The following is a 120000-nucleotide window of genomic DNA, read 5'->3' as shown; positions in this document are numbered from 1 at the left end:
ATTCATACAAGTAATATTGTTCTAGAATATACTGTTGTTTCGAGTGTATAAAGTTACATTCTGAACCAGCAAAGTTCATTAAGAAAAATAAATACTGGAATGGCAACAACACGATATGAAACATTTGTTCCTCTTTTTTTCTTCTTCATATCAGTTACAAAGAAAATCAAAAACATTTCTCAGTTAGGGTGTTTCCCCAACCTGACTGTTCATTTACAAAAAAAGGAATCAAGCATCAGTCAATCCCGCATTCTCGTAAGGGACGCCGCACCTACACACAGATTAAAGTGTCTTACAGAAGACAACGGTACAGACACATAACCCATGACCCTCCGACAGGGATCATTCGAAATGTAACCGCTCACACTGGCTTCAGAGTCTCGGAAATGCACAGGTCACCACACTAAAGGAGTGTTTCTCAAGAGCAACGACAGGACAACACGTTTGCAGACGCTCCCTTAGTGCTGTGGAGTACTACCTTAAGGTGCAATGTACAAAAGAAAAAAAAAGGGGGGTCACGTTAATATTCCCTGTCGGAAGCAAACGCAAGTCCCAAAAAGCGTGGCCCCAAAAAACAGACATCCCGTATGAGTCCATGTCATTGCACAGAGAAGACTGGGAAAGGGGGAAGTAGGAACTAGCTAGGCTGCTAAGTAACGTCATGTCCTTTGGTAACTTTGGGCAGCTGTCTTTCTTCACTGAGTTCCTAACAGTGATAAGGAGGGTAAGGAGTAAAGTTATGTGCATGCTAACGTTTCCTGACGGCCTAAGGGTTTTGCCACGCTTGCTTCTTCTTCACAGAGTTTCTAAAGTGCCGGCTATAAGACTGTTACAACCCGACAGAGTCTCCACATGTGTGTTCCTACAGCTCTACCACAACACACACACAAACATGACGGCAGCGTCACAATAACCAAGGAAATCAACTCTGGCATGGTGGAGAGGAAGGTCCTGTCAGTGAGGCACAAGCATAAACACATACACACACCCAATTAGACATACACACATACATACATACACATACATACATACATACATACATTCATTCATACATACATACATACATACATACATACATACATACATACATACATACATACATACATACATACATACATACATACATACATACATACATACATACATACATACATACATACATACATACATACATACATACATACATACATACATACATACATACATACACACACATCGGCAATGATACACACATATGTACAAAAATATTTTTTCGAGAAAAACGTAGGAGGGGAGAAAAACGAATAAAGTCTAATAAAAAAACATTACCAAACAACTTCACTGTTCCCTTTTGTTCTTGTTCGGAGCGTACATCATCGCGTCGGTTCCTTTTGAGTGTGTGGCACTAGGCTTGACTGTACAGTAACTCCTATAACCCCTGCCCCTTCCCTGCAGGCATAAGAGCTTCTGGGAAACCAGAGCCAACGGCGGGAGGACATATCTGTGGACGGAACACCCCCCAGACTTCTGCACGGTCCCCTACCTAGTAAAACGCCATGGCGAGGCAGCGACGTACCCCAGCGGCGCTAAGGAAGAGTAACATCAATAATAATAATAGTAATAATAATGATCATAATTATAATCAGACTATCAGTAATAGTAATAAGAATGCAAAAGACAATGATAATGATGAGGGGACTGTTGAACAGGTGTGTGTGTGTATGTGTGTATGCGGGCCGTGCAGGCTGCCGGGGGGTGGAGTGCTCTGTCGAACCCAAGGCCGACGCTGAGGCCGGTAGGGTAGGGGAGTCGGAGGGCTGTTGGGGCTCTCACTCGTCACCAGTGGCAACCTGCCAGACGATGATGTGGCTGCGCTCGGTCTTGGTGGCGCCCGCTGGTCGCATCATGGTGGAGTCCAGAGGCTCGTCCGTCTCCCCACCTTCATCACCTGACAGAGAGAGAGAGAAGGGTGGCAGAGAGGGTATGAGGGAGAGAGGGAGAGAGAAAGAGAGAGAAAGGGGGCAGAGAGGGTGTGAGGGGGAGAGATAGAGAGAAAGGGGGCAGAGAGGGTATGAGGAAGAGAGAGAGAGAGAGAGAGAGAGAGAGAGATGGGGGGTGAGAGTTAAAAACCATGTCACATGTGAGTGTGTGTGTGTTTGTGTATGTATGCGAGTGCAAGAACATCTGTGTGTGTTGGTGTGTGGGTCTTTGAAGTTGCTCACCCTGTCTAAAGTCGATGTACCCCTCACCACCGCTCATCACCAGCATGCTCTGGGGTAGCTGCTGTGTTTGGGCATCTGTCGACAGGGCCTCAGGGTCTGCTGGGCCCACCTCCACACTTGCTAAGCCAGGGACAGACACCTGACCTGGAGAGGAGTACGCCCACACACACACACGCACACGCACACGCACACGCACACGCACACACACACACACACACACACAGCAGAAGTGGTGGGTAATAGTGGCTTAGAGTGAGCAAGTTAAGCAAGCTGGCCTGGGATCCTTTAGGGGTGTCCAGTTCAGTATCAAGGCAAGATCAGAACCAACAGAAGGATTAAGTACCTCAATTATCATCTAGCCGATCAAACCCTTTTTAAAAAGGACAATTTTAAACTGGGAGCTGTTTCAGTGCCTCTTGTTCAGAGTGTGATGTCTTCACATTGACACTGACCTCTAAAGTAACTTGTAGTCCCTCATTAAGTATTCTGCAGTAAATGCCATGAGAGAGCACATGACTTGTGAGATGTTACCACTAACCTGGCGCTGCTACAAAGAACTTGACTGCATCTCGGTGGCCATGGAAACAGAGCTGAGCGTGGGCCATGGAGCAATAGGGCACGAAGGAGCCTGGCGTGGCATTGTCCACACTCTCTTCTCCATAGAAACGGACAGCACGGCCAGGGCGGCTCGGGGTGCCGCTGGCTGATTTGTTTCCTGGTACAGGGAGGAAGACACATACAGTTAGGCACCGTCTGCTGAATGTGTGTGACAAAGTCAAGAATTCAGCTAACCTTGGTAGCGTTAGCTTTGGTTTTGCTAACTAAGGTTGGCTTTGCAGCTACAATGGGACTAGATAAATCAAGAGAGACAGACAGCATTAATTACACGAGTAATAAATGGACCCTACATGGAAGAGAAATATATCTCTTTGGAGCCGGAGTTACAAGCTAAGAGCTCAGATCCACCACAGCTGTGCTAGCATTAGTTTTGGTTTGACTAAATAAGCAGTTACCATGAGGATCAGTAAAACCAGGCGCTGTAGCAGAAGTCAGCCATTGCAAACCGTAACCTATGCAATTACATGGATGCTGACAAAGGTATAGGAAGATCCCGACTACTTTGTTCTTCTGAATAAACATGGGTTTGCCTTCTCTCCACAGCAAGAGATGACAATCAAGACTCTTTCATTAGTGGTACCTCAGTGGTGGAATGACCTACCTACGTAGTTCTATCCAATAAAGTGACAGCCATGGTACATTCAAAGACTATCAGAAAGTGTTTAAAGACTTACCTCTTAAGTCATCCTAATGTACTTGTTACAAGCCCTATATTTTTTTTATTTTATTATAGTATTATGTATAGTTATTGTTCATTTTTTACTATGATCTGAGATACAATATTGTTAAAAGCACTTATACGAGGCTGATGTGATGTTCTACAGATCTACCAGATACTACTAAGCTCAGTTCAAGTCAAAACATATGGTACGATGCCTAACGCTGTTTGTGGCTAAAACTCATTAACACCCAAGAGATAGGTTACTTACACAAGAGTAATTAACCCTTTTTCCCAAATATAACCTAAACTTTACACAATGGCTCAGACACCTCTGTGTCTTCCATTGTGGTGCCATTTAATTATGTGATCGCACAAGCATCAGTCACGAGATGCAGTCATATATGTCTCAATACAAACCAAACGACAGCAAGAGAAATAAAATCCTAGCTTGCTTGTGCTGCCATCATTTGCTCTAAATATGGGTACAATGTGCCATTTCTGTGAGCAACGTTTATAACGAAAGGGGTATTAGTGGCAGAACTTCTAGATATAACTTTCAGCTAACATTATTTTGAGTGAACACAAGCAAAAAATCAGCTGAAACATTTACTTAATTAATCCACAGTCGCAGTGATATTCATATCTTATCATGCATCTACAGCTTTAGAGACGTTTAACTTAATGACTGACCTGTGCTGCAGCGTGTAAAAGCCAATGTATGAGCAGATGAATATAATATGTCTGAATGGCTTTATTTAATGGCACTTCATTACACTACCAGTACAACATCCATATTGGATGTCCTGAAATTGTGGCTGTGGGAAACCCGGGTGTTCTTGGTTCTCTTACCGTCTGAGAGGGGGATGGAGATGATGACGCCGTTCCCTGTTCCCACCCACAGCTTGCTGCAGGACACCATGAGTGCGGTGATCCTCACGAAGGAGAAGCCCAGCTTGCCCGTGCCTGAGAAGGATAGGTGCGGCTCAATCAACAGCTACCCACACAGTAAACTTTCCCCTCAACATCACACATTACACTTCTGAAAAAAACATTTGTGTGGATCAAGACCTATTTGTGTGTGGATCGCAAAAAAGCAACAAGAAAATGACGTCTCATCCCAATAAAATGGGATGAATGCATGTGTTGGATGATCCACAAATGCAGATTTAACACTTCACACACAGAATTACAGATTTACAAATCACATTTCACAACAAATACACATGCAAAGTATGATGTGTTTTTACAAATTATAAAGTATATATTTACAAATAGACATTAATTTGTATAAATCATAGTATGTGTAATCAAATTATAACTTCTAAATCATCAGTAAGGAGTTTTGTATTTGTGAATCGAAAAACACATTTGTAAATTCTGCATACTTCTGGATAATGGTACGTGCATTAACAAATCATTTTGAGATATAATTTGCACAGTTGAAGCTATATCGCAAATTCTGTATTTTTATTTTAGTTGATCTAGTAGTATAGTAGTTTGAACATCCATTTGTTAGTTCTGTGGGGGGGGGGGGGGGGGGGTTCTCTGTTTTTGTGTTCTTTTGTGATTTACGTGAATTGCTCCCTTTTGGGGATCAATACAGTAATCTCTCTCTTTCTCTATACCTGTCTATACCATTGAGGCTTTCCAGAGCATGAGATGTCTGCGGAGGGCGCACAGCATCGTCAAGGACAGCTCACACCCCAGCCACAGACTGTTTGTCCTCCTCCCCTCTGGGAGGCGCTACAGGGTCCTCCGTTCCCGTACCAGCAGGTTCAAGAACAGCTTAATCCCTGCGGCTGTCACCCTACTGAACTCTGCTCCACGGGGATAGCCCACCCCCCCCACCCCTTCACACACCTCCCCCTGTGACAGTTCACTTATTACCACCAGTATACTTACACCGGCACTTTATATACTTATCATACCTCACTTCTACCTCAATTGCTGCTAGTCTCAATTCTGTTTATATTACAATTCTGTGTCATATTCTACCTCTTACTGTACATATCATATTTTTTCACTTATTCCACTTTACATTTGCACATACTCTGCACTTTTATTGCTATTTTGCACTTCTGGTTGGATGCTAAACTGCATTTCGTTGTCTCAGTACTTGTACTCTGTGCAATGACAATAAAGTTGAATCTAATCTAATCTAATCTAATCTATCAAACATACATTATATCATGTTTGAAGCAATCCCATATGGTTAAACCACATGTTCTTCATGGTAATTTGAAATATTTTATGATAAATAGACAGATTAATTAAATATATACATCACATTTGAAGGAAACTATCCTGGGTAGGTTTATCAGGCTGTGGGTTGCTGTGTGTGCAAAATGTAGTGTGTCCTTACCCAGCATCTTGCTGACGTACGGCTCGATGTCCACATCCTGGAGGTGCTGGAAGGTGTGGGCATGGAAGAGGCGGAGGGTGGAGTCCAGTCGGATGGACACCCAGATGCCGTCCCCCACCCATGCCAGCTGTCGTACCTGGCTCTCTTTGCGAGGGTGGGCATCGAAGGATTTCTGCAAACAGCAGAACGGGCTCTGCATGATATGAAACTCTACAGCAGGGGTCCTCAACCTTTTTTGCACCACGGACCGCTTTAATGTAGGCATTTTTTTTCACGGAACCGGCTTCAAGGTGTCATTTTACACCTCTTGTTAGTCACGTCATCCATTCATATTGATGTGAATCAATCAATTGCACCCGTGAGGCAAGCGCGAGTTTTATAGAATGAAGCCCGGTCTGCTCATACACAAAAGCTAACATTAACGTTAGGTGGAGTTAATTTGCGGCCAACACCATTGTATAACGAACGTTAAGTGCATGAAAAATACAACTCACCATAACTCTGAATCAGTGCTTGGTCTCCATGTGCCGAAGCAGTTTTAAAGGCTTCATTGGCTCGTTTGCTAGCTTGTCGCCACATATTAAACAGAGCGGACTTGGTGCGTGAGAATCACCTGTTGCGATAAACCCGTATTTTAAGTAGGCCTATGACTCCTGGTATTGTCTGTTAAAAGAAGCTTTCTCTTTTGAAGGTCGTAGGGTCCTCTTTTGGCTCCTTAGTTGGCCTTTTCATCTTTGCAAAGAAGCTCTCCAAAGATGTTTTTTTTTTACTAATTTTCGCTAGTTTGCGGGCTTTGACAAGAGGCACAGGCGAATTTGACGTCCGGGAAAATCAGCGCGATTTTCAGACGCTAATAATTAATACAGCGGAATTGATATAACTTATTTATTCTTTCTGTGCGGCCCGGTAACAAATGCCTCACGGACCGGTACCGGGCCACGGCCCGGTGGTTGGGGACCACTGCTCTACAGCAACACAGTTCTCCACAGGTGCCCAGCAGTTTTCAGCACAGCGAGGCTCAATTACAAAACTATTTTTCACCTTCTCAGGGAAATCTGACAGAGTATCATCCCACATTGAGATACGACGAGCATGAGAACTGTGTGTGATTACTTTTAGCTTCAGTCCAACCCCAAATCCCTACACCAACACTCACACCTAACTCTTACTCTAACCAATCCAAACACTTTTCCACAAGCTCCACAATATCTGACATGTAGCTGGGAACAGACAGGTGTGATGTGTACCTCTATCCTCATGGCCTTGGGGTGGATGATGTAGATCTTGTTGCGGTAGCCACACCACACCTTATCATGGACAACCGTCATGCAGCGGATGGAGTGGTGCGGCCGGCCCAGGTCCAGCAGGTGGTAGTTGGTCAGGTCCCACTGGCAGTCTGCAGGGTGAGGCACATCAACACACATACACACACACACACACACACACACACACACACACACACACACACACACACACACACACACACACACAAACACACACAAACACACACAAAATCATACACACACCCCCACACACACACACACACACACACAGGTGTCAGCTACGCCAGGCTGAGAAAGAATTGCTGCCTCCAGACAAAGGCAAACAAAACAGCCCAATCTAAGAGTATACTGACAAGGACACGTGTCTATTGGAAAAGACAGTGGAATCACATCTGTTCCTTACCTTGCCCTCTGTGGAAGATGGCCAGAGTCCCATCAGACAGGGCTACCAGGACACGGCCTTTCACATGCCTGCAAAGGGGAGAAGCATTACAGGCTCATCATAAGACGCCCCAAAATGAAGAGGACCCAAGTCCAGTAGTTCAACTAATGCTAGACTAATGTGTTGAGATGAAATGTATACTGTAGACTATTTTTATAAGCATCTGCTACATGGGAAGATCCCGCACAGAGCTATGTATTCACATCACATATATCTGATACAGAGACCTAGTCTCACCATCTGTAATGTAGTGCATGATTCAGGAGCACAGTTTGACTGGATGCTGGGGTTTGGCCTGAAGAGTCATTTATACTTACACAATGTTTAAGATGGAATCTTTCAGCTTGACAGCATGAAGGCACTTCTTCCAGCGCGCCACCGCCGAGTGAACGTACAAACTGGAAGGTAAAAAACACACGCAAGCACATCAATCAGACTCCTTTAAGTAAATCTCAACCAGGAGACAAGACAAGATCTAGGTAATGGTTCTATCATTCTTGACCTGGAGATAGGGAATCTTACGTCAAGGCTCCACCGATAGGCTAAGCTTCACCACCTGTCAGAAGTATGAACATTGTACACTTCACATTGACTTTAACTTCAAGAACCATATGGTCACGGTTGTCCTCTAAGAACTTGAATATCCATCCCTGCCTCTGTTGGTCCAATATCTTTCAATTTACTCTCTGCAGGACTTTCCAGTTTTAAGGCATGGCGCATACTACACTTGCCTACTACACTGATCATGTTAGTGTAGCTGCTTAAGGATGAGATGGCACCGAACATCTACACGTTGAGGATGTCCTGTGGTGGAGCCCTGAACTTTCAACTCCGTAAATCTGAAATCATTTTTGACAAAAGGGCTCAGACGGTCCTCTGCCTCGGAACCCTTTGGGTCTCGTTGGCTGCCCTCCTCTCTTACCATCCGTTCTGGGCGCCCATCCACATGGTGGCCAGGGTGCTGCTCATCCTCTGGCTCTCGTCTAGAGCAGAGTCTTGCAGGATGGAGTCTGGGGAGCCACCATCAGCCTCCCGCAGCACCTCCCTGAACCGGAGAGAGGGATAGAGGAAAGGGGTGAGGGGAGAGAGGGATAGAGGAGAGGGGAGAGAGGGATAGAGGAGTGTGGAGAGGGGAGAGAGGGATAGAGTAGAGGGGAGAGGGGAGAGAGGGATAGAGTAGAGGGGAGAGAGGGATGGAGGAGAGGGGAGAGAGGGATGGAGGAGAGAGGAGAGAAGGATGAAGAGAGAAGAGAGGGATGGAGGAGAGGGATAGAGGAGAGATCAGGGAGGGATGGAGAGAAGAGGCAGTGAGGATCTAGACTGCCACTGAACCTCAGCTTCGCATTTACGCAAAAACTGCATGTCTGCAAAGCTTCAAATGAACGCAACCATAGACATCCACATAAAAAAAAACTGTGACACAACTGCAGAAATGTGTGAGTGCGTCAGTTTGACAGAAGCGTTGAATATAATAATACTGGTAAGGCTTTCAGAGATTGAGAATACAAATAGACTATATGGATCTGTATAAATCATGTGTGTGTGTTCACATAGTTATTGCATGCTATGCGCTCATCCATGTGTCCCATTTGGTTGCCCAGCTTTGTTTAACTGCAGCGGTTCTGACCTGGCTCGTGCGTCTGTGGTTGAGTTGGATTCCGTAGGCTGGCCACCTAACGGGTCGGTGAACACGTGCTCCGTGTAGATGCCAGGTTGGCTGGGCTCCGCGCCATGGCCCTCCTCCTCATCCTCCGTGGCCTCTGTCGCCTCCTCGGCCGTGGCCACGCCGTCCTCGTCCGGACTGGCCTCCCTGGAGAGATCCACTGCAGGACAGCAGGACAGCAGGACAGTCAGACATTGAGGGGAGGGGCTGTAGACCAGATTTCGAATGAACTATCTTTCCTCTTTCCCTTCATTACTTTCTTGAGTGCCCTTGGAATCTGTGGTCTGGTGTGGACTATTTTCAAGTGCACCAAATACTCCTGATCTGATACTACTCCATTCCAAAAGTGCCATTTAGTAATCCTTTTTATTTACGTTTCCAATCCAGACATAACATTACTGCTCTGTGTAAAGATCTGATTAGAAAATGTCTGGAAAAAACAATGGAAATGAATGTTTTCAACCCTTCTGAGAGTAATATGATTGTCTTGAAACTACAGATGCAGAACTCTTAGCTCTCTCTCTCCTGCGTGCTGCTGGCTTCCCCGTGGGTTTGTGCTCTCACCTCTGGGGCTGTGCTCTGCTGGGGATCCCCCGGGTTGAGACGGGGCGCCCCCTGGTGGCCCCTCAGAGGTGCAGCCCACTGCTGACACGCCGCTCAGCGCCCCGTCACTGCCCCCAGAGCCCACCGAGCCCGACAGAGAGCCCTCCCCCTGCCCCTGCCCCGCCTCCAGGTCCTGAGGCACCTCCTCTCCAGCGGGGTAGTCTGACTCCAGGACACCTGAGGAACATCACGCGGAACAAACATGCACACACATTAGGGACAAAAAGACAACAGACAAACACACACATTTTAATAAACAGTCGAATGCACCCACACACAGAAGCAAGCATACGTATGCTGATAAACCCATACAGATAAGGAAGAACACATGCAATACATCACACACACACTCACACACACACAAACATAGCTTCAGAAAATACATTGTTTTTTCCTGTAAGTGTCAGTCCTATCCCCGAAACATCACTAAACTTGTCCTGCTGGACCTGCTGACAGCCCTGAGCGCCACGCGCCACACAGAGCTGTGTTAGGGATGGTGTGGACACTGACCTGGCACGCTGGCGATGCAGAGCACGTGGGAGTTGCAGACGTAGAAGCTCTCCATCGGCGTGCCGGGCTGGCTGGCGTCCATGATGAGGACCTTGGTGGCCGAGTTGGTGCTGGCGCAGAGCCACACGCGGCTGGACATCTCCGCCTGAGGGTCCTGCTCCGGCTGGACACACAGAGACCATCACACCGTTACTCAAATACACTCCACACTGCTCTGATGAGCACATATGCACATACACACACACATGCACACACACACACACACACACACACACACACACACACACACACACACACACTTGGACACTCATTAACCTTATAAATACATACATACAGAGCAGGAGCAAGAAACTAGAAAAATACATGAAAACTACAAAATTGTCCCATTTTTCCTCTCACACTATGCTGAAGCCCTGGCCTGAGCCTGCTGAGATGGGGCAGTAGGCATGGCTCACCTGTGGCTGCTGCTCCAGCTGGTCCAGGCTGCTCTGGGAACCTTTCCTCTGTTTGAGACAATCAGACTCTGCTACGCCGCTCTCCGCCAGCAGAGGGCTCCCATCTCGGAGCCTCCCTCCTGAGAGGTTAACTCCGGCAGCACACCACACCTGGAGGGAGGGGAAGGGACAGAGTGGTCATCCATTCACGTTCAGCCACCATCAGAATAAATGCACTAGCACATGTGCCTTCAGTTTAACCCTTGCCAGTCAGCATAGAGTGCTTAACAAAAACACCTTTACCAAAATGGGTGTTTCAGGGTTCCACTCTTGAACATATCCAACCAATCAAGGAAGAGATACCATTCTTTGGCCATTCTGAACCCCTGCTCTCAGGGGATCATCTGGATAATTTAAAGCGTCTTTGAGAACTGTGAAAAGCACTATATAAATGTGATGTTCAGTATTATTATTATCTGTGGCATAGGGGAGGGAGAACCGTCCCCAACTTCTCAGCCTAAGGGATTATCTGGATCAACTGTGAAAAGCGCTATATAAATGTGATGTATTCTTATTATTATCATCTGTGGCATGGGGGGGAGCCGGCCCTGACTCCACACCTCCTCACCTTCATGGCAGTATCTTTGAGCTCCAGGGGCTTCAGGTACACAGGAACAGGCAAGTTCTTATTCTCAACCTGTCCTCCATTCGTGGCCTGAGAAGAGGACAGAGAGAGAAGGGTGAAGGTCACAAACATAACGGTAATTAAAAGAAAAGAAAAAGCCAGGCCCAGCCCCCCTGAGGTGATGTGCACCTTCAACACAAAACTCTTTGAGACATCTGAGTGACAGGAGTGGGGTTTAGAGCTGGTAGTATAGCAGGTCATGTATTTGTGTGTGTGTGTGTGTGTGTGTGTGTGTGTGTGTGTGTGTGTGTGTCTGTGTGTGTGTGTGTGTGTGTGTGTGTGTGTGTGTGTCTGTGTGTGTGTGTGTGTGCACGTGTGTCTGTGTCTGTGTGTGTGTGTGTGTGTGTGCGCGTGTGTCTGTGTCTGTGTGTGTGTGTGTGTGTGTGTGTGTGTGTGTGTGTGTGTGTGTGTGTGTGTGTGTGTGTGTGTGTGTGTGTGTGTGTGTGTGTGTGTGTGTGTGTGTGTGCGTGCGTGCGTGTGTGTGTCTGTCTGTCTGTGTCTCTGACCTTGGACTTGCTGGGGAGGCTCCATCCGTGGGCCTGCTGGCGCCCGTCCTCCTTCTGCACGTGGGCCTTCACCTCACGGTACTGAGAGCGCTTCATCTCCCGCCGAGACGGAGAGCTGCACGGGTCCAGCCTGACAGGAGGTGGTACAGCCATCAACACAGGTATGCATAACACACACTCCCTCTCTCACAGACACACACACACTCACACACACACAGTACTAAAGTATACATAAACGGAAATGGACAACTGCACATATGCAATACATAAACTTGGTGAAATTACAAAGTTGGATAGGTAGACATTGCTGGGAGCATGATCTCTCCACTTTGTTACTGCTCCTACCATGATCACTGGATGGAAAACAGTGAATAACTGCTGGATGAAACATGAGAAGAAATGAAATGTGTGTGCATGGCTCATCGGTGTCTGGCTCTTTGGCCTCCCTCACTCACCCTTCACTGAGGAAGTTGAAGGTTTTGGACTTCTCGGTTGGGAATTGCGAGAAGGTGCTGCTCTTCCTCATCATGGAGCCGGGGGCGTTGTACTTCACGTTGGAGCCCAGCTCCGGAGTCTTACTCAGGGCCGGGCTGTTGGCGGAGCCTGACGAGCTGAAGAGCCGGCTGAAGCTGAGAGGCAGAGAGGCAGAAGAGAAAAGAGAGAGGGATGGAGAGAAGGATAGAGAATGGGAAAGAGAGGCGGAAAGAGGGAGACAGAGAAAGAAAGGGGAAGAACAGATAGACAGGCGGGATAAAAACTGCAGGTCAGGGGTCACCAGCAGACTTCACACACAAGCATCCTGGGAAAGGAAACACGTCACAGAGGGGTGCACAGTGCAAGCAAACACAGCTCTCTCTGCTGGCTTTATGGAAGTACTCCAGCCAAAAACACGTCACACAATCAGCCTACAGAGTTTGTTTTTTATAAAGCCTCCAAGACAACGGTTAAACTGATATCAGCTTGTTAGATCTGGCTAATTTCCATTTATAAACGATGACCACTCAAATGAAATGGTTGATAATGGAAATGAAAATGGTGAGTATGTGCTTACTTAAAACTGCCCAACTTTATAGGCCATTCTAGAGCCTGAGGATTGAATGCATGAGCAAACGTAGCCTATCTGAGTGAGACATCCTTCTCCAGCACAGTGAGGCGTAACACAGAGGGACAGGGAGAGCTGAAGGGTGTCAGCAGAAGCAAAAGATCTCCATAAAGCACCAGGCTGAGAGCCAACTGTAAGGAATTTAGTTCACAACCTGATCCTAAACATGAACATGCCTCTAACTGCATTTTACATATTTGATGCAGAGCTTTTAATGAATGAATGACCTCATTCCTTTCCCAAATACAGCTTCTCAAGTTGGTGCTTCATGCCTACTGTTAAAAGTGGATGGGGGTCAAAGGGTTCACCTACATGCTGCATAAAACAGAGTGATTAAAAATATATATATATATATTTAAAAAATAAATGTGCCTGATGTTTGACATGTGTAAGCCATCACAGGGGTATGCAGTCCTTTATAAGCATAGGTGGTGTTGCGAGGTTAGGACTTACAATTGCCAGATGCTGGATTTCTTCTTCTCACTGGTGTCAGGGTTACCCCGTGAAGCCCTGCAGAAAAAAAAAACTACTAAATTGATATAGACTCTTAGTAAGATGAACTAAAGCAGGAACCAAAGGGAAGCAGAAAAACACAGTGCAGTTTAATCACAAACAAAGCCATCTGTGTAGTTGGATAAAGGCTCAGGTCAGGGCTCATCTCAGACATGGGATTATTCTCTGGAGCCCAAACTGGAACAGGACTATGAAGGGCACACAGGATGAGGAGAGACTCTGGGGATAAAGCAATATTTGAATGCTCCCCTCACCCAGATATATCTTTTCTCACAGCACTTTGCTTGAGAGGTGACATGATAAAAACAGTACAGTGTGAGTGTGTGTGTGTGTGCGCGTGTGTGTGTTTGTGTAAGTGTGTGTGACAAACAGAATGTGCAAGTGTGTGTGTTCATGTCCGTCTGTGTGAAAGAGAGTGTGCCTGCACGTGTGTGAATGTGAGTGTGTGAGAGAGAGAGAGAGTGAGTATGTGTGTGTGTTTGCGCACGCGTAGAGAATGGAGTTCCTGGCGATCCCTACCGGATCATCTCGGTCCACCTGACGGCCTCCTGCAGCTCCATGAGCCTCTCCTTGTACTGGTTCCTCTCCATGAGCACACGGGCCATCTCCACCCGCGTGAATCGCTTCCTCTGGGCCGTCGTCACGTCACTCTGCACATCCCATTCCTGGAAGACACACACCACATGAGGGTCCGGACCATTCTATCACAATGCACATACAGTGAATACAACACACAGGGATGGATCCCAGGATGACTAATAATAAACCCCTTTCTGGGGGGAACTGGCCCAAGTAGCAGCATCCCTGACCACAAATGGGTCTGAACGCCCACGGGGACCTGGGTTCGAATCCGTCTCGCTGTAAATTCCCAATCTCTTTCCAGCTAATCTCTCTCTTCACTGTACTGTCTGATCAAAGGCAAAAAATCTTAAAAAAAATAATAAACCCATTTCTGATTCTGATTAGTTGTATGCACAGTGAGAACACACTAAAGCATAGTAAGATCATTAGAAAAGTCAAGGGACCCAGCACTGGAAAATGGCTCTGGAACACGCCAGGTACGAATATAATGTACACTTTTAAGATTTTTGAAAGTGTAAATCTCTAAAAAGTATATTCGTACCTGGCATGTTCCCTGAGTTTCACACACTGGGGTCCATCCTAAAACATAGTACTGGAGCGCAGATAGGGATGGCAAGTTCTGAAGTTGGTCTTTTACATTGGCTTTACTCTGATAAATACTGATCTGGGATCTGATAAACACACGGCTGCCTGTGGCACAAACTCACCTCATCCTCATCTGTGGTCTTCTTCTTGGCCTCCTCAGTCTCCACCCGCAACCTGCACAAAAAACAAAGATCTAGTATCTGACAACATCACAGGGAAAAGATTGCGAGCAACTGCTGCCTATGGGGCTCCTGAGCACCAGAGGGCGCTATGAAGCCTTGACAGGGAGGGACTCACTTCTTCATCTCATCGTCCAGCTCCTTGTTCTTCTCCTCCAGTTTGCTCTTGGCTTCCAGCACAGCCTCCAGCTCGTCCTGGAGCACCTCCTTCTCACAGATCAGCTCATCCAAGCGCACAATTAGGTCGTTCTTCACCACGTTCAGGGCATTTCTGCGGGCAGAGACAGCCACACTGTCAGCTTCCAAATCACACGACAGACACCCAGAGAGCTCTGCAGCTCTTTTTCCTTTTTACACGATTCATCAACATTAGACACTTATCAACAATGAGTTACACTAGTCAATAAAGTCCATACAAAAACTAAAAAATATTTCCCCCCATTAAATTATACACAACTCCATAAGATATTCTATTTTCTTTTATAAGAGGATGATATGATGTAATATTACTGTATACAGTGCATTGATTTATGGCATATTAAATGTCTACAATCATATGACATCAAGACATATTATCACATACTACACAAATGCAAAGGGAAATATTACAGGTCTTACTTTGTTTCCAGCAGCTGTGTGTTTTCTAGAATTAGGTTCTCTACTTCCCGACCCATACCTGCAGACAGCAACATATACTGAGTCATTTTCTACTGGTTAAATTACCGTCAGGGGTCTGCCTTTCAGGATTTCAATCTTATGAACTGATGCGGTGCAAACCTTTACATCTCGAGAGAGCCAAGTCCAAGACACAAACAAACACTGATTCCTACACGTACTCTGTCCAAGAGAACACTATCCACAGGAGGGGTGAGAGAGAGGACAGGAAGTCTTACCCAGTATATTGTGGACTGTAAAGCCCCATGCAATCCAAGTTAGACGACAGAAGCATGGAGTTTAAGACATGAATGAGAAAAATCAAAATTGTGAGATGACCAGAAAGTCATGCATGAGAATACACTCTCTAAACTCACAAGGAGATTGTTTCAGAGCAACCTGAAGTTGTGGGTAAATTGTGAGGGCATGCAGAAACACACTGCTATCAAATACACACAAACAACAACAACAGAACACAACAAACATCTCTGGCTATCTGGCTCAACTAAGAACCATTCTACCTTTTAGCTGACATGGTATAGTGTAACTCATACATAATGACATCAAATGGCATGCCGCCAAATGACTTAAGTAAAGTCAAAGGTATTAATGATGAATGTAGGCATGCTTGGGGTGGGGGTGGGTTGGGGGGCAAACACACTGAGGAAAGAAAGACAGGGAGAGGCAGAACTCATACACACCAGAGTACTCCACTGGGAGGAGAGGAGAGGAAACAAGAGCCAGAGGAGAGGACAAAGCAGGAAGAGAGACACCCGTGTTAGAATCGCACACACACACACACGCACACGCACACGCACACGCACACGCACACGCACACGCACACGCACACACTCTCATCTCAGCCTGAGGGGGCCACCTGTGTTTGCATATGGTTCACAGCTGGATCACACAGGCTGGACTGATTCAGTTATCTAAGCTTTCACTGATCCAGATGGATCTACTTCTGCTGCCTGTGTATCTGAAGACTGCCTATCTTGTTACTTTGAATAATGTCAAAGTGACAGATTAGGTTGTGGTGGAGGGGTTAGACAAACTCTGTCCCATGGGATATTATATTTGTAGGACTGCACAAGGGAAAAAAGTTAAACAAAAAAACGATTTGTTATAGTGGGGGCTGACGCTTTACAGACTTCATATTCCTAAATGTTTTACTGTCTAACTGTAACAACTGAATATAAAACACTACATTACATTTCCCACATTCTTTTTTTTTATGAATCCCACAAATTTCAGCACTTTAAAGACCTGGCTTTTCTCCCCCTCGAGAGAAACTGAGGCATGTTGTGGCTGAGTCTCGGAGGGGTTTGAGGAGACATGTTTACCTAACAGGTCGGCCCCCTCGTCCACATCTCCGATCAGGCCACTGCCAGCGGAGGACAGCTCCTCAAACAGGGACTCTGTGTTACGATCAAACGCTATGTTCTCAATGCCTTTAGTCGGTGTGCTGCAGGAAAAAACACATATAAAAAAGGATATCAGGATATATATAATAATAAATAATATGATATTTTACTCCAAACATCCTGACCCTGAAGTGCTTTGATTTTGTATTTATATGTAAAGACCTCACAACCTCACACACAGGCATAGTTTAAAGCAATAAAAATATGCAAAACCTTATCAGGCTAACACTAGCAAGAGTTTGGCCTCCTCCCCAATTGGTTGCATAATCAGTATAACCACTGTGTACAGAGGCAGAGTATGTGTGTGTGTGTGTGTGTGTGTGTGTGTGTGTGTGTGTGTGTGTGTGTGTGTGTGTGTATGTGTGTGTGTGTGTGTGTGTGTGTGTGTGTGTGTGTGTGTGTGTGTGTGTGTGTGTGTGTGTGTGTGTGGTACCTGGATCCCTTGTAGCCACTGAGGTCCATGTCCAGCTCTGGCGTGGACTCGATGATGGCCTGCACATCGGATTTGTCCTCATTATCAGCCAAACCTGCACAGAGGCATACAGACAACATTACTGAACACTCTTGCGAAAAAATCTATCCTCTGATTCTGGCCAATTCACAGCAATTATGTTTCATTAACTGCCTTAACTAGATTTGCATGGTGCGAGAAGTCGAGCAGCAATCATTGAGATTTGAATTACCCTTATTATGAATAGCACAGGAACCATTCGTTTGGTTTACCCCATTATAAATAGGAACCATCAGATCTGAGTTACCCTATTATAAACAGGAACCATCAGATTTGGGTTACCCTATTATGGCTATGAACCATCGCATTTCAGTTACCCTATTGTGAGTAGGAACTTCCAGACTTAAATTACTCTGTTTTTAGTGAGATTCATCAGATTTGAGTTACCATGTTATGAATAGGAAACATCAGATTTGAATTACTCCGACATGAACCGGAACCATCTGAATTTAGTTACCCTGTCATGAACAGGAACCATCAGCTAGAACTCAACTAGACAGCAGCTGACTTTGAACAGTTCTGGGCCAGTCTGTTAACTGAGCAATAGAACCATTCCAGATTTGTCTGCCATCTAGTAAATGTCTGGTAAGGGTTCCTCTTGGTGAATGATAGGAAGTGTCTGGGACTCACCGATGGAAACTGACTTGGTTCCGGGGGCAGTTGGAACCTCCATGTTTTTGCTGTTCCTGTCCGGACCATCCCCAAGCTCCGAGGCTGTGGTGGACATCGGGGTCAAATCGGACAGCTCGTCCTGTGACAACGAACCACAGAGTCAGGGGGCAGAGTCAAGCACACAGGTGTAGGGGACAGAAGAAAAACGTCACAGCCAAACACACACACTCACACATACACTACATGGACCAAACTAACAAAGGCGGCCCAGGATTCAATCCAGCTTTTAAACCAAGATCCAAGAACATTCCACACAGACAGTGCAGTGAGACAGAACACCCACAAGCCACAGTGCAACACTGAGAGAGACAGACAGCCAATGCCCATAGTAGTCACTGGTGTTGAGGCTCTTAGTAAAATGCAGGCACTGAACACAAATCTTTCATTCTCTACATGGGATATGTTATTAGCAAGAGAGCCAGCCTGACTGCCATGTAGAAAGTCGGACAATTGCTAGGAGAGGTGGGACAAAAAACTGATACAGTGTAGTATTGCGATATTTTTCGGCACACTATTATATCGATACAGCAGCGCCAAATATCCATATTTATTTACCTAATATCATGATTTTTATTTTATTTTGTTACAAACTACTCTGACAAACTACAAACTACTCTGACTCTGACATTACTTCTGAAGTCCACAAGATGGCGCAACATCTTGTTCTTCTCTTGAAAACAAATTTACAGCGCATTACATTACATTAATAACTTTTAAGTTGCTTAAGGGAATGTATATTTATTTTTTATAGGATGGTAAAATCACACAAAGTTATAGTAGTATGTGTTTAATGAAGAATTGAGTTGGGATATTCTATTCCACATACAAAGTATCTTAAAGTATTTCTCAACATGTTGTGTGTTCAGAATGCTCGATGCAGGACTGAGTTATTTTATTCTATTCAGAAAAATCTGATAATTTAGTTTGACATAATTCAATGGGAAGATTCAAGTGAGATGATATGGGAGAGATAAATCGCATTGCATTGCAGAATTGAATCACAATACTTGCTGTATTGTTGAATCGCAATAATACCATATCATGGCCCAAATATCGCAATAGTATCGTATTGTCGGCTCTGTAGCAATTCCCACCTCTAATTGCTAGTTCTTACATCATGTATTTTAAAAGATGCTCATTAAGTATTGGGCTTTGGTTGGCTTTGGCTTTTAGTTTAGTAAAATGGAGACCATTTAGACACTTAACACTGTTAAGCAACACAGAAAGACAGAAACACTAAGAACAGACAGGACACTTTCACAAATCTATTTCGGCAGTGCGCTGACTATCCACACAAAGACAATGACAAACTACACACCAAGACACGTTCTTGCAGGCACACAAAATCAGCAGCACACCAATGAGAAAAATCAAACCACGACACAGCTCTCTCACGTAAGCCCAGAAGACTTGTTACAGTGCACTACAAACACAGCTGTTAATTAAATCAATACCCAGTCAGTAGCCAGCACTCTGTCTACTCAACCACAGGTAGCTGGTACTAAAGTGATTAGTGTGCAAAATAAAGTAAAAGAGCATGAGTTATAAGAACTAAAATGGCATAAGAATGAAGCATCATGCAATGAACACAATGTGCATATTGTGACACTAAATCAACGAGCTATATGCAACCACCGAATATGCCATTTCATGTGATTTTCTTTTTTCTTTGCTTGACTTGATCATTTCTGACTTTAATGATCTTGTTATTTTGGAGCCGAATCAGGGTTTCCTACGGGACCCAATTAGATTGCTTCAGTACCCCCCACCCCCCAAAACCGATGGTTGCATACAGCCCCAGTCTAAGCACTAGCAGGAGTCTCTGGCTAACAGAACAGAAGATGAGAACCAAGGAGCACGGCACGGCACTGGGACACTGAACAGTGACACTTGGAGCTTGCGGCTGCTACTACGGTTAGGGCGCTCTGGCGCCGGCGGTAGTGGAGCGCACCACCACCATGCAGCTACCTTGCAGTCGTCTGCCAGCGAATTCCCCCAAGACTCCTGCGCCCTCTTACCCTCCCGCTTTTGGGAGTCCTCCTCATCCAGCTGCTGAGGGGAGAGAATAGCACATGAAGCCAGCAGGGTTTTTTTTTCTTTCTTTCTTTCTTTTTCTTCTCAAAAGCAGCGGTGGTAAACATGAGTGGTTTGTTGTGACTACGACTTGGAGAAGGAGAAGATTTCTCTGAAGATGCAGCAGTGAAAGCATAGTACAGCAACACAGACCTGGGCAGGTTACACCCCTTAGTGTGTGTGTCTGGAGCTCAAACCCAGGGCTTTGAGACGAAAAAGGAGACGAGTTTATAACTTTCAGAAGCATCTGAATCCTTTTCCAGGGATGAACGTGCTGAAGCCTGAACACTGAGCACTGAACCATTCAGAGGAATCAAACTGGCAAGCCAATCATTTCAATTGCCATTTCTTGATAAATGTCAAATGATTAAAACGAAAATATAAAACAACAAGTTGGTTCTTCTGAATGGTTTCACACAAGTGTTAATCTCCACAGTTGGGAGTCCCAGTATTATAAGCAGTGGATGTGATCATAAGATGTATGCTTGAACAATGCTGTATGCTGCAGATGTGCTATTGTGAACCTTCAACCCTCACTTGTAAACTCATGTGCCTCATGTGATGGGACTTTGACCAAGACACTCCTTTGTATTGCACCAGAACACTGCCAGCGTGTTAAAACAACTACTTACATTTGTCTTCTTACATGTTGTCTTCTTTAAAAAACATAGTAACATGTTACAGTGATTTACACTAAAGATAGCTCAGAGGCAGCCATTTTGGAAGATTCACCAGCCTTTAAATAAGACACCTAAGCTATCTTTATACTATACAGAACACCCCTGGTTTGCTCCTGCATTCTGTTACTATGGCAGCATTTCAGTGTAGCTCAGATGATATTCCCTGTCCTAATGCACCGACCTGACAGTTATTCAGTACTTTACACAAAGGCGAAACAGGGCCAATAGTAATGGAGATGATGGCCTTTCTGTCCTGACTGACTCCAACCGAGCTGCAGCTGACTGACTTCACCGTCCATTAGCATTTCCAAAGAGACCTGATTAGCATTTAACTCAAGAATCAGTTACACTCAGGCTGTTTGAGCTGCCTTCCACTGACTTTATCTCGGTCAGTCTGTCTGAATGAGCGTGTGTGTTTGAAAGTCCTTGTAAAAGAAGAAATAGAGAGAGTGTGTGTGAGACAGAGAGGAGTGAGAGAGAGACAGAGTGAGTGAGTAAGTGTGTATATGTGTGTGTGTGTATGTGTGTGCAATTAGTCCCTGTCTGTCAGTCTCTCTCTCTCCTCTCTCTCTCTCTCTCATACACACACGGTCTCCATTTATTTTTTTTAGCCAAGACCCTCAAACACACACGTACACACACACAATATGCCTCTCTCTCTCCCTCTCTCATTTAACCTCAGACCTTCCTAGTTTAGTATGCAGAATGCATTTTCTAGTCTTGGCAAAGAACACCCTCACAGAAAATGTAACACATTTTGAAGTTTTTAAAAACTTCAAAAATTCAGCTTAGTTTAAATCCAAACATTTTTCTCCTAAGTTACGCAAACCCTTTGCCATTGAAAGTACCACATAATGTATCATCATCTTTTTCATGACCCTAGGTAAACTGGTGGTCTATTTTCCACGTGTATCTACAGCTTGGAACTGGTATTAGTGATCCTGATGGCTGCCATCTATGGGTTGGGTGGTGTTTGGGGAGAAATTGCATGGTGAGCTGTGCCAACCTTGAGGCTGGCATTGGAGCGTGGGTGGGTGAGGTCGTTGAATCTCCAGCCCTCCGTACCCGGCGTCTCACCCCTTCCGAGCAGCTCGGGGGTGAGGGCAGCGTTCCCGCCTGGCGAAGGGAAGATCCCTAAAGACAGGGGGCGCTCTTTCCTGGTGAGAAGAAAAGAAAGGATTCAAACATGTGATAAGAAATGAGGACGGAGACATAATGAAAAAGAAACCTGATATGCCAGCATCACTTTGTCAAATCTCCTTGGAGGCATTTGAGTCAAGGTTTTGGCAAGCTATGTTCCTCCATTTGCACACCTTATTCCACAAACCCTGAAAGCCGCCGTGTAATAGCCGATTAATTTGGCCAAGGTGGTCACACATAAACCATACCCTCTGACACAACCCCTTGATCGATGACTGTTTCATAAATACATTTAGTTGAGCCATAAAGCTCAGTGCACAGAGCTGACCTAAATCACAGAGTGTTCTGGAATACTTCAGAGACGAAGGCCAAAAACAGACACTGCGTGAAGGCGAGAGTGACACTCCTGAGGATACTGAGGCGGAATGGTGGATGAAGCCTTATGGAGAGAGCCACAGAGGCCCCCTGCAGAGGCTGCTAAGCCCGGCCAGAGCTTCTGGGCGCTGAGTAGGGAACCAGGGAAGGCAAAAGAAAGGCTAGCTCAAAGTAGGTGAGTTTATAATCATCGTCCTCCCCCTGAAACAGCCACACAATTCTACACAAATGCACACATATGGGCATAGACAGACACACATTCACATACCCACACTAGAGGAAGGGTCAGAGCTCTCACTAACTGACACATATTCACAGACAAACACAGACATGGAGTGGAGTACAGAGGGCTCACTATAGCCAACAACAGCATGAATCAGACACGCACGCTCTCGCTTTCTACCACCACTGCCCCCCCCCCCCAACCACCCACCACCCTGTAAGTGACTTCTTCTGCAGCAGGGCAGGGTGAAATCACTGTACAGCCTGCCAACTAGTCTCAATCTGCCCCTTCTACACCAACCACTGCCTGTGTCCTCAGTAAGCCTCCTAAAGAAGATGTAAACTGTGTACTGAAACCTTGCTGCAACACATTCGCACCATGTTCATTTTCCACGATTAGATCAACACCATGCGGGTAGCACTATACATCACTGTAACAGGGAGCGACTTCTTGTCACTTGGGATGAAGCAAATTACTTCAACCCTTACCTCAAACCAAACTGCTTATAGCCCAATGTTTTGTATGATTTAACCCTAACTGATGCTGTGTATGTATGTAATAAACGTTTGGTATTGTAGAGGTTCAGCAGTCCTACCGAATTCTTCCCAGAGTTCCTGTGTCTGACGCGTCTCCGCTCTGTTGGAGTTTAATACGCTCCACGTGCTCCATGTAGTTATGGATCATCTGTGGAGAACACATGAGGAACACATACCAAATAAACATATACAGTATATGCTAAGAATATCAGGTGTTTTTATAGGTACACACATACAGTACACACACGCACACACCCACACATACAAACATACTCACACACACAAGCACAAACATGTGCAAAAACACTCAAATACACACCCACAGGCATGTGCGTGGGCACACACACACACACAAACTCATTCAAATACACATGGCTCTACCAGTAGCATACCTCTGTGTGGCGCTGATGGAGTGAATTAAACTCCTTCTTCAACTCGGCCTCGCGCTCCTCCAGCCGGCTGACTGGACACGACAGACAGAGAAAGAAAGAGAGGCAGAACAAGAGAGAAAGCGCAACACTGTTCGGTGCACATTCACATTACACCTCTTCATTTAACAGACCCTTTTACCCAGAGTGACTTACAGCACAGATATCTCCAGCTCTTACATGCCCTCCCTGGGTAGCAAACCCATGGCCTTGGTGTAGACACCATAACAACAGTAGGGCTACAGCAACACTTAAAGCTTTACTGGTATAACATTGTGCTACCACAAGTCCAGACACAGATAAACACATCACAGACACTTGACATTACCAGCAGTTGGTGACAGAGAGTGACCGAGACTGTTTCTGTGTGTGTTTGAATATGGGGGGGGGGGGGCCTCTGAGTTAAACGGGAGCAAAGCTTTAGGTCACGTTCTCCTTTTGATGTGGGCGGCCTGGTAAGCTCCTAAATGATTTCAAATGGGCTTGAGTCACGGGCGACAAAAAGACATAATCCCGCCATGAGCTGCTGGGTTTTAACTAAGCCCTGTGTAGTGAATGCTGTACGCTGTAAATTTCCCTGTGCAGCGGCCCAACTTAGCTTTTCATTACTGTAACGTTCTGAATCTGAATCAGTTTTTATTGGCAAAATATGACCATTGCAGAATTTGCTTACGGCTGTTGGTGACTCTCAAGTGAGACAGAATACAGGCACTACAGACAACATACAGACATTATGCAGATAATACATTTTTTTTTAACAAAATCCATACAGTGCAAATGTGTGTGGCAGTGCAGATCTTACTCACACCTGTCAAATGAGACAATCAGGAAACATTAGACTTTCTTCCTAGACATTCTACTATCCTAGGGCTAGAAAGTATGGTGACAACCATTTTTCTGGAGTTTAAATCATATTGTCATTTCCTGACCATCAAATTGCCTTGTCAAGCCATACCTCAAAACAGCCCTCCCCAAAATGTGTAATCCTGTCACAGAGGGGCACATTCACTCCAGACTTGTGAGAGGAAGATTTATGTGGACAAACACCTGAGCTGCAACACCCAAAGTATTGTGGTCTTGGTGTCTGCATGACTAAATGCTTATTACAATATCATATGCAACCATAATAGGATGATTTATGAGTTCTGCCTCTTGAGTCTTTATGTGGCCAACTAGCTAAGCCGTCTCCTTTATCTTCATTCAAGCAGCATCTCCTCGAACATTAATGAGGCATTTACTTTTTTCATAAAAAAAACTATGTTCATGCTAATGTTCTCTTTAGACCTTCACCACTAAAGAGAGAGACAGGAGAATGGAGAGGGACATGGACTTACGCAACAGGGCTATGTGTAGACACAATGGTTAAGATGATCTCTGGAGGAGTATAAATTAATATATACATGTGTAAAATCACACAGGCCTCTTTGGAGCTGAGCAGGCATTTAAATATGGGCGTGCATTTCTCCAAACAGTCTCTCCTGTGATATGCTCACTTTCAGAACTGGCAAAACCCATACCTGCCTGTAACAGACAATAACCAAAGTAAAGGGAGGTAGGATTTGGGCAAATACACATGACACCTAAGTGTTGATTTCTGAGGCGATAAGGGAGAGCAGGGCTGAACTCTATCCCCAACCCCAACACAATACGCATCTCTGGCCACAAGCCCACACACAGCTTTAGTCCTCTCCCAGGCATGCCTGTCTGGAGGCCCAACCCTGGCAATGGTCTGGGCCCTATCTAACGGGCGTGGTAACACAGGGAAACTGGGACTGGGGGTGATTTGTGATGCAATGACGGACTCTGATCCCCGTACACTTGGCCATGAGCTGCGCTGGAACACTCATCAATCATTCTCCAGAGGGGGCAACAGAGGGAGGAGTGTGTGTGTGTGGTGGGTGTACTGACATATCACTCGGTCTCCGTGGAGACCTGGGTCTATGTGTATGGAGAGTATATAGGAGAGCTTTACAGTAAAGGTGTGACCACTGTGCCGTGACTTCAATGTGCACCGCGATTCCCAACACCACAATTAAATCCACAAATGGGAGATACCTCATCTTAGCCACTGTGAGAGGATAAATGCACAGCTAATCCAGTAATCCAATTAAATTCACCCTCAGCGTGTCAAAAAAAATACACAGTAAATCAATGAAAAAGATGAGCAGCCTACACTCGGCTGAAACCACATGGGAGGAATACATTCAAAATGTAGGACAATGTGATCTGAAATGAGAGAAAATTATGAAGAAAAAGGAATAAAGAAAAAAACAGAGTAAAGAGACTGAGGGATGCTCTAACTTTGGTCGACGTAGTTCTTGATCTTGAGCTCAAGCTGGCGAGATTGAGATCCCATCCTCTCCACATTCTTCTGAAGGTCCTTCTTTTCCTGCTCCTGGCTGTCTTCAAACTCAATGAACTTCTGCTCAGAACACAATGACAGAAAAACACGACAGAGGGTCAGAGAGGAGAAAAACCTGGTCAGCCTTGTGTGAGACATGTTAGAAACGTGATTGCGCATGTTACACTGAAATAGAGCTACAGTAGTTTGATACTCGTATGTAGCATGATAATTAAGAGGTACAAACCACATAATTCCTCACTACACTGCACTATTACAAAATAAGTACACAGAAGCTATCTGGAAAATACCATACAGCAAGTGATTAATACATTAAAATATCAAAATGTTCCTGTCACACCACTCTAGACAGGAAACATTTGGCGGAAACAAAAGTGTCACACAAGGATGTCTGGAAAATGCTTGTGATCCAACAGATAGAAACTCTGGAAGTCTTTTGTCTGCCGGCTAAATTCCGGAATGCCGCCCACGACGACTGTGCGTCCTGAACAGATGCAACATCCTGTCCCAACAACTAGCCCACAATGCACTTCTTCCCGCCATCTTCACCCTCAAGGAATGCAATTGTAATGTCACAAAATGTTAGGTTTCCCAAAATAATAACAACCTCTAATGTCAGCCTTATTATTGAGAGACAATGTGTGCTCTTTCCCTATCTAAGATTAACACTGCAGCATACATCTGAATGTACCAATACCACTCCCAATAGAGTCAACAGAAAGTGGTGCAGCATAATGTTGTCCTCTGAAAAAGTGCAAACGCTGAAGTGCTAAATTAAGTGTTGAAATTGAATGGACTGTCAATCCACTTTCCAGCTTGAGTTGCACACAGGGCAGCTCCCATTCACCAGACAGCAGGCAGATCAGTCGGCTAAATGAACACAAGGGGCATCACTGACAATAAAATCAGCTGGCAGATCAGTAGGCTAAATGAACACAAGGGGTATCACTGACAATAAAATCAATACAGCGTAACAGGAGAGAGGGTGCTCCAAATGCCACCCTTTCTCAAAGACGGGGGACAGTTTTTTTTTTTTAGAAAATCCCCAAGTCTGAACGACCAAAACCAAGACACATGGAAGGAAGCCCTGCTCTCACAACTGCCGTCACAACAAAGGATCATATGACCTGGAAATAACAGCAGCCCAGCTTGGCATAATGCATATTCCCCCTCTAGGAAGGAGAAGCCGGCAGGACATCCCAGGGAATCAGGGCTCCTCCTGGGGACTCCTGAAGATGCTGGATGTGGTGTGGAGTTGGGTGTTGGTGAGAGGTTCTCAGTGTCACCCACCCTCACTCCTAATAATGGCTTCGACCAGGGAAGTGACACTGCCAAGCGCCACAGCTACTTCAGTGCCCGGAGCACGGAGAAAAATGACAACAGAAGCTGTGTGTCACTGCGTGTTTGTGTTTGTGTTACAAATAATTACATAATGTAAGTACCCACAAATAGTTCAGACGTGACAGACCACTGCACTGAAGATCAAGCTGTGTGGTCTCCCTTCTGAGGAGCCTTTAGAGGCATTTAGACATCCAATAAGAGGCCTGAAGGCATGCTTTAAGGCAGGACACATCCTTGACTTGCCATGAGAAACACAGCAGGAAATTAAAAAACTCTGCCTCTCATTCTTTCGTGGATTAACGTGCAGCTTCATACTTGAAGGGAGATGCGTGTGGCTAAAAAAGGTGGTGGTACCAAGCTCCAAGCTTCCAACAGTACCAGGAGAGGACACAAGAGAGAGGTTTTCTACAGTATAAAGTCTATCATATTCACAGACAGCTCCTTCTCCTGACTGAAGAGAAGGTGCTGAGTCATTCACCTGCTCAGGACCCAGTATGGAATGCTGTCATGTTCTCAACACCATCTTCAGCAAAACATTTTGTCTTTGAGGAGTTGGCCATTTTTAACATGGGAATTGGTTCAGGGATGAATGATACATCTAAAAGTCTACTGATGCTGTCTTCAGTACTGACACATGGACATTTTAACATGGACAACATAAATAAAGTGTGGCTGTATTGTAAATGTGAGAGCAACTTATTATTGAGGGGGGACAACATGCTTGTTATTTTTCACAAGACACAATTGGCAAACATATGGTTACTGCTTGCTTCAAGTGAAGCACAAGCGTTATGGGGACGCTAGCAACAAAAGGAACATCGTACTACTACGTTACTACTACTTTACTACTTCAATGAAATTTAACTTCAAATTACATCCATTGCCCCTGGGCTGAGTTGGGCACATTACGCTCTTCTGGATGTATGCATCAGCTTGACCATGTCATTGGCTTAGTCAGGAAGCAAATATGTACACATTTCAGCTCGTTTAATCAATTTTCCCAAAACGCAAGGATAGTCCAGTGGCATCACTTTCACTGAGACCCGGCTGATGATGTGGCTGACACTTAGACTGTGCCAGTGGGTTCTGCCACTCCTTGCGAACATGCAATGTGGTTCTGTAGAAATAGTCTTGACACAGTGTGATACTTAGACAAACATCGGCCTGTTTATACCGCCGGTCTGGCACAGAATTTAATAGGATTTTGAATAGAATGTGTATACATTTGATATGATAGGTCGCTTATTCGCTGTTCACATTGAAGAGCCAGGTAATGCTGCTGGATCAAAACAATTCCGTCTCCAGCTACCAACGCAATCGCATGCCCTCGTGAAATGAAGGCTACGACCAAAGAAACGAAGCATGAAAAGCATATGCTATGTGTAAACAATTCTTGAATAACGCTACTAGCTTCACTGGTCTCCTCAAGCTGGTGCTTCTTTTGTGGGACAAGTCGGCACACGTGTAAGAGCGAGTCAGGTGCAAACAATGATGCCTAGGTTTCAGTGATGGAGAGCATCACTGGCCTTGCATCAAAAACGCTCTCTCCCATCAATCGCTCCATTCTCCCTATCCTCTCACCAGAGCCCTTTTGACTCACCTCCTCTGCATGCTTCCTTAGTGCTTTCTCCCGCTCGTACTGGGTGATGAGCTGCTCGTTGTCCTCCTTGAGCAGTTCGAGCTCGACTTCATGCTCCTGATTCTCTGCGAAAACAGAATCCAGATTCTCCAGCACAGCGACAACAAGCGGCATAAGTTCTTTTACAACGTCTTCGTCGTATTTCCCTATGAGCCTTTCAAATTCACGGTAAATAGAGCTGGCCAGGCCCGAGACCCTTTCCGACATCATAGCCGTTGTCCCCGGGTCGTCCTGGTACACAACTCCGTCCTCCAACTCCATTTTTTCCCTTCCTCTCGCAAATATGTCCCGTATTTTATCTCCACGCTCCCCAACCAATACGGCTTGTTACTGTAAGGTGGGTGCGACAATTCCCTTCTTTCTCTCCAAATCTAACCAGCAATGCCCCTGCTACATACAGTCCCTCCCGGGAAGTGGCTGATGAAGCCTATTACGTGGAATATTTTCTCGTAGTCTCTCCCATAGACCCACAACAGCTGAGTTGATGTTCAGACAATCACGTGATGACGTCATATTCTTAAAGTGGAGAATGTGATTTTCTTTGGTGAATGTCTTTTTCTAATGCCAGTATTAATTTGAAAACAGTGTTTATTTATTTATAGACATGAAAATAATGTAACTATACACCGCTCAAATACATAGGCCTAGCATACACTGTGCACTTGACTTACTAATAACTATTTATAAGGCCTAAGTGTGCTGGTCATTATTAGCTTCCTTGGGACCCCATTAAAAAAATATTAAAGTCTAAGGTAAAAGTGTAAAATGTCTCTATAGTCGGAGTGAATTTGAGGAATGGCCTCAAAATTTGTGTTTAACAGATTTACCACTGACAACAAAATTAAGTTGTCTTAAATTGTCTGAACATCATATTTGTTTCCTCCACAATAATACAAACCCATATTTACGTTAGCCTATTTGCTTCATTACTAAATCAAAAGAAACCCCATTATAATTAGGTTAAAGCTTTTTTTATTATTTCAAGGCAACTCGTCGGATGTCACGTCACATGATTTCCATAAACTCGCGGTACTTCGTTTATAGGTCAACCCTCCCTTGTCCCTACATTTCCTTGTTCGCTGTGGATGTGTGGGAAGTCCACATCTGTAAACAACTTAATCATCACGGGAAAAGCATATAAATGGTTAGAAATAGTTTACAATACTTAATAATGGCTACGAAATAGACCAATCATCGAATCATTGCGCAACGATATGCGGATTTAAAAAAAGCATTATTGTTGCTCTTCAAGCAAGGCACTGGTCACTATGCCCTTCAAATTAGCCATTGGTGTTTGCTAAACTCCAGGCTATGGTTTTTGATTTAGCTAATTTAAAATCTAATATGCACAACTCGTGTAATTAATAACACTAACAGCAGTTATTCAGATTGTTGGGCACATCACCTGTTGAGGTGTACGTCAGAGCGTGACAATTAGTAGACGATTATAAATATTAGGCAGGAGTAGGTTCAATACATTTTAAAGTAACCTGTCTTAAAATTGCAAATGTTTTCCCCCCCTGCCCCAGAGTATGCTGTATTATAATGAACCTTCTCCTCCTCGAGATGGAATGTCGAACAGGTTGAGTTTCTTGAAAAAGGGCTCATCGACCTCAGGGTATGAAGAACATCGCTATGCATCACAAAAAATCCCTCTGAGTGAAAAGAGCGCCAGATTGCACATTGTGAATTACACATAAACAGGACAGATTATTTATCAGTTGTTAATGATGGAAATTTAAAAAGAGGAATCATCATCTCTCCAGGAGGTGCCACTTTACTTTGTACTCTGGGATGCCTGGCCACTTTTGCAGTGTTCGTCTCAGCCTCCTCGTCGCCGGCTACATCACTACCTCCTGCATATACCAGTTCTGCTACGGCAAAAGGAAAATGGATTTTTGTGATTTTAGTTTAAGTTTAATCATGATTAAAGGGCTGTGTGTTGGCAAGAAACTGGTGATTCGATATACATCCTTACGATTTATTGTAAGCGATTTGATATACTGGAAATATTTATAGATTTATAGATGTCTAATTTATAGATTTTAGGAAAACTGTCATAGTGTGAAGAACCCGCCCCATATGCATAAAATCGTAGAAAAAGTAGAAAAGTGCACATTTTGGAGGCAATCAGAACAAGACTGCTATCCAGCAGTCAGGGTTCAAACACAACACAAAACCATTGTTTGCCAGGAATATTTGCATGTAAACTATAATGTTTTTGGGAATTGATACAGTATCACAAAACATATCGCTAATATATGTATGGCCCTGGACTTAAAAAGCACAACAGCTATACCATTGTACTTCATGCTTTAAACACATTCAATGGAGTTTAAATACATTGATATGGTGTAATATTAGTAATTTGTTTTGATAATTAGTTTATTAGGGTTAATGTCCTATGTATTTGTGTAATAATTGTTTTAGTTACACAAAATGTCCTTTGTGTTTTTGCCCTTTTGTTTCCAAAGCCCGTCTGAAAAGAGGAATAGATTCTCAAGGCCAAAAATAGACTGAGAAAGAGAACCTCCAAATAAGATGTTTATCTACGGCTCATCAAAGAGGCAACTTTAATGATTTAATTTACGTTTGGCAGACATGTTGATCCAAACTGACTTATGGTACAAGTACCATGACTTTGCTGACATCTTTCCCGACCAGCTGAGCTACAGGACCACATGTACTTCAGCCACTCCTCAGGGTGATAAAATCAGCTCAAAACAAGTGATTGAAAGAAACTTTGTGAATGATTGTTTGTCTTCAACTGATTGTTTGATGGTATTTTAAAAAACTGTTTAGACATTTTCTTTTATTTGCACATGATTTTTTTTTCCATCTATATTTCTTATATTTTCTAGTTTATTGTGTCAACTGATTTTCATCTGTCATTATTTGAAGAATGTAAAATGAAATGGTAGTAAATTGTGGTAAGTAACACTATGCTGATCTCCCAAGCACCTTAACCAGAACTTATGCAAAAGCATTCTGCACCAGTTTGCTTATTCCATTGGCATTCACTGTGCCTTTTAGATGTTCAGGATGTGAATACTGTTCACCATCTGTGAAGGTAAGGACATGCTGTTAGAGCAGTACAATCAGTACGGTTAGAAATGACATAGCCATTGTGTTTCTCTTTTGAAAATAGACTTTTAGAACTTCTTGTTTTTGCTTAAAATAATTTGCTTAATGTGCAAAGCTCAAATGAACAACTGTTACCTGTCATGGACAATTTCTTGGAATTCTACAGGTCATGTGCCAATAACTTTGTGTAGAGAGCATTATGGCAGTGTTCCATTATTTGAGGTTCTAACAATGATTACTACTTGAAAAGATACAAGCCAGTTTATCGTTTTCCCCCCAAAGAAATCTTCATTCCTCTTTATGTTATGCATTCCTTTTTAGCTTTTCGCTCTGCTACGTGGAGGTATGTTTATCAGACTGTAATCAGTAATATGCTGCATGTCTAAGCCGAAATGTTGCATCTCAACTTCATGTTTCAAATGTTGGTTTGCACTGTTGCCCACTAACTTTAGGGTGGCAATACCCGGTGAAAAACTATATGCTGCACCTTAAAATGGTCTTGCACTACTCGCAAAGCATCTACATTTAGTAAATAAGTTCCATGATAAGCTTTCCTTATACAGAAAAATGTTACTGTATGTTGCCTCAAGGACATGGTTTATACTTTGTAAGGCCTTGTCTGAAACGGTTTACTGTGTTTAAATGTCCTCTAATATTGCCTGTTGTGATCATTGATCTGTAAACTATACTGTACATCAGTCTATACTATATATTGTTACACTCAAAATCTGAAAATCCTTTTAATAAAAGAGAAGAAAGAAATTCCGGCAGTGTTCAAAAACAGATTTTTATTGGAGCTGATACCATGTAGCGATACAAAAAAGAAAACGAAATACATTTAAAGGAATTACCTAAATGGGGAGAACAAGGAAGAATGTTCTACTGGGAAAAGGCCAGAGACACAGACACACACCTTGACAATCGCCATATTCACCCATGCCACACACTCTCCTTTTTAAAGCTTCAAAAATCAGATCAAGGACCTCTGCAATGCACACACTGTATACAATTACACAGCGTCTTCAAAGATAAATTACTGCATCTATATTATTATTACAAAAAGAAACATCTGGCTGAACATCTGTTCAATCAGTGTTATTCATAGCCGTACAATATTAGATACTATTAGCATGTATTAATTACATCCACAACATCCTTAATTGGGGAAAATATATATCACAATATGGAGCCCATATACAATTTGTATAATCCACCAAGGTTCAGTGCGAAAGAAGGCTGTGTCAGGGTGACCTGATAGGTATAAAAGTTGTGCCAAGGAACATCAAATTAATGACAATGCTTTGCAAGGCTTTTGATCCATGCCCATTATAATCAGCCACTGCTCTAGATGTTCAGCAAAGGCTGCTCCTATATTATGTCTGCAATGGATCCTGCCTGGGAACTTAGTCTCTAATGCTCACAAGGAGAGATGTTGCCCTTAATCTGCTATTGTTCAATTACTCAGCATTTACCTATGGAACACTTCAAAACCAATGTAAAAAAAAAAAAAAAATGAACACAAAAGAGGAGTCTGTTTTTCGCATAGGCTCTCGATAAACAGAAAGGTACAGTACAGCTCATCAAGGTATGAATTTGGCTGTTATATGAACTTATATAAAGTATTGCTTCTACAAGGATTAGGGGGTGAGGATTGTAAATATGTCCTGTAGAATATTTTGAAACAAAACACCACATTTTGCTTAATGTGCTTTTATGCCTATCGATTTGTGCATTGTATTTAAGTATACAGTTTAAATACAGATCATACCATGTCAGCCCCTTTGTGATGCTAAAGCATGAAGAAGACACCTCACACATACAAAAGTTTTTTTGTCCTATGAAGTTTAGGCAAGATGCCAAAAACAGACATCCAGATGCTTCACAGACCAGAGAGAATCCTTGCTTGTGTTCCGAAACATTTTGGCAGAACTCGCAGATACTCACAATAAAGCTTGTGGCATTTCCTTTTTGTGCTCTGTCTCTGTGCATCACACACTAGCTCCAATCAGTTTAGGAGCAGTACGAGTCTCAGGTCTTTGGCACTTACGCTGGGAGGCTCAATTTCTTTCCTTTCAGCACTATAAACAGAGAAAACATCATAGAAGTTAATGTAAGTTTTCATTGGATTAGCTAGAGAGACAACCAATCAGTCAATCCTGTCAATATATTTGTCACCCACCACAAATTCTTACTTCATGCATATTTAAGGTCTGAGGCATACACATGATAAATGTATATAATATTAGTATATAGTTGCCAATCAAGACATTTTCTTTCATCCTTTCATCTGGTTGAAGCCTTTCCTAGCACAGCTGGTCTGTCAGAACTCACCTTTGGTTATGTACAGATAGAAGAAGTCGCAGTACAGGATGGTCTGAACGAGGCCAGCCACAATGGCAATCATGTCAAAGAAGCCCTCGAAGTAGAAACGCCAGATCCAGTTGAAGAGATAGAGGGCTCGGTACAAGCCCAGGAAGAAGAGATAATGGGTGGTGATGGTCTCGGCCTCACCAGTCTTGCTGATCATAAAGAGCTGAGGCAGGATGGCCACAGACTCCAGGTAGATGGAGAAAGTCCAAAGGATCTGTAGTTCAACAACATTTGGACGTAGACACAAGGACAAATAGTCAGTGTGATTGGCACAGCAAAATAAATAAATAAAGCAAGAAGACTACTCAAGTCTTACCTCCAGAGGAGAGAAATCATGATTAACTAAGAAAGCCAGGCCACCGACAGGAACCAAAAGGAACTCCACTCTAAAGGTGTCGTGGTTTCCATCATAGGTGGCTTTGAACTTCATGTATATGAAGTAAAGAGTGGCATATGCACAGCCAATATAGATTACCTGTAGCAGAGCAACACAGAGACATAGAGCAAAGAGAGGGAGAGTTATTTTTAACTCAGTTTCAGCAGTTACTTGCCTATCAATACTGTCAATCAATTCATTCTGAAACATCCCTTTCCAGCCTTTGGCACAAGTTAAGTAAACATCTGTTGTAAGGTCACAACCATGTTAGATTCCTCACCTTCATGGACGTGTTGTAGAGGGATATGAACGAGGTTAGGAGATCCAGGTAACGTGATGTGAAGACCACTGCAAAAAGAATCTGGCTCTTTCCAGAGATACCTGTAAATGCACACTTTATTAGTCTATAATAAATCAACTCAAACTGGAGAGAAATTATGTGTCTATTATATAACACAATCAAAATCAAAGGCGCCGAGCAACTAATTAAGTGGCTAAAACTGTTAAATGAAATTAAACGAAGGCAGGGACATATGGAACGGTCTAAACTTGGTCTGCTTTGGAAGCATTATTAGATAACACCAGCAAGCACAAATACACACAAGCTGTGGGGGAATGGTAGTTCAAGCAGCAAAAGGCTTGCTAAGATTAGTGGTCCTGATGCAAGCAAGTCCGGGGAGGACTAAGGGTAGACACTTCACGGCTAGCTAAATGCACGTCAGAGGCCAACCAGGCCTAGTTAATCGAACACAATATTTCGCTTGCTGATAATTAGTCTTAGGCTTTAACTATGTGAAGGTTGATTTAAGCTTGTTGTAGAAATCAACAGACCCAGCCCCCAATGTTCGAAGTTACACTTGATAACTGCGCTATCCTAGCTGTCCTGAATATGGTCCTGAATTCAGAAGAGATAAGATTAGCTTGCTAGCTAGGTAGGTAACCTCTCATATTACAGGACAACAGTGAAATTGTGCACCCATTTCTTCCCTCGAAAATACCGCAATACAATGTGATTGTTATTTCTCTGACGGGACTGGGCACTACCATAATTTCCCCCAAAATGTCACTGTGCCTTCCTAGCCAGCTACCTAGCGGAGTCGTTTGCTAACAAGGCCTCTATTAGCAAGAATACCTACAGTAGTGTAGCAAGTAAGTTTACAGCAAACTGTTACAATACATGTATCTGCTTGGAGATTGATTAACTGCTTCTATCTTAAAAAGAGGAGCCAAATGAACTAACGCTACTATAAGAGCTAAGTAACAGGTTAAGTATAGACTTAACGTTACCGGCGCAAGATCTGGTTTTCCATATCTTGAGAAGCAGAATAATGATGGCTGCAAGGTGAGAGAGATCCCCTGTAAGTCTAAAGACATTCATTGTTGACTCGTAAGTCAGTCCTGCTGGAATCAGCGAAGCCTGTTTTGTTTAGCACTGTAGTTAACACGGTTCCTATAAACTTCTCAGTATTCAGAGGAATATGGCGAAGCAGGAGCGACGTGGCCTGGGGGACGTGGCCAAAAGTTAAAATACAGTGCAAGCCGGGAAAAGATAGACCGTGAGATTTTGCTACTGGAACCGCCCTCCTTAGGTCTTTTGAGGTAAAGTGGAGACACGTTGACACCCTTTTAAAAATACACAAGCAACACGTCTGCTGTTATTTATTGTAATTGCAACATGTATAATTAGTTGTATAAATAATTACATTTCTTCCACTAATGTGCCTTCGACAACTAGCTTTAGTTTACTAATAATTCGAGGATGTCCTTTTGGTCCTGAACCAGGAGATGGCATAGTGGGCCTATATGTAGCGGTGTGGGTAATTTATATGATCTTCCCTTTTATGCCCCTTGGATTGTGCGATTTATCTTTATTTATGTCTATTCATTACTATTTTAAAAACATTGTGGCTATTTTACTGTGGAAATAGATGTCGTTTTTCTTAAACGTGCTATTTCTTTGTAGGAGAAGTATTTCATTTACATTAGCTTTCATGTAATTGCCGGGGTGTTTAATTCGAATACTTAATTGACGTCAGTGGGACAGTGTTTCTGATCAATCAAGACACTCCTATAAAATTAACGCTGTTTCACATGCACCACCTAGCCTGTTGATCAATTGATCTTTTGATTGACTTGAATACATTAATGACATCGTATTTCCAACCAATAGCCGACTTCCTATTTTTGGTCACATCACAACATCACTGTCATCAGCGACCTCCCATGGTTACAATATAGTCCAAACTAGAATGTATACAAATAGCCTACTAATCCGTTCCCGGGTTGGAATCAGACAATATAACACCTCACTTGTCAACTCCATTTTCAGTAACTTTTAATAACCAATGCTTGCATATATTTTCAATGTTAATTTCGATAGACCTAACAAATAAATAAATACACATATGTTATATATATATCCCGGGAATTAGCACGTTTTCATTGGTGATGTCATGACGCTCTTACCGGAAACTACGTTTTCACATCTCTAACATACCTCACATTAGACGCGTTGGCACTTCGCTTTCAGATCCACCCGAGGCAGTCAGCCGACCAGGGCAAACGCACACACTGTTATCGAAGTAAGATGCAACGGGAGTTGTAACTGTTAGCTGAAAAAGACATAAGAAGAAGGTCCTCACCATCACCAGTCGGCTATTGGTATGTTAAAGTCTTGAGAGATATCATTGTGTGGTCGATGTCAGATGACAGCTTGTTTGCCAGTGTTACGACATGAAACTGAGATATTTAAAGAATTGTATGATGACGTTAGCTAGCTAGCCGGCTGTGTATACAGATTATGTTGTCCGTCTCACGGCAATATGCTATGATGTGCTATGATGTGCCTGTTAAACAGCATTTTGTGAAACTGTCATTCTGGTAGGGTAAAAATATTTAGGTCATTAAAGTTAAGTTTGCTATAGCAATAACTAGCTAGCAGGTGACGTACTGACAGTACAGTCAGCTAACGTTAACCTTATTTGCTAATGAACGCCACAACGCTACCTTGCTATAGTAAAGCTAACGATACACTGAAGTCCAAATAAGTATCGAGTAAATGTATGTTTGTTCATGTAAAGTGATGCTAGTAGCCCTCTTGATATGGAGAAACCTCAGGAACCTTAACCATGATGAGAACAGCCCACCGGTTTGGCCGCGTTGGCCCTGCTAATCAAGCCAATTAACCTTGCCAAATAAAGATTAATTGACACTCTTGGGAAAAAAGGTCAGTGTTATTGTTTGTGATGCTAGTGCATCACAGACTATGGGTTGAACTGCCACAGTAAGGTGATATTGTTAGCAGTGTTTATGAAAGCTATGCTCTCCCATACAGTGTTACTATATTTAAGGGCTCATATGCAAGGCTGTTGACTGTGGTGCTGTGATCTATACGTTGTACCCTTTACTCTAGTAAGTACCTATATTTTAATGTATGTGACTTTCACACTCATGTCACATGTACCAGTCTCCGTTTACACTCTCTACACGTTCAATTATTTACCTAATGTGTGCAATATATTGGAGTTAACAATGGTATTCTACATCAAAAGGATACTCTTTTATGTTTGTAGATGTCTTTACATTTTTTAGGGCCAGAAATATATAATCAGTATTTCATGCAATTGAAATACACAAACAGCTGACACAGACACTTACGTTTTTAGCGTACTTTTTGGGATTCAGTATTGTGCAGAATGTGAATATTTTGACAACGATACCATCAACATATTACAAATACCCCTATAATACATTCACCTTAGAATAACTACATTTATATCAGACAGTTAGGAGAAAATGAATAATATCACCCAGTATTTAAACAGGTTAGAAATGTTGTGTGACCTAAATAATGCGTTTCAATTCTTGCAAGGTGGTACAAACTTTCCTAGAAGTTTTCAAATTAGATTGGGAGACACAAGAGACTCTTGAGACACCCATCCTCTCATTGTCCGTTGTTGCTGCATAGCTCTGCTCTACTCATTTGTGGTTCATCTCGGGATGGATTGTTGTTGTTTTTTCTGGGAAGATTATTAAGCCTTGCCATGGAGAGTGTGTGAGCAAGCCTGTAGTCTTTGGCAGAAAACATGCTGGCAGAACTAGCAGGCCGGTGACAGGAAGCGCCCTACTTTGCTCCATGTGAGCCCAGAGCTTGCATGCCATCGCTCATGGCATCCACATGGCTCGGCTGTAGGACCTGAAGGATACCTGGGACCAGTCACTGCAATAGTGGAAAGCAGAGGGGGTGGTGATGGTCTCCATCAATGTCTCACTGGCTAATGGCTGTTTAAGATCAGTGTAAGGATCACTAGCAAGTTTATTGTCGATAACATACGCAGAACCAAATAACACAGCCTATGAAGTGTGCGTACGTGTGTGTGTGTGTGGTATCTGCATTTAAACTCAAAGGAAGCAGGGACATGTATGGAAGAGGTTTATTCATTTGGCCAGATGTTATACTGTTCACTTAGGTTAAATAACTGTGTGGCTTTTATTTATAGAGCTGAGGTTCCATTGCACTGCCATAATTACGTCATTTGGCAAGATTCATAGGAAATGACATGTCTGGAATGGGTGTGTTTATCAACAGTGTTGTCTTAGCAACAGCAGCTAGTCTGCAACTCCATGCTTTTGTTAGATTCTACCACTCTGTTTTTTTTTCTCTTTCAAGTTGTTTTCACTCCATGGGGAGTGAGCCTTTATCTCAGCGAGTAGGCTATCTTTTTATAGAGTGCACTACTGCTTTGCCATTAATCATTACTGCGAATAATGGGATAGGTGTTGCCTTTGAGCTAATGCTACTAATTTGAGCCTGGGATTTTCCCCTTTCATAGCCTTAGGCTTCATTAAGTTAAACACACTGGATATTAGCCAATATCAAGGGCTACAATGACTGGGTGGGTGTTTGCAGTGAGCACCTAAAGCCTGTATGGCTTATCTCACCTGTTGGGTGTGATTGATAATGCCCCATCATTAACACCGCTGATTTAGTTGAGCGGTTTGTTGACTGAAAAAAATGCCCCCCATCTTTGATGTCAGCCACATGTAGAGGTTGGTGGCAGAGTTGGACCTTTGCCATGCTCAGGTTTGTGTGCCAGTGAGGATTAGGGCACTCAGTTAATGACGGATATTTATACAGGAGAAGGCGACCCGAGCTTTCTCTCTTCTCTGAAAAAGCACAGTGTCTATTTACAAGTGATGCTCAGGTTGAAGAGATCTGTAGCTAGTCAAGACACTTAAGCTTTTGGACTCCTGGCAAGGACATGTCTGCTCCCCAGGTCATGTGTGTTAGGTTGGAAGCATGGATGATTGCGTCATTTACACAAAGTGGATGCCAATAGAAATGAGGTATGAGCAGAAATTAGGCACTCGCAAACACAGGTACACACTGCAAACATTCACACACATTAGTAATGATCAAGAATCTTAATGAGATTGATTGCTTCTGCCCGCTGGGTGTATTCAACAAGAAGAGGTCAGGAGGGGGGGGGGGGGGGAGTGATGACTGTGTAATAAGCTTATGACTGAGATTTGAGCGTTGGGTCCTCTTAGTTTTACATGGCATTTAAGGACAGGGCAGTAATGAACCAGAATCAGACTCTGAGGTGTCCCTGTGCAAAATACAAAAGGCCCTTTTAAACCGAGATCCTGCTGTATTGGCGTTAAGAAGACCCCTCATTATGGCAGCTTTGCTTGTTTACACTGGACCAAACAAAGCCGGCATAATGCCGCCCCAGTGTGTGTTTTTTTAGACAGCACGCCGGCGTTTCGGTAGCAGAGGCGTGTTTGTAACATGGCATCTAGTATGACCTACACCTGAAGTCGGAGCTCCGACGCAGAAACTCTGAGAAAGAAATATGCTCGAATTCAGTGAGGCGCATCACTTGATCAATTTGACATCATTATCAGTCTCACAACGGACGTGCCTAACACAGACATTGACTATATTAAGTGTTAAACACTTTTCTTTAAATGTGTGAGGAGATCCATGAAGAGACAGTGGGTCAAACTGAACAAGAAGAAAGCTGTGCATAATTATTGATACCCAGTAGAGAGAAGAAAAAATGTCAGCTGACTCTTACTAGTCGTGCAAGTTTATAGCAATGTTCCAACTCAAGCAAATTTGGTGTGCATTATGTACAACATGTTAATGCTTATCGTGTCAGATTTGTGCTAGCGATGTGTTCTGACCACACAGTAGTCTTCCTTCATTGTGGGTCACTGCTAGGCTGTGTTACAGTCCTGTCCCGTCATCTGGCTTTCCCTTTTACACAGACGTCTATTCGACTCTGTGCCTACCTCCACTGCATTAAGGAGCAGCATTCCCACCTTCAACAGGCTGTAGAAAAAGGCCAAAACAGAAAGTTTACTGTCGTAAATTCCTCAGATTTCATAAATACCTCAGAGGAAACCACAGTACCACTGCTTGGACCCTCTTTGGAGATCAGAGAGTCAGTGGTATGCCTTTGTGGCAAAGGGGTATTTTTCCTGTAGCAGATGAGTGTTTATACTCTGTGTGCCTTGTCTTTCATGTGAGCACTGAGTGTCAGGGGGTGACTGTTGACCAGGGGGAAAGAGGGAAGTTGGCTCACACAATCAGCCTTCAGAGAGCGTGTGTGTAGATGACGTGAACGGGTGTGTGGCCGGATGTGCTGAGACGGCACTCAACCTCACAGGCGTGTTTTCTCATGTCTGGTCTTTCCTACAGGCCTTCCTACCATGGACCCAGAGATGATGCCCAAGTTTTCCTCAAAAGATGAAGAAATTGAATACTGGAAAAATTTGTCCATAAAGTACAAGAAAAGGTAGGTCTCTTTTCTCAGTCAGCAAAGTCAACTCAAAGAGCCTGTATCGTAGACCATGTGTTTGAGCTCTTATTGAAAACAGGAGTGTTGGAACTCACTCAAGTCCTTTCACTTCACTGTTGACTAATTATTGTCTTAGTAATGGTAATAGGATTATTAAGGTTATAATTTTGTTACAAGCGAGTTGCTTTTTTTTTTTTTTTTCTTCTGTGGCAAAACCCTTCATGAGGAGATTTTCACCAGGGGTTCCCATGCTACATTCCTCAAGGGCTCTAATCAGGCAGGCAGGCAGGCAGGCAGGCTGCTTGTGTTTCCATACCTGCCCATCCAAGCGTGAACCCGGTCATGCTCATACTGCCGGTTACATAAAGGACAACCTCCTTTGTCTGCTCACAAAGCTTGACATGAAACACAAATGAGGCTATGGCGTCATGGGCATGTCACATGACGCCAGCCTGTCATTTTTTTTGCCCTGCATTTTCTGGATCCTATGTCGCGCCACACACTCACTTTCACGTCACCTGTCAAAACCCAGCCGTCACCTTAGTCAGCAGCCCGGCTCAGTCAGGAAGTTTCACTATTGTTCGGTCTCGGGTTGTCAGAGCTGAATGAGGTGTACAGGAGGCGGATGTGACTTGTGAGAGCTCAAGTTTTTTAAAGACCTCCTCGGGAACAAAGAGACCTGCTTGAGGGTGAATAGTACTGTACACAGTGAATATGTGCGCAGGCTTACTTTAAAGCACTTAACCCAGAGCTGTGGCCTCTGAAGTGTACTGCCAACAGGCTCAGACTATCGGGGTTACATAATAATATGGACACAATGCCAGTGTCCAACCCTTTGAAGTAGTTAGAGTTTCTACTCCATTCTTTTTTCTGAAAAGAGGAATATGGATTTTGATTGCACTGGACTTTGCGTCATCTGAGATGAAGTCTTTGTTTTACTGCATCTATTTTAGCAAACGAACGAAAAACTCCTGGGGTTTTTATTACACCGCACATGATCATGGTTGTTGTTGTGAAGTATATGGGGCCTGTCCTCTGCAAGGAAAGGTTTTTTCTTCCCTGTGACCATATGAGGACGGAAAACTGTGTGTGCTTCAGAGTAGAGGCTTCTCCTGTGTGAAACAGCTGTGGAGTGGAATGGACCTCCGCACAGGTGGTGGTGGTGCTGCTGCTGCAAGGGGAAACGCTAATGCGTGAGTGGCTCTGCCTGACATGACGGCCCAGTTGTTCTGTCAAACTATATTTACACACGCACACACACACACACACACACTCACACTTTGTCTGACTCTCTCTCTCTTTTGTTTTCTTTCTCTGACTCTCTCTCACACACACACACACACACACACACACACACACACGTCCCTAGAAACACATGACCACAAATACTGCTCGAGTGGAGTCAGACAGCGTGTTCCGAGGCTCCGCCAGAACAGGCTCCGGTGGACCACAGGAAGTGTTTCAAAATCCCAAGAATTTCCTGTTGAGGCAGGAAAGGAAAATAGCGCAGAGACTGCAACTTTTGTAACCTCTTTGACGCCACAAATGTGAGAAGGGAAAACATTTTCCCCTGAGCAGTTACCTTTGTTGCTATTGCTACCTTTTATACCTTTATTGCCAGGTTAAGCATTTTGATACGGACATAGTGTGCCTCTCTTCGGAAGCACACAGAAATGGTCACACTAGCAAGGACTACATCAGCGGGAGAAGCATTAAGGACAGTCCTCTTGAGATGTCTCGAGATGAGAACAGAAAAAGGTCTAGAAGCTTTGTGCCAGTTGGCGTGACTTGCTGAGTGTTTTCCTGGCGGGGTGTTATTTAAGTTTGTGCTGACGAGGCAGCCTGGGTGTCGCCGCAGTGAGCGGAGTTAAGTGTGACTGTGCCGTTTTATTTGAGGCTGCACACTGCCAGCTCAAGGGAGCACAGTCAGACTGCAAGGCCAAGCACTGGCTAAACACAGCCCCTGAAAATGCCCCCCCCCCCCCCCCCCCCCCATACCACCCATTCACTCCCCCACTGATCCCTCACCCCTGACCTCAGACAGGTCACAAGGAACGGGAGCTTCAGACCCATCTGCACCCACACATGGGCCCGGCCACCTCAGCTCGACCTCGGCTCTTTTTAGGCTCAGCCCAGACGCTCCCTTGTGACCTGACGTGCTGACTAGCACTCTGCATCTACTTTGCCTGGGGGAGACGTTCTCTTTTGTTTTAGTTTTTTTTTTCTCTGTCATTTTTTGTTCTCTCACTGTAGCTCACTCACTGTGTGGTTTTATGACGTGAGCTTGGGTATAGAGCACGCGCCTGTGTGCGTGTGCGTGTGCGTGTGTGTGTGTGCGTGTGCTTGTCCATGTTCGTGTGCACTGCAAAAAATGCTTTTCTAACCTAGTGTTATTACTCTTATATTGAGATGAAAAATCTAGAACTTGGTCTTGTTTCTAGCTAAATTGTACTTACCTAGTGCTTTCTTGGTAAGGTTATTTGTACCTATTTCAAGCAAATATTACTTATTTTAAGAAATCTTAACAAGCCAAATTTGCTTAACGCACTGGCAGCCAAATTTGCTTGTTTTAAGCAAAATCCTGCTTAAATATGTAATTATTTGTCTTAAATCTAGAGGGGCATTTTTTGCAGTGTGTGTGTGGTGTGTGTTTGTGTGTGTGTGTGTGTGTGTGTGTGTGTGTGTGTGTGTGTGGTGATTTAATGACCTGACTTTGGATATAAGGCACACGAGGGAGAGGGTCTCCTCCTCTTCTCTCCTCTCCTCTCTATTTCTGCCTGTGATTTTATTTTAATGGCCTGAGTTGTATTCCTGTCCTGCAACTGTGCCTGCTGGCCCTACTGTTTATTGCATCACTAAACTGGGCCTCTGTGGCCGTAAGTCATTGTCTCCAGTGGGAGCAGATGCCTGCTTCAGTCTCGTCTGTCTTGTCTCGTCAGACAGAATTGAATAACACGTGAATAGAAATTCAAGAAGAGGAGAGGGGGCGGGGGGGGGGGGGGGGGGGGTTCTGTTGGCAGAAGGCTAAAGCAATGCAGGCATTGGACTATGAAGTGAATGATTGACCCTAACATCCCCTTTGCCCCACCCAAACCCCCCTCTCTCCCCTCCTCCACTACCTCACCACTACAGTTGCCATGACGCCCAGGAAGAGCTGCAGGAGTTCCAGGAGGGTAGTCGGGAGCTGGAGGCCGAGCTGGAGGCCCAGCTGTGTCAGGCCGAGCACCGCATCCGAGACCTGCAGGCCGAGAACCAGAGGCTCAAGAACGAAGTCGACTCCCTGAAGGTAGGAGGAATTCTCCTGGAAGTCTGTTGGACATCCATAGAACTAGTGAGCATACTGTCCTCAGTGTCTATGAAAAAATCAAAACAACTGGTACCAAACTAGACTTTGCATTGTGGTTGATTTGTAGGGTCATTTATAGGGTTTTCCAAAACAAGGCGAGTCTTGCCTCTGTGTCCTTCCCCATGTCTTCCGTGCCCGGGCTTTTGTTGTCCTCACCTTCTGGTGTTAGATTCTATGAATTAATTATATGTATTGACTGAGGTTGCACTGTGGTTGAACAAATTAAATAATTGGTAATTGTGACCTGACCCAATCCAACCACAAAGTGTGGATGATGGGCAGAAATCCGTGTGTGTGTGTGTGTGTGTGTGTGTGTGTGTGTGTGTGTGTGTGTGTGTGTGTGTGTGTGTGTGTGTGTGTGTGTGTGTGTGTGTGTGTGTGTGTGTGTGTGTGTGTGTGTGTGTGTGTGTGTGTGTGTGTGTGTGTGTGTGTGTGTGTGTGTGTGTGTGTGTGTGTGTGTGTGTGGTGTGTTTTGTGTGTGGTATATGTGTGTTTGTGTGTCAGGATCAACACAGATAAAATGAGCCTAAACCAAAGTGAGCCCACTCTCGCCAGCACATGTCATGGATTAGCATGCTTCCTGCCGCCCAAACACTGTAACTATCTGAAGAGGATACACTGGTCCTTCCTCACTGCATCAGGCAGGTAGAGCAGGATCTTGGCAAGTTAATCCAAAACCAAATAATGGGTGTAGTGACTGCAAAAGCTCAGGAATACACCTGTGTTTGACCTTGTTCTTATGACGGGAGGATGTAGGCCACAGGGCTCTGTCGTCTGTTGTCCCCAGAGCATAAGGGAGTGGTTTGGAAAGAGAGGAGTGCTCTGCATTGGGGAGGAAACGAGTGAAAGGAAAGTAGGTTAACTTGTCTGGGGGAAGCAGGGATGGGCTGCCGTCTTCCTCCTCGTCTTCCCATGCCCCTGTCAGCTCCTGCCCCAGTAGAGGGGTATGCACCAGAAGAAAGGGGTCTCTCTCTCACACACACTCTCCTTCATCTCTCTCTCTCATCTATCTCTCTCCAGGACAAACTGGAGCAGCAATATGCCCAGAGCTACAAGCAGACCTCCATGCTGGAGGACGACCTGGTGCAGACGCGCGGCATCAAGGAACAGCTGCACAAATACGTCAGGGAGCTGGAGCAGGCCAACGACGACCTGGAGAGGGCCAAGAGGTAGGCACACATTCCACACGCATCTACACTCCCATAGGGTAGTCACACTTTCTATACGCATCTACACGCCCATAGGGTAGTCACACATTCTATATGGATTTAGGGTAGTCACACTTTCTATATGCATCTACACGCCCATAGGCCTGGAGAGGGCCAAGAGGTAGTCACACATTGATTTAATGTAGTCACACTTTCCATACGCATCTACACGCCCATAGGCCTCGGCTCTAGGGATTATTCCACAGAGCAGGATATCCGGTGCATAGAAGTGCTGAGGAAGGGCTGGGAGCCCTCCCTTTATTTCGGTGTAGTATGTCCATCTGTATGGGAAGACTGTAGGGGAGTATTCCACTAAGAGCGTACTGGAAACTAGCCACCTGCTGCATGTCCTGGAAACGCCCCACAGATCCTGGGAAGTAAAAAACACTGTTGCAGGTTATCAGAAAGAACTCTCAAGTAGCGACTTACTGTAACCCGCTCCCCCAAGGATCCGCCCTTGAGTGGTGACTCATTCAGAAAAAAACATCTGCCTGTTCACTGAGCCCCACCCATAGACAGTCATGTACTCAGGGCTTTTTTTTGTGTGTGTGGGTGTCTTGACGTGCGTTTTCTGCCTCAGGGCCACCATCGTGTCCCTGGAGGACTTTGAGCAGCGTCTGAACCAGGCCATCGAGAGGAACGCATTCCTTGAGAGCGAGCTGGACGAGAAGGAGTCGCTGCTGGTGTCTGTTCAGAGGCTTAAGGACGAAGCCAGAGGTACTGACGGGGAAACTCTGTCTCCCTTACTCTCCTGCTATGTCCTTCACGTGGACTGTGGCTCACCTGTGCTCGTGTACATTCAGTAAGGGATAACGGCCTCCGAGCTGTCCAGTTCTACGAAGTTAATGGACACTGCGGGGCAAAGAACACCACGACGCGGAGCGGAGTGTTGCTCCGCAGAAGTCCATTAACTTCGTAGAACTGGACAGCTCGGAGGCCGTTATCCCACTTATCTCCCGTTTACAACATCCAAAAATGTTTTTATTATTATTTAGAATTTCCTTTATCTTTAGGAAATGTAATATGCATAATAACCTGATGAATTCTTGATTTGAAGCCTAGTGCTCCCGTTAGAGAAAGTAGTGAGAAAGTAGTGCGTGGAACTGGACCTTTAGTTTCCCCGGGCGTTGCTGCAAAGTGACACTCATGAGCTCACCTCTGTAAAGTAAACGGACACACGGACACAGGTATTGTTCATAAGGTTTTACTATTGACAGTTGAACTCCACGTTTCCGTTGATGGTGAAGTTAGACAGAGCAACAGGGAGGTCAAGTTTAGTAATTTTGGTCGAAGGCTCACAATCGAGACGGCTAGTTAGCCGTGTGAGCTACCATCTGTTTCAATGGTGTTTTTTTTCCAAGCGCTAACAGCCGCCTACAAATAATATTCGAGACTTTCAGTTAACAATTACAATACTCTGCAACATTTGTGTAGAACATAAACAACTAACCGAGTCAATTTAGACATATAAAAAGTCGTGTAGATAGCTTAATTGACATAAAACATTGCCCACTAACTTGTCCCAACACGCCGCCATCTTGGTTCAAATTATCCTAGCTGTCAAAAAATAAACGTTACGTTGGTTGTCAATGGTAACCATTCAAGAGCATTGATATGGAACGGCGATTTAACTTTTCTACTGGGACTACGTCCAAGGTGTCCGGTTATACGAACTTAATGTACACCCCATTAGCCAATCAGAAAACAGTATTTCGTTCCAGAGGGAGATGACGTTAATTGATTCAGGCAGCAGACGCCTTCATCTAAAGGCTCTTGGGGTACAGTAGAGATAGACATTTTCATAAGGAAATCAAACCCATAATCTAGCTGCAGTTACCTTGCTCTACCAGCTGATCTACACGAACATCGGTTGAAAGACAAGTACCATTGCTCATCATATTCTTGCTCATCATGTTCATGTTGCGGGTCTCCCCTGCTCCTCTCCCTGCAGACCTGAGGCAGGAGCTGGCCGTTCGTGAGAGGACGGTTGACCCCACACGGATGTCTGCGCCCAGCTCGCCCACGCTGGACATCGATAAGATGGATACAGCCGTGCAGGCATCACTCTCCCTGCCAGCCACTCCAGTTGGCAAGAACATAGAGCACCCCTTCATCACTCAGAAAGGTAACAGAAATAACTCTTTCTCCATTTTGTTTCTCTCTCTCTTTCTTTCTTTCTTTCTCTCTCGCTCCCTCTCTTTCTCTCTCTGTCTCTCACTCTTTCTTTCTCTCTCTCACTCACTCAATTTACAAATGGGTTTTATTAGTCTTACCAATACACTACAGCATTGCCAAAGCACAATAAATCTGTCTCTGTCTCTGAGTGAGTCTATTTATATAACTTTGTATCCATCTGCCAACCTTTGTCTCTCCATCTCTCTCGCTCTCTCTCTCTCACACACACACACACACACACACACACACACACACACACACACACACACATAGTTTCTCTCTCTCTCTCTCGCTCTTCTTAACTTCAAAAGTCCTGAATGAGTTTCCCTTTCTCCTCAGTGTTGACCAATGGGAACTGTGGAAACTCTGCTCTGACCCCCTCTGCCAGAATCTCCGCTCTTAACATCGTTGGAGACCTCCTACGAAAAGTTGGGGTAAGTTTGGGCAGATAAACAAAACAAAAAAACTATTAAACCATTGCTGTGAAGCCCTGTCTAGTCCCAACATGCAGTAAAAGTGAATGTTCCTGTCTGCAGGCGTTGGAGTCTAAACTCGCCGCCTGTAGGAACTTTGCCAAGGACCAGACGGCAAGGAAAAACTACACGGGGAACGGAAACCTGATCAACAGCAATGCCACCAAGTTCTCACATTCACTGCACACTACCTACTTCGACAAACCGTAAGGGCCTCCCCTGTGATACTGTGATATCAATGTACACCTGTATGGTCCTTACGGAGACAAGTGTCACTCTCTGCTCGCATGTCGTATTCTTTCTTCCCATAAATGAATCCAGTATTTGTTAGTACTCTGGGGGGGATTTGATGTGCTGTTGTTTCAATGTGTGTGTTTTTGTTTTTCTCTTTCTCCGTGGCGACTGCCGTTTAGGACCATGAACGGTTTGGACCACAGTTCCCTGACGGCCATGGCCCCCCCACGGACGGTGTCGCCCCCCGGCATGCTCCCCCTCAGCGTGTGAGAGACCCACTGTTGCCTGCCTGCCCCCCCATCCCCCCCCCCATCAGATGAACAGGGCATGGAGAGGACACTTAAAAGAGAGCGCAAAAGTTTTGTGATGGCCAAGACGATAGAGAGAAAGATGAACGAGAGCGCTTGAGTGTGCGGAAATGTGATATTGGAAAAAGGCCAGTAAGTGTGTGTGTGTAGTGAAGAGAGAAAATGGAGAAAAGACTGTGCTGAGGTGCAAGGACAATGCAAGTTGGCCTATACTGCACTAGTGTGTGTGTGTGTGTGTGTGTGTGTGTGTGTGTGTGTGTGTGTGTGTGTGTGTGTGTGTGTGTGTGTGTGTGTGTGTGTGTGTGTGTGTGTGTGTGTGTGTGTGTGTGTGTGTGTGTGTGTGTGTGTGTGTGTGTGTGTGTGTGTGTGTGTGTGTGTGTGTGTGTGTGTGTGTGTGTGTGTGTTGGAAGGAGGCAGTATTGTTGGTGTTTATCTGGCAGGTTCATGTCAGGTGTGTGCTCCGCTTCACCACAGCTCGTGTGGACCTTCAGCAGCTAACGGCTCTTCTCGCACAAACCAGCTCCACGTGACAAAGGTCTTCTTGTCTGACCGCAAGAGCTTCATTTGATTCTTTTTTTTTGGCATTTGAATGTTTTGCACAGTTAAAAGAAATGTATTTAAAAATGGCAAAGGGATTTTTTTTTTCTTTCCTCAGTTCATTATACGGTATGCTGTGTTTGTGTGCGTGTGTGTGTGTGTGTGTGTGCGTGTGCGTGTGCGTGTGCGTGTGCGTGTGCGTGTGCGTGTGCGCGTGTGTGTGGTATGGGGTGGACCCTCCTCCCTGCCACACAAGTGACTGAAATGACTCAGGACAGCTGTTGGCTCAGCCAGGTTGTCCAGAGAGAGCTCAAGAGATGGCAGCAGATGGTCGGAATGAAATATGGCCGAAAGACCTCCTGACGTTTAAAAGCCTGGAATAACCACCTGCACCGAAAACAGAACCCATTGCTACTGGTCCTGGGTTAGTCAACCCACCAATGTCCGCAATATAAGTTCATCATCTTCATCATCACTGTCTTTGCATCTTAACAGGAGTGAGTGTCATTTGTGGAGGGGTACAGGTCATTGCATGGGATAAGGTTTTCAGTCATCTTTTGACATGTGGTCAGGTACTGAATACAATTATTAGTTAACAAGTTTGGCTTGGCTGTTACACTGAGTGAGTGAGCGAGCGAGCGATTGAATGAGTGAGTGAATGAGTGGTCGAATGATTGAATGAGCGAGCAAGTGAGCGAGCGATTGAGTGATTGACTGAGATAGTGAGTGAGTGAGCGAGTGAGTGAGCGAATGAGCGAGCTAGTAAGCAAACGTGTCTCTGACATGTAGTCACCTCATCTTTCCTTGTTCCATGTGCCTCCAAGTGGACATGTTCATTTCACTGAGCGGTTCTCTTACCTCCACACTGTTCCCTTTTCATGTATTTCATTTTTACATTTCCTTTCATTTGAATATTCATCATGGTGCTGCATCTCCTGGTATCCACGGTTTGTCTCACCTCCACCAGCCTTTGGAGTTAAGGAGCACTTAAGTCAGGGTGGGGTTTTATTTATTTGTCATTTTTTTGCTCCCTTGACCTCTCCTTGTAAATTCACCGTTAAGTTATTGAGCACTATCTTGGCCTGTTGCTATGGCCTGTGTATATAGGTTTGTAAGCGTTTGTCAGGTTTGTACATACCAGCCCTGGACTCTGCATCTGCGTTAATTTATTTCAGATTCTCTATGGCATGTTATTATGATGAGTGAATCTTTTACGCATTGTACCTCAGTTAAAAAAATCATATCTATCATGAAGTAGAATCAGTTGTCTAATATGTTCGAATAAAAGTGAAGATATTTAAAACATCATCTGTCTCAAGTCATTTTATTCAGTTATCATGTTCAGATCATGGTTGGTTAGTTAATTATTTAAACTGTTAGTCTTTCAGTTCACATTTTTAATGTTACCCAGTTACGAAGAAGAGCCCAAGAATAACCCTGTTTAGAATGTATTAAATGATGGATTTTAAACATTGCCCTAAAAAACACGCTTAAGTTCCCCCAAAACCTAGTGTGTGTTTAGTTCCCCCATGGCAAGTGGTTGTGTGCGTATGTATGCGAGTGAGAGAGAGGGAGACGGAGAGAGTTATTACAATCCCAGCTTCTTCTCCATTGCCTCTCTTAGTTTGTTCTTCTGGATCTAAGGGATTCACAAGTCAGAATTAGATGTTAATCCACAATATTTTTGTCAGTCCCACAAGATTCTTATCATACCAAAAGACAATAATACACGCATCAACATCTAGATCTTAGTATGTAATAATATTGTACATGTTCTAACACCAAATAAAAGTTACTCACCTTTCCAGATGCTGTAAGTGGATAGCTTGTGACAAACTCTACATAGTATGGAACCTTGAAGTGCGCAATCTGCAAATTCAAAGGTGGGGAAAAAACAAGCAGAAGCTGAAATTAAATGATAACTGACCATGCTTGAGATGGAGCTGGATAGGTCGAAGCTAGTACCTGGCCTTTGCAGTAGGCTTTGATCTCCTCTGCAGTGCATTGTTGCCCCTCCCTCAGACGAATGCAGGCGCACACTTGCTCCCCGAGACGCTCATCCTTCAGCCCCACCACCTGAAATTCCACACACGGGTTCTTAACAAACGGGTTCTTCATGCTCCTGTTAGCTTGTAAGCCCATGTGAAATCCTGCAGGCGGCAGAGACCCACAGGCGCTATCCTAGCATTGTTTCACTCATTTGATCCCAACCCCCTTGCAGTCAGTTTTTTGAGGTACGTTTTGGGACCATGAAGGTTTACCACCTAACATCCAAGCACAAACATCCAACAATTAAAGGCGCACATGTGAAATGCCAGCCCTGCACCGGTACTTCAAGGGTGTAGTTCTCGATCCTGGCAAAAGGTTGTTTATATTTTAGCTCAATAGCCAAATACACCCCTTCCTTCAAGCAGTTGCTGTTGATATGTGGGAATAGTGGCTCGGCCCAAGTCGAGTTAAGTAAGTTTCCCACTTATGGAGCGAGGACTGAGCACAACACCAGAGTTTTGAGCACACGCATTTGACGTACAGCTAGAGGAATGTGAGAAGAACTTCACTGAATTCATGTAATGGATTATAATTAAGGACTCTCTAATAGTGGGTCAGTTAAGCAGAACTCCCCCTTTATCAACAGCCAATTCACAGCTGCCCTCTTGTGGTGGTGTTGATGTACTACACCCTCACCTGGGCCTCCAGTACTTTAGGATGGGTGTGAAGAAACTGCTCTATCTCTGCGGGGTAGAGGTTCTCTCCTCCACGGATGATCATGTCTTTGATGCGGCCTTCAATGCGGCAATAACCAAACCTGTCCAGGCTGGCAATATCTCTATGAAGGAACAACAAACATTACCAGGTTCATGATGACCTCTTTGCAAAGTACAACAGGCCCCTTCCGTGACTGATAGTTTTATAACACAACTATTGTTACTTTGTAAAGATACAGGTCCAATAAAGCACTGGAGGTGAGCTAAAAAACCTTATGCATTACAACCAGTCTTGCACCATTCATAATATACCTCTCTGCGTACTACGGCAGGTACCCGTTAACAAAGACATTAGTATGGGCAGTGTCTCAAATACCAAACTCCAGACTCTCTCTCTCTGTCTCTTACCCGGTTTTGTACCAGCCGCCCTTGGTAATGCTCTCCTTGGTTTTGTCCGGGTCTTCCCAGTACTCCAGCATCACACAGTAGCCCCGGATCAGCAGCTCCCCCGAGCATCCCAGAGGAGCCAGCTCGCCTGTGGTGGGGTCCACTATCTTTGCCTGATGGATGCAGGGGGAACTAAGCAGGCCGCTGCCAACTTAATTTGAAAGGAAGTCTACACTTTTAGTGTCTATATCTAGAATACTAGGGTGTACTGCAGACTGAAAGGTCCTTGAATGAATGTAAATGTAATGTAAATACTAACATATTTGTGGCTGTGAGGCAGCTTGTTGGGTTATTTCCCCACTAGTAAAGAGTGCAGAATATAGTTTTGAAATGGTAAAAACATGGCAAAACTGATATATGAAGCACATACACCAAAGGCACTGAACTGTACTCCTCCTTGTGGTGTAGAATGCTTCAGACAGCTCCAACTGAAGCACAGCTCATGACTAAGCATACCTCAGTATGGTTCATAATACAGCCCACCGTCTCCATCTTGCGTTTCTCATGGTCATGTGGGAAGCCTAAAAATGTCACAGGGCTGTTCTCTGTTGTCCCATAGCCAAGCTATGAAGAATGAAAGAAGGTGTGTGATGAAAGAATGGTTATTCTTCCCCAAGTCATGACAGTTCAGTCACATGTGTTTCAGGGATGAGAGTGTCAGTTTACCATCATCTCCTTCACGTCCATGTCGGTTACAAGTTTTCTCGCAATCTCAGGAGGGCATGAAGATCCAGCCATTATTCCTTTCATTAGAGAGCAGTGAGAGTTAAAACAGCATTGTGTGACCAACATCATCAAACACCTCAAACACAAAGAAATGTGTTGGTTTTTAGTGATTTTCTCACCAGTCTCTGCTGAAGACAGGTCGTATTTGTGAAGGTCTGGCTGTCCAAGCATGTCGATGAACATGGTGGGAGTGCCGTAGAGAACATTACATCTGGATAGAAGAATGCAACACGTTCAGTGATTTTACCAATGCTCATCAAGGTGTCTGCAGATTGCTGTCTCCCTTTATCAATACTCATGACTCATACTCTTACATAGAGCAGAATGTGACGAAAAGAGCCCCCTGGTGGACTAATAGGGAAAATCAGTCTAACTGTGAAATTCACATTCAAGTGTCTGCTAAACAAATACCACTACAAACATCTGAGGTAGAGGAATATACACCTTTCATTCTGAATGGCCTCCAGGTTAGCCCGTCCGTCATACCCTGGCGAGGGGAAGACCAGGGTGGCACCATGCAGTGCCATGACCATGCCCCCCAACACTGAGCCGAAGCAGTGGTACATGGGGACAGGGACACAGACACGCACTTGAGGCTGATGGGGATGGGAGCGGTACCAAAAGAATCAGGTTAGATGTGCCAGTAAGCCCGGTCGTCAACATTAAAGGAGCAGCCTTTGTTCCTGACAATAGATTGTTAGTATATGAAATTAACAGCCAATCAAAGAGCCCCTCTCATGGCTGGAATAGTGTATTGCTTGGTGCAAGTCACTTTGGTTCTTTCCCATTTACAGAGCCAGGACCGAGAAATTGGAGAAAATCAATTGGTTAATAGATTGTAATGGAGGACTAGACCTTTGAGATAGACATTACTCATTAGTGTTTTGTTTAACGTAACTATTTAAGATAGCTTTGGCTACATGTCAGACTATCTGAGGATTGATGGGTGTGAGGGGGAAACATACCCTCCAGGCATAGCCCATGCGAAGTCCTATGAAGTAGGCATTGTTCACAATGTTATGGTGACTCAGAGTGGCTCCTTTCGGGAGGCCAGTCGTTCCCTGTAAGACAGCCCACAAGTAAATCACGGTTTGGTCCATTTGATTCTTGGGAGTCAGAGATCAGTATACTAAGGTGAAGTTGCTATTAAAGCCACAGAGAGTGCATGTACAGATGTGAACTGAATGTTGATGGGGTCGTCGAAGGACAGCTGGCTTTGGAGACTCTGGAGCTGCTGGTGGTGCTGGCTGCCCCCCGCCTGCATCACGTCCTCCACGTGAAGCATGCCTGGCTGACGGCTGTCCATCACGATCACCATACGCAGATCCGGCAACCTGGAGGGCCAGGGAGGGGATACGTCTTAATTTCACCCAGAAAGTTAGAGATTACAGACAGACAGACTGGGACCAGATCCAACCTGTCTCTAGATCAGTGTGAGGCACATAATGGACAGCTTGCATGACTGTATAATTCTGTATAGTTCTGCAGCGTTTGCATCATTTCTATACTGTGGCTGTATGGGTGGGTGTGATTCACCTGGAGCTCTTGAGGACTCCTGGGCTTGCTGTGTCCAATTCTGGGCAGATCTGACGCAGCATTTCACAGAACATCTGGTTTTTGAACTGGGTTGGACAGAGTACTGCATTGCACCGCACCTGCGCAGGCAACAACAATTACACTGTGCTACTGGTGTTAAGAAAACAAGTTGAGATTTAAGTGGAGATAGTATACACTGGTGATCTATTTATATGTCATATTACATGCTTACCTTCCCTAGTGTAAATTCCAGTTCCTTCACCTGATAAGCCGGGTTCACTGAGACCTGCGGTGGCAAAGTAGTTAGACTTTTGTCCTTGAACTGACAGCCAGATCAAAACATTTTCTTTTTCCTTGACCTGATATCGGCTTATTACAGTGTTATGAAACACCTGTCCGAATTGTCTCCCAATTGTTGTTTTACTAGATGTTAGCAGCAACATGTCATAATACTCACTGACTTTAGGAGTAGAAATATTAATAGTATTTTGTTCATACATGAGTATCCACTAATCAAGACATGTAGTTGAAAAGAATGTATATAGCGGCCTTGCACTGTGGTGCTCACCATGATGATCCCAGCTTTGGCTGTGGCGAACTGGAACAGAATCCACTCATAGGTGTTGGGCCCCCAAATACCCAACCTGTCACCCCTCTTTAGGCCCAGAGAAAGGAGTCCTGCAGCTGCCTGATCGACCTGCAGAACAGTAACAACACAGGCATCAGTATTTAATGCACTTATACTGAGGTTACAGATGCAACTCCTGGTGTGTACCTGGCATTCTGTTTGTGCTGTTCATACCTGACAGACCTAAACCGTGGAGCTTTTTGGTTATACAGAAAATGCAGTGAATTGAGAACATGATAATGACACAGGCTTTAATAAGGTGTGCTTATAGCAGGAATATAAAGGAGATATGGATAGAATGGAGACATGTGCTAATATAGTGAAAAAAACAGATCAGAGCGTGTTCAGAGATATTACTGAGTGAAGGCCTTACAATATATATTAGTTATTGGAAAGTCTAAGTAGATACCCCATACTTTCTGTGGGCTTTCCCTACCCCTTTTACCATCTGTGCTCTTGGGAGAACCTTGGTTCAGATAAATAATTAACCAAAGGTGGGTCTGTGGGGGCAAAGTCTGAGGCATGCTGATCCGATTGTGCTCTTTTGTCTAATTTCAGGGGGGAATCATTAAGCCTCATTCTAAGTATGTGAGAGGTATTGATTGGCTGCTGAACCTCGGAAGACAGACAAGATAAGTTTAAACTTACATCTTCCTGAAACTGACTAAAAGTTTTCCGAATGCCGGTCTTCAGGAAAACTAAAGCCTCGCGGTCCGGCCATTTCTCAACAGCGGTCTGCAGACTCTGTCCCACCGTGAGGGGTAGCAGGGGCAGGGAGGACGTGCCGTGGACATAGCTGCTTGTGACTGAGGGAATACCAGGTGAACTGTCCACATGGAGTGACCTTAGGGAGGGAAACCGAGGGAGAGATAGCTGGGTTATGTTGAGGTAATATTATGAAAAGTAATTTTAGACATGTTTTTGCTCGTCTAAACTCCTGGTGGGAATATAAGTATTGTGTGATCCAGGGCAAAAATCTGAATCTGATAATAAATCCTGCACTACAACTGTTTCCTTGCTGCCATAGAAAATATGACTGCTTTTACAACAGAAAGCCAAGCTATCTAATATCATCAACACATGGAAAAGACTACACGAAATCAGCCAGTGGTTCCATTTGATCCTATCAAAGCAAGCCAAAATGGATCTAATACCATACAGCGAAACACACTCATTAAACTAACACAATGTCAACAATGTTGCCATGCAGCATTTAAATAATTAAAACAAGAAACAAGAGAGTCGCTTACTTCCCAAGGACCGATTGTATTAGTGGAGTTTATATTGTGTGTCTTTTTACACTACAGTTTGTTTTAAACGAAAGAGAACTAGCCTATGGTGTAAAAAAAAAAAAAAAAAAAACCTATGCATCATCATCTGCTACTCAATGAACGTCGTCTCCAGATGTTCTTACCTGCAACAGTATGCGCTAAAGTTATTCAAGGTCCTTCGCACGGTGCAAGAGTTTACGTGGCTAGAATACGGAACCGAAGACTGTAGTAATTTTGTAATAATCATAATTGACACGCTGTGCTAAACGCATCTAATCATTGGTTTCAAATAGTCGGTTTCAAGTTTTGACACAGACGTGAAAAAACCAGTTCGGGACTAGCGTCACTGATTACCTAGCCTCTTACCTACCACTTACAGATCTTTGGACTTGCACAAACTTGCACATGTGCCTCTCGGGACTACATAAGCGTAAGGGCCGTGGTTCTCAACCCTTTAGAGGCGAACCAAATTTGGGTCGCGCGAGTTCATGAAAGGGTCGCGAGACACATTTCTGAATGTGAACCTTTTTCACCAGCCATGATCCCTCTGTCCATAGGGGAATCTAGGCCCTAAATTCTGACATAAACTTCATATGGTTCATATGGTTCTGCATGTAGGTCTATCTAACAATAAAAAAGTTAAAGTTTAGGGAGTGGATTTTTTTTTAATTAAGCAATCCCCATCTGAGAATAAGAATATCTTTTAATATTATCAGGTCTTTTGAATTGATTTGAATTCCAGTCTTTACCAAACCTGTAGATATGTAACGCCTTAAGGTGTTGCCGGGGATTATGAGGCAAGGCAACCAAGAAAACACACCACAGGTGTAAAGAAAACCTTTTTTGCTGTATCATCATCATTGAATCTATCTTCTATATAGACCTGTAGACTACAAACAGACTACACCTATACACGTATCTATTTTTATTTTATTAATAACAAAAAGTCACTATAATCAATTTGTTTCTATTTCAAATGTCATACAAAATAAATCAGATATATTTCATAAAATATGTACAACATCTGATAAAATAATTCAATTAACACTTCGTTAGCAGCAAGAAAATACTTGTCCCAATTCTCAGTAACATTCCAGTTTTTAAAGTCCTCTATAAAGACAACTTCATAGAAAAGGTATTGAATTTCTCATAACAACAAAGCAGTGCCCAGAAACATCCGTGTAAACATGTTAGATCATTGTGTTCCCTGTGTACTCTACTCATAAAAACTGTAACTGGACAGTGTTTTTGTTTTCAGTATAAATACTTTGATCAGTATGAAATATTTGCTGTAAATATGATGGTTTAACAGATTGTATGTGAAAATAAAATAGTTAAGTGGTGTTATTAGTTCAATAACAGGAGCTCATTAAAACATAGGCCTAAATTAATTCTACATGTGTTGTTCACCGAAAGCGCAAAAACACAACACTCTAAACACAGAGCCGTTCCTTGATTGATTCTATTACAGCTTAGTAAAGTTTCAGCACTTTAGGTCCGTCTAGCTGAAACTGTATCTAAATGATCCGTGAAACTAAGAAAGGAAGTGAGTCACTTTTTGTTCAAAAATAGAGGAAGGGATGATGACAGACAACTGAGAAAAACAAAGTGGAACATGGACTGGTTATTTGCACTCATTTGTTGCATAAGTCATTATGCACTAGAGTCCTAGATTCAAAAAAAAAATGGAGAGGGAAATGGGCTGTTTAATAGATAGATATATGCAGGTGTTGAGGACAGCCGCACTGTTCACACGTCTGAAACCTTAACAGACTCCGGCTCCTCGTCCTTGCCTGACTGTAAGGGCACTTGGCTGTGCTCCGTGGCGGAGCCCGAGGGAACGATGACGGGTCTCAGCGGGTGTTCACGAGCAGGCAGGGCGCAGCTCTGGTCTTCCTTCTTCTGCTGGCGGTCCAGGTAGTAGAAGGAGCCCATGAGGAAGAGGCCAGCTGTGGCCACGTTCACGCTGCAGGCGTAGAAGACGTACTTGTACTGGCCAGTCCTGTCCATCAGCAGACCTGCAGCCAAAAGGTCAAAGGTCATACTGAAGTGTATTACTATAAGACACAGTTAGCATCGCTAATCCTGAATAATTCTGGGTTAACACACCAACACTGACACTGACTGCTCAGATAATCCTAAAGAAAGTTATGTCATGTCTAATACTGAAGCAGCTGTTTTCTAAACAGGGCAGGTGCACAATGAATCGCTCAGGCCAGCCGCAGGGTTGCCTGTGGCACTGCAAAGGGCTCCTGCCTGGTTTGACATTTGTGTTTCCATGGTGCTGGTAACCAGAGAGGGTCTGCTGAGGTGGCTCCGTGACCCTGCGGGGTGGGAGTCAGCTGCTAGGTTATCAGAGCAGTGGCTGAGGAACCGGATCCAACCCCTTCCTGTGAGCGCTCCTCCCAACCTCCCTCCACCAATCCAGGAATAACTAGACTACTTGACCAGCATCCACCCACCCCCACACACACACTGATAGCCCCCCCCCCCCCCCCCCCACAAAAACAAATACATGCCTCCTGAACTGATGACGAGGGCACACCATGGCCAGCACATTCCATTTCCTTGTGACTCCTTCACACACTCACATAATACAAACAGAGCGAGGCAGCTTAGGAGTTATGGTCACATACAAGGTGGGCTGATCCACCATCTCCAAAAGACTGAATTTCTCCTGGAGGTGCAAAATGTCTGCCTCACAGACTAAAGAATAAAGAGTAAATATTCTCGCTCTACCCACAGTCACAGTCGGTTCATTCTACTTTTTGTTTCTATGATCTGATTCAAGCATGATGCAGTATGCACATGCTGATTCAGAACACTATTGAGGACATTCCTTTTATCTGTAAATAACTCCCATGTAACGTCATTAAACCACATAAAGATATAAAAACATGTTTTCCTCTCATCACAGATATACCACCGTCCATGCCAACTACATCATCCCAACTCTTAGATGTAGAACCATACTGTGAGTTATATTTGTACATATTTACTAGCTACAGTATATTTCAGACCTTCATTGTTCCCTTTTTGTTCCTTTGGATAATTATTATTATCAGTAGTAGTGGTAATAATAATAATAATTCATTTTTATATAGCGCTTTTCTTAATTCCCAAATTCGCTTTACAAGTGTGAAGACAAGCAAAACAAGTAGTTGCTAACCGACCTGCGAGTGGTGGACCCATCAGCACGGTGAAGCTCTCCATGCAGCAGATGAGACCCAGCGCCGAGTGGAAGCGCCGGATGTCCACGGTGTCCATGAGCACGGTCACCAGCAGTGAGCCGATGAAGCTCATGGAGAGGCCGAACATCACCACGAACGCCAGCAGCACGGGGAAGCTTGCCGCCGCGGCGCACACGCAGTTGCTCAAGCCATTCACCAAGATGGCCGCTGCGAACATGTACACGAAGCAGGGGCTCCCGCGGAAGCGTGGCAGCCCGAAGACCAGCGCCACCACGGGCCGCACCAAGATGTTGACCAGGCCCAGGATGGACATGAGCAGGGCGGCGCGGTCCTGGTCCATGCCGTTGGAGGTGGCGTAGGGCACCAGGTAGACCAGCGGCACGGTAAAGCCCAGCATCATCCAGGCCACGCTCAGCGTGAACGCCCTGTAGCGCGGGTTGCTCCGCAAGAGGTCAAAGCCCATGTGCCTGTGCAGGAAGGCCATGAGGCCAGATAACGTGGCCCGCAGGCGTCTCTTAAGCCCCTCCGGCTTTCTCTGGGGGGTATGGCCATCAGTGGGGTCCGGCTCAGCATGATCCGTCTGCCTCCGCTGCCATCGGCTGCCCCTCCTGGTGCTGGGCTGCAAGGGCCTTAGCAAAGCCCCGCACACGCAGCAATTCAGCAGGATCCCGCCCAAGATCATGAAGCTGCCGCGCCAGCCATACCAGCCCCGCAGGAAGTTGGCCAGGAGGGGCAGGACGCTGAGGCCCAGAGCAGTGCCCGTGGATGACAAGGCGTTGGCAAACGCACGGCGGCGTACAAAGTAGTACCCTATCATTGTTATGGCCGGCTGGAAGGAAAAACAGAATCCCAAACCTACAGATGAAAAATCACATCATCTTTAAGAATAATTTCCAATTTACTTTCGAGGAAAACCTTTTATTCCTCAGCAGAAAATAAGATGTGTTATTATGCATAAGCCCACCTGTGATAATGCCAGCTGTTATGTATAGTGCTGTGATGGACTGGGCAAAGGAACTGGCTGTCATTCCCAAGCCGCTGAGAATCCCCCCCAGGATCACCACTGGACGGCAACCATACAGCTCCACTAGAACACTGCACAGCGGGCCTACAAAAGCAGGATGGAACACGGAACACAATCATAAACATGCAAATACATACAAGCAGATATACGGGCCAACACAGACCACAGCAATCAGACAAAGCACACAGACACATTGTTCTGAATCAGAGATGAAAGGATTTCAAAGAAATGCAAATCCTAATGCTATTGTACTTGAACCCGTAGGGAAATGTACAATGGCCATGACTGAAATAAAAAGCTGTATCCTCAAACACAAAGTGACAATTTCCCCCAAAACACAAGTGATGGCCAGCCAGTGAATGATGTTATCCTAAATTCTGGACAGGCAATAATGGAGAATTAATTGAAATCCTGTGAAAAATGTCCACTGCACATGGCCAGGACAAAATTAAAGTTGAAGTGAGTCAAGTTAATGCTTTTAAATTACACATATTTTAGAAGCGATTTTACAAGTCTTTGATGTAACAGTAATAATCCAGTTATTCACTCTTTCCAGGCAGTGCATAATGTTTTCCTGAACACTGGGAAGGCAATACCGACAGAATTAACTGAAATTCCTGTGACAAATATCCACTGTTCCGGGCTAGGACAAAAAGAAAGTTGAAATGAGTCAAGCTAATGCTTTTAAATTACACATATTTTAGAAGCGATTTTATAAGTCTTTGATGCAACAATAATAATCCAGTTATTGCCTCTGCCTGGGGCGATGAGTCCCTGCACATGACCGTCATGTGGCAGTTCCATCTATGATGACCTCCTGTCTCTGTGAGTTCTTTGGATCCACAGGTTTTAGAGAGTGCAGAAATATAAACAAAATTTTATAAAATATTTAATATACCACTCTTTTTTACTTTTTTAATGCCAGTTGAGGTGGGTGTCCTATATGTGACATAGTAACAGGGGCATTGCTAGAAATTACAGACCCCCTGGAAAAAATTATCAACCTATTATCAACCTACCAATATCAACGAAACCTCAAGAATCTATACTGACCCGGTACATGCCAGGGCCCAGTCCAAGGTTATGCCCACTGGATCTTTCAGTGTTTGTTATCCCTGTTAAGCGCATGCATGGTGACTCAGCAAGAGAACTTCTCTGTTGCTGAACTTGTCATTGTTGAGAGAATACACTCAAACTGTACAGCATTTGATTTGTTTTGGTTTGGAACTTGAAACATCAAGCAGCAGATCAAAGATTGATGTGAAGTCTTCACACACAAGAGCACCTGGCCTTTATCTTATCTTCAATTCCCTGCAGCTACTCAGAACAACTGTCAACTCCATAAAGGGAGACGTTGCTTACCTCATTTCCTATGGAAATGGAAGGTATTGAGACTTTTGTCAATATATTATGTCTTTTTATTTTTGAGGATGGGGTGGGGGGTGGGGGTGGGGCACTACCTCCTCCATGTAGCACAGCAGTCATGATCGCTGGAACCCCGGCGGTCTCAATGTTGCTGGTTTTGAACTCAGTCTGCAGGTCTGTATAGAAGATGCCCATGCAGGAGGGGAAGGCCAGGGTCAACGCCAGCACCAGGATGGTGGAGGCCACCACCACCCAGCCCCACCCTCCATCTGGCGCCTCTAGCCCGCTCTGCTTCTCCTCTCGCTCCTGCTCCGGCTCCTCGCCATCACAGGGAGTGACCGTTTTCCCTGATGACTCTCCATCCTGCCCGTCCCTTTCCTGTGAATCAGTGTACCTCTCTGACCGCAGAGAGGACGCCCTGTTCCCAATCAAGTGATTCTGGCAAGCATCAGGACTGCCCCGTCGTACCAGGGTGGTGTGGCCGTCTGCGGGCAGAGATTTTGGAGACTCCCTCTGATGCACCTCTAGTCCCTCTGTCATTGTGTTTGGCTACAGAGGGGGACACATCACCATTACAGTACAACTCAATTAAGCTATGTATACACTACATCAGCATTTGAATGTCGCTTTGTGTCTGACAAATTATAGCATGACAAAAGATTGATGAGCACTAATGGAAACCCCATACAAAGACAGAAAAGAAAAATACTCTTTCATTGATATAGAGACTGTGGAAACTGAAACACCTTCAGCAAGTACTAGCTGTGAAGTTCATGAATGCTCAGATTCCCCCTAAACTGAAATCGGACTCTGGGGAAGCCCCATGAAAACTTCCTTTTTTCTACTTTTTACAAAATGTAAGTCGTGACACAGTATTTTCTATCTACCTTCCCTGACATTTGATTAGAACAACTCAATGTATGTTAAATAAAAGCAGCTGGTTCAGGTGATATGAGTAATTAAAAGTTACTCACCGATCCCCTTTAGTCTGATAAACCCTTAATATTTCATTTTCACCAGACTATCCCTGCGTACTCAAGAAACCGTGTTTTTTCCTTTCTTTCGACAAATAAGTGATGATCTGCGCCTCTTCAGAGAGTGTCATGATCTACCGTTACTCAATTGCCTCGACCTATCGGCTACAACGGCAGACAGCCAAACCAACTCGGACTACGTTGCGTCAGCCGCTACTTTCTAAAAACCGCTGTCCTATCAAATTGGCTGCGTAATTCATGGGCGGCATTAGTTCGCTTGTTCTCAACTTTCACTAGCATCAGACTAGAGTCTGCCCTCACAAATCCAAGCGGGCACTGACTCAGATATGCAACCTGGTGCAGGAGAGCCGCGATAATCTCCTTATTATTATAACTATTATTGGCTAATCCAGAAGGATGGCGTGCTCTTTTGCTGAGTCTTTTTTTATAATTAAAACACATATCCTAAGATGCATTTGATGTTATGTTTCTTCAGTTTGGATAGTTGTCCAGCAAGCTGACCAGTTCTCCGTTTTGATCGCTTTTTCTCAGTTCATAGATCTGACATCCATCTGGATTCGGTATCCTACACTGGCGCGCTCACACCTGTCTTTGTGAAGTGGCAAGATTAAACTGGCAGGTAAATGTAGGCAGGTCTATCATATCTCAAATTGCATTTACATGTATATAAAGTATATGGTACTGGTAAATGTAGGGGTACATACCCTGTCAGGCAACAGCCAAACTTCCTCGAAGGTTGCGTAAATCACCGAGTTGACATCTGCAAGTGACATGGAGAAGCGTTCCCTCTAGCTTGACCTTCTACGCCGTTTTCCTCCATCACACACTGTAAAGGTCAAGTTATTCTCAACATCAGGGCACCTTTACATATAAGTTATTTTGTATAAATATATACATAGATAAACATTGATAGAAGTTCAGATATACAGATATGAATTATTGGTATGCTTATACATTTGGAAATAAACCACCAGCTGAATGTTTTGTCTGTTGTCTTTGCTTATTGTTTTATGTTGGCTGTCTTTGCAATTATTTGTTTTGTTTTATACAGGAAAATATGTTAAATTCCTTGTGTTATTGGCTGGGGACTTTCCTCTCACTGTCACATGCAAAGTGCTCACCTAACAACCTAACCTTACCAATATAGAAATTGCCCAACGGTTGATCCTGAGCAGCAGGATACAACAACATGTTCCCTAAAGGCCCTCCTTCACAGCAGCCTCAGACAATTTCTTTAAAGCTCCTTTGAGTGAGCATCCTCTGAAAACCAAAATCCAACTAAAGTGTTGTGATTGATTCAGCTACAAAGCCTCTAACACCTATATCCACTGATCTTGTGTGTGCTTGCCAAACTCGTTCCCTCGCTTCCACAACCAGTTACGCATACTTCCACTAGCAGTCCTGCTTCTTCCTTTAATGCATTAAAAAGGAATCATTAACTCAATAAAGTAAAATTGCGCTCACATTCAGAATACAACACCAAATCTGGTCTCATAGCAGTCATAATAATACACTGTGGAACTGTGGTCAAAATTACTTACAGACAACTGGAGTGGTACTGCAGATTTATTAACGATATCGGGAGCATTGTTACAAGCAAGAAATGTCCCGCAACAATGCCCATCAGTCTCTGGGCAAACTGAGCTCTTATACCTAAAACCCCTCCCTCGTACTCTTACACTGTGGCCACCTAGTCCTCCACTATAGATAAGACTATTGACATAGGATCCCCTTACCCCAAGTCTTGACTAACTCTCTCAGCTCATCAAACCTTACCCAACAGGTCAAACAGAATACATGGCCACACTAAGTTACCAATTCAATTTATGTTATCCTATGGAATCCTATACTAACCTACTTAATTAAATGTGAAACATATATTTTTTATCCCACAGAACTTGAAATTCTCTCCAGACATCAGCCATCAATCTCCAAACTCTTTGCCAGTACTGTTTTTACGTGCCTGGTGTCCACTCTTCGGCCCCTCTCGTACAAAAAAGCATTCTTTTGTCCCTATCATTAACTGGCAAAGAGTTAACCTCAAGTTGCTTACTCTCAAACATTAAACAGGCAAATTATTTTAAAACCAACAATGAATTTAATGTGGTTAGCATCCATAGCACAAAGCTGATTTTCATCATCTCAACCCCATGTCTGTTCATCCACTGCCTTTGCTTTGCTTTAAAAGCCCCTGCTGCTCATTAAAAGAGTTAATCAGTTAATCAGGATTAAATATCAGAATTAATAGTGATTGACAATAATCAGTAATCCAATGAATCCCATATGCATTCGTATCTATATATTATGTATCTCTTAATTAGACTTAGGTTGGAATGTAAGGGTCTCTGGTTAAGTGTCCTGCCATCTGGAATACTGTGTCCCAGGGATAGCAGGAGGTGTGATGGAATGTGTGTTTTCACATCCTTTTTATCTCAGGTCATGTCAGAGCGCCATAATATTCTTTATACTCCCACCCCCATGTGAAACACATACCAAGAAATCTGCAACAACTGCTCGAGACCATTCGTCTGAAGCGTCATATGGATAAATCCACTAAGTGAGAATTTCATTCAAGTGAAGCATTAACATAATTGTTAAGAATTGCAAACAGCGTTTCTGAGAAATAACATCGACAGATGTACCGAATGGGAACACCAGGATTTTAAATATTTTCTTTGAGAACAAGTAGGCCAATACACTTTACTGGATCTTCTTTTAAAGACTAAACTCAACTATATGAATGAACTGTGATGAAACGCATCAATGCCGGACCGTGTGTCTTAGTTCCCATTTGAGAGTAGCTGTCTGATACGTATTCATGTAGGGTCGGGGGCTATTGGCTGACACCCCTTCTACTGTTTAGGATACTGATAGAGAAATGTAATACATTGTTATTCTATTTTTAATCTGAATTCTTACATGTACTGAATTAAGGAACCAACTTTTGCGATATGAATGATTGTGACATTTTGCTGAAGTGATTCATGTTGTTTTTGCTGTCAGGCACCTTTTGATCAGACAAGGGTCAGACAGGGTCAACGTCTTGTCTCAGAATAATGTCCCGTGCCTGCTTATGAAACATGTTTTGAGGAACTATATAAACTATATACACTGGCTGCGCCCAGTTCATCTTAGAGTTTGTTCATGATATTTGGAAAAGATAAAGCGCTGATTGAAATTCTGATTGCTGGTCTCTGTCTCATTAATATTAACATCTTTATAATAATGTATCTAACATATACTTAGACTTAGACTGTTTATAACATCAGACACATACAGTACACTCTCACTGGACACAATAGGCTAAACAGCGTCACAGCACACGATGCATACTGGGAGGCTATACAACTCTATCTACACAAGTCTTACTGCCGGAAGTTCCACTTGCCCAGCCCAAGTACATTACACAATTACGAGTGAATCCCTTTAAAACATTTAGAACAATGAGACACAGCTGACTTGCCACATCTAGTCATCCTTCCTTTTTTTTTTTTTTTTTTTAAAGTTTAGCTTAAAGCTAGTGTAGGCAATGTATTTCAGAATTTTTTTTTGTTGTATTTCCTGATACTCTCTTTCATCTTCGACAGTAATGAAAACATTAAATGCACTGCCTATAAAAAGGAAATCTGTGGCAGTCACAGGGCTGTAAAAACCTCCTCCTATCATTTCATTTGGTCCAGCTTTTCAACAATAACAATCAATTGTATCTCTATAGCACCTTTCTGAGCCCAAAGAAAGTATGCAGAATGCATATAGAATAGAGAGATAACTTATTGGGATGCTGAGACCAGACTGCTGTGCAGTCAGCATTCGCCATGGACAAGCACCGTGTACAGTAGATATGAAAGGTCAGTGTCTATACCTTAGTGCAGGGATGACGAGGGTGCAACCAGAGCCTCGATGAAAATTGGCTAGGGTCTCCGGTGGAGAATCCCCACCACAATAGTTCAAGGGCTGTGTACCAAAAGGTCTCCATGGTTAACAAACACAAACTCTGTTACACGAACTCTGTGACACAAATTCTGTCACACAAACGTAGAAGCACATAGGTATATAGAAGGTAATGGTGACGACAACAGAGGGAGATGAAGGGCCTGAAAAGTATTTCTGTCGGAAAGGTAATTATCTGGTTTGTTTGTTTTTGGGGGGGGAATCCATGAGGGAGTTATTTTCCTGAACTGTGTAGTCAATGTCAACCTTATGTATTGTAAGAAAAAGGATGTTTGTTCTGTGGTATTTATCTATAGTCTACAAATTGGTTCTGAACAGGATGTTTTACAAATGTGGAGATGTAGCTCATTTGAGATGTTTTGTAGTTGTCAGAATGAGAAGGGGACATGAGGTAGTTGGATATGGTTAGCGATGACCTCCGCATCTCTCCCCACTGAACACTCTCTCTCATGGACTCCTCCAGCAGTAGTCAGGTAGTGCACGTTCATGTATTTTTGAGGAGGCTTTGTAGGTTAACCTGAGGGAAGGGGATGGGAATCTTTTGGTTGTAAACTTTCATGTAGGGTCTGGGCTATTGGCTGACACCCCCTTCTTCTGTTTAGGATCCTTAGACTTAGACTGTTCCATTGTCTAATCAGGGGTGCGGATGAGTTTCTTGACTCACACTCACTCATGACACAATGGTGAGCAAGTCTTACTTGAAATCTAGTTCCCTCTTGCTGGTTTCTCTTACATTGCCTACCCTACCCTAGATTTTCAAAGCTACATCAGATAAAAACTCAACATCATCAAGTATACTGTCTGTAATTGTTTTCCATGTGATGGGACAAAGTTGTCAGTGCCCCTTCCTAAGTTTTGACACGGCATTGTGATGCAAGCTACAGCCTACTTCCTTTCTCTTCCAGTAAAGAATCTGGTTATAATGCTTTGCTTCACCTTTGGCAAACACCAGGCTGACATTTATTGTTCATCAGGAAAGAGATTGTCGTGGCAATCCCAGTTGACGGAGAACTCACTGGACCGATTTGTCCATGAGTCATCATCTTTTCTTCAGTCTGGATTAACACACTGAGACAATTCAGTACCACACCTCTCACAGACTTTTATTTCACCATAGTGCAGTAGTTCAAATTAGTAGTAGTACATTTTTTATGTTCTTGAGTTAAATGATGTTCTTAACTTTCACATAGATATGAGATATAGGGCCTTCATTTTAATGACAACATTGGCAACTGGCAACGAGCAAAGCAATGATGAGAAAAGTCCGCCGCACATGAACTAAAGCTAATTAAATAACTACACACACTTTATTTTAACACACTTTGTTTTTTGCATTCAGCATATTAAGTATTTGTCTGGAGCACAAAACGTTTGACAAATGGCTCAACCCCATAATACAAAATATAGCTTTATGATCAACTACAAGTAATGCAGGAGTTCTGGGTGGTGAAATCACAGATCCTGCCACCAAATCAAGCCAAGACAAATACTCTTCAGAGAATAGGGTAGAACAGGAACCCATTTGATGGGATTCCCAATAATTGTACTGTTGGTACAATGATCTTTGTGTGTGTGCAGTGGTCTGGTGTATCTGCTGTACTCAGGGCAGTCAGTCAGCCGTAAGTGGCGTTTCCCTTGCTTTGTATGAAACAGTTAATTCCCCTTACTTCTGGATATCAGTCACAGAGTAGGCCAGAAGGACTAGACTATGGTTCCATGGCTCAACTTATCATTTCCAACCTCTTTTGCAACTTTGTCTGACTTTATAACTACTGCGGCAAGTTCATGTTAACAGCAAGGGAGTGAATTACTGGTTAGTACTCCCAGAACAGGGTGAAGTCCTTGCAATTTTTTAAATATGACACAAGATGAAGTTACAGAGAATACCGTACTGCTGCTCCTGGGAAACAGAATCCATGATGACCCTGGGGAAGAAGTGGTTTGTGTATAGAACACACCAAGCTTGTGATAGTATTGTGCACACGTTTCTTCCTTGTGGTGTGCCACTTCCCTCTACATGAAGATACAGTTAAATGTAAAGGACACATGATCTGGAGTAAAGTTCTTGTGAATGTTGTGTAAATGGGTGGTGGGGGTGGTGGGGTGGCGGGGTTGGGTAAGAAACACAAGTTCTTTCTCAGTGGGAGTCTTGGGGCTTTCTCAGTGGGACTTCATCGGAATCTTCTCATGTGAACATGTCCATCACAGGGGTCACTAGTAGGACATATGCAATCAGGCTGCCACTGTCATTGTGATTTGTTAAATCTCTGTATAAGGATTTCTTACAGTATGTACTAAATTCATATTGAATGATTTAAGTGTCTGTTTGAGTGAGTTGATATATAGTGTAAAAAAAATACAGTATACCTATCGCTGAGCATTTCTTTGTTTGGTTCTCTCTTTTCAAACAGTGGATTTTTTTGTGTATTTTGGAGGCGGGGGAGGTTGATTTCCTGTGGATGACAAGGTAACTTCAATACAACAGCAAGGATTTCCATTCCAGGAGCAGTTGATATGACAAGAGAGAACTGTGCCCTGGTGATCTTAAACAGCAGGTCCCTCTGGTTGTGTCTGGAGAAGGTACAGGGACAGACTGGGGACAGATGCAAGGTCTTCTGGGTAAAATAGGTAGGTGTGGATGTCACTGAACTCACATCCGTGACCCCCGCTCCTGGAGAATCTGCAAGAGCAGAACGCACTGTGTGTTATGAATGCGTAAATCAATTGATGGAGATTATTTCCAAACACTGTTAATGACTTAAGAATATAATAATCAAGTGACTTGTATGAATATATTCCTGTGAATTATGTGCTTATGAAAGCAGGAGCATGGCTTTTCTCTCTGTGTGTGTAACTAGAATATTAGGTGCCACTAAGTCTGCATATGAAAGAGAGCATGTTTAGACCAGAGGAGATAAGAAAGGAACTGTGCTTCTTCCAACATTGTGCAAAACTGCCATCCTTGCAAGACAGGGAGCCTCGGACGTGAGAAATCCACCACGTGATCATCCCTGCTGAAAGCTAAACTTCTGACTATATAAACCTTGTGCGATGGGTTTATCATGGCTTCACTGTCAGCCTCGGCTGGAAGGGGAGCCCAATTGCAATTGTTGTTTGTTTGTCTAATAAATATACTTTCATGCAGCTACAGAGTCCTGAGGTAACTAGGGTGATTTTTCACCTATCAAACCTCATCAATTAAAACCTTTCATAATAAAACTGTATCAATTAACTCAAAGTAAAACCAGTATCATCCATGAAAAATAAAAAGTTTGACAGAGTTTAAAACCGTCATTTGCTAAATTGTAAACCTCCCGCAGGACATTCCACTACTATTAACAATCAGGAAAAACAGATAATATGGCAGATAGCACTTTTCTGCTGGCATACTCACCTTGGCTTTCTCTGTGGGTTCAACAACAACGCCATTGATGGAGTTGTTGAGCTCCCGAGATACCACACACAGAAACTCTGCCTGGTCCTCATTACCATAGTTATAAGACGACCCGATACTAATGAGCTGTGAATATGACGTGAAAGAAACACAAACAACAATAAACATCACAATCTTCTTCAGAACATTTTATGAAGATTGTTGTTTAATGCTGTGTATAATGTCTTAAAATATGAAATACAATTCAAGAGGGAAGAAATCTTGTCCCAGGAGATCTGTGATGCTTCATACCTGCTCAAACTTCCATCCGTCGGACATGGTGGAGACCATCTGGGTGAGTTCTTCCTCCTGACACTGAAGGACTCTGTACACATGCTTCACCGGACCCTTCGAAAACAACATTCACACCATTCCATAGGGCATATTTGAAACTAAGAAACATGGATCATGGATAAGAGAGATATTTTAGTGGTTTGAACTATCTTAAATATGGGTCATTTGACTTTTAAGCATCTACGTAGCACATTCCATAATGTTAATAAGCTAAACAGTACATGAGTATTTCCCCTAAGCACTGCTATCATGTAATGTGCTTAAAGCCAGCAACTAATTACCAGTCTTATTGACAAAGAAACACATTTGCCAGATAAAACAACTTAAATTTGACCTCAACTAAAAGGCATGAAGAAAGCACCTCCCTCTAGTGGTGACCATGCGCGTGCACACACACACACACACACACACACACACACACACACACACACACACACACACACACACACACACATCCACTCACTTGTGATGTTCTGTTCTCATTGTCCCGGATCCGCTCCTTCACCATTCGGACCAGAGCAGCAATGTTATAGAACTCCGCCTCCTCTAAGACACCTGCACAGCGATGGTCTTTTCTTACTCATATGACTTAATAAGCTAAAGGACAATCATTTCAGTTCAACTGCCAGGCTTTTCACATAATCACAACACATTTCAACAGCCAATTCAGTAGGCTACACCAGAAAGATATGTTTGTGTCTTGCTGATTGGTGTTTGTAACATCAGGTATGTGCATGTGTGTAGCCTTTATGCATGCGTGAGGCGGAGAGGGAGGGAGGGACGGAGAGATAAAGAGAGGGAGGGACAGATAGAGAAAGAGAGGGAAGGAGAGAGGTGGATTTGATGTGCTGTAGTGGGTATTTCCTTACCCTCTTCTGACAAGTCTTTATTAATGATCAGCTTGCCATGTCGCAAGTAATTCAAGACAGGGCCAAAATAGGTGGGGTCCCTGTCAATCAGATAGGCCCCTGTCTCATCCTTCAACAAAAAACAAAGACTATCAGGAATTTGGTAGCCTGGAATGCTTATCCAGGCCCTTTCCATTATAATGCCATTTTATCCTCAGGTCTTCGCCATCTCATATCCCCACGAAGTTAGCAGCTCAAATTATAGGCCTATGTAAATTCAGGTTATTTCAGTTTAATTCTAGACACTTTCTCCAGGACACGCAGACCTTTGCGCTCAAAATCAAGACAACCTACCTTGTCCGATTCCAGATCTGGATAATCTTGGCACAGTCTGAATAGAAACGATTTTGGGTCCCTGCAGAGTGTCTGTCGGGTGGTGCTGAATAAGGTGCCCCCGACGTTAAGTCGTACCCAACGTGTGCCAGGTTGTTCTGACGGCGAAGTCGGGTTGTTTTTGCGGGGATATCCTGCTATTGAACGTACGGACATTCCGTGGCATTTTACGCCTCCGTGTGTGGCGATCATCACAGTGAGGAAGGCTACTGGAACCACCGCTGTTGACGACGCTGAAGTTAGCACCTTATTCGCATTTTCCGTTCCACCTTTAATTTAGTGCAGCTGACTGCAATGACGCCATTTAACCTGTGGGGGATTCTTTTACAGACCCATTTTAGCTGACCACCTCAGAACTTTGTTTGGCTTTTAATTCGCAGTAACCTAGTAATAGGCCAATGTTGACTTTTTTTATTCATGTGAATGTTATGGATTATGACAAAAACAAACAATTCAAAATTTTGAATTTGTTTATCCATTCTCAGTTTTGGTCTAGTCATTTAGGTCTACCCTAGGGCAGGTGGCTGCCTTGATGACAGTTTACAGGTGTCACCAAATACTTATTTACTAATTTACCTCTCCATTCTTACATTCAAAATACATTGTACATAATGCTCACTGTTACATTCATAATGCTCACTGTTACAACTTCAACTGTCCCGAATTTTCTCGATGCATAAGGTTGTAACAAATGTTCATTGATTTGTTAAATTCTTAACAAACCACCAGTCATTGTGCAATTCTTGCTTATCTTTCTGAAAGTAGACCCATGTGTATGTTGTAGCCTAACTTCACTGCTTTAGAGTCTATCGTCTTTGTGTAAACCAATTTAGAACAGAGCCCTGACAAAAAGAGTTACAATTGTTCTCCCCTACTTTCAGACAGGCCTATTATATTCTGTCATATAAAGTGAGTTTTCAGTGGCCCAAAGCGTTTAACCCCTTGGACTCCAGCCCAGAATTTAACACGTAGCCTAATGTCAAACAATTTTCTGTAGTCGGTTTAAACTTTATAGGTGCAAACACAAAATTGTACCAGACTGATAACAAGTGATATTGGCTGGACTACAGAAGTCTCAACCTTTCAGTCACATTTGTAGGCCTATACAGATTTGAAGATGCGTGTATCTCAGTGATGTGAATGTGATGTTTAATGCCTTCACCTGCGTTGATTCTTTTTAGATCTAAGCTAGCGTCAAGGGGAGCTTGAGAGAATAGGATGTCGTTTGTTTTCCATTAAAATAGCAGATCTCCACCTCTTTGAGCCGAGTGGTACTAGGCACCCTAACCAGCGCCAGCGGACGAGGCTACAGTTAGCTCCTTAGTCGCAGCTTCTTTTTGGAATTGTATGTTCCACCTTAAATGCAGCGCAGTCGACTGCAATGACGCTGTTGCGCCCATAGACATAGAATACTATGATTTTTGTAACCATGTATGTGTTGCCTTGTTGTTTATATCATATGCATGGGTTTAAATTACTTGACCATGTCCCAGTAAAAACCCAAGGCCCAAAAACAATGAAACACCTTTAAATCAACCAGGGAACATTGATAATATACACACTGGTAGACATTATGTTACTATTTCCCGGCAGGGTCTCAAAGGAGATGAACGCTTTGGACCGATGAAAATCCATTTCACTTTGCCATAATATATGATATCCAAAAGTGTTACCTGTCTTGCAAAAAAAAAAAACACACAATGAAATCGACCAGTAATTTCTATTCACATGTTGGTTAACATTATGTGATGCCTTTTTGATAGGGTGGGTTTTATAAGCATGTAGCTGCTGATTGGGTAACATCTCTGGCACACCACGAGAGAAAAAGTACCTCAAATCCCATTGCACACCGTCTCAAATGTGCCGCTAGATGAAGCTATCAAATCAAACTCCAAGGCAAGGTGGCCAATCAGGACCCGAGTTTGGTCCTGATATCACTTCCGTTTCCGGTCAGCCATCACGCTTCTGTCATTGCTGCTGCTTGATCTGTGCAAAAGTAAGTCCTAAACGCTGCTTTTAATGTTATAGTTATCCAATGATATTCACCAGGAGTTGTGATGCACTTTTGCATCAAAGTTTGTTCATTCTTTATTGATAGTGGCTTTATGAGAGGTTTGGTTTTGGCAAGTGCCAGCTTCTGACCTTGCTTTGAATAACGTTAGCTAACGCTATAATTTGCTAACTACTAGTTAGCCTCAGATAAGTAACGTTACCAGGTGTCAAGACGACCTTTTAGGTCACTATTTGGCTTGTCTGTATCAATGTACAATGTCGTTTAAAGAGCAATCGATGTGTTCTCCTAAAAAAAACTATGGATCTTTCCTCTGAAGTTAATCCAAAACTAGCCAGCGAGCTATTTTGTGCTCGTCCTACCAACACTGAAGAAATGTTAGCTGGCTGGACGACTATTTACGTAAGGAAGCTAACAGTGATTAACAGCCTCAGTATAGAGCATACGTTGCCAGTGCAGGTGACCTTGTTATTGAGATATGGGAAATGGCGCATATTTACTATTTCACGACGTGATAACTTAATATTTTCGGCTATATGTAGCTGGACGTAAGTCATTCAGTTTGTCATTTGAAACACCGCGCGTCTGACTGGGTTAGCCATACCTGTGTACAGCAGTTCTAAAACCCTGAAAGCGTTTTCATAGAAAGACAACTATTGTAGTATAATGCTATCGAAGTGTAGAAGTTTGTCTAATACCTTTTACTTTGATATTGTAAGGTTAAAGAATATGGCAGGCCGACGCGCTGCAGTTAAGGCCATTGACTGGCTGGCCTTTGCCGAAAGGGTGCCACCCAATCAGAGGGCCATGTTCAACGCACTCAAGACACGAAGTGACGCCATCGGTGCAAAGTAAGTCTACGAGACATTACTAGGAAATGATAAATATAATCTGTTGGTTATTTAAAATTATGTTTTGATGACTGGAAATTTCAGATTTGTCTACATACATATGGTCCTTGGGATTGACAAAGGTCATCAGTTGAGACTAGGGTGTCACTGGTTTGTTGATGAGCTTTCTTCACACAATCTTTTCTTATTATGAAGACTGACCTCCCTGCCAGAGAAGCCTGTTGCCATTGACTGGGCCTACTACAAGTCTGCAGTGGCTAAAGCTGGAATGGTGGATGACTTTGAGAAGAAGGTGAGCCTTTTATGGAAAACACTTGTATAACAAATGGTCAGATTTGTGTTACTGAATTTGTCCTTCCATAGAGTATGAAGCATTTGGTTAACATAGTTTCTCTTCTTTCCACTCCTTTAGTTTGCTGCTCTGGTTATCCCTGAGGCCCCTGACACCGTGACAGCGAAGATTGATGCACAGGAGCAAGAGTCTGTAAGTATTGCGCTTTCTTAAGGTTCTGTCCATGTGCAGCATAATGTTGACTGAAGCACTTGTTGCTGTTTTATAGGTTTCATTAAGACACAAATCAAATGTTGCAAACAGGCAGCATGGTTGCATTCAGCTATAAATGTATTCAAATTCCTTTACAATAGTGTGTTAAATGTTGATTATGTAATAGCTTTAGATTAGTAACTGTAGCAGAAAAAAAATCTTGTCATTTGTTGGTAGTTTTGCTTGAAGGTCTGCAAGCCAGATTTTTGTGTTTTCATGTTTCTCTCTTCCCCCTCTGCAGAACAAAGCAGCACTCGCATATGTCGAGGCATCTAAAGCTCGTATAGCTCATTATCAAGCCGAGGTTAGTTTTTTCTTTTAGATCATTGGAAAATGGTCTTCAGCTTTGTTTGTGTGTGTGTGTGGGTGTTGAATAGGTGACATTTGACACCCACTAGTGCCCTCTGTCAGGAACATGCTGTTCTTAAAGACCTGTACAATCATTAGAGCTATTAAGAGTTTTACAACTGTGAGTTACAGAAGTATTTCCGTGGACCATTATTTCTATGTTTTGGAGCTTTGTTGAATCGTATTTATACATTTTGTAAAAATGTATTTTGAAAGGCCAACTCCTGAATTCTTGGATTCCTCATTCATTGGTTCATCTGATACGCTGTACTGTCCTGCTTGCCTTTATGTTGTACTTTTAAGCCATACCGAAGTTGGGGGCTTTAAAATTGGGATGACATTGTGCAGTTCTCACAGAGGTCGATGGAAAGTATTTGGATACTTACAGTGTGTAATTTCAGTGACTTCAGTAACTCTCATGGTAATGGGCATGATTCCTTTTCCAAAATACTGATGCATGTTCCGAGGCACTCAAAGCGCTATTCTTCAATGGTCAAGCGTTGTTGGCATATTATAGTAAGGCAGAAGAGGAGAATCTTTGAACTGTCTCAAGTTCAGGTCAAGGTTAACATGGCCAGAGTGGGGATTTGGAATGGAATAACATGCATTCTGACATGGTTTGGATGTGTCTTCCCCCTCATGAAAAGCAGAGATGCTGCAAGGATGCTGAGCCTTTAAATGGATAGATTATGAATAGTATGTGGTGAGGGGTTAGCAGTGTTTGTTTCGGCCTCCTGCAAAGGTCAGTTACATTTAAATGAAAAGTAATATTAAGACACAATCTTCCCCTCGTGCTGGAGATGAGAACTGTATCTAATGGCATCTTTCTTATGAGTAGGTCTTATAGGGGATATGTTTGACATTGCTCTGGTACTCTGCCATGACATGACTTCTGTACATTACCAACATGGGCTCCCAGTCACACTCTCTTCTTCCACCACAGCTGGAGAAATTCAACAACATGATTCCATTTGACCAGATGACCATCGATGACCTCAACCATACCTTCCCCGAGACTAAGTTGGACAAGGAGAAGTATCCATACTGGCCACACAAGCCAATTGCTGACCTGTAACTTGTTAGAACTATCCACACCCCTCTGATGAGATTGTATAGTCCTGTCTGTGTATACACCTGTTCTGTTTCAGGAATTTGTGACGTGTCACAATGAGTAAAACATTTGGAAATCACACATGCATTTGGTCTTTTTCCCAGAATTATTAATAAACAAAATTGAATCCGTGCAGATATTAACATGCTATTGTTAAAAAGCCTTTATCGGCCATTAATGCAATCACCATCGCATCTTCCAACAAATGTTATATATTTTTTCCTAAACACATAAATACATTTTAAGGTGCACTGTCGCAATTGGCCTCCATTGTAGCAGCCTAAGCGAGTGTGCCTTGTGTTTGAATGTTGCATGAAATCAAACGGCCAATAAATCAATATTCACATTTTAATGCATATTCATATGGTGAAACAAGACGTACAGAAACCTCTAGTGGCAATTCTGAGACTTTGTGATGAGAACAGAAATCAATCTGAACCTGAGCTTAAGGTAAACCACAGGGGGTTATGATACAACAGTGGGACTTAAGATGCAATGTGACTGCGTTCGCAACATGCAAGTTCAAAACCTTGTTATACTCGAAAATGCAGCTAAGAAATTAAAATCATACTGCTTAAACTACAAAGCAGAGCAATTGCCCCATTATGTCTACCAGAAGGTTCTAGGCGTTATTCTTATCCATCCTGTTCTCTACTCTTTGCCTTAGACTTTCATCAGAACTCTTGCAAGATTCTCCCTTGTCATACATCTCAAAGAAAGCCTTTTAGGATGTCTTTATCTACTCAGGCAATCATGATGGTGGCCCAAATCTCTTCAAAGATACAGCCGCGGAAAAAATTAAGAGACCACTTCAAAATTATCAGTTTCTCTGGTTTTACTATTTATTGGTATGTGTTAAAGTAAAATGTACATTTTTGTTTTATTCTATAACCTACTGGCAACATTCCTACCAAATTTCAAATAAAAATATTGTCATTTAGATCATTTATTTGCAGAAAAATGACAATTGGTCAAAATAGCAAAAAAGATGCAGTGTCTTCAGATCTCGAATAATGCAAAGAAAACAAGCTCATATTCATTTTTAAACTACACAATACTAATGCTTACACTTAGGAAGAGTTCAGAAATCAATATGTGGTGGAATAACCTTGATTTAAAATCACAACTTTCATGTGTCTTGGCATGCTCTTCACCAGTCTTTCACATTGTCGTTGGGTGACTTTATGCTACTCCTGGCGCAAGAATTCAAGCAGCTCGGCTTCTTTTCATGGCTTGTGACCATCCATCTTCCTTTTGATCACATTTCAGAGGTTTTTTATGGGATTCAGGTCTCGAAATTGGGCTGGCCATGACAGGGTCCTGATCTGGTGATACTCCATCCACACCTTTACTGGCCTGGCTGTGTGGCATGGAGCATTGCCCTGCTGGAAAAAACATTTCTCAGAGTTGGGGAACATTGTCAGAGCTAAAGGAAGCAAGTTTTTCTTCCGGGACAACGTTGTACTTTGCCTGGCTGAGGTTTGTAAAAGACCATAAGGATTGAAAAAAGCGGACTGGAGGGTCTTCTAGTTCGTCTTCTCTGATGAGTCCAATTTTCAGCTTTGCCCAACACATGGTCGTCTGATGGCTAGACGGAGACCTGGAGAGGCCTACAAGCCAGAGAGTCTTGCACCTACTGTGAAATCGGACTCATCAGAGAAGACGAACTTAGAAGAACCTCCAGTCCGCTTTTTCAATCCTTATGGTCTTTTACAAACCTCAGCCAGGCAAAGTACAACGTTGTCCCGGAAGAAAAACTTGCTTCCTTTTGCTCTGACAATGTTCCCCAACTCTGAGAAGTGTTTTTTCCAGCAGGGCAATGCTCCATGCCACACAGCCAGGCCAGTAAAGGTGTGGATGGAGTACCACCAGATCAGGACCCTGTCATGGTCAGCCCAATTTCGAGACCTGAATCCCATAAAAAACCTCTGAAATGTAATCAAGAGGAAGATGGATGGTCACAAGCCATGAAAAGAAGCCGAGCTGCTTGAATTCTTGCGCCAGGAGTAGCATAAAGTCACCCAACGGCAATGTGAAAGACTGGTGGAGAGCATGCCAAGACACATGAAAGTTGTGATTTTAAATCAAGGTTATTCCACCAAATATTGATTTCTGAACACTTCCTAAGTGTAAGCATTAGTATTGTGTAGTTTAAAAATGAATATGAGCTTGTTTTCTTTGCATTATTCGAGATCTGAAGACACTGCATCATTTTTGCTATTTTGACCTATTGTAATTTTTCTGCAAATAAATGATCTAAATGACAATATTTTTATTTGAAATTTGGTAGGAATGTTGCCAGTAGGTTATAGAATAAAACAAAAATGTACATTTTACTTTAACACATACCAATAAATAGTAAAACCAGATAAACTGATAATTTTGAAGTGGTCTCTTAATTTTTTCCGCGGCTGTAGTCCTTACTCTGCCTCCCACATCTATGTGGTTTCATGCTTATAGTTTATCTTGCCCCATAAATACAAAGTAGATATGTCTGCAGTAATGGAAACTCGCCAGGTTTTAAAGTAAAAGTTAGATGTATTGTAACAGTCTGCTAAACATTTGTTAAGTTCTTTGGCGGTTGGTGAAAGTCCACTCGTAAGGTAATTTTGCGAAGTCGTATGGAAAATGTAAACACTGAACTAAGACACAAAACCGTTTTTTTTTTTAACTAAATGGAAAGATATGTGTTTTAGATGTTAAGGTAATCAAGGCACGTCCCCATGACTACTTCTTTGTGCACGAGCCTTTCGACACCATCAGATATGCAGGCAGGGACATTTCTGTAATTTCCGAATCGTTGACCGACACCTGATAATCATCGTTCCCAAAAGCATCAGCATCACAAGAGCTGAGGTGATGATTCACCCAGCCGTGTTGTAAGAAGGCATCTGTCTGAAATTTCCCACGCTCAGCATGCTGCATATAGTTTAACCCACTGATAGAAAGGGGAACGTTAACACAGAAATATCCCATGTACTGTCTGTATAGCCAGCTTTATGACCCGCTATAAAAACAAATTGCCAATAATTTGTCAATTCAGGACAGCAAGAAGTTGTTTTCATTGGGTCTATTTATAATATATATATATATATATATATATATATATATATATATATATATATTACAAGCACTTATTTGTGATGTATGTACTCTACAGTGTTTGTTTGACTATAAGCCAGCTGCGGAACCCTTCCAAAGTCTTCTCAGTCCTCGGTGATGTCTTAAGTCCCTATCTCCACTAGGGGGCAAAACGCACCTTAAAAATAAGCTCAGTAGGAAGCTTCAGTACGGAGCAGAAGTAGGCCTATACAGAATTGAAGGAATGTAAAGATGTGTGAAGTTTAGGCTTTAGATTCACATGAAAGAGAAATAATATTCTGTTGCTGGATCATCATTCCACTTTAACTTGCATGTATCGATTTTACACTGTGCCATATAATTTAGCTGATATAGTTTACCATAAACAAACCTGTGAAGTTCCCTCCAGAATTATTGGAACCCTTACCTAATAATATGAGTGAAAATTCCCTGTGATGAATATTCCCCTTCATGTTAATCAAATGTGTTTACTCAGAGGATAAAGAAAATATCTAAATTCCACAAGAGCTCATTACCACAAGGATACGTAAATATAAATGTTATTCCAAAAAAATTGTCTAATTATTATTAATCCATAGGTTTACAATTGAATCTAGGTAAGGGGACTGGGATGGCCATGGCAAAAACTTGTTGTGTTCAACAATTTTTGAGTGGATTTTGAGGTGTGCTTTAAAACTTTTTTCCTGCTGGAAGTTCCAGCCACAACCAAGTTTAATCTTCTTTTGCAGAGAGCCAGATTTTGAAATCACCTGGTACTTCCTATAATACAAAACTGCCAAGGCCTTTGGAGGAGAAACAGCCCCCCAGCATCACAGATCCTTCACCATATTTAATACTTGGTATTATGTGCTCTCTGTAGCCATCTTCATTTCTCACATTCACAGCACCCTGTCCTAGTTAAAGTACCAGTGGCATGCGGCTAATCCAAGTGCTACTGCTTATGATGAAAAGATAGGCGTACCTTTCAAACAGTTCATTTTGAAACTGTGGTGTTCCCAAAAAATGTTTTACTTCTCACTGAGGCTGCTGACAAATTAACCTTGCGTCCGCTTTCCACTCTGGTTCATGATAGTTTTGAATTTTCTAAACTTCTTAATGATTGCCTTAACTGTTGATATGGACATATTAGGTCAAACTGCTATTTTCTTGCACACATTTCCTGATTTGTGCAAGTCAGTACACTTTTGCCTTGATGCAATAGAATGCCCTTGAATCTTTCCCAGGGTGATGGATGACTAAGGGATTTGGGCCCTGTGTCACCTAATTTTTTACCCCAGTGAAACAGGGAATCATTGATGACTGGTTAATATTTCCTAAACACTTAGGCCAACTTGAAATTAGTTAAATATGTGCAGTATCAACCCTCATTTACAGTTCCTTAAATTCAGATGTATTGGGGTGCCAATACATCATTTTCAGTAATGGTTTCTTTATTCTTTGACTAACCTCACCTCAAATAATAATAAGAATTATTCAATATAATATGAAAGTTAGTAAATTAATCATCTTAAGCAAGGGTATAATAATTCACTATGTATCCTCAGTACACCCTGTGTCTATTTATAGTGTACGTAGATACATTGACATGAGGTTGGATTAAAAAGGTTAAATGTTAGTGTGTGGATCCTCGCTTAAATTCCAGTACCCCAACATCACTGCAGCACCACCCCACCACCAAAGTCAAACTGCTCCTTCTGCAGGGTAAGGAAGCAGGGGAGTGAGGCCTTGGGTTGTTCAACAGCTTCACATTACTAACATAGCTGTGTGAGAGGGAATCTCATTGTCAGCACATTTGACATCTGAGTAACACCCCACCCATCTAACACACACACACACACACACACACACAAACACACACGCCAACCAGATGGCACATGTGTGTGGTTATTTTAGGTGCCATGCCTATGCCCAGTTGCACAAGAGTCCAAATACCCAAATGGTTATGTCCTCTAACTGTTTTCTGCTTTCACGCTCTCAGCCTCCCATATCACGCGCGTGCTAACCTGGACTAAATCCCTAGAACAATTTTCTGTGATTGTAAACATGAAGCAAATATTTTTTTATGACGTTCTTATGTTGTTCAGCATTACTACTCTGCACAATATCTCACAGGCCATAAATATTTACAACTCAGAAATCCGCAAATTGAGTACAGAGTTCAAGATGCTGTGTGTGTTTTTCTGTGTTGGTGGGCTTGATGTTTAGGGATAGATTTACTTCCCATAAAGGTGGACGGTGCCACGAATAACATTGGCTGCCATAAATAGCATTCTGACATGCACACCATTGTGTGCCATAAATTTCAATCTCCTTCCTTACTCTATGGACCTGTGGAATCTTTGGAGTTGTTTAGCATGTGTTTGCCTGATATGTAGTCCTCTAGTTTGTTAAAAAAAAAAAAAAAAAAAACTGTAGAGGTTTTGTCATAGGACTGGCTCTAAGTAACAGGAGTGGACAGAAGAAACCACATGTGCTGCACAAAGCTCCTTTGAATTGGGTCTGTCAGTGGAACATAGGCAGAGTTACAGAGCCACAGAGTTTCCACATAGGCAGAGTTGCCACAGAGCTCAACTGTTATCAAAACTGATCACGGCTTGCTTCTTGAAGGGCCTGTCCTCAGCAGTGAGAACCCTCCACAAGGGCTACATCTACTGCTATCTATCTTCCCAAACAAAATCAAGTGGGTAGATACGATCTTTGTCATGCACAGTCTTTGTCAGTGCTACTGTTATGTTCAGGTCAACTAATGCTGAGGGCAATGCAGCTGCTCAGCAGATGACTTCTAAACAAGATCCTTTTTTTAATTCCATAAAAAATGATTTGATAAATAAAAATCAGACGATGATTTGTCAAGAAAAATACAGAAGGCTTCCTTTTACAATCTCTCTTGAGGAGAGCAGGAGGAATGCTGTCCCCATGTCTCACTTGGTCTGAATCACTTTTACCGAACCCATGTTGGCCTCACACGCATTTTAATACAATTTAATACATCTTGTAAAATGTCATGCAAAAGAGTATCGCAATTATTTTTAATGTAATTAGGCATGTTGTTTGCCCCCTCATGGCTGGCATGTCAGTTTGGAGCATGGGCATGAACACCAGATTTCACAAGACTCAAAACAGTCAACTTTTTTCCTTTGAGACCAAATGGAAGATTCCATTTGGTTGTTTTCCCCACCAGTACATCTCATAAAGATCGATGAGCGGACTGCCGTGAATACACTGAAAGCCAGATGTAGTATGTCTCACTTGGAGAAGTTAGTTAGGCCCGGTGTTTGCTTTTCCAGCTTAATTAGAACCCCTCCCTTCCTCCGTGCTCTGGTGCACTGACCCACCGGTGACCTGATGGGTGTAGCCAGGGGCTGTGCAGACCAGGAGGAACTTAGGGGTCATAGGTCACCGTTAACAGACCACTGTACAACTGTTCTCCGCTCCGGCACGAGTGTGGACATGCCCTGGAGACAGTGAATGTGTGTGTGTGTGTGTAAGAGAGAGAGATGGAAAGAGTGTGTGCGTGTGTGTTGTCCTCACTTTCCCTGTGCTCAGCCATTAGCCCCCCCCCCCCCCCCCCCCCCCAGCTGACGATTCAGCTGTCACACACACTTGTGTTCCCGACGTGTGTTCCCGAGCCCCTTTGACCATAATGATTTGACCACATTTACTCTGCCCTGGAGCTCCACAATAGTTTTAATCAACTGCCTATTAGTTAACTAGCTGAAATAAGATCCTCTAGTTGTTGCATAGATTTAAGCCAAATCCAAACTGCATGTCGTAGTCTGCATATTTCTAAGTGAGGTGTGGGCTAAATATGAGGCCCAGTATGAGGAGCCTGAAATTCCCCTACCATCCTGAATTAGACCTTCAGGAAACTGGGTTGAGTTTCTTGCTGATGTTTTTACTGTAGATGTTAAAGAGGCATGTCTAACCCGCTGTGTATCAGTCACTCCTCCCCCCTACATTAATACTGTGTGTGGCCACTGTTATTTTGGTTTGGGGTACTGTTGGAGCATGGCCTCTGCTTTGTTCTGGAGTTGCTTACTTTGTTGTTTTTTTTAGGGTTTTTTTTAGGACGGGGATTAAAAGCTCTCTAAGTGAGTAGCCAATGTCATCTGAAGTTATGCTGGATATTTAAAACATCAAAAATGAGAGTCAACCTCAGGCTCTTTGATGTTTTGTCAGCCATGCTTGCCCAGGGAGTTTTGATTCCTGGTGAAAGGAGTCGTACATTGATATTATGATATTATAACGAGGCACTGGCGTGCCAAGACAAACAGGCAAAGTAACGTTTTCGGTGATATTGCAAATTTCATGCAGAATAAAATGCCTCTTTCCTTTTCGCTAAATTTACCATTGAGTCATGCTGTAATTATCTTCCATGCGGAGGAGTTCTTGCAGAAAGAGACTGAGGTGACCTTCTCCTCTGCTGCTCTCCCAGGCTGGCCGAAGCATAGCTTCACCTTTCTTCTCTCTCTTCTCATGGCAAGCGCCAAGCACACAAAGTCTTTTGTTTTTTAGCTTTTTACTCATAAAATGGAGCCTGGGTCAGCTGATCTACTGATCAGGTGATGAAGCCAGCAGTAATGCGCGTGTAATTGGCCAAGTGTGCGCGGCTGCCAACAACATGATTTGTGCTCTTGGACGGAGAGGTGACTCAGCGAGAGATCTGCTTCCTGAGAAAGAGGGTGGCATTGTTTTCACATTCACAGCCCTCAGGAAAGGTCATTTAGGTAATGGTGTTTACAATGGTGTTGACTCCACAGCCATCCAACAATGCTGTTCATTATGGTGGTGCTGCCGTATGAGAGAACAGGGTCTTTACTGAAGACATGACACATGCTGATTCAGCTCAGGGTTTGAATGAATGCGTCTCAGTATTTGGTATCAAGAGCCACTGTGGAGATAGCCCAACTGGCATTTGTGCAGAGCGTGATTCTGTTTTAAATTTCAAATGATCTGCGTGGCTTGTTCATGGTGGCTTGTTCAGCAATAGCACAGTGGCATGGTGTATTCATGCCAACACACACATTTAAAAAGTAAACCATTTCTGCCATTGGCGTTCACACATTGCTTTTCTTTTGGACCAATATTCACAAAAGCTGCAATGTAAAAAATGCTTTGAACTGCTTGTGCAATATGCAGTAGTCAAAAGTCATTGTTGTCCTGGTTGCTTTTCTGCGCTTTGTTTTGTTTATGGCAACAGGCACAGACGTTTCTTGCGGGCCCATTGCTTTTCCTTTCGACCATCATTCACCAAAGGATCAATTTCACAGAAATATTTGCAGACACAATACGAGTGCCTTTACTTCAAGCTTTTAAAAGGTGACAGGACTCCGATCTCGGGGTGTTTCTCGTCTTGTCTGTATTCCACGCCTTCAGCGTCTCGTCCTTGTCTCACCCCACCCCTTAATCGATCCATCACACTCACTGCGTCTCTCACAAACAAACAAACCACATCCGCTCCAGTGTGAAAAGGGGAAAGTGCCCTGCTCTCCTCGCTTCCTACCTATCCATCAGCCATCCATTGTGGCCCCTAAGTAAGTCATCAATCACGCTGTGAATCACACAATCTGTCAGCCCTTTGCTTCCTGCCATGGCTGATGGGCATTGTCGGGCCCTCACAATGGTCCCCGATGTGCGTTTCCTTCAAATGGTGATGGGATGACCTTGTCTGCCTCAATGCTAATGGATACATTTATACGCGATCCATTTAGTCCAGACACTCCTCAGAAGGCCAGGCGGAGAAGGGTGTGTGAAAGGTTGGGGGAGAACGGCTTGGTTGTCAAGGGTATGCCCTCTCGTCAGAGAGGGTCCGCTGGGGTGGACCGTGGGCATCAGCAGATTCAGGAGAGGACGTGCCCTGACCCTGGTGTTGGCACAAAAGGGTGCGGAAAGGCCAAGAGCATAGTGAGGGTCTCCCGTGATGAAGGTCGATGAGGGAGGTTAGGGCTCCACTCACATTTGCACATATTTGTATTTCCCCTATCTGTCAGGAAACAGGAAGTCAAACTGTTTTGATTTCAGGGAGCCAGGCTGCCATGTATTGATCGCAGAATGTGTATCCAGCCAATCTGTGTGTTTTCCACACTTGGACGAGGATTAAAGTTTCACTCAAAACAAACCCACACCTCCCACATGGTGTTTTTTTTACTCTCCAACAAACAAGATAAAAACCAGTGTCCATACAATGAGAATCAATGATCAACAGTGTGTCCACAGCTTGCTGTCGAGAGTTCGGTGGGTATCAGGGGTCTGCAGTATGTACATGTGGGTGAGGCCTCTGCGAGAGAGACAAGGTCAACTGGCACACCAGTGTTGAGACTGTGGGGTTTTAGTATTTGTTGCGCTCACACATAAAGCCCCTGAGTTGTTTAAAGGAGACAGAGGGCATAAGTAAAAGTCAAGGAGAGACAGAAAGTCTTTCTCAACATACAGAGCCAGACGGGCTGTCTCTGCACTGTTAGGTTGAGACCTGTGTCTGTGTGTGAGTGTGTGTGTGTGTGTATGTGTGTGTATGCGCGTGATGGACATTATCTTAGAGAGGGCTATACGAAGCCAGGGCAACACAGAGCACATTTCATTGTCCCAAACTAATGAATGCATGACATCATGAGAAAGTAGTCGCCCTGGTGACACAGTCCACTGTTTCTATGGCACGGCTGAAATGGCATTGCCAATTCTTGTGAATGAAAGCCTGGGGGGAGGGGTGGTGAGTAAATAAAAGTGCTATTGGCAGTGTGTTTTGTTTGACATCCTCCTCTTGTCAGAACTGGGTTGGGGGTTTGGGGGGTTTGGGGGGTTTGGGGGGGCATAAGGTGGCAGGCACCATGAGGACGATGAGTTTCTGCTTAACGCTGGCTGCCTAGAGAACCCAAGCATTTGTGGAACGTAGCTATTAAATTACAAGGGAAAAGAACTGGCCTGCTAAAAAGATGGAAAAAAGTAAAAGGTTGTTGGAACGTATTAATAAAATGTATTATGTAGGACTATTATATTATGGACACCGTAAAGTTAGATCAGTGGAACCAGAACATTTTAATACAAACTGGTGGTGAATTAGGTAATTTAGTACATTTGACTACTTATTTTTATAAAGAAAGCATCACAAATTAACACTGATTGATTTGTGCTTGGTGAATTCAGAATGATCAGTAGTCTACACAAGTTCACACAGAGAGTAAATACATCAAATGGGCAGCATTGACAAACATGGAAGACCGAAAAGACGGAAAGAGAACCTGTCCTGAATGTGGTGCAGGTTTGGAGTGAAGTACCGTACCGATCGGCACCAACTGACTGACACAAGGATTTTGTGGTGAAACTTTTGGCCAAAAAGCACACTCTTGGCAGAGAGAAAAAGAGCTTAACTCAGTTTTAAATAGGCAGCTGAAGCTAATGGCCCTTTGATTTGTAACAGACTCTTATTCGAGGACTAACCCAGTATGGAATTGACATTATTCAGCTTCCATCTCTCCAATAAACTGAGATTGAATCAAATGCTCCTTTTTTCCACTGAGAAAGAGTCTGTAGAAATTTCCCCTGAGTTGACAGCTTTGACTCCACCTGTCTTCTCCATCAACCGTGAAAATGCCCCTATGGTGTCCTCAGCCAGACTCTGGTGGAGGGTCAGTGAACTAGAAGACCCATGGACACATGCAGACACAGAGAACGCTCTGGTTAGCATCTGCACTGAGTGAATACTGACATTCAGTGCTTTCAACTGTAATATTATTCAAATGTATTGTAATTCCATATTCTATAATTGCTCTGAACCATGTTTTTTAATTTTTAAATGTAGGTTTTTAAAAGACCATACATGTATCAAATCAGTAGATATGAAATGCCAATCTATCAAAATTTGAGGAATGGACAGAAATGTTTTTCTCCCCAAAGAATACAAAAACACTTATTTAAGCACATGGAAAAACACACCTAACTTAGAAAATGTCATATAACTTTTCGTGACCAAACTGTCATTCATGTAACTCTATGTGACACAACAAACCACCATTTTCCATAAACAGTTAAATCACAAGTAGGTTACCATGCAACAATGTCAGATTTAACTAAATTATGGATTCAGCATTTGAAATCTAAATGAACTTAATCAATTATCAATTTTTAAAAGGGCAAGGGTAAGATAGTCAAGAAAAATACACTTACATTCAAAAGTTGTTGTGAAGTTCACATTTCTCATTGAGTCCTGGGTTCACATGTACAGTATAGGGTTTTTAAATGATGTAGTGATTTTTCTCTCAAAGCCATGAGAAGAGCTGCCATTGGGTTGTCTAGTATGAGTAAACGTAAATAGTTTACAGAACATCTTTCTCTTTAAAAAATACAAACGCATTCAACAAACTTCTAACCTTTAAAAGTCAGTGTCCCCTAGATTTAAGACATTTCATTGTGCCAACAGCATTTTAGGGCAGTATTCTGCAGGTACTCACTGAGAATGAGGCATGGTTTGTCCTGCTCGAAACAGGAGGCCACAAGAATAAATTACATTAAATTCCTTCATGAACACCAACACAACAGATCTGGAACCAGCAACCTTATTCAATCATTTAAAGTCTTTTTTTCTAAAGAGAAGCGGCCTTTTGTGGACTCGAATTGGCTTCTGCACCCTTCATTTCCATTGGTTTGGAAAGGTCAGCATTTGCTATGACATAATTATCCAGATCTTTGGCTCTTCAGGAGCACATAACGGGAAGATCTCTGATGTATTATTTTCTTATTATTTCCATGATTTGTTTTCCGAAATGCTTAAAACAATTCATTTTCATGCAGTTTTCAGAACAGATCCTTTTCCTTTTTCTTTTTAACTTAAATTTGTATCTGTTAATTTTAGATTTCTGCTTTTCTGCTTTTCTACATTTGCTCTTGTTATGTAACTATATAACTTTTCATATAACAAAAAAATTAAATATGACTTTAGCATCAAAGTGTTTGTCTTCGTCCTCAGGGTATACAATTTGGAAATAATAATGAACACAAACAAAACCAGAAATGCAATATAAGTCGTCCAAATTAGTTTGGAGTACAACAGTAGACTCATCGTGGTGTGAGACAATCAGAGAGAGAGAAAGAGAGAGAGAGAGAGAGAGAGAGAGAGAGAGAGAGAGAGAGAGGCAGAAATGATCTTGACTGAGAAAGCAAAAGACAGAGAAAGAGGCCAAGAGAGGGAGGACAGAGAAAAAAAAGCCAACAAAGAGATGGATGGAAGAAAGAAAGATGGAGGGGGGGGGGTGCTGATTGTGCTGGGGCTGTGTCTGTGGGCGGCAGGGGCATGAGAGGGGTGTATGTGTGTGTGTGTGTGTGTGTGTGTGTGTGTGTGTGTGTGTGTGTGTGTGTGTGTGTGTGTGTGTGTGTGTGTGTGTGTGTGTGTGTGTGTGTTCGCTCGGTGGCTGGGGGCGGTGTGTTTGTGCGGAGGGGAAGGCCACGTGTGGAGACCACAGAGAGTCCATTGATTCAGCCCAATCAAGGCCAGGGGACTGCAGGGGGTGGGGAAGGGTGTGAAGTCAACACATTCCTCCCATTCCTGCACTTCCCCACAGGAGAGAATGTCACAGGCACAGGGAGAGTGAGAAGCCGCACGTCCCCCCCATTCCACCTCTACCCTATTTGTCCTCTCAGACACGTCGGCCTCTCTATCGCCTCCCCCCTTCCCCTCTCCTCACCTCTCTTTTCCTCTATAATTCTTCTGTCTTTTCTCTCATCTCTTTTCCTTTACTGTCCTCTTCCCCTCCAATACTCGCCGCTCTCCTCTTCTGTCCTTTCTTCTTCTCTATTCTTCCCCTGTCCTCTCTCAACCTCTTCTCTCTTTGCTCTGTGGCTGAGCAGTTTGCTGCCTCAGGCCTGTTTTCTTTCCCAGTCCACTCTTTTGGGCCGGGGCGGACTGATGAATTAGCAAATGATGTTTGGGTTTCCATCTGATACCATGTCGGCCGTGTGTGTTCAAGAACACTACACCTCATTATGCGGATCATGATGAAACTGGGAATGTCAGCCCACGCCCGTTTCCTACTGTGCCAATGGCAGAACTATTTCCAAAAATATATTGTGATCCCCACTTAAAAAGTTTCAGTCATGCTGTCTTTATTTGGAATACATTTAACCCAGAGAAGAAAATAAAAATGGATTAGAGAGCTTCTCAAATTAATTCAAGTGGTGAAACAGCAGGATATAAAAATGCACTAGAACGCGCTTTTCTCGACCAGCTGGGAGAGTCCCAGCAGCTGTTTCTTTCTTCACCTCCTCCAGACAAGAGGACCTTGGCTGTTCTGGAGGGCTTATTCAGAAAGGTGGTTTTGGGGCCTGCGTTGCTGGAGATGGTGCGCTGGGCTCCGTCCCCACGTTCCCGTTCTCCCCCCCTCCGTTTTTTTCCTCCGCCGAGCAGCCCCGAGAGAGAGAGAGAGAGAGAGAGAGAGAGAGAGAGAGAGAGAGAGAAAGAAAGAAAGAGAGAGGGTTCTGCTGCACCGCAGTGTTGCCATAGGAACTCTGTTTGCATTTCCCAGTGAGCGATTCCGGGGCTACTGGCTTTCAAATGGAATTCAAACTCTCAAATTGAGCTTGCAGGTCGGTCTGGAAAAGTAATTGGCCGTCTTTGCGCCGACTTTGGAAGACTTTAATGGGGACGTTTCCGTCTCAGTGAAAAGTGTGCGAGAAGGGGAAATACTAGGGAGTTTTCTAAACCCGAAGGCCTGAAGACGACAGGGCTGCATTGGGCACAAACGCCCATAGAGCTAAACTTAATCGGGGCTTTTTGTGTTTTGTTTTAACGTGTTTATTTAGACAAGAGGTTCCCTAGTCATAAAATCTCACAGAGGTGAAGTGCATGGTCGTCCATTTTGAGCTGCATCACAGAGCCCCATTGAGTGTGCTCCTGGGTCTCTTCTATCTCTCTCGTTCTTTCTCCCTCAGCACGCTGCCCCGCACTCCTACCAGGCACGCGCTGAAACAAAGAGCCCTTTGAGCGTGACCTTGACAGATCGCTTCCCCGCGCACCATAGGAACCGGCGCAGAGGAATCTGCTCAGCTCGGCTTCCAACAAGAGATAATCCCCCGAATAGAGGGAATCATATATTTCATGATCAAGTGGCATAATGAACAAAGCGGAATGTCCATGACCGTCGTCTTTTTCCCAAGGCCATGGGTAAACTTAGGGAGGATAATTTATATTTGCCAAAAACAGTGATAGCCTATTTTTTTTTATCAATTAATGTTCATGTAATGGATTAAAGTCTTAATAAAAATACAAGACCTACTGTGAGTTTATCTTGTCCTCCTACAATCTTATCAAGATATGTCTGCCATGGTGGTTGGATAATGATATTTCAAAGTGATGCTGTTATTATTAGAAGTTAAATGACTCCAGCATGGCTCCCTCAGAAAGGATGGAAATGCTGCTGTTTTGAGAGCAATTTCATCTAATTTGCAGTGACAGCCTAGAGAAACAAATGTCCGAGTGAACATTCAGCGGAAGGCAAACTTCAACATGAGAACATTGAAACCAGCTGCCGGGTCTTTGCTAACCTTTGCCTGCCAATCACTTATTTTGCAGGTTCATCAGCACTATGCAAGCTTCCCCCCACAATTTGCTGTTAATTAATCTTTACCCTGAGGAGCATGTCATCTCAAAAGGGCAGAAGAGCCATCACTTTTCAGGCACTTGTCCCTACCCCGTGACCTAGAGACAGGCACGGAGTATGAGAAAAAAATCTACAGGAAATGTGTGGCTTTGAAAGGATATTGCAAAAAATTCAAGTATTTTCACAAGTCATGCTGACTCATGTTTGTGGTAATTGCTGAAGTGATAGTAACATATCAGGCACACAAAGTTCAACGGAAAGTTTTTTTTCTTCCTTTTTTTTTTTAAATCTCAGAAGTTAACCGTTACAATTTAACAGCCTGAGGACATAATACAGACTGAAATTGCACTTTACAACTTTTTCCTTTCTTTAAAAAAATAAAAACAAAATAAAAAAAAAGCATCAGGCATCAACTCCATACATTTCTGTCATAAGAAACAAACAGCAAAAAAACTGTACAAAGAAGCTTTTTACAAAGCATTTGGAAGTCTCCATTTCACAATGCTCTTTCACATTTTAGTTTTTTACACTTTTTACAGAGTCTGCTGCATTCGTATCTCACATGTAGCAGTGGTGGTGCTGTCAATGAGAGACTTACTGTTTCTGCTTTTTAAAAGACATTTCCACGCCGGATGGCTTTGTAGGAAGTCCGACGTCTCTCATATTTAAAGGCTCTGGCCTCTGCTGTGCTAAGCCATAAGCTAGCAGCTGAGAGGCTATTGGGGCACGTGAGTGTCTCTCGTAAAACGCTCTGCTCTGTCCACAGTGCACTGGAGCGGCCTTCTGGGCCGTCTGGGGCTCCCGCCCCACAGCCCTGCTTTTCCATGAGGGGCCCCCAGCTTTGAGCTCTATAACGTGTGAGTGTGTCTGGGTGTGTGTTTGTGTGTGTGTGTGTGTGTGTGTGTATGTGTAGAGGGGTTGAGGTGTGCTGTATCTCAGTTCGTGTCCACGTGGCACGGGTTGGTCCCCAGTCTCTGCGCATCACTGTACGCCTTCAAAAAGTCCTTGTAGCGAGGTGCACACCCAAGCCACGCCTCGCCGAAGCGCACGGTGCCCGTGAAGAGGAAGTCGCCCTTGCCAGGCTTTACGCCACACTGCAGGGGCATCTTCACCCGGCCTGTCCAGCGCTTGGCCCGCCCGCCCCCCGACACAAACACCCGCGTCTTCTGTCGGTGCAGGTGGGTCAAAGACACGGTGACCGAAGACTGCTCCTCCTGCTGCTCCACGCTCATGATGCTACCCTGGGCCACTGAGGAGAGAGAGGGGGGGGGTTAATTGTGTATATTACTGTAATTTTGTGATATGTTTGTACTGTTATTCCACTGTAGCTGTGAATACAGTCATGTGAATGAGGCAACTTTAAATTTTAAGGGACAAGAGAGAACAGAACAGATGACAAGAAGAAGAAGAAGAAGAAGAAGAAGAAGAAGAAGAAGAAGAAGAAGAAGAAGAAGAAGAAGAAGAAGAAGAAGAAGAAGAAGAAGAAGAAGAAGAAGAAGAAGAAGAAGAAGAAGAAGAAGAAGAAGAAGAAGAAGAAGAAGAAGAAGAAGAAGAAGAAGAAGAAGAAGAAGAAGAAGAAGAAGAAGAAGAAGAAGAAGAAGAAGAAGAAGAAGAAGAAGAAGAAGAAGAAGAAGAAGAAGAAGAAGAAGAAGAAGAAGAAGAAGAAGAAGAAGAAGAAGAAGAAGAAGAAGAAGAAGAAGAAGAAGAAGAAGAAGAAGAAGAAGAAGAAGAAGAAGAAGAAGAAGAAGAAGAAGAAGAAGAAGAAGAAGAAGAAGAAGAAGAAGAAGAAGAGACAAGTTGATCAACAGCTGAATCACCCAGTCACCTATCAATGAACCATCAGGTGTGTGCGTGCATGCGTATGTGTGTGTGTGTGTGTGTGTGTGTGTGTGTGTGTGTGTGTGTGTGTGTGTGTGTGTGTGTGTGTGTGTGTATGTGTGTGTATGTGTGTGTGTGTGTGTGTGTGTGTGTGTGTGTATGTGTGTGTGTGTGTGTATGTGTGTATGTGTATGTTATGACTGCATCTAGGGTGTATTGGCCTTACCAAAGTCACTGGTGCAGACGGCCATGAGCACCTCTGCGTCGCTGCACGGCTGGCAGGGGGCTGTGGAGAGAGAGCACAGGGGACAATTAGATGGGTGATTTCACTGCTGGAAAACACACTGCTAAAGTCATCAGCAGCAGGCTGACCTCCAAACCGTCTGAGGCAACTGACTCCTCTCATTAGAAGACAAACAATGAAAGTCAATGTGAGCTTGTGACCCCGTAAAAAAAAATTTTCACTCTCTAAAAACACACACAGAGGGCAGCCACGTGTGCTTCAAACACACACACACACACACTCACATACAAAATCACTCATACACACACCATAAATCACACTCGTGCACACACACACACAGCAACCAGAGCGGTGGTAATTAATTTCTCTGGCATGTGGTTATTTATTTACGCGGCAGAGGCAGGCCCCGCCGTCACGACCCGCTGGCTCCCAGTTAAACACAGCGGTGGAGGCCTGCAGCACACGGCCGGTCATTAAACACACACGCTGAGGGCCGCTGGCCAGCCCCGGGGGACACCTTTCAGAGCAGGAACTTCTCTCTCTCTCACACACACACACACACACACACACACACACACACACAGTTATTCATTCACTCGTTCAAACACACACACACACACACAGTCCTCCAAAACAAATGAGAACCAGCTGAGAGGGAAGAGAAACACAAGACACCCGTGCTCTGACTACCACACTGCACAGAGAGGCCAAATGGGACCGGTAGCACAAGCCACTCTCTGATCCTGCATGCCTAAGCTAAGCGAGTGCTATCAGAGCAACAGGGGAGAGAGAAAGAGAGAAAGAGAGAGAGAGGGGAACTATAAGGAAATATAGAAGAGATTATATCAAATTCACACCATGGCATCACATCTGTGGGCAGCAGAAGCTTTGTTTAGAGGAAGTTGATCTCAGTCTCCCAGGCTTTCTAAGATCTCATCAGCAACGCTTTTTCAACCCAAAACGAACCTCTGCCCTCAACCCCCATGTTAAAGTGTGTGTGTGCTGGGGGGATGGTGCCCAACCCACCCCCCCACCCCTTGATCTTCTAGTGTTAGTGAGGGGAGGGGGTGGACCCTAAATGAGACCCTTCATCTGCCCAGTGATGGGTTGACTCAGGTGGCTCACAGGAAGGGGTTTATTAGCACTGGTGCAGTTTACTTCAGCCGCAGAAATACCCTGCGGGGCAGGTGTGGAGGGGAGGGGTAGGGTGGGGTGGGTGTTGCAGAATCAGCAGAAGACTGAGAGGGGAGAGGAGAGTGCAGTAATCCCCGACAAATGGGCTGATCCAACCTCACCCCCGCCCTCCTTGATCCTTGCCTTCACCCTCTGCTGTGTTGGTTCAGGTGGTCAGCGTCCTCGACCCGGCTAGAGAAACAAAAATCCCCCAGACTGGCCGACCAACCGACGATGACAGGCCTTTTTTTATTAAAAGTAGTCGGTGGAAGGCTTTCTGCAAGATTATGAGAGTTTTCACTGTGGTCACAACGTTGGCTCTCCGGTGCCACTGTGTCCTGCTAGGCCTGGGCATATTCATCCTCAAAATGATTTTCATGAGAAAACCGGCAAGATTGCAAAAGAGTAAAAATAATAAGCGAAAAACAAACACACCGCAACCCCGAACACAAACTTGGCTGGGGCCTTGGTTGTTTAATTTCCCAAGAGCTGTGTCGGGGTGTGTGTGTGAGTGTGGGGGGGTGAGGAGAGCAGGGCTTAGGTCAGCTGCTGTTGCCACATACGTAACCAGCGCAACACCAGCAGGGTCAAGGGTCACAAAGCCACGGGGCTCAACAACAGCTGGACCGACACACCGCTTCCACGCCGACCGTCCGTCTCCAAACGTCTCAAAGATGTGCCCCAGGCTCTTTCTGAGGGCCTTGGCAGACATCCCCTCCAGGGTAAGAACATCAAACCTAGGGTATGAAAGACTCCAAAGATGTTTTTTTTTTGGTCTCTCTTTTTTTTCCCCTTTCGTTCTTTCGTTTCATAGCTGAGCTCAGCTCACATGTCAGTGGGACATGAAAGGGGGGGGGACCACAGGAATGGGCTGCCATCTGATTCAGCAGCCCTCGCTGGCCCACATTAATGCGGCGCAGGCCGTGGCCTCGACCACTTCAGAGATGCGCGGGGAGAGAGGTGGAGCGGGGCGCGGAGCGGAGGAGTGGGGAGCTGTCCCATCCCAACATCTGGACCCAGTGCATTCCCCCCTAATGGAGTCCAAACTTAACATAATAGCTATGGCATAAATCAGAGAGGGAGGGGAGAGATGTGAGAGAGAGAAAGGGAGAGATGAGAGAGAGAGAGAGAAAGAAAGAGCGAGAAAGAGAAAGGGGGAAAGAAATTAAAAGAAAAATGAGAGAGGAAAGAGGGAAGATGAGGGGAAGATGAGAGCAAGAGGAAGAAAGAGATAGTTGAAAGAGAGATGGTCGGGCAGAAGGGAGTAGCAAAGAGAACAGAGCAGAAAAGAGGGGGGGGGGGGGGGGGGTATAGAAAAAGAGGAAGATAGCATGTCCTTCCCACATCTGGCCTCTGACACATTCCTTGGAGATGGGAAGGCAACTCAATCTCAGCACAGTGGGTCCAGGGCAGAGATGTTGAGGGGGGAGGGGGGGGCAGAGGAGAGAGAGAGAGAGTGAAAGAAAGAAAGAAAGAAAGAAAGAAAGAAAGAAGAGAGAGAGAGAGAGGGGGGGGGGGGGGGACAGGTCATCTCACTGATCCCAGCCCTCACCTTTATGTCTGTAAGCCTGCCAGCAAATGAGACACAGACCCGAGTGAGGAGGCTCTCCAGCGAATGGCGTGAGGTGACCCACAAGATTGAACTACAGGTCTACAAACCACAGAGCCTCACATCCACAGGAATCACAAACAGCTGACGTGATCTCCGAAACTCCCTGGGCCCTCCCACCACCACCCCCTCCTCCTCCTCCTCCTCCTCCACACTTCCACACAGCCCTTCTACTGTTGAGAAGCCCAAGCTTGCACTGTGAGCCAGCTGACACAGGCCAGATAGGGATACGTGGGCCCTCACAAAACAAAACAAAAAGCAGTCATGGGTTACTTCATTTTCTTGGAAAATTAAAAAAGAAAGGAAGGCAGAAATAAAGAAATAAAGAAAACTCGCCCATATCTGCACTGCTTGCGGCCATGAGATTTTGGCAGGTGCACAGCATGGAAACAGAAAAATGATGTTTTGCAAGTGAGGCAACGTGTTGGACTGGGCCACGCCACGCAGAGCTGGCCACTGGGAAAGAGGTGCTCGATATCCAGGCTATCCTGGGGCGCTGCAGCGTGAGCCGAGCTCACATGGCACCAGAGATGGGGGGGGGGGACTGACCTGTTTGATTCCATCTCAAAACAAACCGCATTCAGAAAAACAGCAGAGAAGTTTGGAGTGAAAATAAGGACACTGAACCTTGGTGAGAACTAGGGGCCCCAGTTTTAACAAAGTAGGAGAACCTTCAGTGCCTCGTAAAAATACAAAGCACAGATTTGCACAGCATGTCATTATCTAAACAAAATTAAAAAAACTAAAAAAGTTGAGAAAAAAAGAGAATCGGTCTACTTAGTGGCCTTACCCTTTAAATAACAGTCTACAGGGGCATGTTTTGAACAACCAATCAGATCAGCCAAGTGCAACACACAACCACACACCCTCATTATTCTTAACAGGCACCCTACACACATGCACACGCATGCACACACACTTCAGTGAATATCAGCACTGGTGACGAAATGGAGACGCACCAGAGAGAGAGTTGGTTCCAGGCAGGTCGGCGATGAGCTCGTACTGGAAGGCGGTGATCCTGCGACTGATGTCCTGGTGCAGCACGGCCTCAATGAACACGGCGCCCTCCTGGATGCCGAAGCACTGCACTTTAGCCAGCGCCTGGTCCTCCTCGCGCAGCAGCAGCCGAAGCTTGCCCACCTTGTCCAGGTAGATGTTGGTGCCGCTGGACTCCGGCGAGGGCTTGATGCAGATGGAGAGGCGGGCGGTGGCCGGGGACACGGTGTTGGGCCGCAGGTTGACGATGATGGCCCCCGTCGGATAGAGCCACTCCAGGGAGCCCTGCGAGCAGCGCAGGTACACCTGCTCCACGTCCTCGGTGTGACCCTCATGGGTGAGACCACTGGGGGAGGAGAACACATTAGGGGAAGGGGGGGGGGGGGGGGATGGTTAGGACCTGCCAATCAACCCTCAAGCACAAAGGAAGCCTTCATTGCTCTATTCACTTGACAATGACGGGCTGAATTAATAATAGGGGGTGCACGTACTCTTCAACCAATCCCCATACCCTGCTTACAAAGAGTCAGGCAAAAAGTTAGGCTAATCTTACAAGCACATCCAAATCCAGACTAAGAATTCAAGTTTATATTTTAAAGATTACATTCAAATGAAACAAGATCCTGAGTTTTAAACTTAAAAACAAACAAGACCAGGTTCACTGTCCTTGCCTTGTATAGCGACTATCCTCATTATTAATGTAAAACGCAAGAGGAGACATGTCATGTTGTGGTGATACCTATTCCCTTCTTGATGAAACTTGGCTGAATTAATATGGGCTATTAAAGAGTGGCTTTCAAGTCATAAACCAGTCTTCAGGCAAATGGGAGTTCCTTCTTCCTAAGCTCCAACTTTTAGGAACAGGTTGCCACATTTCACTACCCAATGTCACGGACTACTTTCTTTCAAGAAAGTGCACAGCAGATCTGTGAGGGCCTTGATCATCAAAAATGCCAAAATACTCCCAAATACAGGGGCTGGAAAAAAATGTCAGTTTCACTTTACTTGGCCTAGAGAGAAAAGACCCAGCTTCAAAGGAGGCTTTGAGCTTTAAAGTAATTGTTAAGAGCAGTTTGCGCCTGAACTGACTCCAAGCTGAACCTCATGCCAAGGAAAAGGCTTTCTCTGAGGACAGAATGGAGAAGAAAGAATGCAGTTAATATCGTTTCACACAAGGTGTTGAGGCCCACGCGCAAGACCGCCTGCATGACCGGTCACGTGCAGGCCCAGCTCAACGAATCTCAACTCTCTCTTTCTCTCTTCGTCTCTCCCTGCCCCTGCCTCACTCCCTCGCTCCATCTCCATCTCTTTTTCTCTCTCCTTTCGTCACATTGGCAAAACACAGCTTCAAGCTTGGCGCACAACCTCCGAGAAGATATTTGAAACAGAAGTCGGCAAGCCCGGGGCCGAACAGAGCGGCCTGGGTTCGGCTGGGCTCAGCTCACACGCGGGCAGAAACAGTAGCTGGGAGCTGACGGCACGCAAGTGCAAATGCAGGTCACGCAGTGCACCTCCCAGCAGGTCTTTTCAGCCCCTCAGAACGAAAAAAAAAAAAAAAAAAAAAAAGGAGTTGGAGTGGATAGGCTCAGGCCGGGCAGCACTTCTCTCTCTGGCCATTGTCCACACAATAGCCCCTCAGCTCGTCCACTACCCAACTCCAGACCAACGTCTGAGGCTTTTTTGTTTTTTGTTTTTAGGCAGGGGGGTGAGGCACAAAATCAGCCATCTGCCTCCCATTGCCACCCACAATCCTGGTGGTTAGAGTTGCTCCACAGAAGGGACGCCCTGACTTCAAACTGAAACGGCTCCAGACGGCGGGAAGATGGTGGAGTCTTAAATCTTGCGCTGGCCTTCTGAAGCGGAACATGTGCAGCCGAGCCGCACGGCAGGCCTCTCGCCAGCGCGTCTCTAATTACGTTTCTTTTTTAATGCATAGTTTTCTACATGCAGTAATAGGGGGGTCTGGCTGCTAATTAACAACAGATCATTCATTCAGCCTTTCAGCATGTCATGCTCTCCATGGCCCAGCATGGGGTGAAATCTCATCACAGTTTTTCAAAGTAGCAGGCCATCTTTGATACCACTTTCAAAATGTAATGCCATTTTAAGAACTTCAAAAGTACAGCAGGTGTATGTGAGGGGGAATTCAGACCTTTTTAATTTGGAATTTGAGTGACTCGGTCCTTTCCTATTAGGAAAACAAAGTCCACTCTTCTTGTTATAGGCCTACATATTTTAGCATCAGATTTTCTTCAATATTTCATATGGGTTTGGTTGACAAGAGTTTACAGTTAGAGGAAAAGAAAGGATGGTAAACATGAAAATCGGGAGAAAAGGCCAAACAATGTTTCTAAGTAATTTGAAATGAGGAAATAACTAGGCTATATGAAATGTAGTCTGGATTTAGAAACCAAGAATATTTACGGTGGTAAGAATGAATGCAAGGACGTCTGAAAACAAAAGAGAGACTATGACAGTTTATCCCTTGCCAAAGTTTACTTGGTTCGCTACTCTAATCAGTGCCAGTCCGGATTTATGATAGAGCTTGGATAAATTCGATACTCTGCGGGGAACCGCTTCTACAGTTTGGCAGAAACTTAGCTACTTCCGATAGTTTCACAACAGACCCAAATTGCACTGAACGTTTAACTGGCCAAGGTCAATTCCTTTACCTTGCGTTTCATTGCTAACGGACGTGCGGTTACCTTTCTGTTGCATTGACGAGGAAGAATTTAACATACCACAAACAAGACATTATATACCAAAATGTCAGAGGAACACATATGTTTTAAGTTTAGCGGAGAACTGAATTGTATTTTGTTCTCAAGCGAGCCGGACGAAATTAAATGAATCCAGCTTGAAAATAACCAGGCTAATACTCATTAATCACGTGCACGTAACCTACGAATGTTACACATTTCTAGCCATCAAATCAAAAGAATAATAATGCAATTGGTTTCCATTCTAAACTAATCAAACCATTCACAACTACAGCTGTCCATTCTTAACGGAAGGCTACATAACTGGCATGTTTGTTCAACTGAATCGTTCGAAGACGCCACTCTTGACAGAAAGAATGCATTTTGTCACTTTGCGCCCAACCGGACACAGCGATGTCAGTGGAGTTTCAATAAATCATGGAGCAATATTACTTTCTCTGCCAAAGGCAGAAAATATATTGAGCGATCACTAACATGTTTAATTACAGACTAATCTGGGCATTGGTCTTGCCTTCTACGCGTACATCACTCAAAATAGGCAACTGTGGAAAAAGTTGTAGACTAGCCCGACACACCGTGAATGGGTTCCCTTCTGTTGCGATAAAGTTATGCACACAAATCTGACAGTTCGTAGAGTTAAGAACAGTCGTCTCAATAAATTAAGACTTAAACTCACCTTCCTCTCCAACTACACTGGTCACTGGAATATTGAGAGACTGCTATCCGACATAGAATCAGAACAGACAGTAAGAACGCCAAGAACGGTGAGAGCATGTTTGTCCCACCGTCTTTCCTTAGACGATAGTTGGTCGCTTGGAACTCAGGTAAAAAATAATCCGTTTCCGCAACTTCACCTACATTGTGTTTCTGTATACAAACAGTAAGTAACGAAGACCTAAACTGTATTAACTTTCCGCTAAACTTAAAAAAAATAAGTGCTAGGGTTACTTCACATTGTGTCCGTTCACCTACGACGGCACTTCTGAGTTAGCGTTCCTCAAGAGCGCAGTGAGTTGCCTATCTTTTCTACTGCTCAGATTCCACCCAACGTCACAGCCCCAGCTGACGGACAGATCACGCTTGCGCACAACCACATTTCGAAGTGTGAGAGTGGCTTGGAGGTTAAGCAAGAGGGCACTACATTGGTCACTCCTACTATTCGACCACTTTAGCTTTCACTTTCCCAGTATAGATGCAAGACAGCTGAACAGACACAACTTTGAAATGTATGCCTATATGAGGACCTGATCAACTGGCTTAAGACACACTTACTGAAGCTGCGGTTACTGAAAAATAAAACTTTTTGTAATAGTAGGCCTTATTTTTATGTGATACTAGCCTCTTTTTCTTTTTATATAATCTGCTATTTCTAGGTGTAAATAAACCTGTTGGATAAAGATCTGTTCTGTTTGAGGCAGTTACCGATGCCAGTTTTGCCAAGTAGAGAGATTGATAGAGTGAGGGAGAGAGAGACATCTTGTTTTGATCCGGGCTGGCATATTGCTGGCCTGTTCCTCTTGTAATTCCACAACTCTAGATGCATGTTAGAACAAGATCTCTGTAAATCACTGACACCTGCACACTTACACCTGTTGGAGGTCTGAGAGCATGTGTGTATGTGTGTGAGTGTGTGCGTGTGTGCGTGCATGCAATTTGTGTGTTTGTATCTCACAACTTTGAAGACTCTCTTCTTTTTTTATGTGCTTGCTGTTGATGTAATCACCAGTGTAAGCATTCATGGAAAACCAAAAAATAGGCAAGAGATATTTGCTGGTCATGTAAAAGTGGATGCTTGTTAGTAATATACAAATGTATATGACCTATGCTGCCATTTTTTTTAAATGTGTATTTGGGCCATCCACATGATAGATAGTGCCAAGTATATATATGTATAGTTAACCGTGTTTTCAGGCCAGTGTCCACTGAAAATTAGTCATACAGCCCACAACCAGCCTCAAGATTTTCGTAATGTAACCTTAATGCAATGGCTGGATGGGCATGTCTCATACCACAATATATCAACTCGCCTTTGTGAGTTATGACAAGATGTAACGCTTCCTGTTTTCCTTGGGTTTCGCAACAGAAATGGGCAGATGTGGCAAAACTCTGTGGCCAAGAATATAGAAAAAAAACAGTCTGTGGTTGAATTTATGTAATACAACCCAGTAAAAACACAAAATTACTGATCAGTTAGGACTTCAGTATCAAGCCTGGGAAAGGACTTTTTTTTTTGGTTATGTGACTTCCTCCATTCAAAATGACCACTCTTCTTTTTTTTCCTTTACATTTCTTACCTGGTGTGTTTTCTTTTATAGATGGTTGTCAGTTTCCAATGTAGGTCATGAACAAAGAATTTGGCAACCACACCACCTCTACCCCAGAACTCATGGCAGCCCAAACTGTCCTTAGGCCATTATGAAATCTGTATCTATTTGCATTGTGTGCGTGTGAGAGAGAGAGTCAGAGAGTCAGAGAGAAAGTGAGCGTATGCGTGTGTGTGTGTGTGTGTGTGTGTGTGTGTGTGTGTGTGTGTGTGTGTGTGTGTGTGTGTGTGTGTGTGTGTGTGTGTGTGTGTGTGTGTGTGTGTGTGTGTGTGTGTGTTAGTGCAAAAGGCTTCAGCAGAGTGTCATTCATATGGCCATGGTGTATTAGCCCTTAATGCCTTCAAGCTGTCCGCCTCTCTCCCCAGCACCAGTGTGTCCGTGCCGGATTCCCCATAACCTCAATAAATCCTGGTGATCTAGATCTCCAAATCTCCGAGGAGGAATTTAGGTCAGAGCATTCTTTTATTTAAATTTCTTTTCTGAGGGGGCACTCACCCCAGCAAGTGGTGGACTCAACATGTCATAAAAGGGGGGACAGTGAAATTGATTTCAGCAGAACAGAGTTTTCAGAAGAGCAACCACAAAGCATATGAGCACAAATGAAATGACTACTGAGGAATGTCCAGTGTCTGTTCAGAGTGCCTTGCACTGAACACTCATAGTAAAGGCAAAGACCTACAGATTCCATTACAAATTGTAATATAATTGATTCATTTCTCTGTCAATTAGTGTTATACCTACTGGTCAAATATTTGTTATTTTACTTGCTATCATAAAAAAACTCGAAGCTTGAAAACTCGAAAAAGTTTACAAGCAATTGGCAAAACCGACAGTTCACAGACACCCAGCATACATAATGTGTAAAATACTTGTCTTCTTCAGATTATTTTGATGAGCGTCTTGTGTACTGCAAGTGTTCCTTTCCCCCTAACTTGTGTCCCACCGTCTTGGTGGACGAGATTTCACAGTTTGCTTTTGACGGCGAGTGTGGCAGGGTGCGAGAGTGGCCTTAAAGGAGATCAGTCACTGGGTGCCGTGATGATACCTGGCAGGCATGAAGGGCCCAGCATGTGGGCGAGAGTCAGAGATCCAGGTCTCCTGGCCCAGGATGGCACCCCAGAGGACGTTCTGTGTTTCCACTTACTCTGCAAAATAGTGAGGAGATTACAGCAACCAAGCAACACCCTCGTGCCACGTAAGACCATCCTGCTCTGTTCGGTAAATTTGGTGAATCATAGTTCTTGGAGAAGGAGGCATGAATGATAAATGTGTCTGTGTGTGTGTGTGTGTGTGTGTGTGTGTGTGTGTGTGTGTGTGTGTGTGTGTAGGTGTGTTGGTGTGTGTGTGTGTGTGTGTGTGTGTGTGTGTGTGTGTGTGTGTGTGTGTCCGTGAAGGACAAACATCAGTGTGGGGGTTGTTTATTTTCCTGCTCCAGGAAACACAATTTGTTTAGGTCTCTCATTCAAGTCCCCACTTTAAGTCCTCTGTTAGTCTCAATGGCGCATCACCCTCATCTGATATGATTTCATGTTTAACTCCATGGCCCTCAGAGATTGGCCCCTTTCTACACAGCTGGTCTGTTTTACAGATGTCTCAACTGGATCAGGTACCAGTTTTTGTTTTCCCCTTGCCACCAAAAATCCAAATGTGACGCAACATCCAAATATGAGGGGGAAAAGCTGATTTCAGAACTATGATTCCAGTGCTGGATAAGGAAAAGTAAACATTTTGCAAACAAACAAACAAACAAACTGCCCAGTGAACTCACTCCTGCACCCACCAACACAAACAAGCACACACTCAACCCCACAGGCTAAACCAGTTTTGTTTTAAGAGACTCCAAGAGCACTTTTTACCCACAAGCAAAGAGGGGGAAAGAGAAAGAGAGAGAGAGAGAGAGAGAGAGAGAGAGAAAGAGGCAGTGGGGGCCTAAGAACAGTTGGTTCATTGTCCCCCCCCCCCCTCCCCGGATCTTGTGAGTTTACATTTCCACATGGCTCGCTCCGAGAAACAGTCAACAAGCTACTTAGATCACAATAAAGAAAAAAAAAAAAAAAAAAAAACACAGAGCCTATGTGATCCAAAGCCCCCTGCTCTTAGTTTTCATCACAAACTCCTCTCAGAATGGAGGTCACATAACGCTGGAGGTGTCGGGCAAACATCCATGGCAGAGATTGTTTTTGAACAGACCTCCATCTCCATGAAAATGAGATTCCTTTACCAGAAACTCTAGGGTCTGGTGTTGGAAGGAGAGGTGGCCACCATTACCAATGGATAAACATAGAGGAACGTTCCAGAACCCCTGATATGTATGTGAAGTTATACAAGATTTTAATAAAAGAATATTTTGATGGAAACCATCAAAATGTCAAAACATGACCACATACTATTTTTTCAGTGTGTATCTGGGATTCAGACAGGTCTACTCCTGCACAGAGGTCATAGCCTAATATATATCTGTTAAGCCGATGCCTTAACATGTTTACGGTTCCGTTCAAACAATTAATCTCCCTTCAGAAGTTGTTGTGTTCTGTTCCTGTCACGAAAAACCAGAACTGGACATTTCTGAGGGCGGCAGAGGTCCTACAGGTGGTAGAGCACCTGTTTTATTCACTCCTCTGTTACAAAAGAGTGATGACAGGAAGACAGCTGTAGCTGAGGTGATTTGCAGGTTTTTTTCCTACCAAAAACACGGTAGTTTATCAACTTGAACCGAAGGAAGGTGCTTCTTTTGTTCTTACTCTTTTGGTCCAAAATCTAGAAGTTCCTCTGTATGGTCTAATTGAAAATATTTTAAGGTCCTTTCACTTGGCAAACTCTGGTCAAAGTATGTTCACCTTCATAGCAAGGCTTGTCCATGGCCATTTCAAATATGCCTGTTGAACCCAATGAGGTAGTCTGTCTGGCATGATTGTTAGTCGTGTGCCGGAATTTTCTTATGCAACCATAGCGATGGAAAGCAATGTGTGCTACCATTCAGTCGGCACCTGTCACTGTGTGATTGATGTGTGATTGTTTTCATTCCTGACCCAACTTCCTCTGTTGTCTCCCGGTGGTGCAGTTGTGGAGAGGTTTCAACAACAGAATCAGATGTAACTGTTTTGTATTTGCTTGACCTTTAGAGATCATGTGTCGTAGGAAACTCCGGAAGGGCATATTGTGTTCTTTCAACCCCAAAAAATCCTATAGGTATTTCAACGAACTCTCGCCATCGTTTGGAAAGCTGGGACAGGCACACACGTCTCAAGGAAATGCCATTTACTAAAATAGCTGCTCAGAAAAGGGAGGTTTTGAACGGGCCACTCCGCAGTCATTAAGAGTGACATTCCTGAGAGCTTTACTGGCTTTTCTACATTTTTATAAAGGAGCGTGCTGGCGAGAGCTAGATTAAAAAAAAACAGGCCACTTTTCAGTGTCATTTTATTTCTTGGCATTTTGATAGGGTGTCTTTTTCCTCCTGATTAAAACTGGAGAGAAAAAAACAGTCCACAGAGATTGCTAGTGTTCTTTGCCAAGGTCTTGCAAAATACTTAATTCTGTCAGTTGTCCCCTAGAAGAAAACAACACGGACGTGCCAAGACCTGCAACCAAGCATGATGTCAGGGAGACAAGGAGCGACAAACAATAAACCTGTTCAGTTTCTCTGCCTCACCAGAATCATCCTCAGGGGTGAAAAGGTGGCCATTTTGAGTTTTCCAGGTGTCACGGAGAGAGAACAAAACAACTCTGGGACAGCTGTCATATTATTGGCTTGTGAGTGAGGAGAGATACAGCGACAGAGACAGACCCAGTTGACTCCAACCTCAGTGTTGTCTTTGTCAGTGTTGCTGACTCCTTCTGCTTCCTTTCTTTCTTTCATCCTTCCTTTCTTTCTTTCTCTCTTCCTTTCTTTCTTTTTCATTTTTTATCTTACCCCAAGTTGGTTGGTCTTTTCCCATTCCCTTTGACAAATGGGTGTTAATGACTCGATGAGGTCTCAGAGCCTGTACCAAAGAACTATGGCTGTTTTCATTCCACTGACAAGACTAGACAACTCAAGCCTGAAACACAGTGCCTCTGTAGAAAATCGACCCTTAAACAACAGGGCAGTAGATGGGAGGACCCCAAAACAACTGTCTACATGTGTTGTGGGTTCAGAGGGGAACAGTACATGCACACAGCCGGTAACTCACACTCCACCTCAGCCTGAGGGGGTCATGGCCCGTGCAGGAGGAGCTGATAGCCCTGAGATACTTGAGCTGGAGGCACATAAACACTCTGCCCTCTGACAGGAGGAGCGGGGTCTGCTGACTGCCGTGTGGAACCTGAGGAGACTGTGGATGGACCACGCAGACGGGGGGGGTGTGTGTGTGTGGGGGGGGGGGGGGGGGGGGGGGGGGGGGGGGGGGGGGGGGGGGGGGGGGGGGGGGGGGGGGGGGGGGGTGTGTGTGTGGGGGGGGGGGGGGGTAGGGTGGGGTTGGGGGTTGAGGGGAGCAGTGTGGAGGTTGTGCGCCACTGTCCTTTGTACAGTGTACTCGCTCTGACCCAGCCCAAGCTTAGCTTAGCTGAGCTTAGCGTCTCGTGCTCCTCGGTGAGGGCGCACCAAAGCTGCCTGACCAGTTCCTCAGAGGCGGCTCCTTTACACGCATGTACACACACGCACACCACCTGAAGCCACACGCAGACACATGCAAGTCATACTCCACATACTCCCATAGCCACAGGCATTTTCTCAATACACACACACACACACGCATGCACTATCTGGCACACGTCGTCATGCTTGAGGGCATCCAGCCGCACGCAGAAGGAGGAGGAGTCAGGTGGGGGCTCACCATCAAGAGTGAGACACAGCAGGCCGCCCAGTTATTCCAGACTGCAGCCTTTCTGTCCTCTTAGAGGGTTAGTAGCTTGTGAACTCCATCATTTAGAATACAGCATACACTACAAAACAGAACCCCTTAATTTGTTCTTAAAAATAGTACTACTTTTTCAGAGGGAAAATTTATATTTGTGCACAGATTCAAGTTTTTTGAGGGGCAAAACCACTTAATTTGTAAAGGGGCCATTTACCCCTTCAATAACTGCTGAAAAGGCACTTCTTTCTTTACCTTAACTCGCTTTTCACATAAGGCATAATTCAACTAAGGTTGATGGTTGAAAGGGTAACTAAGAGCTTGTCTAAATTCAAGGTAATATAAAGGGAGTGTACATAATACACATACACTGTAGTACACATACACTGTAAATGAACAGATAATGTGTGCAGTGACCAACACCTGGCAGATTTAGTAAAGGCTTTGTTGAACTACCATGGGCAAGAGATACAAGACTGTGGTTCACAACAAGGCGTGTTTTTCACTGCCACCTGTTTGGCAACATTAATCTCTACAGAAACCTGTTCAAGATGAGGCATGTGTCTGTGGGTATGTCTGTACAGGTGAATCAGTGCTGGTGAATAGGTGTGATGAGATGAAACAGGTGTCTGGGAAATGATCGCAATACACCTGCGACGAGTGAGTAATATGCTGTTAGGACAGAGGTGTGTTCGTGTCAGGATGTTAATTATAAGTTGCAGTCCTCAGAGTTACAAAATAAACACAGAAAATATGTGTGTGTGTCTTGGTTGGCAAGGTGAGTGTGTGTGTGTGTGTGTGTGTGTGTATGTGTGTGTGTGTGTGTGCGTGTGTTTATAGTCATTTTAAACATGTTTAACATCATGTGCACCGGCCCTAAGCAGCTTTCCCCCACTGCTGCCACCTCCAGATGTATGATCCGGATCCCAGGGACACGTCCGCAAACAAAGCCTCTGATTCAGCCTGCCCTCCTGCCCAGCAGCAAGGCACAGGCCCAGGCACAGCTCCACCTCTCTACCCCCCCCCCCCCCCCCCCCCCACCCCCACCCCTACCTCTAACACGGCCCACCAGCACACTGCCATAATGCGCTCTTTGTCCACTCTGAGGTAATGCCATAATTGTAACAATTTTCTCTCTCAGGTGAAGAACATTCCCCTTCTGACTTCCAAACAATACATGAGACACACACACACACACACACACACACACACACACACACACACAAAGATACACACAAACACACCCATACACAAGCTTAGTGGTGATAAACAAGTTCAGCTGCATGAAATAAAACCCATTGATATTGCACCTGAGGCTTTTGCTAATTACTGGCAGCTTGCACAAGTGAGTGAGCCAGACCACAGGCAGCTCACACAAGCACACAGCCAGAGGGTCTGACAACAGCCTGGCTATTTATTTGTGCAGGTGAAGCCCACCGTAGGGCTGGCATGTGTTTCACTGAGCATGGACAAGAAGAAGTGATATGTGGAGCAGCTTCACTCTCCTCAGTCCCTCGTGAAAAGCTCTCATGGTTCACATTTAGCAGTTAAATAGGAATAATGATCCTTAGGCCGCGAGCAGGCACTTCTTTTTGGGGGGCTTCTAACCCACGGCCGTGCTGTGACTGTGTTTCTGCTCCGCTCTCCGCCCTCAAAAACTCAAACGGTTTCCCGGCTGTCTCTTATCAAGTAGTGCGTAGTTCGCGATAGGCTTGTCGGCTCCTGCTTCCTCCCAGAGCTGCGAACACATCCTGATCCTGTAAATCATAAATATTGCTCTGGCTCTCTCCACTCTGTGCTCTGTGCTCCTCTCCTCTCCCCTCTGCTCCACTCTGCTTCTCTCCAGCCAGGTCTGGCCGGATACGGCATGGAGGCATGGATGACTCCTGGTTGGAGTCCAGGTTTGATGCTGTAGAGCAGTGAGGCTTTGGTGGAGAGCTTCCCTGTCTTTCATCTGCTAAGGAAACATCTGGACACCAGTGAGCCCAGTTTTTCTGCTCCAGCATATGTTTGCGCTTGTGTGTACTCATATGTGTGTGTGTGTGTGTGTGTGTGTGTGCGTGTGTACTTTTGGAAGGGGTGGGTGTTTTTGGAAGAAAAAAGGGGGAAAGATGGTCGATGGAATGACACTGCACCAGCAAACCCAAAACCCCTCCCCACTTGGTTTTCAGCTCAACCCAAATTGCCACTCTGCGTAACCACGGCCTAGTTAACATCTACCTAATTACCTCTGTTTTCAACACGCTGCCTCAAGGGGATCCTTTAGTGTACACATGGCAGCTGCAAGTGGTTTTATGACACGCAGGTTCCCTCTGGATCAGCAGAAACTTTGATTTCTTCCTGGTCCTCCAGTGCGTGAAAAACATTCCACTGGCTTATCTGTGCTGTTCCCCATACATCTGTGTTATGTAGGATAAACTGTTCTAGAAATCTCTGACCCGAGAGAGCAATAGCGAGAGAGAGAGAGAGAGAGAGAGAGAGAGAGTGAGAAAGGCCGATACCTTTCTTTCTGTCTTTGAGGAGAATGTTGTTGGTTTAAGGAGCAGGTGGACAAAAGGAGGTCGGCTGCCTCGTGTCTGAGCACAGTAATCAGTCGTCGGTGTGTTGACAGAGGAGAGAGAGTGCGGGGTCGAAGGTCACACCTGCCAATAAACCTCCCCCATCTGAGCAGACAAGCAACCCGGATTTCACGCTAGCCAGGAGACGCTAGTCCACAGGCCAGCATGAACGTGAGCCTACCTTCAGTTTCTCTCTACTGTAGAGGATCGCTCTACTGAATAACGTCATCCCTGAAGCACCTGCTAATGTGGACCTTGACGGGGTAAAAAAGCAAAACCAAACATCCAGATGTTTAGTCTCTTCAGGGGGATTCTTTTATTCCACACAAAGCGCTCCACCAGGCCTGCAAAACTTCACACAGGAAAGTTACGTGACCGGAATCTCAACGGCAGAAGCACAGGAAGGCATGGTGTGTTATATGCCAATAAATGAATGGTAAAATCGAATCTTTAAAGTAGCATACACCTAAGCTAAACAAAACTCCTTTTGAAGATTTTTCCGATTTTTCAAAGTTTACCCCTTGACAGCAGTTGGTAGGACGTGACGTTTGTGTCCTGGCGCTGGCAAGTGAGATGTTGTGTTTTCTGTGTGGGGTTGACTTCTGACTCTCTTACAGCTGAATCTTGGTCTCTCTACCCCCTCCTCCGCTCGCTCATTCAGGTCGTAATTTCCCCACAGGCCATCTCACACCTCTGAGACAGCTGTCCTGTTTTCTTTTTCTCTCTCTTCCCCCCTCTCCCTATATCTCTCCTTCTCCCTCCTTCTGTCTCTCTTCCTCCCTCTCTCCACCTCTCCCTCACTCTTTCCCCCTTTCTCTCTCTCCCTCTCTCTCTTCTTCCCGCCATCCCCCTCTCCTCCTGCCTCGTTGTGTCCCATCAGAGGTGGCTGCTGTTGTCTCTCAGCTGCATGACTGATTCTCCAGCTAAGACAACAGCATTTGTCCTAAGCGCCACACCGCCGTCGGCCCTGACCGCTCTCACTCTCACTCTCCGCTCCGCTGCGTGCCGCCCGTCTCCGTGCCTCTCATCTCCCTTAACACGGCCCGACACCTCGCTTTGATGTGGGGGAGGCAGCGTGGTCCCGGGCCCAGCCCAACAAAACCAGCTTGATCCCCAGCTGACGCACGAGCGTGGCTCCCCTGAGCTGACAAAACTGGGTCTGGAGGAGCTGCCACCAGCTCCTACCCCCCTAGGTCCGACTGGACGTAAAACAGAGGGGCGGCCCCCCCCTGCTCCCAGCACAGCAGAGGAAAGGTGCGGCCTGGTCAGCCCCTGAATGAGCTTCCTGTTCAGTGAACTGGGACATTACCGGGGGCTTGAAAAAGGGGAGCTGGATTAGACCTTTTATCCTGGAGGAGCCCGAGGAGAAGTGAGAGAGAGCACACCTCATGCTCCCAGTCTGTCTTACATGCCTTCATGCCAAGAGGGTCCGCATACCTTCCACATTCTCCCCAGACACTCATTCGAGGAGGGGAAAAAAAAAATACATCAATCACAACTGCTGGTACAACAGTCCTGAAAATAACGACTCCTCCCTTCCCCTCTTCAGACAGCACGACTCCTTCTCCTTCTGGTTCTCCTTCTCCTTTTCCTCCTCCTTCTCTCCTCTCCTTTTCCTCCTCCTTTCCTCCACCTCCTCCAAAGTCCGTCTTCCACACAGGCAGCCTCTGTAGTGGGCCTCCTGGAAAACCTGTGGTTTAACAATTTCCGGCCCTCTGCGCAGGGTCTGCGTTGGTAATGACTGGAAACAGGGGTGCCCTGGGATGGGGGGTTGGTATGAAGGGGAACGAGGGCACGGGTGCCGGGCAGGCCCCCCGAAATGAGTCCTCTGGGCACAGTCACGCTCCTGAATCGCCCCCCCCCCCAACCCCCCCCCCCCACACACACACTCACACCTCGACTCAAAAGAAGTCCAACCGGTTTTTGTCTGGGCCAGGCTTCATCAATAGTAATGGACTCAGTCAGTCAAGCTGTGGCTGAACCCTGGGGTCCGGGAAGGCACACACACACACACGACCCAACACCTTGGATGTTAGAAAAGGCAAACATGGCCGCCTGACTTTCACCCCTGAACAAGTGGACTGAATGTCTCTCTCTCTCTCGCTCTCTCTCTCTCTCTCTCGCTCAAACACAGGACAATCGCACTGTGCCGGGCCAAGAGGACACGAGACACATGCCTGTTTGCTTCCCCGAGTTTTTGCTCTCCGGAAACGTTAGGATATGCAAAGCTTTGCTCCCCCCTCACACACACACAGAATTTGCATGTGGTAAAGGGACACGGGGGTCGCGGACAGAAGTCTCCTTTGTGGTGCTGACTGCGCTGGCAGGCGTGTGTGTGAGTTTACGTGTGCTAATATGTATGCGAGAGGAAAGAGGCAAGTTCCAGCAGCTACCTTCCTCTCTCTCTCTCTCTCTCTCTCTCTCTATCACACACACTCACCTCTGGCAACAATCTTTCCCTCTTTCAATCTCCTTCTCTCTATCACCCTTCTCTCTCTGCTTTCACAACAATCTTTCTCTCCCTCTTTCTTTCTCTCTCTCTCTCTCTCTATCTCTTTCTCACTCTCTGGCTTAGCGATGTGTTTGTTTTCAGAGCGGCAGATGAAGTCATGCACTCTGGATGACACGGCCAGGGCGTAATGTTGTCTTTGAGCTTTTCTCTCCCGTTGAACCCCGGGGATTTCTCAGGTTTTTGTTTTCGCCCCGCGCTGCACCAGGAGTGCGGGCGGCCGAGCGAGAGAGCCGCAGAGCTTCTATTTACACACGGATCGGATAGGATCGGAGTGGAGCGAGGAGCGTTGGTTCGGTTCTGTCCCCCGGACCTCAGGGTGGCCCTCAAGGCCCACACAGATGAAAGGAGAGAGCTCCGAGGATCCTGGAGCTTTTCTGCTGATCTGGCTCACAGAAGAGCGCTCAGCGAACCCCTTTCTGCAGCCAAGACAAGCGCACGCAGGGCCCCGGCCTGGAAAGTTTTCTGGGCCGAGCAAAAAAATAAAATAAAAAAATCGGAGAAGTTGATATGGTGCGGATCTGCCAACTGGTTGATGGCTGCACTCAAGCATAGACAGAGGAGGATTTAAAAAATTGAGGAATAGAGGCCGGGGCGAACGACATAGTAAGAGAGAAGAGAGAGATAGAGAGGGTGAGTTACAGAGTGAGAGAGAAGAGAGAGATAGAGAGGGGGAGGTTAGAGAGTGAGAGAGAAGCAAGATGGCTGGTACAGCACTGAGCATGTGCAAAAACAGTAATAGCTCTATTCATTTGGGCTTCAACCCTGAACAATAATGGTTTCAATCACCTCCTTGAGCCAGGAATGTATCGGGATCACTTTGTTGGATGCCAAACTATAGCATTAAATTGCAATCCAACTGCATTACCCAATTACCATTGCTTGGAGTCAATGAGTCGGTGGGGCAAAAGGGAAAACATGTAATTTACAAATACGTTATTTTTGTCTCCCCCTGTGAAACCTGGCAAAACATTCGACTGGCAGGGATGGCGGAGAAGGTTCAAGGAGAGGCCTGGATGGCAGAACTGTATTTATTACCCCATGAATTATCCACATGCAGCAGGATATATGTGACATAAACCACCTTTTAAGTGTGCCCCCCCCCCCCCCCCCCCTCCCCCAGTCTGAGAGTACTGCCAGTTCTACTAAGTGGCAGCTTAAATGCAAAAACCTGGCATTCCTCTGTGTGTACTCTGTGTGTATATATATATATATATATGTATACGTACTATATTATAATACAATGGAATATATATGTACATATATTATAATACAATAGAATATATATGTACATATATTATAATACAATAGAATAGAGTGTATACTGTGTGTTATCGGCCATGCGTGTGCACTATGTTTGTTGAGTATGTTGAGTATGACTGTATGACTGTATTTTTTTTCAATGAAAAACAGCCACAGGAAACATCAATATAACAATTTTATAAGTTTGCTTACACATGCCTTGCACAGTACATATAACATAACCACAACATCGGAGCCAAGTGTTTCAGAGTTTTCCACAACTGGGATGTCATTCATGTGACTATTAAGATAATAGCATCTCCATAAGTCTGGAGTCACATGCCTGTGTGTGTGTGTGTGTGTGTGTGTGTGTGTGTGTGTGTGTGTGTGTGTGTGTGTGTGTGTGTGTGTGTGTGTGTGTGTGTGTGTGTGTGTGTGTGTGTGTGTGTGTGGTGTGTGTGGTGTGTGTGTGTGGTGTGTGTGTGTGTGTGTGTGGCTGTGTGTGTATGAATATATAGCTCAAGAACAGGCCCAAGAATTACCTCAGCACAAAAAAACTCTGCATATTCCATTCACTACATCTGGTTCAATTTAGTCTACCATCACAAAGTGCGTTCACCTCCAGAGTCCTCAAACAGACACACACACACACACGCACGCACGCACGCACGCACGCACACACACACACACACCACGTAAGATTTATAGATGGGGGTATGCAGCAGATTGCAGGGGATTGCAGGGGATTAACTTCAATGGTCTCCACTCAATGTATATTTCTTAAAGTATTAGTCCAAATGTTTTATTTATGATTAAATGTACTTTGTTGTCTCAGAGAGAGCCATACCCGCCGGTACACACGATGGTTTGAAGGGGATTAAGAAAGCCCCCGTCTCAAACTTGGCACAGCAACCTCTCTCTCTCCCTCTTTCTCTCTCTCTTTCTCTCGCTCTCTCTCTCACTCCCTCACTCTCACTCTCTCTCGGCCCGCTGAAGTATTCCGCGCATGATTGCGGCCGGGGATTCTGTTCCTTCACAAGAAGAATTTATGATGAATTTCTCGGGCTGTTGTTGCTCTTGTGCGATTACTCACACACGCTGGAACTCACCGCCCTCGCACCTTCCAGGGAACATTTTAAGCGCCGTGATCTACAGAACAGAGCAAGAGAGAGTTGGAACCCCTGACACACAGCGAGGCCCGAGGAGCCGAGGGCAGGGAGAGAGAGAGAAGGAACCCTTCTCCTCAGAGCAAAGAAAGTTGCTGTCAAGTTTTTTTGGGGGTGTTTTGTCAGCTTCCTAAATATGAAAAGTTGATGTGTGTCAGCTTATATCTTCAGGAAAGAAATGGAACTAAATGTTCTCTTCTGTTCCATGTAATATGATGTTCCAAAAATGTTTCCACAATCTGCATTATTTATTTTCTTATCATGGCTGAGTTATAGTTTGAGAGCTTGAAACATGAAAGATGTGGATAGCTGTCAACTCAAAGTGAACGTCCAACACACAACCTCTGGGTCACCCCATGAAACATCAGCAGGTTAAATCAAGTGCACATGGAAGCTGTCATCCAATCACAAACACCGACCATATTTAAATAGTGGAAGTTTGCTGACCCACCTCTACACCTACCCTACCCGCTCTCTACTACGCTCTCATAAACCTGCTCTCTGCTAAGGTTCCTTGCCTCAAACAAAGCCTCTTTTGTTCTTCTGCTTACCCCCCCCTCCCATCCTCTAAAAATATAGAACTGTGTGCAGTGCTGCAAATCATTCAGTGCAGCTGGGTCACAGTTTTTGGCGCATTTATGACTGCAGAGGCCCATTGTGTGTTGGCCTTGGAGGGGGGGGGGGGGGGGTAGTCGTTTGTGTTTTTGACTACTGCTGCTTTACAGAGAAATACTGCATGCTGTATGTACGGTAGCCTGGCCATGCTATAGCCCGATCCAATCAACCCCCCCTCCCATCACCCCTCAGGATTACATATGTTTACTGCCTCAGCTCACTTCTCCAGACGTCGGTGGATAAATCTGCACTAGTTTTCACCCAAACCTTTGGAAGCACATAGGAGCCACGAGGTGAGGAGAGTGAAAGCAGCCATTTCCTCAGCGTGGGTAAATATGAATCATGACGGGTAGGGATAAACAGCCAAGTTACACTGAATTTTCTTCCCAAACACACACACACACACACACACACACACACACACACACACACACACACACACACACACACACACACACACACACACACACACACAGGATTCCACATAAGGCTCTGGGTCTTGACAGAAACCATGACAAGGGAGAGAGCTGATGCCAAATGCTCTGTACCCACTCCATCATTCAAAGGACTTGGGCAGTGTGGGCACGGCATATCCAGCGCTGGCATTGCATTAGTCACAGCATGGCTTCTCTCCTGTCGCCACTAAAGGGGAACGCGGAAAAGTAAACCGGCTAGCGGAGTAAACGGAGAAATCTGACATGAATTCACTGCTCGCCTCTGATCGGCGGTGGGGGTGGGGGTGGGGGTGGGGGTGGAGGATTGGGGGAGTGGGGGCCTCAGACAGGGACATGCCAGGAGGAGATATGATCTTATTCTGCTCACTGGCATCCATGTTCCAAATAGCTGGAGCCATTACCGTACAAATCATATGAGGCTCACAGATAAAAACCAGACAATGAGCCATCTCAGGGAGAACACTGGAACGGCTCAGCAAAACAAGAGCACAAAGAACGAAAGAAAGAAAAAGAGAGAGAGAGAGCGCAAGAGAAAGAGAGAGGGTGGGAGGCAGAGACAGGGGGACAAAGATAGAAAGAGGGCATGCCATGAAAAACTAGGAGACAGGGAAAGCAAACCCAATTTATCCATATGTGATTCTATCTCCACAGCAACTCCTTGTGTTTAGTGGAAAGAGGTCTGTGGGCTTTGGCATTGAGCGCTCCCCCTCCAACGGTCACTCCCACCATGAAATGTTTCCCTAAGAAGCAGGGCACTGTGCGAGGGGAAGGAGAGGAAAATAAAGAACTGGAGAGATAAAGAAAAGGAGGGAGGCATGGTGTGGAGGTGGGGAAAGAGAGACAGAGAATGAAAGAGAGAGAGAAGGAGGAGGAGGAGGAGGAGGAGGAGACAGAGGGAAGAGAGACCTGAGTGAGACCAGAGGGACATTGGTGAGCCAGCTAAGGGTTTCTGGGGGAATGTTGAGTCTCTGACAAGAGAAATAAGAGGGGCTAAAAGCACTGAGGAAAGACAGGAAAGAACTCACTGGCACTGCAGACGGCAGAGGGGGAAAGACAAAGAAAAACCAGTGGCAGTTTCCAAGGTGAACTAGGATTTGCCCTCCCCCTCCCCAGCCAACAAGCGCACACAGAGACAAGCAGATGAAAAATGAACGTTAGCCTTTAACCGTCTCTCATTCACCCGTCCTGTCAAGTGCCATGTCAGCAAGGGACAAGCCAGTGAGCTGACAGGCTCTCAAAAAGTCAGAGCTGCTGTGCTGGAGGACAGCTGGCCAGGCAGTTTGATAAACACCGGACCCGATGAGGAGACCAGGGGCTGGGGAGGGTTGAGACTGAGGCCTCCCCTTCTCTCAGCAAACACTGGAGCCCTCTGGCAGCCAAAGCACAGCTACTGTTCTACTGACTGGAGATTCCACTCTTGCCTGCTCCTGGTTAATGTAGTATGACTGATTTAGTGTAGGGAAGTGACTCTTGAGGTGCCACGGTGGCCATGTACCCTGACAGAGGAGGGCAGAACGGATAGGATGTTTTCATAAAGCCAAGCACAATGTTATTGGTAGTGAGACATTTTAGAAAAAAAAACATCCTCACGGAGATGGTTTGCTGGTTCTGCTTAGCAGTAGGTTGATGTACACACACATACAAGAAGGCACAGGTTAAAGAGAGACCAATAGAGAGGGAGAGGTTATAGAGAGGTTACAGAGACTCTCCAAGGATACCCCTGGGGCGTGTAATTATGTGATGCTGTTCAAGAAGGTTCACCTGTATTTGCTGTAAATGAGTTCAGTCTGTGGGGTAGAAGCACAGACTGTAGTATATACTAATTCAAAAAGCCGGTGATGTTGATGTGTGACGTATACGTATATGATCAGATTTCCTACAGCTTGATGCTATAACACCCACCCACGTGCTCATCTCTCTTGTCGGGCAAGGATCTGCCTATAAACATACCAAATGAAAAAGAAGGTGGCAGAGCATTACAGGCTAATTAAAAGCACAACCCAAATGTGCATGTGTTTTGACAGACTTCAGCAACAACAAACAACAACAAAAAGAAACCTTTGCTTTTTATTGAAACACTTTCAAACAGAGAGTCTGGGTAATTCTTGTAATTAGCCCATTATATTACCTCACATCTGTTTCACGTATGCTTGTGCTTTTCTTAGAACATTAATGGCTACCTAGTCTGGTCTTTGAGGCAATGTTATACTCCAATGTTACACTCGATCTTGCATCTCTATCAGCCATGGGTGGGATCTCCACTCCTATGCCACCTGGGATCTACCAGCACCGCACATCAGCTGGTGTCTCTCACTGGTGTTTGGGATCATGTCAGTCAACAGGAAGAGACAGGGGCCAGAGCAGCCATCATGTGATGTTGTCATTTGGGACTATTTCAATTTCCACTGCCCTGCCGTCCGTCATGCACAACTGGTTCAAAGGCGATCTGAGATCCTCCAGTATGTGTGTATGTGTGTCCTCCCTCCTTCTGGACATGTCTGTGTGAGGTTGATAGATCTTTACCCATGGTTAAGATAGTCCAGTGGGTGTGTGAGGTTGATAGATCTTTACCCATGGTTAAGATAGTCCAGTGGGTGTGTGAGGTTGATAGATCTTTACCCATAGTTTATATAGTCCAGTGGGTGGATGCTCTTGGACTAGGTTAGGGCTAACATGGGCTGTGAGGAGGATTAGACTATGTGTCCTATCTCAACCCTGAATGCCCTCAACTGCATGGCCTGATGCTGAGCTTGTGGCCAGGTTTCTTCTTAAAATAGAGCACCATTGAAATAAAAAAAGAGTGTACAATGTCGAAACCACAAAGTACTTAAAAAATGATGGGGGCTGAGTAACAAAATGATTATCCCATTCTGAGAACTGGAAAGGAATTCTTGGAACACATAACATCAGAAATGATAAAATGACATACAAATGTGATTATTCAATAATACGAACCTTAAAGGTAACAGCCGCCTTTGAAACAACCAGGGAAGTATCATGACAGAGGGGGCTTTGTGCTCCCAATCTTTTCTGAGCCGTGTCTCAGGCGTCACCTTCTTCAAGGCTCCTAGACACAGCTGTGTGCTCCTTTATGACCTCATCTCTGGCGCTTAGCGACACAATGTGTCAACAAACCCAAATCTGTGCAGGATGAGTGAGGCGGACTGAAACAGGCTAATCTGAGGCCTGCCAAGTGCTCCTGGCAGTGGTTTCCATGACGGGGTTATCTGCAAGCGTGCAGGCCGTCAGAAGATATTCACACCTCCTCATCACTGCAGTGAAAACAGTCCAGAGGCCCAGAGTCCCCACATGCTGTGTGTGTGTGTCCATGTTTTAGTAATAAATGGCTGTTTTTGCACCCCCCCTCCAAAACCCACCCTTTGTTTCCATGCCAACTGTGAGCTCCAGGTACACATCCTGTTTCCAATGTTTTTAGAGGGAACCAGTGACCCTGGATGGTCCACAAATATGCG

At 44.4% G+C, this 120000-nt stretch overlaps 8 protein-coding genes across 8 annotated transcripts; 2 read left to right on the top strand and 6 right to left on the bottom strand.

Moving 5' to 3' along the window:
• Positions 1-1355: 1355 nt before the first annotated feature.
• On the bottom strand, positions 1356-29337 carry spag9a (sperm associated antigen 9a). Its single transcript, XM_080856362.1, has 31 exons — positions 28949-29337; positions 25947-26067; positions 23610-23680; positions 23277-23365; positions 21950-22100; positions 20159-20242; positions 18149-18269; positions 17441-17534; positions 16927-17048; positions 16285-16296; positions 15548-15605; positions 15048-15200; positions 14873-14924; positions 14103-14248; positions 13524-13580; positions 12424-12597; positions 11969-12098; positions 11406-11492; positions 10799-10948; positions 10344-10506; positions 9795-10010; positions 9195-9390; positions 8490-8612; positions 7885-7965; positions 7529-7596; positions 7090-7238; positions 5843-6014; positions 4330-4443; positions 2740-2916; positions 2202-2345; positions 1356-1927 (listed from the first exon to the last, which is right to left on the bottom strand). The coding sequence occupies exons 1-31, from the start codon at positions 29246-29248 to the stop codon at positions 1809-1811; spliced, it is 3894 nt and encodes a 1297-aa protein (XP_080712488.1). The 5' UTR covers positions 29249-29337; the 3' UTR covers positions 1356-1808.
• Positions 29338-32842: 3505 nt separating this feature from the next.
• Positions 32843-36331, bottom strand: LOC308379860 (ER lumen protein-retaining receptor 2-like). The gene is made up of 5 exons (XM_080857122.1): positions 36105-36331; positions 35098-35198; positions 34758-34916; positions 34403-34655; positions 32843-34149 (listed from the first exon to the last, which is right to left on the bottom strand). Exons 1-5 carry the CDS (start codon positions 36193-36195, stop codon positions 34115-34117), a joined length of 639 nt encoding a protein of 212 aa, XP_080713248.1. The 5' UTR covers positions 36196-36331; the 3' UTR covers positions 32843-34114.
• Positions 36332-37347: 1016 nt separating this feature from the next.
• On the top strand, positions 37348-51051 carry ndel1b (nudE neurodevelopment protein 1-like 1b). The gene is made up of 9 exons (XM_080856074.1): positions 37348-37478; positions 41524-41620; positions 44756-44909; positions 45990-46138; positions 46758-46894; positions 48129-48302; positions 48692-48786; positions 48889-49031; positions 49239-51051. Exons 2-9 carry the CDS (start codon positions 41535-41537, stop codon positions 49327-49329), a joined length of 1029 nt encoding a protein of 342 aa, XP_080712200.1. The 5' UTR covers positions 37348-37478; positions 41524-41534; the 3' UTR covers positions 49330-51051.
• A 225-nt stretch (positions 51052-51276) lies between these two features.
• Positions 51277-57464, bottom strand: LOC308379745 (medium-chain acyl-CoA ligase ACSF2, mitochondrial-like; the record flags this gene model as incomplete). The annotated part of the gene is made up of 16 exons (XM_080857000.1): positions 51277-51543; positions 51705-51773; positions 51870-51980; positions 52590-52731; positions 53018-53169; positions 53513-53620; positions 53723-53799; positions 53902-53993; positions 54227-54378; positions 54748-54843; positions 54954-55116; positions 55319-55437; positions 55551-55604; positions 55887-56015; positions 56595-56790; positions 57361-57464. 16 exons carry the CDS (start codon positions 57462-57464, stop codon positions 51493-51495), a joined length of 1815 nt encoding a protein of 604 aa, XP_080713126.1. The 3' UTR covers positions 51277-51492.
• Positions 57465-58127: 663 nt separating this feature from the next.
• On the bottom strand, positions 58128-63924 carry slc16a5b (solute carrier family 16 member 5b). The gene is made up of 5 exons (XM_080856526.1): positions 63772-63924; positions 62893-63346; positions 61373-61516; positions 60391-61263; positions 58128-59235 (listed from the first exon to the last, which is right to left on the bottom strand). Exons 2-5 carry the CDS (start codon positions 63335-63337, stop codon positions 58967-58969), a joined length of 1731 nt encoding a protein of 576 aa, XP_080712652.1. The 5' UTR covers positions 63338-63346; positions 63772-63924; the 3' UTR covers positions 58128-58966.
• Positions 63925-69145: 5221 nt separating this feature from the next.
• On the bottom strand, positions 69146-72903 carry LOC308378900 (BTB/POZ domain-containing protein KCTD2-like; the record flags this gene model as incomplete). The annotated part of the gene is made up of 6 exons (XM_080855917.1): positions 69146-70423; positions 71138-71263; positions 71429-71524; positions 71934-72025; positions 72340-72448; positions 72673-72903. The coding sequence occupies 6 exons, from the start codon at positions 72901-72903 to the stop codon at positions 70394-70396; spliced, it is 684 nt and encodes a 227-aa protein (XP_080712043.1). The 3' UTR covers positions 69146-70393.
• A 1686-nt stretch (positions 72904-74589) lies between these two features.
• On the top strand, positions 74590-77655 carry atp5pd (ATP synthase peripheral stalk subunit d). Its single transcript, XM_080856008.1, has 6 exons — positions 74590-74707; positions 75442-75573; positions 75769-75865; positions 75986-76057; positions 76359-76421; positions 77409-77655. Exons 2-6 carry the CDS (start codon positions 75452-75454, stop codon positions 77538-77540), a joined length of 486 nt encoding a protein of 161 aa, XP_080712134.1. The 5' UTR covers positions 74590-74707; positions 75442-75451; the 3' UTR covers positions 77541-77655.
• Positions 77656-92668: 15013 nt separating this feature from the next.
• Positions 92669-101796, bottom strand: metrnla (meteorin like, glial cell differentiation regulator a). The gene is made up of 4 exons (XM_080856383.1): positions 101500-101796; positions 98067-98449; positions 94308-94367; positions 92669-93512 (listed from the first exon to the last, which is right to left on the bottom strand). Exons 1-4 carry the CDS (start codon positions 101595-101597, stop codon positions 93199-93201), a joined length of 855 nt encoding a protein of 284 aa, XP_080712509.1. The 5' UTR covers positions 101598-101796; the 3' UTR covers positions 92669-93198.
• Between the last annotated feature and the right edge of the window lie 18204 nt (positions 101797-120000).

This window comes from Sprattus sprattus, assembly GCF_963457725.1.
Source record: "Sprattus sprattus genome assembly, chromosome: 18".
NCBI lineage: Eukaryota > Metazoa > Chordata > Actinopteri > Clupeiformes > Clupeidae > Sprattus > Sprattus sprattus.
Note: the sequence above shows the minus strand (reverse complement) of the source record. Positions and strands in the feature narration are given on the sequence as shown.

Excerpts from the sequence above, each read along its gene's own strand:
- ndel1b (XM_080856074.1), top strand. The coding sequence starts at position 41,535 with ATGGACCCAGAGATGATGCCCAAGTTTTCCTCAAAAGATGAAGAAATT. Across the intron at positions 44,910-45,989 it reads ACGAAGTCGACTCCCTGAAG|GACAAACTGGAGCAGCAATA; the intron begins GTAGGAGGAATT and ends ATCTCTCTCCAG. Across the intron at positions 46,139-46,757 it reads GACCTGGAGAGGGCCAAGAG|GGCCACCATCGTGTCCCTGG; the intron begins GTAGGCACACAT and ends TTTCTGCCTCAG.
- LOC308379860 (XM_080857122.1), bottom strand. The coding sequence starts at position 36,195 with ATGAATGTCTTTAGACTTACAGGGGATCTCTCTCACCTTGCAGCCATC. Across the intron at positions 34,917-35,097 it reads TCTACAACACGTCCATGAAG|GTAATCTATATTGGCTGTGC; the intron begins GTGAGGAATCTA and ends GCTCTGCTACAG. Across the intron at positions 34,150-34,402 it reads CTATCTGTACATAACCAAAG|TGCTGAAAGGAAAGAAATTG; the intron begins GTGAGTTCTGAC and ends CTCTGTTTATAG.
- metrnla (XM_080856383.1), bottom strand. The coding sequence starts at position 101,597 with ATGCTCTCACCGTTCTTGGCGTTCTTACTGTCTGTTCTGATTCTATGT. Across the intron at positions 98,450-101,499 it reads CAGTGTAGTTGGAGAGGAAG|TGGTCTCACCCATGAGGGTC; the intron begins GTGAGTTTAAGT and ends CTCCTCCCCCAG. Across the intron at positions 93,513-94,307 it reads CGTCTGCACCAGTGACTTTG|TGGCCCAGGGTAGCATCATG; the intron begins GTAAGGCCAATA and ends CTCTCTCCTCAG.
- atp5pd (XM_080856008.1), top strand. The coding sequence starts at position 75,452 with ATGGCAGGCCGACGCGCTGCAGTTAAGGCCATTGACTGGCTGGCCTTT. Across the intron at positions 75,574-75,768 it reads AGTGACGCCATCGGTGCAAA|ACTGACCTCCCTGCCAGAGA; the intron begins GTAAGTCTACGA and ends CTTATTATGAAG. Across the intron at positions 76,058-76,358 it reads ATGCACAGGAGCAAGAGTCT|AACAAAGCAGCACTCGCATA; the intron begins GTAAGTATTGCG and ends CCCCCTCTGCAG.
- spag9a (XM_080856362.1), bottom strand. The coding sequence starts at position 29,248 with ATGGAGTTGGAGGACGGAGTTGTGTACCAGGACGACCCGGGGACAACG. Across the intron at positions 18,270-20,158 it reads CGCTGGCAGACGACTGCAAG|GACGAGCTGTCCGATTTGAC; the intron begins GTAGCTGCATGG and ends TCGTTGTCACAG. Across the intron at positions 17,049-17,440 it reads AGTGGCTACAAGGGATCCAG|CACACCGACTAAAGGCATTG; the intron begins GTACCACACACA and ends TTTTTCCTGCAG.
- slc16a5b (XM_080856526.1), bottom strand. The coding sequence starts at position 63,337 with ATGACAGAGGGACTAGAGGTGCATCAGAGGGAGTCTCCAAAATCTCTG. Across the intron at positions 61,264-61,372 it reads AACAGCTGGCATTATCACAG|GTTTGGGATTCTGTTTTTCC; the intron begins GTGGGCTTATGC and ends TTTCATCTGTAG. Across the intron at positions 59,236-60,390 it reads GATGGGTCCACCACTCGCAG|GTCTGCTGATGGACAGGACT; the intron begins GTCGGTTAGCAA and ends TTTTGGCTGCAG.